We start from the raw sequence: 138,111 nt of genomic DNA, 5'->3' as shown, positions 1-138,111 counted from the left end.
TTTAACCCTAGAAAGATAATCATATTGTGACGTACGTTAAAGATAATCATGCGTAAAATTGACGCATGTGTTTTATCGGTCTGTATATCGAGGTTTATTTATTAATTTGAATAGATATTAAGTTTTATTATATTTACACTTACATACTAATAATAAATTCAACAAACTATTTATTTATGTTTATTTATTTATTAAAAAAAACAAAAACTCAAAATTTCTTCTATAAAGTAACAAAACTTTAAACATTCTCTCTTTACAAAAATAAACTTATTTGTACTTTAAAACAGTCATGTTGTATTATAAAATAAGTAATTAGCTTTAACTTATACATAATAGAAACAAATTATACTTATTAGTCAGTCAGAAACAACTTTGGCACATATCAATATTATGCTCTCGACAAATAACTTTTTGCATTTTTTGCACGATGCATTTGCCTTTCGCCTTATTTTAGAGGGGCAGTAAGTACAGTAAGTACGTTTTTTCGTTACTGGCTCTTCAGTACTGTCATCTGATGTACCAGGCACTTCATTTGGCAAAATATTAGAGATATTATCGCGCAAATATCTCTTCAAAGTAGGAGCTTCTAAACGCTTACGCATAAACGATGACGTCAGGCTCATGTAAAGGTTTCTCATAAATTTTTTGCGACTTTGAACCTTTTCTCCCTTGCTACTGACATTATGGCTGTATATAATAAAAGAATTTATGCAGGCAATGTTTATCATTCCGTACAATAATGCCATAGGCCACCTATTCGTCTTCCTACTGCAGGTCATCACAGAACACATTTGGTCTAGCGTGTCCACTCCGCCTTTAGTTTGATTATAATACATAACCATTTGCGGTTTACCGGTACTTTCGTTGATAGAAGCATCCTCATCACAAGATGATAATAAGTATACCATCTTAGCTGGCTTCGGTTTATATGAGACGAGAGTAAGGGGTCCGTCAAAACAAAACATCGATGTTCCCACTGGCCTGGAGCGACTGTTTTTCAGTACTTCCGGTATCTCGCGTTTGTTTGATCGCACGGTTCCCACAATGGTTAACTTATACGGTTCTTGTAGTAAGTTTTTTGCCAAAGGGATTGAGGTGAACCAATTGTCACACGTAATATTACGACAACTACCGTGCACAGGCTTTGATAACTCCTTCACGTAGTATTCACCGAGTGGTACTCCGTTGGTCTGTGTTCCTCTTCCCAAATAAGGCATTCCATTTATCATATACTTTGTACCACTGTCACACATCATGAGGATTTTTATTCCATACTTACTTGGCTTGTTTGGGATATACATCCTAAACGGACACCGTCCTCTAAAACCAAGTAACTGTTCATCTATGGTCAAATGAGCCCCTGGAGTGTAATTTTGTATGCACTGATGGATAAAGAGATCCCATATTTTTCTAACAGGAGTAAATACATCGTTTTCTCGAAGTGTGGGCCGTATACTTTTGTCATCCATTCTAAGACATCGTATCAAAAAATCAAAACGATCACGACTCATTACAGAGACGTACACCATTGACAAAGATCGATCAAAGAGGTCATCTGTGGACATGTGGTTATCTTTTCTCACTGCTGTCATTACCAGAATACCAAAGAAAGCATAGATTTCATCTTCATTCGTGTCACGAAATGTAGCACCTGTCATAGATTCCCGACGTTTCAATGATATCTCAGCATTTGTCCATTTTACAATTTCCGAAATTATCTCATCAGTAAAAAATAGTTTGAAGCATAAAAGTGGGTCATATATATTGCGGCACATACGCGTCGGACCTCTTTGAGATCTGACAATGTTCAGTGCAGAGACTCGGCTACGCCTCGTGGACTTTGAAGTTGACCAACAATGTTTATTCTTACCTCTAATAGTCCTCTGTGGCAAGGTCAAGATTTTGTTAGAAGCCAATGAAGAACCTGGTTGTTCAATAACATTTTGTTCGTCTAATATTTCACTACCGCTTGACGTTGGCTGCACTTCATGTACCTCATCTATAAACGCTTCTTCTGTATCGCTCTGGACGTCATCTTCACTTACGTGATCTGATATTTCACTGTCAGAATCCTCACCAACAAGCTCGTCATCGCTTTGCAGAAGAGCAGAGAGGATATGCTCATCGTCTAAAGAACTACCCATTTTATTATATATTAGTCACGATATCTATAACAAGAAAATATATATATAATAAGTTATCACGTAAGTAGAACATGAAATAACAATATAATTATCGTATGAGTTAAATCTTAAAAGTCACGTAAAAGATAATCATGCGTCATTTTGACTCACGCGGTCGTTATAGTTCAAAATCAGTGACACTTACCGCATTGACAAGCACGCCTCACGGGAGCTCCAAGCGGCGACTGAGATGTCCTAAACGCACAGCGACGGATTCGCGCTATTTAGAAAGAGAGAGCAATATTTCAAGAATGCATGCGTCAATTTTACGCAGACTATCTTTCTAGGGTTAATGAAACCCGAGGCGTGAGAGCACTCCTGATTGGAATGATCGCTCAGCTTCTCTAGTTGAACGTTCAATAAACCTATTAATACTGAAAAGTCGGATTATAGAAATGCTTGAACAAAACGAAAATACTCGCGGATTCAATAAGATGCCAGCAGCACGTGATTGGTTTTCTTTGTCCTTAATGTTTTTCTAGCAAGGGTTCGGAATGGGATTGAACGCTGAGACCTCTCAGATACACCAGACATATACCTCTATCATGTTTTATTTTTCGTATTATTAATAAAGGCTTCAAAATAGTTTTGCAGACAAATTGCCGCAGTATGAGGCACATGTAGAGGTATAATACTCAAAACCAATATAACAGTTGCTCGCTAACCGTATGAGTCAACAGCCTAAATTATAAGTCTAAATAATAAATTCTAACAATGACTAACCTTGGTAGCAATGACTAAGTATCTAGTAATTGTCTTCAACAAAGCGCAGACAATAAAAGAACCTACACCATGTAAATAAAGTTCATAAAACTATGCACCCAATAAACTTGAACTTCCAGCTTTACCAGTGATGACTAAGCGAGTAATTTCTTAGTGTATATAAAAATGGCGCGTATATAGCAGTTTCCGGCGGAACCAGATAAGGGTATATTACCATATCGCGTGTTGCCCCGGCCTTGGAGGTTGGAGGGGTGCCAAAAGTGAACCTACACCCTCCAAGTGAGGCAGTGCCAGTAGTTTAGCTATGAAGAGGGAACACGCGGTTATCTGGCCGTGAATTTATGCGCGAGTACGTGCGGGAACTTTCTTATGGCTCATAAGTTTGGAGGAGGGCTGATATCATCCCCAAATATAGAATACGTGGATTATGTCTAGTTGCCATGTGAAGATATTCTTGGCTTTTAGGGATAGTTGTCTGGTTCGTCGAACAGAATTGAATCGAATAGGATGTTTTTTGTTCGATTCGCATATATGACAAGCGACTTTTTAAGGTGGTATATGATACTGTCAAAGGACTCGTCTCAGAAAAAATCCAGATATTATAATAGCACTTATGAAACGAGTCTGCCTATATGTCTGAAAATGTGTTTATCCTCGTAAAACTCTTTGAAGACTGTCTAAAAAAACAGAACTCAAAAAAATCGAGTCAAGCTATTCAGAATACAAAAAAATAAAACTATCAAGGAAAATCAAAGCTAACCTACTGTGTTACCTATACAGGGGTTGCTACAACACAATGTTAAGTTCTCACCCCGCCAATGTCAACGGTCTGAGCGATCCGACCGAGACCTTCAGTAATCTTGATGGTGGCTCAACCCTCCCATCCCAAATGGGTTTGGTGCGACATTGCTTCCACCGATGTGTGACGATGTATTGAACGTGCTCATTTAGATAAAGGAGGATTTAAGTTGTTATTGCGAATTTTATTCGGGAAAATATAATAGCGAATTTAATTTGAAATATTTCCAAAAAAGGTTTGTGTTTTGTTTCCTGTAAATAGTAGTTATTTGGTTTCAAGTATAGGGTTGGTACGTATGCCGTTATACGTTAGTTAAAATATAAAATGTTTGTAGTTTAGGAGAACGATAAACAGTACGCGAAATCGACCAAACCTACAACAGGAATTTTGAGGCCAGAATAATATAATGCCCATGGTACGGTACTGAGGCAGTTATGGTAAGTTTTTAGTTTTAAGCGCAGTAAATCTAATTTTCGTATTGAATAATTTCGCCCAAGATTTTCCATCGGCATCCTTGGATGTGCTTGCAAAAAATTCCACACGATTTATTACCATAAGAATGTTTTCCTAGCTGAGTCTAGCACAAAACGTTTGTTTATGCATGCAAGCGTCGTGTGTGGCCGCGGATACCGGATCTACAACAAAAACGTGTACCTAACATGCTTCGCGAGCTTGGTACTGATCGACAAACGACAAATGACGATCGTCACGACCTGGTGACTACCAACATATGTTACAGGGACTGTAGTTGTAGAAGTGAGATGTAGTTCTACGCCGCATAGTGCGCTATCTTGCTTCAACAAGTGAAGACAACGGTAAGTCAGTTGCGTTTCATAAGTGACGGCATTACTCGATACCTATGAGACGGGTCGATAGATCATCGTATAATGTTGTAACGATTTTAATTCGTTTTAATAAAGTGTTGTTTTTTATTGCGATGCACATTTGCATAAGATTTTTTAATGGTAAAGCGCGCTGTGGCAAGGTATCTCATTTGGCCAAAAACTTATTTTATTTATCGAATAAACCAAAACTGATTATGACCACATATTCTCAAAAAAATAGTTTACGACGAAAAAAACGAATATATGTATCTGATAAATAACTAAAAAACATTCACTAAAATTAATATAAACATACTTATATACCTATTTACATAAAACACTATAAACTTTTCCTTGATAGGAGCACTTTGTTTATTTAATTAGTTAATTACTAGAAGCCCACTAATTACGTCAACTAATGTAACATTGAATGGACAAACAAGCATCGCTAATAAACTAGTAACATGGTCTTGCAACATTGTTTTACACTTGTTTCATAGGCAGGTATTATAAGTGAATTATTATTTCATTGAACAGACAATATATATTCTCTATTACAGAATAAGTGGACCAGTAAATCATTGTCTGTTACTCTCAGTGTGATATCTTGGTAGGGGGTCGAACAACAGCTTGGCTTTTGTTTTAGTAGTTTATGATATAGGTACATAGAGGTATTTCTAAAAGCTTTTTAAATAATATTACTACACTTTTGGAAGAGATATGAGACTCTACACCTTTAAGTATGCTGATACGCTTCTACAACTATATAATACTTCAATAAGTGGTTTTAAGGCTCCAGAACGGAGTTTTTGAAGAAACTGCCCAGAATATTTAAATGTGATCGGGCGCAATTGTTTAAAGAACGAAACAAAAAAACTTGACGTCACGATCTGTCAAAATATAGAGAAGATATTCAAACATTTTGAACGACATATAACGACAAAATGGCTGAAAGGATACTAACGATATATGTATTAGAAAAAAGTCAATTTATAAGATTGATGGATGTTCTAGAGAAAAAGGGACATGTGAAGAATATAATCAGTTCCGAAACGCGTAATAGAAAAGACAGGAAAATTGTGTCAAGCTACTTAATGACATTGAATTTACAGCTTTAATTATTTTGGTCACCTCTCCCACTTTTAACCAGGGTTGCCGTCTGTCCGAGTTTCCCCGGATTTTTCCTAGTTTAGAGGACATCCCGATAGCGGCTGGGGGAGAAGCAGTTACTTCGTATTTAATAAAAAATAAGTATTAAATAAGTCTGCACCGCAAGCACTGGAAAAAAACGGGATTTTTAAGAGTGGTCCTGGTGGTCCAATTTGAGAGATGGCAACCCTACCCTAACTAATATTTGGAACTCGCAATAACATTGCATGACAGACATATTCACTCATAACCTACTTTTTCCTTTTAATAAATTATTAACAAATATTGCCTTAGTACAGTTGGCGGTAAGGGAGTAAATATTCTTCAGCCGACACGCAATCAGGGGTCAGATTATAAGGGTCCAAGTGTAATGGACCCCAAGGGTCGACATTAACAGCAATCGTTATAATTACACGTCTCATAAGTATGTTTACGAACCTGTTTAATTAAGTCGTTAAGACTCGATTGGCATTTAAGTTTCGGTCATTTTCTTTTATGTAGACTTATTTTAGTTTTTGGAACATTGCTTTGAAAGGATTGATGAGACTGTACAAATTAGATATTAAGACGAATCTGTGTAGCCGTTCACCTTTTAATATTCGAGGATTTTTTTTAAAGTACTACCACTACTACTAGCACTACGTCTGTACCTCGATTTGAAAAAAAAAAACATGACATATCCTGTAGTATTGCACAGAATTTTATTCGTTATCCTAAAATTCTTCCCTTTCATAAATTGCGCAAGTGTCTAGCTGAGCTAATTGATCGCTAAATTAATCTAGCAATCAGGTTCTGGCTAGACAGGTCCGTATGTCTAGCTGCAGGGGATTATAAATTTATGGTTCTGTGGCATACAGTTGCGTTATACTGAGCTGTAATACCTTGAAGCTGCAGCGATACTGGCGAGCTGATATGGTAGACTATTGTCGCTTTGTGTTATATCAACCGACTTTAAAATGGCGTCCGACGAAGTTAGTTTAGTCGTTGAGACAGTTGAATTTAGTGAATTTTACTTAATTATGAGTAATTAATAATCATATGATTAGCGCACTTGAAGTAGTTATTTGTTTTTAATCGACTAAGAATATTTTTATCTTGTTAGAATTATTTAACAATGACTTAAGACTTACATGGAACAGTTACAAGAACTTCAAAAAATATCAGGATATTCAATGAACAGTATATAATGTATTAGAATAATCGACTAAACAAATCGATAAACACCATCGATATCAATTTACATTATCGGATATGTTCAACATTTTACGTCAAACACATTTTAATTAGAGAATCTTTGTAACTCTTGCCAAGAGTTACGATCAGATGGTTCCTTGCGCCGCCCGTTGTACCGTGTAATGACACACGTATTTGAATAACAATCGCGGCATACGCACGAGTGGGCACAAACAGGAAAGTAGAGATATACAAGTATGTGTGACATACTTACAAAGACGTCGGTGGAAAACCGATCAAAACAAACTACCACGTGTAGTGTATTCATTACAACTGGTTAAGGAATAAGGTTGTGGTCTCTTATGAGAAGAAGAGACGGGTATCTTCTTCTCCAAAACCCTTCTACTTCACAAAGTATTTTAGTCACAACGACATTCATAACAAGCATTCGTGGTACACTCAAATGCTTGAGCGTTGAGCGAGTTGAACCTGGCTGGTCGAGCTTTGCGCGTCAGCTTGAGAACGGTTATTTTCATGAGCGTCTAGATCCTAGTGCTGATTCGTTGTTAGAATTTAGGTTAACTAATCACATTTGATGTTATATGATTAAAAAGATTAATCAATGTTTAGCTTTTTGTGTGATTTGTACAAATAGTACCTACTTTAAGAACTTTTATGACGTATATTAATGGAAAACGTGTTTAAGTATGTAGGTGTATTTTATTTTTTATCCTGTCGTCAAGTCAATTCATAACAAGGATGTTTTGTTTTGTTATGGCTATGGTTTTTATAATCTTCCGTATAAGACGACTAGTTTACCATGAAACAATAAAAAGCAAGCAAAAAGCTATTCAATAAAGTTACAAGAGTTATGTGAACGGAACGCATTTCCGGACTTTATTTACAACGCAAGTATTAATTTAACTTGCAATTGACGGTTAAAGAATAAAATGCGCCTTCATTTAAATTATATTTATTACTGAGTTAAGTAAATAAGTAAAACCGTTAATACGATTTTGTTATTTGCAAATCTGCTTGTAATATTTTGTTAGTATCAATATTCGTATAACAGCAGGATGTACCTGTAGGGCACAGTTTTATTTTTTCCCAAGACTACCTAAATAGTTCAAAAATTTTTTTTCAGACAGTAAAACTTTACCACAAATATGTTCAGTAGGTATACACGTTGAAACATACGAATACATTCCAAGTTTTCTAGGAGTTAGCATACACTTAAAAAAAAACAATAACATCAAAACATATTCAATTTTTTTTAAACATAATTTTAATTCAAACCTTTCGTTCAAAAAAGCTCTATTTGAAGCAAACGTACCAATCAGTCTGCCAGCACATAAAATAAAAGGTTGGCCCATAAACATTCAGAATGTAAACAAACATGGCGGAAAATAAACAAATGCGAAACGTTAGTTAAATACATAAGCCCCTTCCGTGTTTGTTTTTTACTGTAACCGACGTAATAAAGTCATAACAAGATGAGAGTGAATTGTTTTTAATGAACTTCGGTGTTTATTAAACAATCTAATTTATTTGATTGATTTTGTGGTTTTGGGTGTAAAGCTCTTCTTGTCTCAAGTCTGACTAATAGAATGTTTGGTGGAAACTGTGGAAAGTCATCATCATCCTAGCCATTTCCTAACTCCATTTAACGTGAAATAATGGTCACCCATCCACGGACCGGTCATTTCAATTGCACGGACTAAGTGCAGCTTAACCTATTATTGATCAACTTGTGCAGTATTAGTACAGCACATAGAAAGCCTAATTAAAAATATATGATAAGTTCATAAATTGTTTATGTAAATCATTTTAATCTACCAAATAGATAATAGCCAAGTTGAGGTTGTCAAACTGTTGCCTAACTATTGACTAGTATTGAAATTGCAATCCTGTTTTTAAGTCGAATAAAAGCACCCTGTTTTATATACTAAAATCTATATCTATACACCGTGATTTTTTAGTCGTCTTACAAAAGCAGCCCAGTTCATGTATCCAATGACTAGAACACGTTCATGATAAAAAATAGGTTTTTATGAGATTTAAATTAATTTAAAATGCAATTTTTATTCAATATTATGATGCAATTCGTAGTTTTTTAGATACACAGCTCTGTTGCGAGCGCGGTCCGAGCCTTGTAACAATGGTGAGGGGCGCGGGCGGCGGCGTTTTTATCATTTTTAAGCCAATATTTCAGATTTCTCATGTTTAATTTTTCTTCGTACTTATTATCTTAGTTGATGATAAAAAAAAAATAATCCTATACATGAACTGGGCTGCTTTTGTAAGACGACTAAAAAATCACCGTGTATATGTGTCAAATTTCATCAAAATACATTAACTAATATTATAATATTAGTTATATAGATCCGAACTATTTATAGATAATAGTTTGAAATCTATGTAGTTGCTATGTATATGATTTTATCATAGAGGAACACAACAGTTACGTAAATTTAATTTAATATCGAACAGTTAATTAAACTGCGGGAAAATTAATACACGTATCACAAAGTTTGCGGTTCAATTAGTTTTAGTTAGGTCGATAATTAAAATGCACACGTGATTGAGATACAAATAATTGGGTAGTTTTGAGTTTAGTAAATTGTAATTAACACGAAATTGAAAGTTGATTACTTCTATAATATAAAGAATTTTCTTGGAACATGATAGATTGCTCGGTTCTTAGTATATGGTTACCAGAAAAGCTTGTTGAGGGCAAAATGAAGAGGGCATTTTGAAGTATAGGTAATATATACGGTTTATTCGGAAAATACAATGAGCTGTTAAGGTGACCATACATATTTTTTTCTATTTTACTTTATTATTGCAAAAATAATTTACAAGAAATAGTATGTTTTGACAATATCTTAAAGTGGGTAGCGTTAACACGTTTCTAATTAATAACTTATTTTCTAAGCACTAAGATAATGTAAACTGGCTTTAACAACAACAGTAATCGAACAACAAGTGAAGATAAAATAAATTCGAGAGTCTACCATGTTTTTTCTTTGACTCTATTATGCGGCCTTCTCATAGAAATTCTCAACTTCACTATCATAGAAAAATAGCATACACAACAGTCTAGAGGCACCTCCAAATGTTCTATATTCCATATACGGTACATAAGGAGTCCATGAGTGAAGTATAAAAGTGAACTAACAAACGCAAGTGGTAGTCAAAGCTTCGTCAACATTAAGTTTGGCCCCCGCCATTATCACGGGCGACCTTCGCGGCCCGCCCAGGAAATTGCTCCCGGGGGTAGTCGTTAACTCCTTAATAACACTATCTGCTCGATTGCCCCGAAATACCTTCTTTTTTGTCAATTTATACCTGTGGTGTTGTGGTGTAAGTTGGAAGTGGCATTTGTCCAGTAGAAAAGCGATGAATGATAAATTTGTGACATGTATGCCTAAATAGTATTCTGGTTCCTCACTCGAATATAAAAATTACATTTATACAAGCCTATTTACGACCGTATGCTAGGCACGGAACTCTTCTCAGAGGACAAAATTTAAAATTAAGTACAAAGAGTATTTATTTTGTGTGTACTCCTTCACTACAGCAGACAAAATAATAGAGGGTAATAATATTATTTCCAATAAATATACAAGTAAAACTCACCAGGCGTAACTTTTTGCTGAATATTTTTCAGTTTCTCAAACGAAAGAAATAGAATATAAACACAAGCTCGCAAAACCTGAGCTTTACATGTTTTAGCATATTATAACGTGTCTACGTAAAAAAACAGTACCTAAAGAAACCAAACATTTTTTTACTCTCCACCCTGAAGAAAACTAAGCTGGGGTTTTGCTTGTTAAAGGCAGCTTTTTTTCTTCTTACGTATCTCACCATCCATAAAGATAAAATATACGTGCGATTTAGCGTTTTCAAAAAAGTATGTGACTTAAACTGGCTTCTAATGCAAAATAAATGACACCTCATTTTCGTGTAAGTGTGTGTGATAAGGTGAAACGAAAATATTATACTTCCCAACAATGAGCATTTTCCACAGAATATTTTGTTCAAACTATTCAGTCAAAGAAATACAACACCGTACCAATTTCTAATCAACTGCAGTTCGGCTATATGCTTCTGTTACATTACTGAAAATTCATTAAACGTAGATCATACCGCTTATTTGAGATTGAACCTTGCTACCTTACAATAAAGACGACATTAATCCCAATATACAGATAAACACCCTTTTTCCAGCCAATGTGTATCTTCACGTAACATTCCCTACATTGTCCAACGATTCCTTGAAACCAACATTCATTTTCCAATCAACAATAGTTTGGCTACACTGTTCCATTATTATTAGAACTACCGAAGACTGTTTCATTATACGAGTGCCTACCTAAAGTAAAATTAAATTTGATACCTTGCCTTGAAACAATCACGCCATCTTTCGAAGCTTATGGAACTGTAATTGATATTGGAACTTCATTGTACACTTGAATTTGGTTGACTGGGTTCAATTATTTGTTAACTGGTAACGGTTGCTTGTTAAGACGAAGTTATTAATAGTGTAATGATATTTATATAATAGATACTTACATATAACGTATTTAATGACTGATATTTTCGAAGTTGTTTATTTTGTAGTTTATGTACCAATACAGACAATTCGAAAGAGGTACAGAGGTAATGCTTATTTCATAAAGAAATCTAATGAAGTAGATCTGAGAAACCGGAGATTAAAAAGGACAAATTATTGCAAAAAAAAGAAATACCTTTAATTTTGTTCCTTATTTATGTCAAAGAAACTCAACTTTACAAATTATCAATTTACAATAAAAAGAAAAATCTTTTTTGTTGCATATTCACAACTCAAAATTCACATTATATAAATTAACATGTAAGTAGGTACATAGGTACCAGCTGTTACATAAGAAGTGCCTTCGGCATCACAAGCTTTCGAGTACAACAACTTGAATAATATTTACGAAACAAGTTAAAGATCTCAAACTATCCTATTCAAACAAACTTATTCTGTACCTCCATTGCTTAGTAAAAAGACAAGCAATCTGACTTTCGCATTTATTATTAAGGTAAGATGAATTGCATCCGCAACCCACGACTGTCTGGACTCTAGTAGTCCCTAGTGGACCCTGTTGCCAGTTAGAATGTCGACAATCTTGGTTAAAAATAGATTTTGGCATCAGACATTCTTAACGAAGACTTTTATGATCTCTTAAACCTTTTAAAGTTCAAATTTTGTAGACTTCATAATGTAACACAATTGTATCCAGTAGTGTAATGCACATGAATTTTATTTTATATTAACTGTTGCCCACGGGCCCACCTCCTACAAATCGAATAAGATCTAACGGGAAATTCGACTTGAAAAAATACTACCTTTTGTGTATATCTTGGACAAGAACTATCAGTGTACTAGAAGTCGTCTAAATCGGTTCAGTGTTTTACCATAAATACAAAATTTCGCGTTTGTAATATTAGTAGGACTATCGTTGACAGGATCCAGATTTATCCCACGATAGTAGTTAAACAAAATGTAATGTATGCAGTTAAAATATGTAACTGTGCTTGTCGCAGGAATATTACAAGATAGGGAATTTTATGTTGACCCTCATAATAATACACTCCTGGCTAAATCTTTCTCAATCATTTTATAAATGTGGATATCCAGCCCTCAGGCCACTTCTCTTTAGATATCGTCTGTTGATCTTACGAACCCTTTTTAAGCTTAATTTAATAGCCAGGCTCAGCAAAAATATGTGGACAGTATTTCAAATACGAATGTAGAGAAGAAATAAAAATGGGAAGAGATTATTTTTTCCAAAATTACTTGAACAATTATAACTTGTTTCTATCATACAATCTGGTAGCTTTATTCAAGTATCTAGAGCAAACTAGAAAATGTGATTGGCCCACATAGATATTACGCTAAAAAACAATAACAAATCCTCTCATACCAAAGCCGTCTTATCTCCGTAATTAAAAAGTTTGAAGCCTCACCAATCGCTGCTTAAGCCCCATGTTATCGATAAGCAATGGCTGTCCAACACACCGTACATCTGTACTCGAGAACTCGATACATATCGAACAATGGATGATTACGGCATCGGTACAGCTCTACGATTGTCCTGTGTCGAGGTCAATGGCCTCCGAAGACAATTAGGAACAATGTTTTGTTAATTGGAGTAAGTGAGACTTGAGCCTCAAGTGGTTGGCGCTGATACTCGACTCCCGGCCTATACAAATGACAGCTATCAAGTTTGATTGTTACGGTAACATGTTTTGGAGAAAACATCATTTATTTGTCGAAAAAGGACTTTCTTGGGCGTGTGTTAGTTGGTTAATTTTTTTAATTGTGCAGTTGTAAATATCAATGACCATACTTAAACATCACTATAACGAGATATTGACAAAAAAACATGTAGTTTAATTAAAATTCTACCTTCAATACCACCTAGTTTTTTACAGATCTTGTTGTCATCATCAAAAATGTCTTCGAACACAATCCCCGTTGTTGTTTCATAAGTGAATAAGTTAGACGCCATAGCAACAAGAAGCCTTGCTCCCAATTCGTTGGCGCGTCCCGACCTCCCGATAGCAGAAGTTTTCCCCAAACTTTCAAGTCAACTTGAGTTTAACGAGACTTTGTATCGATATTTAATAGCGATGTTTCTCGATACAGTTTAAACTTGCTCGAGTACTACGGCGGCAACACTGTGAATCTTGGCAAAATAACTTGTGTTAGAATATTTTCTATCAGTACTTGTTCAAACTGAATCTTAAGTTGAAATCTTCAAGTCTTTAAAATACTATTTTTGGTACCTTGCTCAAGGGTAAAAGCCTGTCCATCCATCCGTCAGCAGGCTGCATTTCATGACGGCACATGAAGAATTACTACGCGGATCACTTAGAATGATCAGCACGAGTCTGTCACTACCCGCCTTTTCAAAGAGGGAGCGGTTAGTAATATTATTTAAATTATTTTTGTAACATAAGAATGTCTGCTCTATTTTATTCACATAAATAACGAAGCTGTGTTCCCAGCTTTCACTCCTGGAACCTTTACAAAAAACATTTAGACCTATTTACATTTTAAGACTCGGAGGCACTATTCCCAAATGTAGGACACGTAGTCAACAAAAATGAGTTCTCCTTGAAACCTTTTTTATTTGCGAGTCGGCCTAAAAAACTTCAACCTTTACATTTGATTTCAGACACAACACAATAAACTACTGAATGGCCTTTTATTACGCCGGTACGGTCCATACGCAGTTAACAAAGTCATGCCGACTGGGAACCGTAGGTTTTTGCAGTTATCTCGCACGACAAGTTGCCATGAATGGTTAAATCTAGTTCCTGACGTGACCCAGTTTAATCTCGCCCATGACGCTTGGTAAACAACTCGTTGACATTGAAGTAACATCAGAAAAAGCTTTCAATGTTCCTACGTTATATAAAGCTTAAGCATCCTGCCACCTTAATCCCTGAGATGTTTCTGACACTTTTTTTAAGGTGAAGGAAGGTAAGCTGCTCGTTATTTCTGTTTGCAAAAGTACCCGGAAATGTCAACAAAAGTATAACCAATATAAATAAGTTATCACGAATGTAAATAGGCTTTCCGAAATAATGAAGCTTCGGAATATTAAAATGTCTTCGAATATTAAAGCTTGAGTATCGAATAAATAAGGAAATGAGATGTCAGTTCCACGAAAACGTATGATACGATGCGGATATCCTTATTTATGTACCATTCACAGCTGTAACACTTGCAAAAACTACGTATATTAAATCTGCTAGATCAAGGTGCCTGATACGTACTAGGAACAATAAATCAAACTACTCGATCGCGCTACAACGCTGCTTTAAAAACAAATAAAGAATCCCAAGGAGATCCAACTTCTTTTGTTTCACAACTCGATTCGAAACAAAATGTATTTCTTTGCAAATTGAAATGAGAAAAATGCTGGAAGAAGCTCCCGGGCATGAATGATTCACAGGCAATGTCTGTGACAGCCGCAGTACTTGTATATTTATTATTTGTATCAGTCGAGACTGTCCTACGCAGCCCTCAGACGTGCACCCTACCTTTACCCCTTACCCAGTATACGTTATAGGGAAGCTGCTATCCTGCTCCGTTAATTCAATTCCCTCAGTTTCAATAACGTCGGTACCTATTACTTGGTACTCGCTTTGTATTCTATAGCATTCGCGGAGTAAAGATATTATTTCGTGGTTCGCCGTCTTTATGGTCTGCATATTAGGCCTCATTTCTTTCTTATTATTCATGCTATATGAATACGTTTTTTTTCGTTTTATTTAAACGTTTTCGGCTCTACCGTATAATTACGAATATCAATTCAATTCCAGTAAATTATTGATGCAAATGTCTGACTACAAACTTGTAGCACGTGTGCTTCATATATTGTTCTGAAAACTTGAAAAACACATGTTACCCATAAGTTATATAAAAACTTCTTGAATAAATTTCAGAACAGCGTGAATTAGTAGAAGGCACCACCAGGTCGGTCGCTGCTATTTTGCATGTAGTAAGGTAATATCCGAAAAGGCCGAATTTTAATACAATGTTAGTGAAAAAGTGAATTGGTGAACTTGTTCTCTTCGTCTCTTCTTCTCTCGTTTCAATATCTTTGATACGTACTTTTTTAACACAGGTGTAAATGTAACTGTCGATCAACATTATTTTATTAAATTGCTAGTCCAGCAAACAAGAAGCAAAAAAGATATATCATAATCAAATTACACTGTAATTACTACATACTGCAATTAAATATCAGCGGATATTCCTACCGAGTATCCGCAGATCCGAATGTGGATAGTGGGTACATCACTAGTTGCGTGTCACACGCCATTGTATCGATCTGCTACCATACCGAAACACGGTCTTTATATAAAAATATATTACATTTATAATTTCTATATAATTATGACCTTACTAAGCCAGCCGAGTTAAATTAAATTATACATTGTAAAGTACATCCATTGCCCGATCAAAACAGTTGGTTAATAAGTGCATGTTCTTTCAACACGCAATGGATTGTACTACTATCAAAAGATCCCGTCGATTGCAATTTTTAAGTGTCATCCAGTATGGTGGTTCATCAACTTTGAACTGTAGTCGTAATGCTTTATTCAATTCTTTTGTTTTCTTTAGCAATTTGCACTTCACATATAATATCATATCCATGGCGGACGCATATAATAACATCCCGTCAAACCTAAATAATTTTTTGAAGATAATACGAGATAAACTTGTGTGACCTTGGTCTATGTAATCCAATATTGCTGAGAGATAATAATGAATGGCATTACATGAAACTCGAATTATATGCTTATATGTTGTAGTGTTAATGCATTATTAACTCTTGTCAGTATTCATGTTCTTTGTAGGTATGAAGGGTAGAAGCCGTCTTGAAAAGTTCAATGAATGCATCTTTAAAGCTCCAAGGAATTATGTCCTTCTATCGCAGGTTTCACAAATATTCAAGTCACATGCAGATACCTTTTTTTTATTAAGGGGAATCCTCATGGACACCCACTCCTTCGGGGGAGGAAATGGGTAGTGTCAGACTCTTACTGACTAAACCTGAAACGCCGTGCTACGTCATCCGCGTTTTCTTCTCACAACACATGCAGATACCCTGACTCAAAACAAGCATTCGTGGATCATAGAAATGCCTATCTATTCTACACGTCGCGGACAGTGGGTTTGACGCTGTGTACTTGGCTCGCTCGGCTATCCGTGCAGTCAAATTTTGAGAACGATGCGGTAAAATGTAATCTTTCTCAATATTAGACTACATTTGTGTACAAAGTATTTTATCATCAATCCAATTCTAAGTACAACTGTCCTAAAACCATTAGGGGATAGAATTGACGTCATAATTATGAATAAAATATGTGTCGAAAAATTATGTGGTGTAGAGGTAACGTTATGTTATGTATGAGTACAGATAGTAAGTATAATTATGATGATTGCTTACCAAATATCAACAGAACTGAGTTCGTATTTGGTGATGAAAGTTATTTAAATATGTATATCAAATTGAACAACAACACTAATGGCTGAAAACTGAAATACTTGTAGTTTAGTTTTAGAAGACTGCTCTACATAGGTACTCTACCTATCACATTTAGATCTAGACTATCTAAAACTAAGCTTATATTTGGAAATTCGGTATTAACAAATTTAGCCAAAATATGCCTTATTTTTAGAAGCCTTTTTATAATACTATGTTTGAACAAAATATCATACACTTAAGTGCAAATGACTGTAGGTACTTTAGAGTTATGATAAAACTCTATTATCACGTCATAACGAACTTGTTACTTCATAATATACAAAATTGATACACTCAAAATGGACGTCCTCTGATATATTAAATTCATAAACGTTATAAACATTTATACAGGCATAGTTATAAAACGGATTTGATTAATCCACCACTATTCCGCAATCCGCATACGTATAATTAATTTAATTCTGGTATCATCTACAAAATAATACCGTGTTTGTGAATATTATATTATCTTTTGTGCGACGAATTCATCATTTTGTTTAATAACGGTTTACTCACGCATATTTATCGGAATCACCTGACTAGTTTCAAATGCAACCGGAGTTCTTAATTATGAGCTGACGCGGCAAACGAGCGAGTCGTGCCTTTTAAAAGTAAAAGTTTTAAAAGTTCTGAGAAATATTTTTTCAAGTCCATTATTTATTTAAAAAGCTTCGTACCTCGTTACCAAAGGACTTTACTGCCTCTGTCGGCTGTTAACTTTAAGATAAGACTTATAAACTGTAAACTATACGGCACTTCTTGAAAAAGCCAACACATTTTCGTGAAAATACGTTTCGCCTTTACATTTTCACTTAGCAAAAAGCAAGTAACTTATAAGTTGTAGACTGGTAACCATATACTATTTGTCTGGAAGGAGTATAAGTAGTAAAAAAGTTTTTTCTTTGTGGCTATCGAGCACTGGAGGGCTGGTACCGTTTATTAAAGTAGAGCTATTTCAGACGTGGAAGCATGACAGCGCACGACACCTGGTGTAGAGGCATCTTTCTTTTAAAACTGCTGTAATATAACTTTAAAATTAAGAACATGATAGAATACATCGCTTTTTAAATGCTTAAAAGAAGATGAAACTTGTTAAAAAATATGCAGTATCTTTATACCTAATACTAGCGGTTAATATAATCGCGGGCAATATAATCATAAGGGACATACAATCGGTATAAAAACAATCCTATGTGTTAATCCTAGTTAAAATCTAACTGTGTAGTGTGTACTAAGTTTCGTCTCAATCCTTTTAGAGGTTTTTGAGTGAAAGATAAACAAACATCCATATGCACAAACTTTGCGTTGATATTATCAGTAGGATGTATCTTTGTAACTTGTGTATGCATAAACAAATAAGTGATCTAACAGTTGCATGAACAATGTTGATCAGTTTCAATACATTATAACGATACACACACATCTAGTATAATAATTCTCGGGAAAACCCATCAATTCACATTAAAAACCTTTTATAAATTAAATCAACAAGTCCGCAGCATACAGGGTGACTGATCACCGCGTCAAAGGAGATTGCGATGGTCTCGCCACTAACCTAATTGCATAGGAGACGATATACTGACAGAAAATACTCTATGACTAATGGATTGCCCATTAATATAAGTAAAATGGCGGCGACGACAGCTGTATTATATAAATTGCGTTCCCAGAATTCATATGTTGAATGGAACTGGCGTGTTGCGTACTTCAATTGGATTAAACCGTCAATTTAATTATTACACTTGTTTATTATTCAAAATCATCAGTTTCATCGGTTCTAAAATGAAACTAAATATTTTTAAAGATTAATTTTCTACATTGAAATATAGCACTTAGAAAACCATGATGATAATACCATAAAAAATATAATAATGAAGGTACTTCATATTAGAATCTTTACAAAAATGTATGATCAAATTCATTTGCAAAAACTCAACTGAAAATAAAGAAATTATCTTCGTAATCACATTAAAAACATGACACCTTTAAAAACATTATTCAGAAGAAAAATTGTATGAAATATGTTATTATTCTATTTTACTGTACAGATTTTGAAAGTACAAAGGTTCCATTGACCCGAACTACGACCGTGAAAGCATTTTACTTAACCTCAGGTGAAGGAAATCATTACTTAGTATTACTTACCGCAAAATGTATTTAGTCATTATGTTCATAGAATATAAAAAGAGCCTATTCATGCTTCGTAAATTAATATTGATTTCATAAATATATTGGACAAGTTACGATCGAGTATGAAGATTGAGTTTATTGCTAAGCAAATGATGCTATTTTATTTAGGCTAATAGGCACTGCAAAAGACAAGGGTTCGAAATTATAAAATTCATTATAAAAGTGCTTTATAAATACTTTTATCACTTTGCTTGTTGTTTTCTATGACAAAAGCAGAGGCGGCACTGAAGAGTGAAAAAAACAAACATCGAAATATATTACAATCTTTTAAATGCAATGACCATGAATCGACTAACGAAGTGTAGGACGAACTTAGCCCAATGGACAGATAACTTAAAAAGTTAAGTGTCTCGGATACAGAAGGCGGAGGTCCACGTGTTGTGGTCTATACCCAGCAGTGGACTTCCATAGACTGAATTGATTGTAATTTTCAGTGGATGACGGGCAGAGGCTTCTCTTTCTTCATGTAAGGATTTCAGAGTCCGGTTTACTTACGGTTCAAACATTCGATACTCACCACGCGCAAAATTAAACACATCACAAAACAACAGCGCCTAACGTACGAGCATACCAACCCATATACATAACTATACCTACACTTCTATATGTACTGCTGTGTATATACCTATAGTACATCGACAGTACATGGTTAGGGTCGTAAACTTGGAGCGGTAGACGTAAACTAGAAACAATTGCAGCTGTTTACAAGCCCATGTTTGCACTCAACCGTTTCGCTAACTTTGACTTGACGTATGTCGAGTTTTGCTGTTTCACATGTTACGTAGCTATTGTGACTTAATATGAGAATATTTGTAAGGAAAATAAGACTATATTATATGTATGTTTTAATAGCTTTTAGTTATGGCAAAGGTCTAAAAGCCAGAAAGTACCCATATTCTTGGAAAGAAAAACGTACCTCACATTCTGATTCTTAGAAAACAAGAATTGTCCGATTCCTGGGTCTTGGAATATTATATTATTTTAGGTACTCATGGAAAATATTACTATGACTGTTTACCTAAAGTAATCCTAAAACGCGAAAGTTTGTATGTATTGATATATGGATGTTTGTTCCACTCTCACGCAAAAACCACTAAACAGATTTAGAAGAAGAAAGAAGAAACTTAGTACACTCATAGTTCATAATCAGGATTAACACGGTGAATATTTTTTATCCCGATTTTATGTTCCCGTCTGCAGCTGCAGATGCAGAACTTAAGATGTTATATAAGAAGGGTCGGCCATAAAATTTTACATTGTCTCTGCTCCTTCTTTAATAAGACCATTTAAATCTTATATTTTACTTCAAGCAATAAAGCTAGAGCTTTCCTCTTTCCTCTCACTATAGTACGGGTAGAATCGATCTCTGGATACCAAGAAGTTTTTCACTCAAAGAACTCTCAACACCTACGTAATGTTTCAATTACAAAATAAACAAAACAACATCGTATATTCATTTCACACGCTATTACTTCTTTATACCCAGAACCACGGCACACATACGTATATAACGTATATATCACTTTAAGGTACACAAACATATGTATCACTTTAAGTATTCGAAGGTGTGCTCTCATTGGCCCATTTATTACTGCCCCCATTTGTCGGCAAGCAGTCTGTGATAGATGCGACACATTCGTTTATTACTCTTTTGAAACTCTTATTCGTGAAACGAAGAAAATGTGGCAAATCGTTGATATTTCTCTCACTGAAGTTATCTTTTTTCGTAATAAATGGTGAAATTAGAGTAATATTATTGCTAAGTACAGTTGTGGAAAAGAAACCGATTGTGGACTCGGACTTTCAAACTCGAAAAATTGCAATCATTTTACATCAAGACGTGACGTAGCCCAGAATATTAATTTTTATAATCATTTTTTCTTCAGTATAGTTACGTGCACATCAACTATGTTGTAAACGTGATGTCATGACATAGCTTCTGTATTAGTAACAAAGTAAAACTTGGTGTAGTTGTCAAACCACAACAATGTTAGGCTAACTTTACTGAGAGCCCTCCTGTCTTGCCTCTACGTCAATATAGGCAGAGGTCTCGAGTCTCGCAGCCAGCGTCACAAACAACACGCTTTAACCTATTTAGTTGTTGTACTCATTTGTAAGTGACTGATAAAAGTAGGTTTAGACTATCTATCAGACTTTGGTAAAATTAGGAGTTATTCTCTAGTAAAAAAAACTTGCATATCTATACAAAATAAAATCTTTAAGAAAATATTGTTGACTAAAACTGTGAGTGCTTTTCTGAATATACTCATCCTTCAAACTCGCTTATCAAAAAAATAGACGATGCCACCCTAAAAGTGACTTCAAGATATCAAAATGTAGATAAATCATATAAAACACTTGTCCATAATTAAGATACATCGCATCGATCAGATACAATTATAAGTCAAAAGAATTCCAAAAACTAACACGATAGCATTCATTAGTGCGCTCCATTGACGCTTAGTAAACAAACACGAGTCTGTCTCATTACTACATCACGGGCCGAATAACGACCGACTTGACATTTGAAACACCTGCCTAGAAAACAGGGGCTTGTGTAAGGGCCCGCCATTGAGTTATTTAAACCTTTGTTTATATTCACAGTTTTCGCACTTAACCTTTTTATTTGGGCCACACGTTTCAATGGCAGACTTGGCCTGTAGTGGTAGTTAAGATACATTTCTCCGAGCCCTAACGCTGACTTTTTGTTCAAATGTATTAAACTGAAAAGTCAAACTTGTGAAATGTAATGTATTCCTCTGTATTTATTTTAATTCGACTTTTAATCTTATGGATTTTAATCCCTGTCTCGGTGTATTCACAAACATCATGTGTCATACGTATGACATGAATGTTCTCGAAAATCAAGACTACCATTCGTGAATCACACAAATGCTTGTCCTATCGAATCCGCGACACGTCGCACTCAGTGGGTTTAGCGTGGTCTCAACCACTCGGCTATCCGTGCAGTCAATTGCATTTTGTATACTTTGTAAGCGAGATTGTTTGGGTTACACACACCTTGGTTATGACGGTCATAGATGTTAGGTGAGGTTGCAAAAGAGTTTTGTTAGTTAGGATTAAATGCCATGCGACATTGTCTCGCCAAACTTGTAGATTCAGAAAATATAGAACAACTGATTGGGCCACGAGCAGAAGGGAGTTTTAATTAAGTTTATTGAACCCATTGACGAGATACGCAGTGCGCAGGTAAATAATTTTTCAGGGTTAATACACCGAGTGCATTGCCCTTAGTCCCAAAATTAATTTATTGAGAATAAATATGAGCTCGTTGTGTAAACTTTTTTGAAAACTCATTAAGCTGAATTTAAAAGCGAGTTTATTGATACAATGCTTTATTATTTATGTGGTAAACTGTTACTGTTGGTTAGGTTAAAAATAGTAGCATAAAGTAAGCATTAAGTAACTTTGTTAGCTTCGTGGCTAAGTAGGTTAAAGATAAAAGTGGTGGCTATTGCAGCTTGCTTTGATTCAACGTACAATATTCGATTTAACCTTCTTAAAATACGTCAAAATAATGTTGTTTTTTATTTCTAGTTAGCATTGCTGGTAAGAAATAAAATAAATACTGAGGCTAGTTGACGAGGCGTAAATAATAAAAGTTACAAACTACAAAAACAAAGTAACCGTGTCACGTGAAAACTCCTAACAAATAACCCCAAAACAATACGGAAGAAAAACCAGTATTAGTTTTGGCCCAGTCCAATAAAAGGATGTTACAAGGGTACATAAACATGCCGTCACTTCCTTAAGACTTATCTAATACTTAAATCCAATACAATTCCCTGCGGATTTGTTTTAGTACCGGGGCCGTTGGCTAAAAATAGCCAGCGGGGACAACGGGTACAGGACCGACCAGACATATTGGGACCACGGTTCGGTCTTATATGTCCAACTTTAGGCCGAACCCAAGCCATCTCAATGGGACCTAGTCATACTCATTGCACTGATGCACTCTTTTTTTTAAGTATACACTTCACACTTTTTCTGATTCGAGGGTAATATAATTAGGGCTCTTAATAAAAACGCAATAGACGCGAAGTTTATAAGGAAGTGATGGTGTTGAATAAAGCTTACCTAGATAAACCAGCCGTTTCGGACCCACATTACATACTATGTGTTTAATGGGGACACTGGACCTTCACATAAAACCAAAATCTTTCATTTCAAATAAGCCGTTCTCCAAACACTTTTAAAACGTTACAATAATGACTACGTGCATGGTAATCTAAATTCCAAGGAAAGGTCAAGAGATCGAAAGCTATGACTGTCCTGTAGGTCTAGTGGTTAGGTATCCTGACTGCTATACCGGAGGTCGTGGTTTCGATTCCCGCCCAGGACAAATGTTTGCGTGATGAGCACGATCATTTGTTCTGTGTCTGTATGTAATTTATACCTATTACATATGTATTTAGAAATATGTAAGTATTTTTATCAGTTGTCTCATAATTCAAGCTTTGCTTATTTAAGACTTGGCTTTGTGTGAAACTAGTGAAGTACGTTTACTTATATGACACATAGAGCCAACGTTTGCATGATTTTTGCGGCAAATATCAGGCTGCCTGTGGCGGTAATAATACGTAATATTATAGCGTGATTCTGAGTCATAAACTCTTGCTGTGGTTTATGTTGAATAGTTAGTAGAACGGAGTAATTATAGAAAATAATTACTTATTAAATGATGCTTTGAAATTAAAAGTTTATTTCCACGCCAATGCGCAAATCGTAATGTGTTGATGGGATTTTGTTTTAAGCTTTTAATTTCTGTAGTAAATGTGGAGAAGTGGCATAATGCACATACCAGAACCACTTTATAAGGAGGTTTTAATGTATTCATCAATTAAATTCCTGGTTGTATCAACTTTTTTTATAAATTTTACTCATATTGGTTATTGGAAGTAAACTCATTACTTTTTCAGACGTGCGATAAATTTGTTTTCGAAGCCTTTGGGTCAATGACCCCTGTCTGGATGACGGGTGTTCTTTGGCGGCTTCAGTTTTTACAAACAGAAACACATTATGGTGGCGTGGGTTTTGTTACTAGTACAAATAAGACAGACTATACACGGTGATTTTTTAGTCGTCTTACAAAAGCAGCCCAGTTCATGTATCCAATGACTAGAACACGTTCATGATAAAAAAATTGGTATTTATGAGATTTGAATAAATTTAAAATGCAATTTTTATTCAATATTATGATGCAATTCATAGTTTTTTAAGAAACACAGCTCTGTTGCGAGCGCGGTCCGAGCCTTGTAACAATGGTGAGGGGCGCGGGCGGCGGCGTTTTTATCATTTTTAAGAGTATATTTCAGATTTCTCTTGTTTAAATTTTTCTTCGTACTTATTATTTTAGTTGATGATAAAAAAATAATAATCGCGCCTAGGGGTATTTTACGTCGGATATATGAACTGGGCTGCTTTTGTAAGACGACTAAAAAATCACCGTGTATTATATCGATATCTTTGAGCGTATGACTTAAATGTTTACGAAACCTCTACTGACGCAAGGAAATATGCACAACTATAATTTAAATAAAAATTATAACTATTATCATAAAATTAATTACTGTACCAACCTTGCTTTATTCCGATATTTATTTTTATTATAAAAGCAGCTACTGAAATACCATCTATGTAAAATTCAACAGCCTAGCTGTCGCAGTTCATGAGATACAACCTTATGTCAGACAGACAGACAGCGGAACCTTAGTAACATGGTTCCGTTTTACCCCTTGTATACGGGTCCCTAAACGTGTCTCAAAAGCTCAGTTCATGCGGCACGTGTTTCACGTGTCCAACAGCTCAATAACTGGAAACTCTAGGTCAAACTTTCGGCTGTGGTTTCCTCTTACCATGGCTTCATCGATTAATTAACACGTGGAGATATTAACAATGATTGGAATTAGCATCGTTGTAAATTGGGTTTTTATAGTTATTGGGTTTTTATCAGTGTTGAAGGAGACTATAGTATCGCGATGTGCTGAATGATAAACATAATTTGTCGGCATTACAAAATATCAGCTTTTGTTCAATTAATTTATAAATATTTGGCCCTTCATGAACTTTCATAAAAATAAATGAAAAATTTATATGTAACCTGCCAGTATACCCACTCTTTTAACATAGCCAATTTACATACTCCTTTAAATACATTCAAAACATTTTCTAAACTAATAACAAAATACAATTACTGTAAATTCCTGAACAATTTGATTCAATACAGTAAGAACAGAACTAAGGATCAAAGTGGCTTACGTGGACCTACCACTCTCTAAAGTAAAAATATTACAATCGTGGAAGCGGGATAGCGCGCTACATTTCATAGAGCACCATCTCTTTTGCACACCTTCAAATGTAATACTTCAAGAGATAGTGGTAGGTATTCCATCTTAAGTTAGGTCACGAATGTTAGACTATAGAATTAAGGTACGACTGCGAGAGAAATGCTTTGGATTTCTATCTTCTAGAGACTAAATGAAATGTCGAAGACAGATACAATTTGATTTTAAAGTTCCTTTTGTAGCCATAAATGAGGAAGTAGAGGGTTTATTGAGAGTATATTGCAGATAAAATCTGACTTAACCCAGAGGTTTGAGAACTTAAAAAAAGTGATGGCGAAAAACTATGGCTACAGTAAATGTTGTATCCTTACACTGTATGTTCCAAGAATGACTGCTGTTATTCTATGGTGTACAATAAAGAATACTCTAATCGAATCTAATCTAATTTTAGGATTTTAGGAAGTACAACAGCACTGTTAGATGTTTCAAAAATTTCATTGAAATTCGCCATTTACGATTTAAGTATTCATTCTGAATCACTATGGAGAGTTTACACAATATAATTATATTGTTTGATGTAATAAATCTGGTTCTATATATTATTAGACGCAGACGTGGTATCATTATTTTGTAAAGAATCACGGATCCTAAGACAAACCGTTGTCTGTAACAAGAAATCTGTCACGAACTTTACGATTCATAAAGATAAGCTGTCGACACCTAAATCCCTTGAAATACATTCAATTGAAGCTTTTATAAGGGAAGCTATAAAAACGTTATCATCCAAAGCTAAACCCCTAGTAAACTAACAAAAACTTTGTTACATGTCTATTAGTAGTATTAGTTATTAATACGTGCAGTGGAGGCACAGAGAACGAGTATCTACAGGAGAAGAAAAATAATTTGATTATTTGGAAGGTGTTGGAAGGATTGCAACGCATTGCCATACAACGACACAAAAACGGGGATGAAGTAGCACGGAGGTTCAGGTTTAGTCACTAAGAGTCTGACACCGATTTTTCCCCTGAGAGAGTGGGTGTCCAAGAGGATTCCCCCGCCTTAACAAAGAAAAGGTGTTACAACTTACAATATAGTAAGACGTCCGGATATGTTTCGTTAACAAATAATAAAATTAACCCAATAAAATTGTTGAATTTGATGAACTTCCCGGTTTCAGATTGAGCTGACAGTTAGACAGCATACTGCGTACATAGAGCTGATAAAATGCTTGAGCTGAAAGCTTTTTTTTTAAAAAAAAAAACGACTTGTTAATTTTTGTTAAAACTGTATAGGTAAACAACTATACTGCCTTCAAATTACTTGTCAAACGTGCCCGACCCAGTTCTTCTAACCAAGTGATATTTCTACTATCGTTATCTCCAAATGTATGGATATGACATTTCAATCCGGTAAGTCAGGTAAATAAGACCTGTCATCTCCATACACCCACCAAGTGCTTTTTCCCTGACATAAATAAATATTTATTTATTTATATAGGTTTACCAACAGCTTCTGTGTACAGTAATGCTTATGTATTTTGATAATTATGTCTAAGACTTACACAGTCGCCAATGACTGGTTAACCAGCATTACAATAATTGTAAAATATCACTTGCCTCCATACCCATCTCAAAACGACGTTAGAACAAAACTTTATCACATTTCAGACGATATTATACTTCAGAGCAAAGCGAATATCATGCGTACACTTAATTCTCTTCTATAATATTATACGTTGAACACGGCATTCTTATTTTCTCCAACTTATAAAAAAGTAAGCACATTTTTCTATGACAAGAATATTAAAGTCATCCGTCTGTGAAATTTCATCACGGTAAATGGTAAATTAAATTGGCTAATGTTGTGTGGGGTAGTTTGGTGAAAAGAAAATTGGACTTAGATATTATATAGCTATAGGTAACTACTGCCGTTGTAAGGGAATTAAGATAAAAGTGATGTATTTCTGGATTAATGTCAAATGGTAAAAAATAAAAAAGGATGCTTTCAAAACTGCGACAAATTGATAAAATTCATCATAAATTGATAAATTGGAGAATTTGCGGAAGATGTTATAGTTAGAGACAGCAGGCAGTTACAGACAGGCAGCCGAATGGCAAAAATCGGATAAAAGCAACCAAATAACTCTCCATTTACCTACTACTTTCATAGTGAATACTGAGCGAATAGTGAAAACTGAGAAACAGGTACAGTTTTCTTGGAATGAATGAGAGGAATAGTTTAGACCGTCTTTTGTCTTGGAAAGCATCGTGCTAGATTGTATCCAATATTATCTTTCACATGAAATAGCTGTCATTTGGTCTCAAAAATAATAATTTCATATATTTTTTTGGCTTCATAGTTTTTTAGAAGTCGGTGGAATATTTTCTTATTAAATTAATAATATAAAAAGAATATTATATGAACCTTTTTTAGAAATATGGTACAAAACAAAGACCTACCTAAGTTAATATTTTAGTCTAAGAAGTAAAAGCTTAAGCATTGTATATTTAAAGTGAAGTCTTTAATATTAATAACTACGTTTTCTTAATTAGGCGCAAAAGTTCTCGTCCGTTTCCGAGCAATAAGCTTGTAAATAAATTTACAATGATTAACAGCAATTTATTTGTCTGATTCTTGGAGTAATGAGGTTTCATAACAATGTCATTTAAAAAGCAATAAAAAATATCACACGCATATTCTTTTACTATCATATTTTGTTTTGTGCCTGTGTAAATTAACACCCTCTTCTATATCGAAAAATGTTTTTTTTTAAACAACTCTGGGATGAAATTGGGTTTTACTTTTCACACCCTGTTTTTGCAGCATTTTTTTTTTCAAAATCTAATACTATTGTATCCTGCCAAGTTCACAACCTATATGTAGTATGCAGACAGTTCAAGCGCAAAAGGAAACCTAATCGGTTTGAATCCTCCACACCTGTTTCTAGCAGCACACAAGGAATATAATACCTAATCTTTACGATCTATAGGTATGCTATATGACTATCTATACAACGTAACATATAACGTTGTAGGTCCGTATCACAGGGTGTTAAGAGTGCAACATTTGCGGACTACAAAATTAATAAATCTGTAACCCCTCACTTTCAATACTAATAATTTCATTAATGATGTTGATTTTTATATATATTTACAAGCTTAAAAAAAATGTTACCACTTAAACTCGCCAAACTGTTAACGCGAAGTTAACGATTCCGTATTCCTGTCACCATGTATAGTTAGTTATATTTTACAAACTGTAATGTTATTCAAGGTTGGGAAGTACTAGCCGTCAGCAAAGCAAATAAACAACGCCCTGAGGCCCTATCACTATCTTTTCAATAAGAGTTGTGTCATTGTGGAAAAGAGATGCAGCTTTACGCCGTGTATAGCGCTATCTCGCTTTCACAACAGCGACAGTCTTATTGAAGTGGTCGTGGTGGGTGGTCTCTTATCTACGTTGTCCCAATGGGTAACCAAATTAAAATTAAAAATGTTGTTGAATATTATAAGAAGGGTGCTTCAATGCCCGCCTTGGAAGTCAAGGATCAGACAAGGTTGATGTTGAATCGAGTTTTGTATAAAATAAAAAATGTACCTACTCGTATTTTTGTCATGTGTTTGCCACAAGTTCAAAAGGCAAATTGTTTTATTAGATTATGTTTTTTTTGCAGCTACTCCTCAGATAAGTGATTTTCGTTTTGAATGTTCAATTTGAACTGATGTCGAAATTAAAAGTCTCATAGGATTTCCTTTGACTATGTACGTTGAATCGTATCGTGTAGGTACCCCAATATTTTGCGATATGTATCATATTTTTTTATTGTTGTGGTCTAGACACTCAAGACCTAGTGTTTGAGTAGGTAAGTCGGATCATTGTCCTTATGACAAATAACTTAAGTACTAAGTATGATGCTTACCGCCTGTGAAAAACCCATTGCAATGTAAAATTAAAATACACATACTATTAAAAAAATCGTTTACGTGACATGCAAAAAGTTACAGAAATAAATGCAAGTCTTTCCAAACTTATAAAGCCATAATTAAAAACGGCCTTTAGCATACCAACACCTAAATCATGTGTGAATACCAAAGAAATGTTTGTACACATGTGAGGCGCGGCCGTGTCAAGGATGTGTCGCTCCATTTCTTTATACAACCTTTAGTTGCAAGGACTCTTTTGTCGTTACTATATATGTATTTTAATTGTTCGTAATTACTTAGGTAGGTATTTGGTATTTAGGTTAGGCTGAAGGTGAAGGCTCTACCTATGTGTTATTTATTCGTTTTTATAGTCATATAAGCTAGCCAGTTGAAATTTTCAGAGTAGCTTTGAACCCGATGATATTGCAATTTACAGTTATAAAAACGGCTGGATCGATTTTGATAAAAATTTAACGGACATTTAAATATAGTAGATATAATTGTTCTAAAATTTTGTTTTTTGTTGGACATTTAGGATTTCGAGAACAAGCGAAATATCATAATTGTGCTCATTATTGGAATCACCCAAAGGTAAATTACTAATAGCTTACCACAATCGCACTGTATGACAATGTAATTACGCTTTAAAAGGATATTCCGCGCTCCCAAACAATATTAAAACTGTATACGCTATCTTATACATAATACCTTTCCGTAATACACTTATAACAAGGGTGTAAGTTAATTAAGGCGCAACTATCCGGGAAACTATCTCCAATTAACTGTTTGACCATGTTTTAATTAGGAAAATATGTACAATTTAATACTTACATTATTTCATTAAATAATTGTAGTGTGTTCATTTTAGTATGTATTTTTTGGATGTGTCTTTAGAACATTTTTTTTAACAGAACTCTTCCACGATTTTATCATATTATTTACCTTTGGATAATTTACATAGTAGCGATATAAGTTTGTAAATGACTTACTGCTGAACAAAAACGAAGAGTTACGAGGACACGTTTGATTGATTAAGTAAGGCTTTAATCACCGCAGTTGTTCATTGTGGGTTGGCTATTCCATATTTCAGGGAATTATTCTCACGGTCTTTTTCTAAACAGACTTTCTTTTCTCGTATTTATTAAATTTTAATCTCTCGCCGAACGAACCCTGAAAAATGTTGTTCTATTGGTATGACTCATAAACTTCTACAAAATCTCAAAACCTAAGACAAACATAGGCTTTAAGCAAACAATTACACACAAGTATGTATGAGCAACCATCCGGTCCCAGCCCGTTACTCACCGCACGACCTTTATCGATAGATCCAACATAACTGATAACTCACACAGCCCTTATAAAGGAATATGGCATAATACTTAGTATTAAATAATGTTCTGTTTCATTAACATTTTATCCGCAATAATTACTAATAAGACATAGGAAAGAAGAATAAGAAATTGAAAAAAGGAAGCTTGATGATCAATGCTCAAATATTTTGGGAAGAGGCCTGTGCCCAGTAACTGGTATCTATGTTGAAAATGTAGAATAAGAAAGAAAACATTTTCAGCAAAACAAAACTTGATCCAACTTATTTCAGTTTACCGTCTATTTCAATCAATTCAGTCAAGAGATTAGAAAATCACACATCACATTTTTTTATGAGCTCCTGCAGCCAAAATTCTTCAGGTGTGAAAGCAAGCGTACGTTATAGAGCCTACTCCACAGTGCATAGAACCTCTTTTTCCACAATAACAACAGTCACTCTTCAGACTTCAATCTCATAGTACAGGCATTGAAGTAGTTCGCAAGTAATTCTCAATGGCAATATACCTTCTCGGCGGATGGTCTCACACCTTGGTACGGAGGCTTTATGTCCACTATAAAATGTGCACATATTGCCGAACGCTTCCTCATTACTGGTGTCATGCGAGGAGCTTTAATGTTCCTACCTCTTCGTTTTATTGGAGATTTTATGCTTTCTACCTTTTTTGAGAAGATACTGCGTGGTGTGATGTCAAAGGTAATATCGGATTGGATCCACTGAAACTTTAAGAGATTTTACTTCTCTTAAAGCTATGAGCCTCTGAACTTTTTGGCTACATTGACGTAGTTACAAAATTAATTATAAGAATTTTTATTGATAAACTCTCAAGAATCGAATTAAAGACCCCGATACTTACCTGCTGTTTAAACTGCTTTGATAGCACATAACAAAAATTTGCTAATAGCATAACAAACCAAAACTACAAAATATTCGGCAGGTATTTGCCAGAACATCACTGCATATAGAAAGTTCCGTATATCTGAGCCATCGGACCCGATTTTCCGGATTATTTTTACAACCTCTCGGCAAACTGATGTCAAGCATCCGGAAAATAACGTCAAATTGAATCGTCCCGAACCGTGCAGGCCATGCGTCCGTCTTCGGAAATGGGAAAAATTCCGGGTGGCGGCCTCCAATTTAAGGGGTTAGTAGGAAACAATAGGTAACTGACAAAATAATTGAAAGATCGTGATTTGTAGACATGCTGCTCATAAACGGACAGGGAGCCTTAGGTGTAGTCGAACAAAATAGCAAACGGTGATTATGGTAAGTTGTTTTATTTTGAGATTTACCTTAAAAGCTGCAAAATACGTCGTCGTTTTTAAATAGATCGCGGAACTATCATAAATTTCTCTTTTAAGCATCGTTTTCCAAACAAGCGTTACATTTTGAACAGAAGATTATTTAAAGACGCTGTAAGATATAGTTGGGGAATGTTAAGACAAATGTCAAGAGAAAAGTGCACCGAAATTACTCAAAACACTATCGTGCAGTTACGCAGCTTTCAATGGTAATTGTTAAATTTCTAAAACAATGATTCTGTGAATAAATGGTTAGTTAACATATTCGTCAATAAAGTAAAAATAAAATGAGAAAAAAACTCAAAATAAAAATAAAACTTACATGATACCATGAGGAAAATTAAAAAAAACTTGTGGTTTAAAAAACAATCAGCTACACATCCAGCCTCTGTAAAGAAAAAGAAAAAAAACTAAATTAACAAAAGAAAATAAAAGTTACAAAATAAAATATGTCAAAAAAGAAAACAGACAAGTTAAATAAATAAACGCCAGCGAAATTGTTAAAAACGAAAAATTAAAAATGTTTTTGCATCTTCAAAAAATACAACGTTTATTTTCGATTTCAGACTTAATTACTTATGCATTCATGCATTCATTAACAAAAGTATAGTACAAACATTCTCTTTCGAAAACAGTTGAACATAAACAAACTCAAATGGAATAATACAAACAAACATGATTCACGAATGACTTTCAAGTCGGGCCACAACCGACACACGTGGAAACAGCTCAAATACACTTCATTAGGAGTCTGCAACACTTTCAAGTGTTCATTTTGCGGTAATCTCAGTATTTCAAGTAACAAACCACATGAGGATACAGAATTACCGTAGCCTATTTATTTTCCTCATGCTATATATAAAATCCTTTTATCTCGTACGTCGCCAGTAGCGTCCGGATGCCGCGGTCACGGGTTAAAAAAAAAAGAAAATGCACCCCGCGGTCGATGCCACATGCGTCGCAGTTTGCGGCGAGCGCCTAGCGCCGCTTAATCGCTTTATCGTGTTAACCCCGTATAACCGAACGCAACATAAAAAGCGCTTTTTCTACGTTCAGAAAATTGTCAATATCCGGCAACCTAGTATCGAATTTACGCTTGTACAAAGGTTATTGGCGTTTCACATTCGCTGAAAATATGTTTTTTATGCTTTTACGGGTCATAACATTTTATATTACAGTAGACAATGTTGTGATTTGAAAGTGTGAAGCTGTTGGAGCTTTTTCTATATTTCATCTGTACGTGATATTGGGTCGTATTTCATTTTATTATAGGTCCTCGTGTGCTCGTATTTCAATTGAGAAACACGTGTCTCGTGTATCCTCTGGGTACGGATTCACACTTGACCGCCTTCCAACGTTGTTATCCCGAGTAAATATAATATACGTTACAGAATACGATCTCATTTGGCACGGGACGTCTGTCAGGTTTAAACTCAGTCCAGGATGTTACGCGATCCTATTCCGAGTTACCTACCGCTGTTGATGTTGATACGTGCCTGCTTTGACAATCGCGTGTAGGTAAACCTAAGTGCCTGAATATATAAAGTCTTATTTTCTTGTAAAATCTTTACGGAACAAAACTTTTAAACACAAAACGTATCAAACTAAGTGCAATGACTATGCAGCAAATATTGCAGAACTAGCTTTAGCTAACAGCAATTCTTAAAATACCTTAACTCAATTCTCCATACTACTTCATAATGACTCACTGCATTTCTAAGTTTCAAACACAACAGTTACAGCCAATGTTTCGGCCGTCCACATTCGCCAGTCACAAACACAAACTCACACAATAGTCTGCGTCATGGATGAGCAGAGCCAGAGCCAGGGTGACCTAATCATTGTTTACACCATCCTTCAATTGAGGATACGGTGTTATTGCGTTTTATAGGCTTGTATTATTTTTGGAGCACTTCATCATGCTTGCACACTTTAACGTTAGTATTTTCCTTGTATTCTCATGTAGCTATTAATTAGCTCATGTTAAAATAGAATGAATGTAATTGTAACTAGTAAGTTAAAATCTGTTTCTATTTACATAAATCACACTAATATTAATATGTTTATTAACTAGTCACGCTCTAACGTCTGGTCTAACTTAGCTTTACATGATGTGAAAGTAGCCGTCTTCCCGAAATTAACACAAAGGGTACTTTTTACCCAAATAAATCAGAAGGAAGTTCACGTTTTTGCAGCTATAACTGAGATTCATGCAGGTAAAGTAGCGCTGAGTCTAGTCTTGCCTTAATAAACCTAAAGTGTTTTAAAACTCTACGGAAAAAACTATGAGATAACATAATCATTAAAGTCGATAGTTTGTGTCTAAAATTAGACAATAATACCGAACCGATAACAGTATGTGCGAAAAGTAATCTTCTTACATAATTACTACCAAAAATAGGAAAGAGGATAATGTTACAAATCTGTTCAACAATCATCGGTAAGGCTTCGGTACGACCAAGTAATCTATTCGTAACTCCACAAGATATTAGCATAACACTTTGTTTTGTTGTAACAAAGAGAGAATTTGCATCTATTGAATGTACAGCGGTCGCCAACACATGCAATGATGCGATTACAATAAAGAAACTATGTTAGTATAACCGGCAGTAGCCACATTTTCTCCAACAACGCGAATACTGTCACACCTATTGTTTTATTCAAATAAAAACTGAGTTTGGTTTCTATTGAACTTGACATCTTGTATTTTCACGTGGTCTTTACTATATGAAACCGATCGCACCAAACTAGTTTTTATTTTTAGGGTTGCGTATCCAAAGGGTAAAAACGGAAACTTGTTCCTCAGGCTCCGCTGTCTGTCCGTCTAACCGTCCTCTGTGATGTGTGAAAATTTAAGTGTTGGCTACACTTAAATTTTCACACTTCTTTTTTGTCAGTAAAAGTCAATGTTTTCTAGTGGTAATTAGTGGTCTATTTGTACAGAACCCTTAGTGTTGCAAGTCCATCTCACAATTAGCGGTTTTACTATTTAACCCAAAGATCAGCATTGTAATATGTCGCGAGAAAGTTCTATTCAAGAGTGTTTTGTTTCATTAACAAGTGCATAATGAGAATCAGTATTGTTCGAGTTACTCATATAAAATCTGATTATGAGAGTTTTAAAAACGATGTCAGATGTATAGAATCTAAAAACTTAAAATACAAGGCATTCAATTAATAAAAGCAAAAGTGAAACTACTCTAGAACGAATAGACACCCTCTCAATAGAAATAAAACAGATTCCGGGTATGGGCAAAACGATGAACAAAAGAGCAAGCAATAAGGTAGCTCCGGAAATCTCAATGTCTACCAACAAACACATAATATGAACCGAACGGTGTGGTTGAATGGCGAGCCCATCCAATTACATAGGTATTCCCGGCCCTTTGATCACGTAGGACATGGCGCCCCTCCTGACACCTCATGCACAATGAACGAGTATTCACATTGTACTGCCTGCGTTCGTAAGGTGACGGGAAATTCCCGGGCGTGAATTTGTTTATAGGTTGAATTACGTTGAAGTAGAATGGGTGGTGAGACTGGCTGGGATAACATAAGCTGAAGAAGAAAAAGAAGGCCAAAGTGGGCTCAGAACTAAAATCGATAGAAACGAGTAAAAATTGTCTTTGCTGTATGGGAGTTCTTGAATACTTATAATTTTTTGTTGTTTTTTTTCTGTTTTTATGTTACTGGGTATACCCGGTTCATGAGATACAACCTGGTTGAATGACATTGGAATCTTAGTAATAGGATCATCGTTTTAACCCTTAGGGTGCTGGGCCATAAAAAAGATTTTAACAAAGACAGAAAATGATGAAAAATATTTCACACATCCCTTTTACAATTCTATATTAGTAGCAGACGAGATTTATTTAAATGAACACAGTTGCATTTATATAACTTGGATATGATGATGTAGAAATGTTGAATGCGTTATAATGGACAGAATACCAAAAGCTAAACTAGAAAATGTATTTCCAAGAGAAAGAGAAAAAGAGTAGAAAACAATCCGTTTTTAAGCACTATAACCGAAAAAACTTAATTCGAAATTCCATCCCTTTCAGAATATTATAATTGTACCAGATTTATTTAAATGAATACAGTTGCATTCAAATTATACGAGCATAAATTTCCCAACGGGTTCACTACCACCACTCCCATTCTCTCAAATCCAATGGCTAACATTAACATTTCCTCCAATAACATTCGGTGTGAAACCGGGATCACGGCGAATGCAGTGTGTGAGACCAGGGCCCCAATTCTGCTATTTACAATAGTCGATGAATGAGTCTAAATTGGATTAAATTTGACGCCATTCGTATTCTGCTAAGCATTTTTACCAACACAATAATCGGAAATTTATTATATTGATCTTGAGTGTACAGTCCCATACTAAATTTCCAATATTCTGTAGGAAAAATGCTTAAAAGAATACGAAAATTGTCATTTTAAGGCATCGTTCATCGGCCATTGTAAATAGCAGAATAGGGGCCCAGATACTGGACCAGAGCCGGTCTCACACCGTTCCGGTTTCATCGGATAATAAAGATGTTGCATCCTTAAGTTTAGACTGCATATTTAATTACAGTATTATCGTTTCGCCGGTCGTTGACATTATGTGGAGCAAAAACAAGTTCCCTTGGTCGTGTATTGACAAGTTCTTTAGAATCCGGTTCCAAGGTAATGAGATTATTATATGTTGTTATTTTGCTAACAGGTTTTTATTATTTAATTATGTTGTTTATGAAACTAAATAAAGACTTGTATTTCTTAAAAAAAACGATGAAAAATGCCTTTATTTATTAAGTACAAAAGTACCTAAATGAGACAGCTAAATTAAACATAGTTTTTTTTATAAGTACTATAATATTAAGTATACCAACCATAAGTAGGTTGGTATACTTAATAAAACAACAAGATTAGAAATTGACGGTCATTACAGCCTCCCAGACAAACAATAAACCTCAATCTATTCAATTAGTTGAACAAGGAGATCGTATCGAAAGCAAAGACTCTGTCAATTAAATAACAGCGGAAACACGGTGAGTATTTACAAAATAAATGAATCATTTCCCTCGACTTTCGAGAAACAAGTAAAATCGTGAGAGTCGGCGAACAATAAGACGACGCTCATATTACATCTCATAAGATCAACGTCGCAATTATACAAGACATTTATACACTTTTTACTACCATATGTTAAATAGAACGAGACAGTATTCCTTTACTTTTTGTAACACTCACCAAGCAGACAGCAAAAACATCTAATTTAGTAGCTTTTACTAGTCTTGAGGATAAGAACGAAGTAAGTCAATTAAACATTTAAATTGAGTGATAACTAGTGTCTGGTTGTCGGACGAGTTTGGTACAACTATTTTAGTTTACACAGATAAAATCCCCGTTAGTGAGTAATGAGGTGATTAAGTTTCCCAGAACACTACAGGTGTAAGAATTACGTGCGTAGTTTTAATAATAACCGCTTATCGTAGGGATAAATATTGCATTGCTTGAGTAAATCCCTTCACAGATTCACGGAGACGTGACGCCAAGTCTCGCGAACATGGGACGTGGACATCCTGTCACTGAAAGCATGAAGCGAGTAGAAGCCAGTCTGCCGGGAAATAAACGATCTCACACTCACTAAATACATCCAATACTTCCCCTTTGTGAAACCTGATACGTTCCAGAAAACAGAGAACAGTTTTATTGAAAATAATACCGTAATATAACCTTTCTAATAGAAATCATGTAATGAATACGCTAGCTTAGATACAGCCATAAATATGCTAATGCATTTACTGTATCAGACGGCATTACAAACTCGTTTAAATGCTTCCAATTTATTGGCAAACAATCTTTTGTATTACAAAAATGTAAAAAGAAAGTCTATTACAAAGATGACAAGGATTACAGAAAAAGGAAAAGAAATAACGCTTAAGCAAAGAGGCGGGCCAAACAATTTAGGCCCAATTTGTTGAAAGGCAACAGAAACGGTTTCTTTTGTGCAAATTACTTCTCAACATCGTATGAGTTTTTTATTTATATTAGGAGTTTAATTTTATTGACTAACAAACTGGAAACGGACGAAATTAAATATAGAATTGACGTCATTGTCCAATACCGGGAAGGCGAGGACAACACCGATCATTTGGATGAAGAAACCGGAATGGGCTCATTGGTTGGCAGAATACACGGGCATATAAAACTGATGGAACCATACACTGATAGCAACAACAATCTGCATAAAATTCGAGGAAAAAAGTCTTTAAAACTGCAATAAACGGCTAACGGGATGCCAATTATAGTTAAAGCGATAAATCTTTTGTTTCGGAAGTGTGTCGCGGATCGACAACCCGGAACAAGCCGGCTAGTCTTACAGTATTGTAATATAATCATCCACATAACAAAGGCCAACATTGTGGTGACAATGGAGCTATCAAGTATCCGATTATGTTGTGTAATGCCGACGCGGGCAGGTTCGAAGCTAACAATAGCTAGTTGAGGATGAAAGCTTTCGAGAAAGGATGTTTGGTGCTGAAGGTAACTTGTCTCTGACACCTAAATTGTCTACGAAGCGATTAATCGAAGTCGTGTTGACACAAAATGTACAAGAGACATTGGAAAATAATTCTCGAATATATTTACAGAGATAGTATTTTGTATTTCAAGAATTCCTCAAGCTTTTAAAACAGAACATTAACGAGTAAGGATTTCTAAAACATTATCCATAGCCGTGTCAATGTCTATAAAACGACAGTTAAGTCAGACAGTTAAGTCTAAACAGTAACCAGTGCAAGTATAACTAACACTCGACATTCGAACAGCTGTCGTTTTCACAGAACCAGAACCGTTCATTGATACGGAATAACCAATTAACTAACCGACGAACGCACTGCGAACCAAAAACCTACCGTTACAAATACTGTTACTGTATAACACACGACTAGATCTCCAAAACCAGTCTGCACTTAATGATCCAACTTTTCATAAAAAAAGTTTATAGCTATCTGAACGCAGAAATTTCAAGTAATGCAATGTATTTTCAATTCAAGCGCACACATGTCATTTTAGCTAGTGTAACGGCCTGTCTGGGGCTAGACAACGACCTTGTTGTCCCACCTCATCTCAAATGCCTCCACTACATTGAACCCTAAGATTATTAGCATAAGGATTAAAATATAAAGTGATGTCAAAGATTACAAAATAATACCTGTATACGAGTGCGATTTATCATTTGAATAATTGACAAGCGATTATGGACTTTGTAACTATATGAAAGACGATTGAACAAGTATAAATTGTTAATTTTCGAATGATAATTGAGCTTATGATTTAGGACTAAAGAGGTTTTATTATTCTAGGCAGAGCTCAGGAAAGCTATCGTGATTACTCATAGCGAGCTTCCTCGACTCTTAGCATTATTTATTGATTGGACAGATATTACAGATTTATTAGATAACCTAGGGAATGTGCTGGAAGTTTTATCCTCACTTATGTAGTGAAGGCAAATGTTTATGGATATTTGATACTCTTTTTCGCTTAAACGGCTATATCGATATTGATGGAATTTAGCATGGAGGAAACTTCACGACGGGCAACTAGTACGATATATTTTACAAATAGATAAACGGATGTCTATTCCTAGTTAAAGAGATAACAGATAAAATAAATGAGTCAGACAGTTAAATATACTTATTTAAAGCTTTTATTTCATAGTTATGAATGATTCATGCTCATTCAAGTTTTATTAGACTTCTTTGATCAATGTGTAGATTTTTTTTTATATAGAACGGAGCTTTGCTAGAAAAATACTGGCATATTTTGGTACGTACACGTAAGGCAAGGTATTTTTTTATTATAACTATTAAATTAAAAAAATGGAGATTGAACTTCGAAACACTTTAAAAAGGTATACTTTTATAAAGTTTTGTCATTTCTAATCAAATTATAACGATCAAAGTTCAAAGGTTGGCAACGTCTGACGTGCACAATCGATCAGTTCCAAAGTTTATAGCGATTTGCGAATCAATATTAAATAGAAGATACGAGTTAACGGTTACAACGAAAACGTGTTTCACTCGTCTGTTCAATTTATATTAATAAACGGTCAAGTGCGAGTCAGACGTGCGAGACTGAGGGTTCTGTACAAAAAGACTAAAGAATAACATAATTTACAAAAAAAAAGGTTTGATCGTCAAATTGATGAGCTAACTAACTTTTAGTTAACTTTCAATTTAACTTTTACACTTTGTTTCTGTAGTAATTTTCAAATGTCTATAATATACATATATTACAGTTCTCGACACCTTGGTGACAGACGGAGGGCTGTGAACCTTAGCAATAGGGTTCCGATTTCACCCTTCCTTTGGGACCCTATAAAGTCTAAAATCGAATTACAACGTACGATTTAATTACTGTTAAGTCTTACCGACAATTCGAATTACTTTTTCTTGTTACGGTCAATTTTAAAACAATTAAAATAACAGGACTGATATATCTAGGTTATATGCGATGAAGTTCAAATTCTATTTGGTTTGAAGCAATACTGACTATACTGACTGGACAGTTGCTTGCAAACTAGTGTAATAAAGGCCTCTTTGGGCAAATTTAACTTGGGCATTGGGCGCACATGTATAGGAGATAATTCTGCAATTGATTTCTAAAACAATACCTTTAAAATATAAAGCCGACGCTTTAGATCACACACACTGACTCAAACGACATAACATTTTTTTTTATTATTATTTAGAAACAGTTTGTACAAGAATATTTGTTATGGAATAGGGGTCTATCCTAACACACACTTCGGCCTGCCTCGTTCTCCAATCACTACTAATGTATGTTCGTTTAATAGTGAACTAGTTTTTTCATTAAAAATCCAAAAATAACTTTATTTATCCGTCTGTTACACTGTTACGGCTAAACTGCTCAACCAATTTGAACGGAACATACCTACTACTTGTATAAGTTTAAATTGCACGAAAAGCTTAGACTTCTGCCTCGCTATCTGTCATCCTCTAAAGCAGAGCCGCGAGCACACACTAGTATAGCCATAAATCTATTCTTACATAGTAACGATGTGGTGCTTATTAATCACTATAATAGCAGATTTTATGAGCATTTAGAAGCGTCGATCTTCTTTAACTGTCAGGCTATAAACGTGTCTGACAAAAAGGTAATTATAATTACACTTTGGTATTTGAGAAATATTTTTTTAATCGTGTATGATCTGTGTAGATATAGTTGCCAGAGTTATGATAAAACTCAGAACTTGAATTGATGCACATATACCTTTAGAGGCAATTAAAAATACTTTCAATGCATAGTGGATCAGTAGGTAAAGAATTATGTAAAACTAGCTGAACTGGCGAACTTCATTCTAATGGACCGATTTGTGTATCTAAAAGATTGATTGCGATGTGCGCCAAAAAAAACAATGAATCAAGCTGTTTAGGAGGAGTTTAGTGACATATACACGTACAATTGTGTGATGAGCATGATCATTTGTTCGGGTGTCTGGGTGTAATTTATCTATAATATGTATGTATTTAGAAATATATAAGTAAGTTTATCAGTTGTCTGGTTACCATAACACAAGCTCTGCTTAGCTTGGGATCAGATAACCGTGCGTGAGTTGTCCCAGGATATTATATTTATTTATTAATTAATTCTATAAAAAATGTCAAACTTTAATATTTTCTATCAAGATTATTTTTCGCAATTTATCTACGAGCAATGCTCGCAATGGACTTAAACACACACTTTTTAACACATCAATGACGTATTCCGATTACGTTAAGCATTAGTAATAGCTGAATTCATACAATCTCCTAATCAAACAGAGTTCCTTTGTTTAATGTTAAGCTTTGTAACGTTTAGATTACTTAAGATGTTATGAGTAATTTGGATAACAAGTCCGTACGCCCGTGAAACGTGAATGAACAATAGCCTAATTGTGCGTAATGGTATTGCTTTTCTTTGATTTGGCAGTAGCAGTGGCTACGGTTGTGATGGCAAAATTGTAGCCTTGCTAATAATTTTTTCGTTTCAATAGTTTCAATTTTATTCGAATCACTTAATATGTAATTCTTTTTGTTTATAGCTCTTTATTTAAGTATTTACTTTTAAGGAACCTTGATTGACTAAGAGTCGGATTTGCGATACTGAAAGTTCCAAAGAAATTTGCAAACACAATATGGAAATACATAAGGGCCCCATAAAATTTATGAGAATACCAACTGTTGCTTAAGTTCGATTTTTATTCGTTGTTATAGGGGCAACAGAAAGAAAGTAATCTAGCTATATGGTTTATGGTATACGACCCGATGATAGTCGGACGAAAAGACGCACAGACTGACAGACAGCCAGACCGACATCATAGTCGTAGTATGAATAGTAACAGGGTTTGGTTTTTATCTTTTCACCCTTTGGGTAGCGACTCCTAAAAAGCGGCACTGTCATAAAGTTATGAGTCGTGTGCAGAATTCGAAAACTTTTAATGATCTTCAAAATATCTTCAATTCTTCATCAGATTCTGAGTAGAGAATTGTGTGCAGGTAGAGCGTATGACGGTATGACGTCAGACTACATTCACTTTTATTGTTTCGCAAAAGATTCATGCTTGAAAATTCCAATGTTACTTAACTGTAGAATATTTTTTAATAAGTGCACAACATTTTGAATAATGACTTAATCCGCAAACGAATCTTAATAAACCGCTTGCTGGCAATAATTGAAGTATTTAATAGTTTCTCGTCGAGTTATTTTAATGACAGCAATAGGTATTATTTGTGCTTCGTAAATGTAAATAAGTATGTTTCAAAATACTCTATCAATAACTTAGCGCGGAAATCAGATTACTTACTAAACTCCAAACTTGAGAAAGCAATCAAACTTTTTGTTTGCAAACTACGATTGAGTTTGAGTTATCACCTGATATTAACTTATATGTTTACGTGTAACTCTAAATTTAGGATAATTAAAGGAAAAACGGAACGTTAACCGAATGCCAACAGTTCAACGAAAGATCGAATAAACAAAACACTGCGATTCCAAAAACAAATTTGAATAAAACCGTTACAATTCTATTTCTGATTTGAATTTAATTCTTTTTTTTGTGTCAGCCAGTCAGTTCATTTTAAAGCTCATTAATTTGTGTTGGAAACATTGGTTTTTAAGTTTATTTTTATCATTTTCCTTATAGTTCCCAAGATATATCGTTCAAGCACTATATAGTAACGTAACTTGTGTATTAATCATTCATTATGAAATATTCCACACGCGGGCACGTGACAATGAATTTATTATGTTCGAATACAGACAAGCATTTTATTAATATTGATAGCTGGTGAACCATTCCCCTGTGGATTTGTCGTAATTTTAGACGACACTTTATATCGATCTTTAGCGATATTATTAGACTTAAATAGTGTTTGTTCTTAAACGAGGAGGATTATGAAATTAGGGGGTTATTTCGGTACATATCATCGTTGAAACCTTTTTGGAATTATTTAGTTAGATTGTAAAATATAACGTTATGACAAATATTCAAATTTGATTGTTATAATATGCTACCGAATCAAGAACATGCCCATTTTTGTACTATTATTTTTGAAATAAATAACACTTACTAACAAATAAGGGTGTTACAATAACACTAGAACTATCATAACAGTGATAATAACAGCCATTTTGACATGGTATTGATTGCTGACACCATTGACAGGCGGCCATGACCCGCGACCCATTATTCGATCACCTATCCAACATTCAGCTTTCCACATTTATTGTTAAGACTTTCATAGATCAGACAATACACTTATCAAAACTTCAAACCATGTAAGACGGGACAGAAGAATTCAAAACCTGAATCAAAATGTCAGCTCATAAATTCTAGAAGCAAGAAAAGTAGGTGTAAAATGTTAGTATGTGTATATTTATTTAAGACATCAACTAGCGTATATCATATATAGTATATGTTGTGTACTAAAATATCAAGTATAATACAACTTGAAAGCTTCTAACCCTCAGAGAATTGACTAAATTCTGACAGAGAAATGGGTTTAAGGTCGATGTCCGCTGGCGATCGATCATTATACCCCTGTAGATCCCTAAATTTAATCCTTAGTACAAGATACCATGATTGAATTAAGGATGCCATCTCAAATAGTAAGGATCTGGGGGCCTACCGACTAGGCTAGACGCAACTAGAGTCATCATTGTAACGTTTTGAAAGTACCTGGAAAACGGCCTACTTGAAATAAAAACTTTTTGTATTATTATTAAATTTTGCTTTACTGCTGAATTAATACTTTAGACAGTGGTACTTGGCCTATAAAGGTCTACAGAATAATCCTAGACCAGTTCATAACGACAACTTGATTTTGAAACTGCAAGAACCGTTAATGATGGCAAGGAAAGGTTCAAACTATGTAGCGAAGTCAGCATGAAGTCTTTAACAACCGTAGGGTATGCAGCGAATGAAGTTAAAAGGGTTAACAGCAGTAACAGTTAAATGAAATGACAAGTACGAAGCTCGAGCCTCATTACAATGGAGAGCGTGGGAATGTTGGCAGTAAAGCATCTTAAAGTAATATTATATTAACAATTAAAAACATATAAACGACTTTTAATAAAACCTACTGAGCCTAACCAGATGATATTATTATGGGGCTAACTAACACTTCGAGGTTCAGATGAAAAAATACAGAAGAATAGGGATCCCTTGTCTCTGAAACCAGTTGATGATAAATAACAAGCTAATAGTAAAATATTTTACTATAGCAGTAAAAATTTTGGGTTTTAATTAAGTTGAAAAATGCGAGACAAATGAACCAAGTATTTGTGTCAAAGTTGACTAGGAACTACTTGATATGAAAGCCATTTGAAGTGAGCAGTAGACGTGAGCGATGGACAAATATTTTCGGCTACTGAATCCCGTAACATCAATCTACGTTCAACAGCTTAACGAGCAACTAAATCATTGAGATAGTGAACAACTATTTTGGGACTATCAGCATTCGTCTAAAGCCCTACCCGACAAAACATTTAACTTATATTTAAAGTAACCTATCTCAGGAATCCAAATTGTTTTTGCATTATATATTTTAATTAAGATTTCTTCTAAGATTCCATAATCGTGAATACCTTAAATGGTTATTAGAATTTTGCGTTGTCGCTGTTAACATTAAGCTGGTCATTTAATCAAGTATTTAAAGATAAGCTAAATAAAGCTCGAATTCTGAACAATCCACTGTTTACCGAACAAGGTTCGCAAGCCAGCCATATTCCAATTAACATTCATACCGTCTTAGTCATGGTACCGCAGTGCCTAATGAAAAAATCGAAGATGTCTTTAAAAATATAATTATTTTTACTTAAAGATTTATAAACATGCGGACTTGGTTAGTTGTTATATGCGGTTGTTTAGAGCTCGTACGACCGTTACAAAGGCGGGAAGAGCAGCTGCGAACGCACCTGCCGCATAACAGCTGAGCGTCAAGGAACCGACCCATTATAAGTCGCGACAAGGACCCCTTTACACAGAGGGTAACTCCAAATGAAGAAACATTTTTGCCTCATATTTCCAAGTCTTTATAACACTCCCGAGTCCTCCCTTCTTAATTAAAAAACTTATCGGGACTAAAATTTTTATCTTGTACAAACTGTGGACACAATAAATATTTAAATTATTTTCGTAAACAGTTTTCAGGCCCGTCGGCGATATAGACTCGCCTTTTTGCATTCTTTTTCACTTTCGGATTCCGTTCTTCAAAAAATATTTGTTTGACCTTCGCAGTCTAATATGACGGGCCCTGATTTTATCGATTCTGTGCCCAAACTAACATAAAATACTGGTGATGGATGCTCAAAAATCCTTCGATTATGCGTAGGGAATGCAGCCGGGCACGCGGGGTGATATTCTGAAGTGCGAATACTTGACAAAAGCATCCCGACCTTCAGCATTCCACACGTGGAATTCAGAATAATCCCTGTCCGAGAGCACTTCGGCAAATTGCGGTCAGATGCTCGATTGTGATATTCATCCAACGAAATTTTGCTTTATACCGGGAAATGCAGAAATGGCAAGTTAAAACAGTTTTAATTTTTCTACTTCTGCGAATTTACTTCATCCAAAGCTAATGTCTAAAATATATAACCTAATTTTTGGTATATTTGCCACTTCTTTCATCACAATCCAGTGTGACCCCACGCGATCCTGTCGCTAACAATTACACCTTGTTGTCCTAATTACTTTAAATTAACGACGACCATATTGAGACCATTAAAACTAATAAGCTTAGTAAAAATATTAAACTGGGTTAAATAAATTATGAGTTCATGAACTTATGGTAAAATTCTATGACGTACTAATTCCGTTGAGCCTTATTAAGTTTTCATAAGACATATTTATGGTCAGGAAGGTATGGAAGAAGGAATGCATTATAAAGATTGAATACGTAACAGAAAAAAAGGTTTTGAAAATTAATTCAATCAAGTAATCATTAACATGGTAGTCGTTTTTAAATTGATCTCAAGTAGCTTGATCGATTCATTCCAATCATGAGAGAATTAAAAATACACAAAGTTTTTCTGCAAGCTAATTGTAATTTCATGCTATTGCAATGTTGAGTTCATTAACTTGAATTTCTCGTTTAATCTAAAAAAGCTTTGTCGGAGTGGTCGTCTGCATTTTACATTACTTTCGTAAGTGCCTGTAGAAAGTTCAGTAACTGCCTAAATTTTTTGTTGCCACTTGCTCTTGGAGTTTTTATAATCCTTTCTTTTCCTTAGCAATGGATGCTTAAAAATATGGGGTTCGTTAGTGTTCAAATCTCGTAATATTCCGTTTGTAAATCCACTCCAATCTAGATTGAATTTATTTAATAAACTTCCTTAAGCCTTAAATGTATTAAATTAATTATTTTCAAGGATAATTAAGTTCGCTATTATGTTCAAGTATCGCAATTATTAGGCGGCGTGGCTTGATCGATGTCGATCGTTCAACAAAGAGGGTACAGATTTGTCGCAGCTTTTAATTAAAGTAAGTAGTAAAATACTCAATCTGGTCTCGTGTAAATACAGTAACAGGACAGGCAGTTAAACTTGTAGCTACTATAAAATTCGCGTATTTATTGGTTACGCAACGCTGAACATAAAACGCTATGAACGTACACGCTCCATGTTGTCGGGATCGTAAAGCTGGCCGCCGCCAAGGCCGCGTCCTTAAGGGAGCTCCTGTGTCATGAAACCTCAATCGATCCATAATTTACCTCCAAAACACTCTAATTTATGTCTGACACAACCGGGACTCTGTTTACTTTGATGAGAGCGGCGAACGCAATCATTTCCACGGTTCCCATCAACTCCGTTTCGTCGAAATGGATTTTGTTAATCGCACAACGTTCGTTGAAGAGACCTTTTATATTTGAGGTCAGGTGAAACGGAAAATATTTCATCAGAATCCAATTTTCCTAGATTTTCCACGAATTTTGTGAGGGCTTTTTAGTTCGATTAGAAAATTATTACCGTTTCCATAGGTAACGGAGATAAAAGGTTTTCCTACTTGTTGCCAATAAGAAAAAAAAGTATTCTTTAAGACTACCTAGGTTTTTTTAGCCGCAATCTTCGACAATTTTGCTTTTCCTGCAAGAATAATTAGCTCATGCTGTCACGAACTACCAACCTAATCTAAAACAATAATCTTTAGGTGACTGTAAAATGATGCTTACAATAATACATCCTTGTATTTAATTAGCAGCACACTTCAATGCACTTATGCTCCATTGAAGACTAACAGACTCCGGCGTCGGGCAGGGCATGTGTTCGTTCTGAAGATACGCAATTAACATTAATTAGATGGTCCGTTCGAGCGTTCACGAACACTGATCCTAACTTGCTTCTAAGAGACGACTCTTATCACAACAATTTAATAAATGTTTATGGTCTACATCGTAATCGTTAAAAGAATCGATTCGAATAACATCGATTTTCATTTGTTTCCCGCTTTCATTATTTTGATGTACTGTAATGAGCCTTTCATTCAAATTAAAAGGAGTTTCGCACTATACAGTTTGGTTTAAATAAACTCGTTTTGTAGTTTATGATTGGCCGCCAATATCGCAATTTAATTCTGAACTTAATTAAGAGTCTGTATTTAAAATATGTTTGGGTGCTGGTAAAATTGTGATTATGGCCATATCATTGCTTCAATACAGTATCGAAAATTACGATCCACTTGATTTGTTTTTTGTATATTGTTATGGCTGCAAGCTACAAATCAATTTCAATAATAGGGTAACTGCTTAACTAACCTGGTTTCTTGTCGTTTTCAGTAATAAAATTATCTACTCTTTCTGTCATAAACGTTTTATGTCAACCGATTATGATCTAATAATATGACCTAATTGTTTCGAACCGATTTCGGTGATGGAAGGGCACAACATTTTTCTTTTTTCTCTGAGGTTGAAAAAAGGTTAAAACCGGATCCTATTTCTAAGACTCCAGTGTCTTCCTGTCTGTCAAATGGCCATAACGTAGGACAATAGATATCTGCAATATTCACAGCCGGAGCCGTTATTCACGACATTATAGTCTTTTTTTTAACATGGTTAGACAAAAGATAAGAATAAAATAAAAATGTCATAAGGGCTCCCATTCAACAGTCATGATTTTTTGCCGTTTTTAATAAAAATAATGGCACGCAACAATTCTTGCGTGTGTCCAACTCGCACTTAGCCAGGTTTTATTTGTGACCGCGCGACATTTATTAAATAAAAACTCCTACGTTGCCTACTACTACTACTTCTAGATGTAATTAGCGTGTGTTACGGGTCGGGGAAATATTTATACTATAATTGTAAATAAATGTTTGTTGTGTAAACCTATGAAGAAAGAAATATGCATATATAAAACATATTGTTTAAGACAAACTGTACGTAAAGATTGGTGTACCCTTATGATCCAAAGTTGCATTCTTCTTCATTTAGAAATACTGACCAGATACAAAAACATTTTTACAATTTAATTATATTTAAAAACAAACGACGCAAGTCGTCAATTAATTTGCTGAATAGATTAATTGAATTTCTGTGAGTCATTGAACGTAATTCCCGAACAGTAAAATACGATTGTCAAAGTATTTAGGTGTACCTAATAAATAAAAATATTAATTAATGTAAGTAGCTATGAAAATGTAACAAGCCAATATTCCTGACAAGAATAATACTGTTTAACAATACTTTTGTGTTTATTTTATATATACAACATTATGTCCATTGGAATGTTTACCCTATTATTCGAACAGGTCTACCTGTTTACGCATGGCAAATTGACACAAAAAAATAACTACTTAAATATTAATACTTACGCAATCTAATAGAAATAACCACCCCCATATGAACGGTATATAAGTCGGAATTATTTAATGGCTATAATTAATGCTGACACAAAAATAATTGCTTACTAAATAATTGTACGTGTTGAAGCACGCGTCGTGGCGTGTTGTACCTTCCAAATGAATTAATTATGAAATTAAATACTACAATTTCTACTTACAGCTGCTGGACACATGGCATTCATTCAGGACACATTGATAGATTATCCAGGATTCCAATTCAATCATCGTAGAAGCTGTCATTTTCGGCACTTAAATAATTTTCACACAGTCAATATAGCAAAATTCCAGTCTTAATAAGTCAAATATCACTTAAATATGTCACTGCATCTCTATAAACATCAAGAGATAATATTTTCAGTCAATGTTTTCAATTTGTAAATAACACGCGCGAGTCCTAACACAGAACGTTGTTTTGATAGATATCGCCCACATAGGTTCGCGAGCTGAATGATTTGATTGGACCTTCGAGCCGTATTGGCCCGCCCGACAGGAACCCGGAAATTATGGGCAGTGTTGCCAACGAGTTTGTTACAATCTCCCTAGGATAGCAGCTGATGTCGAATCGCCACAAAAAAAAATAGTAGGTACTCAATTATAAAAGATTTAGTTTCGCCTAGTACAAATCGAAAAGTTTTTTCAAGATCAAAATCCATATTGACGCACGTAGGAGGACAGTATACTTTAAATTAAATATTCTTTATTTCAGGCAATTAAAACCCATAACACGCATAACACAATGCATAACAATACTTTACACAGGTGGACATTTAAATTTTTAACACATTCTCTGAGAAACTATCCATAAGTATCCCATACTGAGGTTTTATTAAAAAAAAAACACATAAGTATTTGAAACAAAATCTGAAATAATCATTTAATTTACCATCAACAGGGTAAAATTCATAGCGTTGCAACATTTCGTCATAGACAACGTGTTGTGACATAGACTTGGTCAGAAAGATTCGATTGAATCGATTGCACACGATTCCATTAAAATAATATTTTTTCAAAAATATTAAGATTTTCTTAATGGCACGTCGAAATAAAAATTTCAAAGATTTTTTGACAAAATTTAATTGGACAGTCATCGCTCTTCAAGGCTTACTTACGTTGCTATACGAAAATATTATTTTTGGAATCGATTCAACAATGCGCGTATCATACTTTATGTTTTGTCGAGTTGAACGACCACACTAGTGAAACAGCTGTCACTTTGGTGTCATTCAGTCTATTTTGTTTTTGGTTTTTACAAGTGCTTCGCGCAGTAGAAAGTGGTGTTTATTTGTAAATATTGTAAAATTGTAAATAATCATAAAAAATCAGAATTTTTCGTTGGATGAGTAATTGTTCTGCTAGTGAACGTGTTTTATGGATAAAAACAACGTTTTGGAGACTTTTTGCGTTTTAAAAGGTGAGTTATATATATTTATACGCGATGATCAAACACCTGTCGTTTCGTAGGTACGTAATTTTTATGCAAATGCAATTCATTGTTAAATATAGGGTCTGTATAATTTCGTAATCGTTTTAAATCTGTTGTTTTGTCTGGACCGCAAGTCAGTTGCGCTGTTTCGTGTAACCTTGAGTGAGCGTTGCGGAGTGTCATCGTCTAATTCGGCCTTATGCCCTACAAGTATTTATAAGGCAACGATAATACTTCGCCTAGGTACTTATACAGCATAATAACCAATTCATATCACGCACGTGTTATAAAACGATTTCTTTTGTTTACCAGCTTTACGACCTTTCATATTTTACTTGAGAAATGTAAACAGTGTACATCAGGTTAATAATAAAATCCGTCAGTAGCTCTCTTGAATTATTTAATTGATTCGGAATTTAATCATTTTTGATTATGCCTAGCAGTCTAATTAATCTCATTATGCAACTTAAACACCTAGACTGTCAATAATTAAAACTTTATTTATATGATTATAAGAGTAGATAATTAAATAAAAACTATACATTGCAACAAACTATGCATTGCTCCAAATTTCAAGGTCATTGTAGAAGAAACCTTTTTTGGATGGTGCTAAATAAATAATAATGCAACAAAAGAATCTAAAGTTAAATGAAAAATTATCACAATTCATACTTTGAATGAAACTGATAACATTACATTAGTCATCGGAATAACTCCAAGTTTTATCTAAAGATCATAATTTTATGTTTCAATATTTGTATTAAAGTTTGTAGTGTACAAACACAATACTGATTAATTGTCATAGAAACTAGTGTTTTTAAACTTATGCAAGCATGGGGCACTGGCATCAAATGAAACAGCCATATCTCATTACAACATAACTTCACAGCTTCTCACTAGCCAGTAACATAATACCTGATATTAATACTCTGTGGTTTTGAATTCTTTAAATCTGGAATTTTATTTGTATTTGCACTTTTTTTATAAAACACTTAATATAAGGGCTTGGGCACTTTGCCTGAGTAACTGTTTTACTTATTAAATTAATTTAAAATTTTATTTCATTATTAGGTGTTAAGTGTTAGTTATTCTAATATCTATAAATCTCTCTATCAAGTCGTATTTCCATTGTTTTTATGTAAATGCTATTGATGTTTAGTATTGTTATATTTCTTATAATGGCAGCTTGTAATTGTCATAGTCCACATTATTTATGTTGTTGATGATCACTCATATACTGTGCTTTAACTATTACAGCAAAAAAATAATATAAATTGCTTAATTACAAATTAGTTATGTAAATTTCACCATAATACTTAGGGAAAAATTATATTACAATTTCCCATTGCCAATCATAATATAATATAAAATATTATTCACCTGTTATGACCTGTTCGCTATAGCTATATAACTATTAGTGGTTATTTATACATAGAAATGTAAAGATAAGCCTGTAATCAGTTGACTCAAAGGTGCGTCAATGTAAACACTGACTCAGTCTTGTAAATAATCTGAAAAAAGTAGTACACAAATATTGACAGTCATATGTTTAGTTAAATAAAAAAGAAATAGTGTTTTTTTCTATGTATTAGGTATTTAAGTGGTGTGTTGTGCCAGAAATGGTAAGTAAAAACTGTTTTTTTTTGTAGTTATTTTTATACTTGATTATGTGGTTTGTATGTTGTCCTAAAATATTGCCTATAATTTAGGACAAAATACAACAATTACCAAATAATGTGGTTTTATTAAAGTAAAAGTATTATAAGAATCATTCAATTGTTGCTGTAATTACTCCTGATAATGTGAGACATTTTACCTCATATTAATATTAGTATTGAATATTATTTGTTTCGATTTTTAGTGTTAATCTAAATACAAAAAAAAGAAGAATAACACTTGATTTTGTGCTATACACAAATGAGTACATCATATCTGTAAATATATACTCCCACAACACAAAAGAAATCTCATGTCAATGACCTTTCTAACACAAACTTTTTTACATAACTTTTACATATTGTCCTGGGGCCTGCCACCACCTCCTAATGTAACACTGTCGCCGTTGTAAAAACGATATAGAAAAACACGGCGTAAAATGTCTTCTCTCTCAAACAATTTCAAAATTCTTACTTCTGGCGGTAGCTATATTACAATGTCCATATGAAAACAAAACTTCCCATGCTACATAACAACAAACAAAGAAACATCTGTAAAAAAAGAGAATGGTTATCGCGTTATACTTTTTGTAATCATAATCTTTCATGACAAATGACGTCATGAATTGTCTGGCGATATGCTTAGCGTTTAGCGTACATTGTTACAATATGGTTCACTAATAATCAGCTTGTAAAATGACGCAATTAGGCTTATTTAATTTATTTATGCAAGTGCCTATCGCACTAATGTTATAAAAGCGAAAGTTAATGTGCTAAACGGCTGAACCAATTTTTATAAATTGATGTTTAACGGTAGCTGAGACCCCGGATTAACAAATAGGTTACTGTTTCAAAAAGCACCACATGTCATCTAGTGACTCAATGTGGACAAAATGTTTTAAATGTCTTATGCAATTATCGACAAAATGAATAACAACGATAATATAAAATATAATTAGACCCAGTAAATAATGGACTAGAATTTCTTTATATATTGTGACTCACATCAATCCATTTAAGAATGGGCCGAATTGGAGCCTACGTGCGGATAAGGGAGACCACCACCATTAACCAAAAGGACCCCGATTTATAATGTCCAATGAATGAATGGCAATTGGATTAAATTTGAAACTGTTCCTATTTTCTCAAGTATTTTGCCTACACAATAATTGGAATACATTGTATGGACCGTTAATGTTCTGCTCGGAAAAATGCTTAGAATAATACAAATGGTGCCAATTTAATCCAATTTCTATTCATTCATCGGCCATTTTAAATATCACAATTTTGGCCCAATAAGCAATCTATTTAAGGCTGCTCTTTAGTAAAAAGCTTGAAAAAAGCGTGCAGATGAAACAGCTTTTCGCCGGCACTTACAGAGAATTTATATCTGCAAAAAATAGTTAGTAATCTACATGATATGATACGTAATTTGGTTTAGCCATAATTTTTTTATTGACATCACCTAACAACTAAAAAAATCCCCAAATGACCTCCAATTCGTAGAGATAAAACTATTTTACTGCTTTATTTTTAATAAAAGAACATTAGAAAAAAATCTACTGCTTTGCCATACACTGGAAAATTATTAGGTTTAGTTGCTTTTTAAAAATGTATCCGATTTCTATAATAACTATTTAAAAATGCGTCCCGTATAAATACTGCATCTATATCAAACCCGCACTCTCCTTCACAAGGTCACTAGCGAGAATACAAGCCTTAAATCTTTAGACTCCTAAACTCGCATATTTTACGTTTTGTCCGAATAAATCTTACTCAGAAAAAAAAATCATCGTGAAACCATATTGTCACAAAAGATAGTATCCAAGTGACGTCACGAGATAATATGAAAAGCCCTCAAATACAAGTAGATAAGATTGATTATTAGTCATTGTTTACGAGTTTATCTCATCACACGTTTTTGCTTGCGAGTTTCTCTAGTACCAATACTAGTTGAGCCAATAATTGAACTCACTTTCTTGTAGCCGTTGAATACATGCTATGTGGAAAGTCATATTATAATGAACATGTTACTATATCTAGGGCTATTTTTGTGTCATAAATAATAACAATATACTGCAATATGTCATCAAAAATACGAGTATTCAGTAGGTATTTACTAATTGTCTGTAATTTTACATGCTTCTCTTTTTGGTTCTGTGACAGTCTTAACCAAATCTATGGCGACTTTTTTTTTCTTCAGATTTGTTTTCTTTTCCAAAAATCAACTCGGAATATGGCAATAATGCTACTATGCTAATTTTTGTTTTATAAAAAAAAAACAAATTCAAGAACGAACTGTTTATTTTTTTTTGGATTCTTATTAGGTACATGAAACTTTATCATATTTTTACTTAACCATGTTGTTAAATTCCTTTCTTTAGAGTTTATTTTGTACAATAACAACGTGTCTTGGCAAAAACGAATTCCCAATCGTGATATTAAGACAACAACTTCTAGTTGCAGTGATGCAGCTGTCTGTACCTACGTCTGGCGCCCTTGCCAACTTTAACTAAACTTACTTATTTATGTTAAGTTCGTGCCGATAAGTTAAAAGAAGAATAATTTTCTACAATGTTGTTGTATTTTGAGAAGACAAAGAAAAATATTTAGCCGTAATATGTGTTTTTATTTTTTACCGAGTATTAATTACTGTAACTTAAAATTTAACGCAAAGTATCTAAAAACAAAACTTTATTCATACCTTTCATTAATACTTCGATTCATTTTGTTTATTAGATATCAGTTGTAGTAAGTGATATGATGTTTGCATAAAGATAATGAAACAAAATATTAACATACTGTTGAAGTTTGCTAAATATAAAAGGACGGTCTAAAATTGTTTTCAATTTCTCTCATATATCCAACCTTTTCATCTGTTTTTATAAAGCTGATGTTCAAATATGATTTTTATATTGATTTTACGATTCCACAGCGCCATCTAGTCTTAAACTTGCAGAGCTTGCATTATGAGTACTAGACAACTAAAAAACATAATGTTTATTTCTAAATCACACAAACACCTAGGTCAGAACTGAATTCAGACAAATTTTTCGATTAATATCTCTCAAATACAATAAATGAGACCCTCAACAACAAGTTCTTGTAGTAATTCAACGTGCCGATATGTACAAGGTTCGAACAACTGCCGCATACTAATGCTGCTAGTACATTGCAACTTTCTCTCATGCAATGACATGTGGTAATACGTTTTCGTTCGCTACCATCGATGATCCAGCAAAAAATTGATACGGAAACGCAAATTGACATTCTTTGTACGTCCGAGGTTGGTTTCCTTTAGTAGTAGTGTCAGTAATAGACTAGCCATAAACTTATGAAAGGTTAGTTAGTAAAGAAATACACTTTATTGCTTGTACTGTGTCAACAAACACATACAGACAAATTTAGAACCTCCTTGAATACTTTTTGAGATCAGTCGATTAACATTATAGTTTAAAAAAAAAGATTAATTAATCCAGCCTCAAAGACCGCAACTCTAATTTAAGAATAATGAACTTTTCAGTAAATTATCGAGACGATATTTATTAAAAAGCTGTTACGTTACGACTTAAATATTTTATAAGCCAGATGTTCTATTTTTGTCTTCATGTTGCCCTATTTCGTTGATCTCATATCGTTTGTTGGATCCCGGCATCAAACTCGTAAAACGCATTTGGGCATGACGTGACATGCATAATAAATTCAGAATCCTTTATCAAGTCTGTGTACACTTTGTCAAAAGTTAAAGCTCCTTGTCTTATGCTGCTTAATTGTAAATTGGAGGCATGATGATAATTATGAAGATGGAATACCGAAGCGGGGTTGGCATAAGCAATTTGGGTAGAACAATTTACCATGGCTATGTTTCGGGCCAAAAGTCACTGAAATAAAAATACCAAACAAGTGAAAGTCGATCCGTTACAGCTACACCTATAAAACCTAAATAGAAAATAAGTGCTATCAAATAAAGCGATGACATACAAATATCTAACAGTCATGGTGGCTATCGACATAAAATTCGTGATGGATGATTGGCAAACCGCCAGACTTCGCAAATGCTTCCTAGTGAAGAGCGGTCGATACACTTGGACTTTCTGAAACCTATCTCATTTAATTTATAAATAGTATTGGCCCAAAGGTGTAAAGACAATTCTCATACGCACTAAGTTATGTAGTGAAACTTGGAATTCGGCAAGACATGTCACACAATCTAGAAAGTACGGTAGTGTTGTTTAAATTTATCGTGCCTTAGAATTCAAAATATTTGGTATTCTTTTAGGAGTTTCCAAATTGCTTGTACAAACGCAAAAAATTGAAAAAGAACTTCGAACTAATAAATATTTGTTGATGATTGGTTTCTAACCGTAAAACATTGGCTCAGTCAGCACTACAAAAAGGTTCTATTCGATCTAGTATATTCTAGACTCTTTACCATTTCACACTTTAAAAGCCTTCTCTTAAAGTTATTAGTAACGTTCACGGCGAATCCGTCGACCCTCAACTCGCAGCGTTCAAACAGCAAGGTTGTATCGCACTAAAGCAATTCGGCTGCGTCGTATACTAAAATCAATAATAGCTAAGTTAATTAAACATATCGTCAACTAATTATACGATTAGCGAACGTTCTAGAACCGTTTCACATAATATTAGAGTTAATGGTTTGTATTTCTAACGATTGGATTTCAAGTAGAATTGAGCACAAAAGATTGAATATCGCTTAAAGCATTACTCGTCTCAAAACAGCTATAAATATAGCAAACAACGGACCGATATAAAAATAATCCAAAGCCAATAAAAATATTCTCGTTGCTCCACACGAATGAAAAAGGACAAAAATAACCCGACCATGTGCTGTAAAGGAAACTTTCCGTTCCCACATAGCAGGGTTGCGATAACGTTATGAGGCGCCATAATCCAATATCATCTGTAGTGCATTAATATTCATACGACCGCGCCATAAAAAGTAATATCCCAATGGCAGTATGAATTCAATGTCAGTCTCATTCATGGGCTGGTTATCATACCCGTGGACCGTGACGTATAGCGTGCTACGTCATAAGACGGTATCGCACCAAACGGTAAACGATTCCAACTACGTAAGAATCCAGTAATTTGGACTGCCGCAGTGCGAATTTAGTGCTATCAATATAAACAAAAGGTGGTTGAATATGAATGCCTTGGCTGAAATATCAAGGTCTTTTAAATGTTTTGTTTCTTTAATACACATGAAAGCTATATTCAATCTAGTAAACACCTTGAAGATTAAGTGACTGTGGCGAATTACCAAGTTTTAGGTGAAGTGCGTTTTAGAAAACTAAATAAAACACTACACTACATATAATCAATTTGAAAACCAGACGGAATGACTCAAACGAGTTTACTTATCTTGATCAAGATTGAGAGTGATCTTTCAGACATACATCTGTCTTTAAGATCATTTCCATGTTTTTTTTTTCAAGTATCATCCTTGATGGATGTCATACCTGGTGTGCCAATATGTACATCATATTTACACACACGCTTACGTGATTTGTACCCACAGTCCCACACATAGGTAAATGATGTAAAATTGAACAGCGGCTCACTAAAGTATTCATAAACAAAAGCAAGCTCAAGATTACTCGATTTGGGACTTTCGACTGAACTAATTGGTTCGAGTGACCTCCACGTTTCCTTCTTTATTGTTATTGTTTTTTTCAAGGAAGCCGGCGGCGTCTTATTTCCTTATGTTGTGATCGCAATGAATACAAACATGAGTCATCGCCAGATAGTCTAGCTGTGTTTATGTTCGCTTATCTATATCGAGGAATGTACGAGTCGAGTCGCGATAGATAAAGTAATAGTATATCCGATATTATAATGGAATTAAGTAAATAACTAGCTATTTAAGGTTATCTGTGTTCCTACGGCCGGTGAACTGGGGACCTCAGATACCCGAGAACTTAGCTTACTACAGTGAGATGACAATATTTTGCAGCATACATAATATATGTATACTATGCTACGGTAGAGGATATTGACTAATTAAAGTACTAATCTTTGCATGGCTTCAGATCCCGCTGTTTTCTGTCCGGCCTTCAAATAAACTGTACCTGTTTACCTATACTCTATAAAAAATCTCAGTCCCGCCAAATGGTATTGCTACAATCGTTAACGTGAATAAACGACGCTCAAATGTAAGGAAATTAAATTGCATTTCCATAAGTCATAAGTCGTGACCTTGACCTGTCGTCTCCATACATCCCAGATTTTCCTATTGAAACTTACCATTTTAAAAAATACACTTGGCTAGAAGGACTGAACCACCTATAGATTAACAGCAGATATAAAAATAAACGGTATAAAGATTCAGACAAGAACTCCTTTTATAGTCAATCAGAGCGAAACATAATGTAGGTGTCATGTCGTGTAGGAAGTTAATCACTAGTCAAACAAAATCCCCGCACAGTATTTACTTTTTATCCTCTGTTTGAACTTGACAAGTGTGAAGATTATGTATAAAAATAAACGCTTCCTATTATCTAACGTGAAACACTGCGTATTAAATTCGTTACCAGCGCATTATCGAGCATTCTTACTCCATCCAAGACTGTTTAGGCTAGCCCGCAAGATCGCTATACGATTACACCATCCATTGTAAAACACAGATATAGGTACGTACATTGCTCTATACATACTTCGCATTATATCAATACAACACTCGCTTACACAAAAGACCCGTTTCGATCAAAGATGCTATAGATAGACTCTACCTGTTGATTATGTATTCTAATTAGGCTGTCTAACGTCATTGATGTAAACATTAAGACCAGTTTAATAAGACGCTTTCCTTGTCTCATTGATACCCAAACAAAGCGTTGTATACTTGTTTGTCTATATACCCAATTAACTCGCCGACCGTACTAGCGATGGAAATCTATTTAAAACTCTGTGTGGGCGGCCGTACGTGTCATATTGCTCATACTGATATTCCTGGCCTTAATTCGTCATTTTAGATGCTGGCAAGTCTCACTGTAAACACTGTTTTTTGTCAAATAAATAACGAAATATTATTTGACGTGTTTGTGTGCATTCCGTTGACGCAGTTGGCTGGTCTGCAAAACGTACGATTGACATTTTAACCCCGACGAGAACATTAAATATTTAAAAGATTTTCGTAATGGGTTTTGAAACAGTCGTTTCTTTTGTTGCAGGCAACTAAGCCGGGATGGTGATGGAAGCCGACCCCATAGCTGGCAAACACACAGATGGTAAATATACCTAAATATAAGGAATACAATAGATTTATTTTGTGGAACGAACAATGGATCTTTTAAACGACCGAAACGGCTTCTTATTTGGGTTGTGTGCTTGTATCTTTACAATGGGTTTCGATTCACGAAAGATGTATGTTCTTAAATCGAATTGCCAATATAATTCAGTACACTTAGGCTGTAATGTAATATTGCCACGGACTACAACTATTCAGCATTCGTAGCGCCATGCCTCTATTCGTAGACGCATGTTCATTTACATATTTTTGCCACAAATATGCAAATGACTCGGATATTATTTTCATAAATAAAGTTTCGGGCATTCGAACTTTTTTGGAACGTAAAGACAATAATTTAGCCTACGGCGTAAAAATAACTAAGAATAAAATTATGTTAAATAGTATTTTACACACTTCGCATCTCTTGTTTAAAACTAATTTTGGTTTTTAGATTTTGTGTAACAACCCCAGATACGGATTTGCCACATATTTTGATAAATAGCAAAAATCCTACCCGATATTTACACAATAACAAACGCTGAACTACATGTTAAAAAATCACGACTAATTTCAAAAAGCAACCTAATTCCATTGTAACATAAGTTCTATCACTAACTGCTGAGGTAAACAGTACAATGTATTTCCAGTCTTCCAGGACATGACGTGTGTCCTATTTGCCGGTCTCATCAATCCAAATTCTGTCTTCGACCACAAAGTCGTTGGCCCAAATGTTCTCACATAATTCCGTACTATAAATAAGAGATTCGTCTGTTGTATCTCAAGTTGTAGACTTTTTAGCGATCCGTGGATAAATCGCGAAACGGAGCGCTTTGATGTTGCCTGTCGAGAGTAATGTTATCGCCTATCGGAAAGTAATCACTTTCCTCAATGGATTTGTTGTTTCTAATAGGGTTAATAATTTTGTAAGATAAGAAGTCATACAATCTACATGTATTAATTTGGAAAGTCTGACATTTTTGGCTTGATAAGTATGTACTAAAACTAAAACAAGTTCACTATCGGCAGTCATCGTTCTTATCGAATCGATCGCGAAATGGATTACGATAAATGTTTTTACACGTATTTCCTTGTTTTTTTTTTTATTAAATTGAAGCTTGATAATCTTTTCTCTCTTGAAGCATGTCGATAAAATCTATTTCCAAAACTGTGCTTACCTATACGATCAAAGTATATTTTTCTGTTATCTCGTACTTTTCATAGTACCTCCTTTAATGTTTCGCATTAAGTAACAATAATCTATTTCTGCGAACAGTTCTATACGAAGTCCTTCCTTAACCTTTACCCTAATTGACCCGATCGGGAATTTTATTTTCAGCCCACTTGTCACTCCTAATTTTGCAGTGGCCAATTAAACGAAGGATGTTCCTAACAATTATTATAACCTTGCAGCTGTTTTTTAAAGTGTAAAGAACCCATTGCTTCTACTGGATATAAGACGGAGTAATTTTGGCATCATGTTTGCAGTAACGGAAACTAAATTGTCCGGACAGAAATCCTAGCCAGACAGACGGTGGCTTTGATCTTTGTAGTGATTTGTGGTCATGGCCTACTCCTCGATAACTACGATTTTGTGCTTCCTGTTCTTTTATGGAGTAATAGATTTTGATTGTTTATCTGGTAGCCGGACTCGGTCTCACGGTATGTTAGATTTGGATTTGACGAAATTTTAAAGAAGTCTCAGTTTTATCTCTGATTACGTGGTTTTTTTTCGATTACACAATACCAAAGAGATTTAGGATCATCTTAATAATTCAATGATTGCTTCGCAACTTCAGTGAAAAAAGAATCATACAAAATTATGATAGTCAGGTAGTCAATTCTTGTTCTTGGAATAAGAAGCCTTTGCTCTAAAGTCGTAAGCAAATAAAATTTTAGATTTTATCATGCAATATCTAGATTTGCAGTAGCCAGATAAGTCTATATTTTATATGCAGTGAATGCAGTGGCCTCACAAACCCAATTTGTTGAGGTTGGGCACTGATATTTAAGGCTAGACCGGTCTTGCTATCCGTAACGATGGCCATAAGTTTGACGACATAATTTACGCAGTTGAAATATGGTCGACCTCCTTAAACTGATGTACCGATGTATATGTAATCTGTTAAACGTACTATAGACACCAGTCATTTTCCTCACACATTTTCTATACAAAAATCTTTTTAGCACTTGAACGTAGTTAGAGTGTGAACAAAGGTCATACGTACAGTCGACTGGACGGCTGGGTAAACTTGACAAAGCCTTATTTTCTAAGGAATAAGGTTTAGTTTTATATATCGTTATTAATAATAGCGTGCTCTCGACAGTGACGATACAAGCAATGACCGCGGATAACTCGAGTCTAACCTCGCATGCATTCTATTTAATAGTCTAGTGCCCCGACACGCCCCTTACAATTTCACCTCACATTATTGACCAGTCATTACTTACATTTTTAACTTTAAGGTCACAGTTACTTTACTCACATTGAAAAGTAAAAGGTTGTCTGCAAATGTTGTTGGATTAAGTCTTCCATATATGGGACTTGCGCGGAAGGTACCCGATACGTTAACTTGTAAAACAGATGCTGTTTTCCTGCGCATCTGTATTCTTAAAAGAAAGTAGCCGATTTATGCTAAGTGTCACTGGATCAAGTTTGTATGTAATAAAATAGTACTTATCGCTGGATAGATAGATTACCGGATTAGGGCCTAAGTGTAATCTAATTAACACTTCCAATTTAGATCTAAAACACGAAATAGGCATATCCGAAAAAAGACGATTTTTACGCAATATGACAGACGTTTCAAAAGTTGTATTTACCGGATCCAAAGAGTGCTATAAAACGCTTGATAATCAATTTAAATATTATTCTATACATGAACGTAGATACAAGGTAAACTGAAGAATCTCCCAACACTTTCAAATTCACTGCAAGCGAAATCCAAAAAGAAACAAGTATATTTATTGGCAATAACACAGTGGCATGTACAATTTGCTCTTTAATAACGAATCAATGGTTTACAAAGAGTCGTTGTAGCGTAACTTTATCCGATGACTTTGAATGGCATTATTCTGATTGGCTTTTGATGGAGACGCGGTCCGCAGTCCTGCTTCGTCGCTTCCATTGTGCTTGGTTTTTATTTGCATATCGAAATTGCTGCGCTGTGTGACGCTGATAAATCAATTTCAGTTGGATTTTGTTTTGGTTGTGTATGGATTTTTGAATTTATAACGACTGCAGGGGTAGCCGAGGGGTTGAGGTCACCAAGCCAAACCCACTGTCGCAATTCGGGTGCGATTCCCGCGTATGTGGTCTAGGAATGCTTGTCCTGAGTCTTTCTTGATAGTTGATGTCTTTTGTAAGATTTCTGTATGAGACTACTTACACTGTCCTAATTGCCAGTTCGTTAGAATACACCTAAATCAGGGAACTATTTTTGTAGTACAATCGTGTACAGATATAAAGTCCTAAGCACGTTTTCACTTAAGCATTGACTATTAGTCGAATTGATAAGCAGGCACTTATCTCGCGATAGCAGTAATGATATTATGATGACTGTATTACTTAACTTTTATCAAAGCGTGGAATAATTTCGAGTAGTCTTAACTATCTTCGCACTTTTCCCTGTTTTTATATCATGTTTGATAACTGCTGTGCTCCTATTAAATACAACGTAATGGTATGTAGCCTTCCTCAATAAATGGGCTATCTAACAATTAATGATTTTGTAAGTCGAATCTATTAGATTGATTAGTACGTTCAAACTAACAAACAAACTATAGACAGCTTCACAATATAAGTATAGATTTTTATCCCTGTTTTGTCTTCCATACCATCGAAAATACTACAATACGCTCCTCAATTATAGGTTCACAAAGTAAATTTACAACTCCACTCAAGTACTCCTTCAACACAGTGTCACAATACCTCAATACTATTTGAATAACTAGTACAGTTCTCAAACACTGGAGACCTAGTTGGAACACGGTCCTCGATGAAGCGTATCGGGGCGTTACCAAACCATTGTGACTTGGTGACACACTGACTACGAGGCTCGGGATATGGACACAGCCGTAGTTGCACAACCAGAATGCTTTTCGTGCCTTATCTGTCATAGTTTATGTAATTTTCCTTTACTTTTTGTTTGCTAAGTGGATGCTACTGACTAAATGATGCCTATTTTTCGATCAATATTGAAATTGGTTGTTATGATGGTTTTATCGGGGTATTCATTATCATTAACTATAAAATCATTGTAGTGAAACCCAGTATTAATAATTTGTGATATATTTTCTGTCCCACTGTTTGAATGGTTTGATTGAAGTAAAATCCATAATAATTGAGTTTTAACAGTAATTCATAAGTCATCAGACTAAATACTACTAGCAGCTAATAGATCAAGAAGGAGGCAATTTTTTTTTACAGCTAGTCCTTAATTTAAGCGAAGAGAAAAGTGAGCTGTAATTGCATAATAAAGTAATTTAAGCCCACACACACAATATCTCGGACATTCTCGAAATAGCCTCACATATACGCACAACCTCAAATTTATAATATGAATCAGTGTTTGTTATAAATAGTCGTACGTATTGCAATGATGCGTAATTTCATCACGGATTGTGTTTTACAGAGAGAGTGCACGGCGGGACGCTGAAGGCCCGAGCTGGTGGTGACGTCATCTCTCCGGAGCGCTCCGTTGGGACCCTGGACCTCAACATGTCGTTCGCGGCTCCTTCGAACCTGGTCCTTACGCCTGCACCAGAATGTAAGTTAAAGTAGCACATTGATTTTTTTTAATAACTTCTTTTGCACTTAGGAATTTAATCCTTGTGTCACAAGAATTTCACAAACATTCAAGTCAAATGCTCAAACGGAGCTGGGCGCAGGAAGCATTCGTGGAGCTGGATACAGAATCGCTTGTTCCACGCGGAGATCAAACACGCAACACGTCGTGCAATATGGCGGTTTGAATCCGTGCAGTCAAAACAGATATTTTGATCTGTGAACTTGATCGATTTTTTTTCTGAACCAGGTCGCAAACTATCGAGAGGCATATCCCGTGCCACAGACAACGAGGGCCTTGTTTGGGCCTTGCGAAACAACACAGAACCGGAACCAAACACACTCAATTCAGACCACATACTGTTGCTCCCAGATATCTCTGTATATCCTCCTGATTTTAGGTAAGTTTGCGTTTTGGGAAAAACAAAAAAAAAGAACAACAAATATTCTACATCGTCCAGGTGCGAAGCGAACTTCCTCTTTGCTAAATATTGTAGTAATAACGATGCCATTAGAAGCCGAACAAAACAGGTAACCTATTCGCAAAGTCACTGTTACGAATTTACCATTGAAATTCGTCCGGAAGCTATTACTAAATAAAGACATGTCACAGGTCACAAACAGCCTAAATATAGGACCACTTCGTTCCATTGTTTTCATAACCAAATGGATTTCCGACAGCCAAAATTTGCTGGATAAAATGTGCTTGGTATAAGGGACATATAAATTTATCTAAATTAGCTAGACTAAAGGTCTATTTGCCAAATGGGAATATAAAAATAAGGCATGACTTGCATACGATAAAATAAGACTGAATAAGCATCTGGTCGTCTTCTTTATTCACCATACTTGACATTTTTCAGCTTTTTTTGGATTGATGCCCTTTAAATTAGTCACGAATGACATATTCAGAGTTTTAACACACATACATATTATATGTGGAACGGTGCGTCGTACGGTCGGCAGCTAGCCAATATTCATTAGCCGTGCACACGCAACCCAACAGTTTGCGACTGCCGTTGAACTTTCTGTTATTGTTTACCGTTCTTTAACCTTTTCGTGTTAAGGAGACATGAATCCAACATTGATTTTGGCGAAGGTACGATTCTAGGGAGGGTTAAAAGAAAGCGCGGGTTTCTAATGGTAACCGTTTAGTAAATAGAAACATTTGCGTCATTTGCTTGTCATTTGCTTCAATTAATTAGAAAAGTTATGAGGTCGAATTTCTTTTAAATTTTTGGCGATGATTTAAACAATACGTATTCGATGTATTTGATTTTCTTCATTGTATAAATGGGGCCCTTGGTAATAATTCAAATCGGCAGTACATAAAAAAAGGTCATGTAGAAAACAATGAAAGACGGTTACATCGGATTGAAAGCGAAATAGTCTTGAATATAAATACCTGATTTTGGAGACTACAGTCTAATCCAAACAACCTTCTTTCAGGACATTCATAGAGAAAGATCTACTGGAGACTGCTACCCTAGTAACGTTGGAATCAGCCAACATTCTGAACTGGTGGCGCCACGGCCGCGTCCCGGGCGCCCCTCGCCTGCTACCGCTAGCGACGTCAGGCGACGGCAACTGTCTGCCTCATGCGGCTTCACTAGCTGCGTATGGCTTCCATGACAGACTGTTGGCGTTAAGGACGAAAATCCAGGCGTTACTGTCCGGTGAAGGCGGTGAAGTGCTTACAAGTAAGTTTTGATCTGGAAATCTCTACATGCTAGCAAGCTTTTTGCCTCTTAAAAGTATTTTTATCTGCATGCAGTGGAAGTGGAATAAATTTTATTACCCCTCTTCAAGCAGTAATTAACAATTTCTGAATAATTTAATAATGGATCCGAATCTGAAATACGCCGAGCTTGACAATGTCAGTGGACATACTAGGTTATCAATTTCGGACTTATCTTACTACCCCGCTAGTCGTATTAAACATCTTATTTGCGTAGTTCATGAAGGGTACTTTCCGTCTGTCTAGCCTTTTCCCAACTACGTTGGGGTCGGCAACAAGGAGCGGCTGCCTATCTGACCTCCTCAACCCAGTAACCTGGGCATCACGATACTCCTTGGTTAGACTGGTTGTCAGCATTTTGGCTAAGATCAAAGTGTAGTACTTTCTGTTTGGCTATGCCTATCAAATCGTTTCTATAAGATGTAACATTACAACCAGATGCGATCAAGCGTCGCTGGCGCTGGTCGGAGGGCATATCCCTCCGCTCGGCAGGCCTCACCCCGTCCGAGGCGGAGTGGGAGCGCGAGTGGGCGCAGTGCGTGTCGGCGGCGTCGCCCGAGCCCGCGCGGGCCGCCGCCGCCGCCGCGCCGCACTACGCCGCGCTCGAACACCTGCACGTGTTCGCGCTCGCCCACGTCATGAGGAGACCTGTTATCGTCTTCGCTGATGTTGCTTTGAGGGTAAGATGAACTTTTTAGTTTGAAGACCTTTTTGAAATCGGTTGCTGAACTATAACTTTATAATAGATGGAGGTGATTGGCGGGGAATGGGGGGGTTATTGCTGTTACTGTAGATGATTTAAAACTGACCTTTTTAGTATCAGAACTTTTTTACAATCGTCCGATGAGCTATATCTTCGTACTAGATGGTGGTGATTAGGCGGGGGGAGGGTTGATCTTGCTGTGGATGATTTCTGGGTCACACGGTTATCGCAGCTGTTAGAGTTTAGGTGCCCTTGTTCTCATTCGTATGGGTTAACTGCAATGGGTGATAATGATGATTTTTGTAATTACTGAGAGATAAACAGTGTAAGATTTGAGCATAGTCAAGTGATGATGTCAGGTAATGTAAAAAAAAATGAAAGCGCAACAGTTGAATCATAATATTTAGTCGATTTCTTATTCTCATAGTAGGTAATAATTATAAAACAAGACGACACATATTACTCGTAAATATTTGTAGAAATGTATTTATATACGAAAATTAGGTCATTGTAACGAACAATTGCGACGCACTTGTATAAACTGAGTTGCTCAGTGCCAGAATAATAGAAACATAAACACATGGTCAAAGGCAAAGTCTTAAACAATAATAACAGACATTATTAACATTTATTACCATATTGTGGGTAGTACTAAGAAAATTGTTGTTGTTGTTTATAGGCAAATGGTTATACAAGAAAACATTGTGATTTCAATGTGCGACGCGTCGTAAAGATGGCCTAATAGATGATGTATGGTTAGCAACACAACAAACAATTGTACACAATCAAATACAATGCTGTTGTGCTGTTAGCTAACAAAATAATCTTGAGACTTAGTATAGAATAATTAAAACATACTAAATACCAATTCCCACATGTTACTAAAAACACAGGGAATGGGTTTATCAGAATTTGTTTACTCATGTTTTCTATTGCTATACGATACTAAATATCTTGTCGCCTAAAAGAGACCAATAAATTGAAAATTGATTAACCAAACCGATCGCTTCGACAAAATCACAGCGTTTGTGACAACCGTTGAAAAACATCACGTCGATGATTAAGTCATCTGTAACCAAGGAAGTCGTCATCTAGCACGGATAACCGAGTGGTTTAGATTACCACGCCAAACCCACTGTGCGCAACAAGCGCCTTTCTAATCCACGAATGCTAGTCTTGAGGGGTGTCTTTGCGCCTGTGACTTGAATGTTTGTGAAAACCCTGCGACATAAGGCCTTTTTTGTTTAGGTAATCTCCCTCGAGGGATGGAAAGGGTAATGTCAGACTCTTACTGACTAAACCTAGCCGCCGGGTTACGTCAGCCGCGTTTTATGCCGGCGTGTGGAAACGCATAGCAATACATCACGTGCCGCGACTTAAAGCCTAAATTCATTAATGCTAGAGCCGTTACAAACAAAAATCTCTGTTTACAGGACTTCCGCGGCGACCCAATAGCTCCGATCCCCTTCGGCGGTGTATACTTGCCTCTGGAACTGCCGGCCAACGCGTGCAGTAAGACGCCGATCCTACTGGCGTACGATGCGGGGCACTTCTCAGCGCTCGTGCCCACTGAGCCGCTGCCCAGCGATGGGGCGCGACTACCGCTGGAAGACAGTGCTGGGAACCCCATGCCTATACGGTAAGGAACTGGGAATATAAGTTCATTTTTATGTTGAAAGATTGTTGCTTGTTGTTTTAACATGCGAAAAGAAGCGGAAACTAAACTAAAAGCGCCAATTTGTTCTGAAACAGGAAGCGACATATTGACGCCCAACATGGGGCATATTAATGCCATTCCAAAAAGCTTTTTTAATAAGTACATGCATTTTCAGACATTGTGAAAATCAACTAACTTAATAGCCTCCACAGATTAATGTAAGTCATGAATTCTCTCATTCCAGATTTAACGTAGACCCCGGCGATGATTTCCGCTGGGACGTAGAACCCGATCAGAAGACAATAAACAACCTTCTCCCTGACGAATACCAACGCTCCTCCATGCTTGCCGCCTACCTAGACCTCGAGAGGATCGAGTGTCTCTCACTTAACCAACCGCCGGAAGAGCTCCGAAGATCCCTAGACGCGCTATCCACCAAAAGTTCCAAACAAATGAACTCTGTTGCCAAACAGTTTGGAAGTATTGGGAGGTCTATGAGCAGTAAATTGAAGAAGAACTTTGGTTCAATGGCGAAGTTGACTGGAAAGAGCAGCGGGAGTCATAGTAACCCTGAGGAGAGCATGATGAGGAGGCAGTCGACCTGTGAGGTCCTGTGCTGCAGAGTATTGGCAGCCAGGGCGCCTGTACAGGAGGAGATGGTGAAGAATTATTTGAATGAGGCTTGGATTGGGTAAGTGTCTTAATACAGAATTTTTAAACTTAATTTCTGTGAGTTAATAGTCTTTTATATTTCAAATGAGAGTAGTTACATATTTTGGACTTCAGCTTATCATTGAACGAAAAATTATATTTTGTATATCATTTCCAGTTACACAGCCGAAAAGAACCGTAAAGAGCCAGTCGGTCCGAGCCAGCCGCGCTACGGTACAGGACGATCGCAGTTCTATGCCGAAGCCGAGAGATCAACAGCGAGCTCTTCCCGCGCGAGCAACGCCGGTAGCAACACAAACAACGCCGGGACCAACGCGGGCAAGAACGGTCGGGCCACAGACCGCACACTATATCTCAGTCGTTCAACATTCTACGATGACCGCCCTCCCTCGCCCCGCCCCTGTCGGGCGCCACTATGCATGTACTACGGCAGTCCTGATAATGGGGACTACTGTTCACGCTGCGCTCGTCTGCAGTAAGTTCTCACGTGTGATATGTTTAGGTTAGTCCGGCTAGTTTGTTACCATAAGTTGGCTGTATTATGATGTTGCTTTGGGTTCTCCGGATATAATGTTCGTTTAATGGCAGCTTTAGGATTCTTTTTTTTTTAACATTGTTGAGAACATGATAGTATTTTAGTCACGAAGTAATGGCATATATTTAATTTTAAAATTTCAACTTCACAGCTTCATAATGTGGCTCTTGGTCTGTTAACTAATGTAATTTAACATTTCTGCATCGCAATTTGCACGTATGTTACATTAAGCTACCAGGCCTGCTAAGAACTTATGGTAAGCCCTGTTTTATTCGATTTAAGAATTTAAGTTTTTCTAAAATAATATTTTAGAAGGTTGATTTTTTTATTCAGATTTGAATTTATTTTTAAGAATATTTTTGAACCCGAACACTTTTCTCTTGAACTAACATTGTAAAGTTATAGTTTTAATCGTTAATAACGTTCGAATTAAGCTTATTACTTGAATAATTAAAAAGTAATATGTTTGCGTGGGTGATATTTTTATTTGTTACTTAGATTTAGTAAGTCACCTTTGTGTTTTGCCCCACCATTAATAATATGCATAATAATTAAGTGAGCACAGATAGTCTGTGATTAATAAATATCGTATTACCCACATTATCAGGACAAGCTGTAGGCATACAAATAAATGTAAAAATTGGTTATAACAACACAATAAATTAATAACTTACTCCATATTTGTATATGCCTATGGTAGGAAGAATCTATGCGACTGTTAATATATATTCAAGTGCCAAAAAGTGGCTTCTAAACGTATTTTAAAAAAAGTATTCGGAGGAATGTAAAGTGTTTTAAGTAACAAATGTGTTCAAAATTCAGTGCCAGGTCGATAATGGGAAGTAATTTTGGACGATATGACAGTAAAAATGAGTATGCGTACATTGGATTAAAATAACATGTTATAAATGTATTTTTGAAATCGTCGTTGTATAACAGGGTGAAATCTGTTTAGATACCAACTATGTATACCCAATTATGTTGCCTTTATAATCGTGTCTTCTCGCATTGAAATTTACCATGAGTATTTAAATGTATTTTAAATTGAAAATTAAATAAGGTGTAATGTTAAACGATATGTAATGTTTAAGCGGCTAAACGTTTTTGAACTTAAAATTATGTTGTGTTTTTAAAATGAATATTATGTAATGTTAATTAAAGTAAAAGAGAAATTAAGGACAGAATGAAATATATTTTGATCTACCATTTTGATGTTTAAAGAGTTTATTAAATCATAGTAATGTACCTACTTTGAGTAGGTAAAGCAGTTTAAATTGTGACCATAGCCTTGAGGAATTGTGATTTAGAGGTTATGTACAAATAGAAACAGATGTATATTTTTTCATTTCAATCATCCGACTACCTCATTGATGCAGCTGTTTAGTGTTAAAAATAGAAAACATAAAACTATGACTTGTCGAAATACTGAGGGTAGATAGTGCTTCCAATTACTTAGTAATTATTACGTAGTGTCAAATTGTTTTAAAAAGAACGACTTGCAGTGTTAATCTTCATTTTACATCAAACCGTTTCCTATTAATTTAGACTTTAAATGTAGAGATATCAATTCTAAGACTGTTCCTCCTATGTCTTCGTTCCAATTGTAGTATTAAAAGTTAAAACTTAGGCCCAACGTATCTCGCCTGGTCATAGTTTTCCTGACACAGTTTGGACTCAGGGTAAACTTTCGATGCACTAAAATTCTTAAGATATGACTTAGTTATCGTATTCCGATATAAAATCTAAAATAAACGAGCTTGGAGTCCATCTCCGTCCTTAATTTGCTTGTTTAGGAAAATTTGGGAGTTTTACTGCTGTTGGTCATAACTCAAAAGCTAGCCGCCTATTGTATAAAATCAAAGGCATTTTATTCAATGTGACTAGAACGTATTCTGGATATTATTTCCATGCTTTCAAGAACAAGAAAACAGTAGTAAAATAGCCTAAATTATATTTTTGATCTTCTAGTCCCATACGTTAGAATAACTAGTTGTGTAATGTGATAGTTATAAGAAGTGATTAATCTTACTGATGTTATTAAAAACGGTAATGTTAGGTTGCATAGTGTGATCATTTTGTTTATGGATTTCTTATCATTGTTATTTTTGCCTTCATCCTACTAATGTTTACTTTTTAACGTAACTGTACTTTTTGTATAGCTTCATAGATCTGTGAGATAATTCTTGGAAATCATGACAAATAATAAAATTGTAACTTGGTGTACATTGTAGGTACATAACTCATAAAACAGAGATAATGTTATATTTTTTCATATGTTTAACAATATAAATACAGCATATCATGTTTCGTAGAAATATAAATTGATATTACACATGCAAATTTAATATTCTCGAGTTTTATTTACCTTGGTATACCTTACAATCCTGAACTAGGTACCGTGTATAATCGTGTACAGGTAATGTACAAACATTACATCATAAGAATTAAAAAAATGTTTGAGTTGGACAACCCTCATCAAATTGGGGTAAGTGTGAAAAATAGATTCTCAGAATAACAATTCTCATAAATTTCCATTAAAATCGCTCAAGCCGTTTCGGAGAAGAATGGTAAGTAACATTGTGACTCGAAATTTTATAGAGATATCGTTATTGGTAATCGTAGTTTATCGCCAAATCTTGCGCCTTATGGATCTGTGTCTTTCACCGGGGAACAAAGTTTGAGTGGAACTCGTAATAATGAAAAATCCATACAAGTAGGCAAAAACATCGGATGTTGTATGTTTTATTATAGTTTATCTACAACAGAATAATTACATATTTCAATATTTTGTCAGGATATTTTAAATTTAGACGATTGAAAAAATGATTTTTTACATAAAAAAACAAGTGCATTTTGAAAAGTTACCGATTACCAAAAGTGGCAATAATATTCATATTCATATTCTTTATTGCAAGTCTTTTATTAATGAGAATGGTGTATTGGTGTCCTTTGCTTCCACGTTTAGAAACGTTATGAAAACAAGTTTAAGTGCTACGGTTAACTACTTGCTGTATAATTACGTCCATCATGACAGATATAATTTGACAAACTTTTATATACGTTTTCTTTATCATATAGGATAAAAGAAAATCGCTCAAATTTGATAAACAATAATAATAATAGACATATGATTGAGTAGCAAATCGGCCATCAGCCTATTTCGTAATATTTCTAAACGAGTAGTATTTATGTCAAGTCTGAAGCGCTTTTTCTTACCACTGTGCAAGAAAGATGCTTTTTGCTAAAATAACATAAATGAAGTGAAACAGTTAGTTTATCTCATTTAAATGATGTCAGGTGGTCTTATAGATAAAGTTTATATCGGTCTGGATAATGCGCCGGCCGCATTTGATATTAAAGGACGTATTTTGGGACCAGTAAGTTTCATACCTTTTGTGTATAATTTTTTTGCGTTGTACACTACAGAAAATAACTAAAAGTATATTTTTTCAGAATGGCACTAACTTAGAGTACATTCGATCAGAAACTGGTGTAGTTGCGGTTTTAAAAGGGGATAAAATAGAGCCACTGCATTTGGCTCTACATCACACAAGATCTGAAGCTCTAGCAGCTGCAAGGTCGCTCGCGCAGAATTTAATAGAGACTATAAGAGCTGAGTTGGCGCAATGGAGCGCTGCCCAAGCCGGGGGGCCGCCTCCGGCTCTGAACGTGCCGCCGCCGACGCTGACGACGACGAGCGCGGCGCCGCCCGTGCCGCCGCCCGCGGTCACGGCGGCGCTGTCCACGCCGCCCACGCTCACGTCGGCCGCGCACCCCACCGTCATGCCGCCCGTCGTCAGCGTGGCGCCCGCCACCGCGCCACTCATGACGGTCCGCCAGCCTACCATGCTACAGCTCCTGCAGCCTCAGCAGCAATATGTACTGAACCAAGAAAATGGGCAGCTAATACCTATAGTACAACCTGGAGTACAAGTTTCTAATACTAATTTTACATCTTTACCCTTAGCTCAGACGTTAAATTTACAGCAGCCTAACTTTGGGACACAGATTGTAGATATATCTAGTATGCAGCCAGTGAATGTGACTCAGTTGAGGCTGAGCGGGGTGCCTTCTTCTATGTCAATGATCCTGCCTAATGGGCTTTCATTTCCTCAAGCCAGTTTGTCTACCTCAGACAGTACAACTGTGAGCACAGCTACATCTACACCTGTGGTATGTGCAGCTCAGAGCACAAATTCTTCACAAAAGATCCTGTACAGTACTGATAAAGGGGATAAGGATTTGAAGTATCACATACAAGGAGCTGACACAGTACAGTGGACAGTGCCTGGCTCTCAAACTATGTTGATCCCATATCAACAGCTGCAAGACTTAGCATCAGGCCAGCAGGGCCTGGCCAATCTACAGCCTCAACAATTTGTTTCAGTGAGTATGCTTTTTAATAAGCTTTATGCTTTATAAGAACAACATTACCTTTATAGATTTCTAACAGTGTAGTAACTTATGAAGGTCTTTAAATAAGGATCAATTTTACTTCCATTTTTATAATTCAACGTTTGTTTATGAGTAACTCACTCTTCATGTTATTAATTTATTCAATTGAATATTTACAGATAGCTCCTGCGGGAAGTCTCCCACAAACATCTCTACCTCTGACGGCAACTCAGTTGCAGCAGCTACAAGCCACTGGCACCTTCATGCAGCTAAACCAGAAGGTACTGTATCAAATCAATCTATATAATTGTTCTTACTTGATTGAGGTTTAAATAGACTAGTATATCAATCATATTTGTAGATACTTTATTATTTATCTAAGTTTAACTGACAACTTATACAAGATGATTGCGACTTGAGACAACTTATAGAAGATTAAGATTTTTATTGTTTTAAACGATTTTATATCCAATTGACGTGTCCAAAAGTGTCTAGTACTTAAGACATAACATTTAATATTTTCCCAACAGCCAATAGCCAGCAGTGGTTCGTTAATAAACATTATATCGACGGGCCAAGCGTCATCACCACAAATTATATCTGTGAGCACGGTTTTATTATGGCACATACTAATATGTTGCTTGTCACAAGCCTTCGGTGTTTGGTTACAGGGTTTTATGTTCACAGATTATAGTAATTCCTTTAATTTAGCAACCTCATTGCATCTTATGTGCGTTATTCTATGTTAACCTTTCATTTTGCAGGTTTTTGCTAGTTTTACTTCTTTGTTTAATCACTTTTTTCAGTGGTACAGCTAGGCAGTAGCTTCTTTCCTTAATAGTTTCAATTTAGTAAACCACTTGATGTCTACCACCACGATTCTAATTACAAAATGGAACTCACATAGCCCGAAAAATTCTGGCAAATTTTAGAATAAAAAAAACTGAAATAATATTTGTAACAAACCAGAAGCCATAGTTTTACCACTGAGGAACTCATTTGCTTTGTTAATTTTCATGTTTTCCAACTCATCTTTTTAAACCTATTAATCAAATAACAATTGCTTTCGTCCATTAGTGTTCCTTTTTCTCACATTTTCAGTATTCTATAACTATTCAATTACTTTTCAGAACACATCAACACCTTCAAAAAGTGTCAGTCAGGAGTCTCGAGGGCAGAAGAGGTTGTCTGATGGGACTCCAAGTCAATTGCAGCTAAGGCCTATAGCTCCCGCTGGGTATGTCTTTACGAAGTTTATAAAGTATTTAAGTTTAAATGTAATGTTAATTTCTTTTCAGGGTCCCTAAATGGAAAACATATTTAATATTATCTATAAAATAGAAAAACTCCTAAAGAGTAGATAAATCATTATGTTGTATTAAAGAGTCAGTATGCCCAAAATACGAAATATCTAAAAGATTTTAGTTTTGGTCATAATGGAAAAGAATTAATTTTCTGTCTTCTTAAAGAATTTTTGTGCAATTGGCGTTACAAAATGCTGTTCTTATACATTGTTGCAAAAATTAATATCTTCATAGATATCCAAATGACACTACATAAACACGATGAACAAAAAAGATTTGTAGATCATTTACACGCGCTTGTAAGAAACATTAAAAACATATATTGAGTAGGTACTCAAATAAGTTATCATCAGGATAGTAAGGAATTATTTCTCTAAATCCTTCATTAGAAATAGCTTCGGGAAGACCTGGGCATGCAAGATAGGATGTATTCTTCCAAAGTTCAAACGCCTTACAAACTTAGCAACCCATCTTCCATCATCATGATTGAGCATAGGTTGATAAAGCACCGTGTTGATTAGTGACTTTACTTCCTTGCATTAATCGATAGTAATTTCTTTAAATCAGTGTACATTTTGGCACCGTACTAAGGCTTCCAGCCATCATTATCTGTCCTTTACAATACGATGCTTTATGAACTCTTTTCTACCCTGGGAAAGGAATAGTTTCACCAGACTCTTACTCGGACAACCGGGTATTCTAGCTAGCCAACTGTTACTCAATTATCCAACACCGTCGGGACTGGATGCTGACCCCAAAACGAGAATCCGAGAATTTGAAGATGTTAACAAAGTGTTGTGTGTACTTATCTTTTCATATTGTGGGTGTGTTGTGGTGATGCCGCAGGTCGCATGTCAGCCATGACAAGAGCTCGACGAGAGAGTCGCGAACCTGGACAGCGGCACCAGGTACTGAGAAGACCTAAACTGTATTTTGCGCGAGGTGCCTTGATTAGAAATTGCCATACTTTTTATGCCACTCAGCGTTTACTACGACCCTAGTGGGACGTAGGCCGCTCCAATATTACTTGTTTTCTTGGCACTGCGTAATTAGCAACGTTCAGTTATAATGTAGCAATTTTATATTTTAAAAGCGTATATTGCGCATTGTAGTAATGCTGTTTTAAGCGATTATCTTTTTGGGCTTTTGCGTTTAGCCGATCGTTTAAATGACGAGTCTTTTAATAGATCACGCAATTGGCGACGGAGTTTCAAGTAAAGAAAGTTTGCGTAGATAGCATTAAAGCGCACCTACATATCTCGGTGCAGTTTGCGGAGTATGATTATTATTAAAGTAATCAAGTCATCTCGCGTTTTTTTTATATAACTGTGATCTTGCCCATGCGTATTTTTGTATAACGCATTTAGTTCTACCCTTGATGTATGTTTTGCATGTTATTTTTTCATTGAAGATCCTTTCAAGTATCAAGAAAATGTGGTATGATCCTACGGGGGTGGCGATAAGATCGACCGATTTTTTGAATATTGAATAGGTCACAGACGATGCCGTAGAAGGAGGAAAGGAAAACCTATGCCGTATGCATGCAATATGACGACCATAGCTGATAACTATACATTTTCAGCAACGTTTCAGAACGAGACATCGACGTAAGTGGCTGTTCTGTGCTGCTGATACTGCTGCCAATTAGTTTGAATAGCTATTTAGTTACCGTTGTTCTTATGTACATCCCTTTAGGTACCGCGAATGTCGTGTCTGGTTTTCGTCGTTGTTGAGGTCAAGAAGAAAAGTCAGTGTTAGATTAACACTTTTTACCTACAGGAAATTTTAAAATGTGCCTATTGCGTCATCATTCCAGTATGTAATTTGTTTTCTAGAAAAACAAGAGCGTTTTGCATGTTTATGGTATTTGAGTAATTAGCATATGTTTTGACTTCCATAAAATCCATTTCTCGTAAAAAAATGCATGTTAGGTTTGATAGAATTTGCGTAGTCGAACCATCATTATGACATAAATTTGGAAGCTTGTGAATGTTATTTACTTCCTGAAACATAATCGCCTGGACCGGTTTTGGTGAAATTGTATCCCCTTGATATATTTTTTCTCAATTAGTAGTATGGCGAGTAACATACAGTCTTCAAAACGGTTTTTTGCAGTTGTTTTTACAAAAAAGCTACTTTCGCTGTGCACCGTGCATACCGAAATTCTTTTCGCGTAGTAACGGGAAAGCTAGCAGTCTATTTTACTTCTAGCACATATTGACAGCGTAATTATTGGAAAACCGTAAATCCATTTTTTGGCGTGATTTTCATTCGTTTCCGGTTTTTTTTCTTTTACAGAGAAGGTCGGAGTATTCTGTAGATTGCTATTATAAGGTTTTTGTTTCTGCGAGAGCAGTGTCCGATGCCAGATTATTTTTTGCGATGGCGCTTCGCTTTAACTAATTTTCGATTTTTTGGAACATGGAACCTGTTTGAGCAAGTGCGTCGTTTCGATTGATTCCATAATATTTATCTTGGTATGCTGGGCGATTTATAATATAATGCGTTTGGCTAACTGCGTATTCGACCAGGTCGAATGTTTCAAGAAACAAAACTTAATTAAATTGCACTGAGCGTCGTTATTTTCAAATGCACTCTGCATAAATAGTTCTCTTTGCATTTTGACAGCAATCTTCCTCTGCGGTAACCGAACGAAAAACTTCAAAACCATCCTCGGAGACGAAAACATAATCCTTAAAACTTAAACCATAAGATTTATTGTCCTTTGCAGAATTTTTCCAGCGTCTAACAACGGCAAGATATTATACTGAGTCCAGTGGATTATTCAACCAGTGTAAGAGATAGAGGATAGTTTTTTATAACAACTATATTTAACCTACGCTAGGCGTTCATATCTGTTGCAATCGCGTAATTGTGAAAATTTGCTTTTAATACTAATTTGCGTAAATATTTTGCTTGGATTATGGATTAACCCTACTGGCATATACTGGCAGCTTGGTTTCGATCGTGTGCTCGTATATGACTTGAAAACCAAACTTGGCCTTGAACACGCGGTCACAAGTAGCGCAGTAGAGTTGTCCTTGCGCATTGTAGGTGTAATTGTAGGAGGGCTTGGGTCGGGATTTTCGGAGCTGGCGTTTGGCGTCTATCCCTAATATTATTTGATGTATTGAAGCGACCAGAGACTGCAGTTTTCTTCAAGGATACACTTATATATTAAACTGTTAAATATGTTTTTAAGAAACTCAGCGATGAAAAAAATTATTTTCCCAAATTATTGAACCTTTTAGTTTTCGAGCAAAAAAAAATCAAGGCCAGCTTAAGAGTGCAGAACATTACTACTAATTATTCACTAATTAAAACAGTTCATTTCAGTCCCAGTGATTGGAGACATCGTCACTTGCATAGCGTTTATAAATCAACACAAGCATAATTTTGATATTTAAGTATTATGCGTAGAACTGCAAAGCGGAAATATTTTAATTAATTTATATTACAACACTATATTGTTCTACAGCTAAGGACAACACTATAGTCAGCATGGGGATGAAGATTAACCCGGCACACGGGACTATCATACAAGTGTCATCAGGACAACAGACAAAGTAAGAAATTAACATATACTCATATGCTCGTCTGTTCGTATGAGCTAGTAGCCAAAACTTTCTTCTCCAACATGAAAACTTTCAAAATTCCACCTCTTTGTGAACACAAATTACCCATTTTCATAAGTTCATTTCGTTCTTCAGTGTCTCAGGAGCGACGATGGGACAAGACGGCACAGGAATGTACATTCGCCAGATCGATAGAAACGCGATACAGATCCAGACTAGCAAAGACGGACAGAAGCAAGACCTCAGTAAAGTCCAGAACACCGCTCAGAACGTTCAGATGATCACAGTACCGCAGGGGATGACAGTGTTGCAGAACCCGCTTAATATCAGTCAGATGCCGACAGTACTTGGTCAACCAAACAGTCAAGTGTACATGATACCTGCTAATCACCCGAATTTAATGCAGAGTGCATTACCGCCAGGCTTCCAGCAAGTTCTCCAGCCCGGACAGAACGTGACTGTCATGCAGCCCAACCAGCTTGGCATGACGGGCGGCGTTCAGTACAACATGCCGCTCATGCCCATGAACATGCCCGCCACCTCACAGTACATGCCCACCGGCATCAACCTGAACACGCAGCTATCCGCACAGCAACTTAACGCAGCTCTCGCCGGACATCAGTTAAACCCTAATCTCGGCACTATACCGATAGTCCAAGCTCCCCCACCTTCCTCTCCCCTGACCAATCCTGGACAAACTATTCCTGTGTCCCAGCCGCCACCGGTCCACCAATTAGTACCGAATTCTTTCCTTACTCCCACTTCGCAATATGCAGGTATGCCCCAACAGTATATGATGCAAGGCAGCTCAGGCACCATAACAGTACCTACAAACAACCCTAACGTCCAGTACACTATTCCGGCTAGTCAGGCCACCTCAAACAATGGTAACGGGCAGTCTACCCCTTCAGAAACAGACACAAACGGAGCCAACGGTCAGACAAACTATATTACATCTTCATCTCAAGAAAACGGGTATACAATGACAGGTGCAGTCCAAAACCAGCAGAGTTTCACGCCTGACGGCCAAGCTACGCAAACAACAGGTTTTACAGCAACCAATCAGGCTGGGACGCCGACTTACGGGTCATCTAACGGCAGCCAGAGCGCGACTTATAACGTGAGTCAGACATCAACTACACAGCCTCCGCCTACCTACAACCCTGCAAACGGTTCAAATCCTAATTCTAATCAGAGTTACGCGTCATCGAGCACACCCAGCTCTCAGAACTCTCAGTCTAACTTCTCTCCGTCGACGACGCCAGCGCCAAACCAGACGTACCCAAATCCGGGCCTGCCAAACATGCCGAACGTGGCGTTCCCACCGAACCAGAGCCCGCAGAACCCGTACCCTAACGCTACGGGGCAGAACTTGGCGGCGTACGCCAGCAACCAGTACCAGTACACGAGCCGGCCGTGGTTCCGCGCGCGCTACGGGTCCCCGCAGGGCTCGCCCTACCCCGGGGGCGCGGGCCCGCCCGCCGGGCCCCCGCTCCCCGTGCCACCCCCGACCCCCAACTACAACTACTGGCCGGACAGCTGAGACCTGGAAAGTATTATTGGGACAGAATTTGACCAGTGATAACAATGAAATAGTGATAAGAGAGACTGCTTTATAAAATATACATTTATGAAATGTAAAGAAATCATATTTAGTAAGTTTAATTAGATGAAATAATGAGTATTTCTTATATTTCTCGTTTTATTGTAAAATATGAAAACTGTATTATTACTAAAATGTGTAAATGTGACTGCTAATAATGTGTATGAAAATTATACTTTTTACTTAACAATGTGCTAATGAGTTCGATCCCTGATATTTTTGGCGTGGTTGCTTGATAACTGACACGAACTTTAGGCAGTCGCCTTATGACTATGTATCTAGAATATATTATAATGAAAGGCAGAAAGGGGCACTTCAGAAAGGGACACTTGACTAAATAAAAGCAAATGAAGCAATGAACCAAAAAAGTTATATCCATAAACTATTAAACTCTTTCAAACAAAGTCATAACTCTTTTGCCTCAATGTCATTTTGAAAGTTCCTTACATCAATCTAAAAATTGTTAACATCTTGAGTTTTTATTGAATCCTTTATTTACTCGCAAACGAAGCCATGAATACCGACAATCGTTATCCAGTTACAGCTTCTCTTTTCATGTTGAAAGAAATAAAGCATAGGCAGGAACAAGTGAACCGGGGATACCAGCTCCTGAAACGTAAAGCCGAGGCACTACGCATGAGAGGCAGGCAGGCGGCCTCAGAACTGGCCTCAACTCAGGCCATTTTGGGCCACACGCTTAGGGAGGCTTACATATCGTTGGCGGCCATAAAGTTTACTAATGGGGAATCAAATGCTTTAGTCCTTGAGAATATTGGTCAGGTAAGATTTTTACTCTAGGCTTCAGAACATGTAGATATCGATTTCCCTTCATTAACTTCAGAATAAAATCAATAACCACTTTCTATCTAAAATTCTTGTTATCTTTAAACTGACGCTGTTTTTTTACATTGGAAGTCAAGATAGTATTCCTAAACAGGCCCAAGTCCGAGTTCTTCGTATACCTGAAAATATATCAGGAGTTTCCACGGTCTGCCTTCAAGCTCTAGAGGAGACGGTTGGTATCGGCGACACTTTCCGGTACGCGGGTCTTGGTGCCGGCGGACACCGCACCGGGGAAGCCAAGAAAGCCTTCAGAGAGGCCGTCCGAATACTCATTAAGTTTGCCTCACTGAGGAACACTTGTATACTACTTGATGAATCTATAAGAACCACTTTGAGGTAGATTTTGCATTTTAATTTATTACAAGATAAAATTTTCGTTTACTGGAATAAACCTAGTCCCGGTTTCCATTGATAAGAGCTATCTATATCGGTTATTTTACCTTTTAAATACTTCAACTCAAGATCTTCTCTAAAAAATGAAGGGCTTCTTTACTGTTTTGAATATTAATTAAGAAGCTACAAATTTTTTCAGAAAGGTGAACGGAATTGAGAAAGTTATAATGCCAAAGTTACGTAACACTGAAAATTATATCTTGACGGAAATGGATGAACGGGTAAATAATTACTTATTATAAACATGGTAAGATCAGCCTGCAAGGGTACGAGCTCTCAGTTTTCCATAAGTGGAAAACATAGGTATCTACTTAAGTACTTCGCACAAATATAAATGATGTTTTTATATTAACTTTTCTATCAGGAAAGGGAAGAATTTCATCGCTTGAAAATGGTAAAAGCTAAGAAGATTCGAAGCCAAGCCCGCGCAAAATTACGTCAAGATACCAAAGACGGCGGTGCTGGCGAATCCACCGGCATGTACCATTTCAACATGGGCGTAGCCAGGGTTAGGCAAATGGGGCTTTTGCTGGAACTCTTGGAAAAGTTCAAATTTTTGGACCTTTTTTTACCACAAGACTTGCTTCGTTGTTTTGGCCCTCTAAATAGCTTTGCCATCCCTGAAGTAATCCTGGTTACGCCGAAATTCGATAACATAACAATATTTTCATGTTAAAGCTACGGATACGCTAGAGGAAAAATGGAGCAACATGTTCCTCAACAACTACGTGGAATGTGCCGAGATACATGTCGCGGAACATTTTGTCGACCACACTTTTCAAGATTTATAGAAATATCGCCCGAGGAGGTTGTGGCTATTAGTGCTGCGTACACTGCGACTACACTCGGTGACAAATGGCGCAACAATGATGCAGGACACGAGCGCCCGCTCTTGAGGCGGGAGCAAGCAACATGCCCCTTGTCACGTAAAATGTTGTGGGTCATGTTGCAGGACAAAATCTTCCCTAATGTATCTGGGGCTTAATGGTTAATGACCAACTAAAACTTCAATAATACCCAAGTGTTTATTTGCGCGGTTCGAACCCCAAATACACTCTAAGTCTAACAGAATTCATTCTTGCAGAAATTGTCGCCGCAACTGCAGTGTTGCCCGTTAGCACTCGGTCCGTAGAGTGCTTTACCAGCATTCTGACTTGCAGGTCTTCGCTCTCCTCTACCACGGACTCTGGAGACTTCAACAAGCCCATTTGTTATCCCCACAATTGGGATGACGACGATTTATTGTTTTAAAATGTGACTTGTAAGATGTTTGGGTATACTGTTTTGTTTGTGTGTATGTGTTTTTGCTCGTTATAATAATGTGTAAAAAGTCCAATACTGCTTTTATTTTGACGTTTGAGTATTTATTTATTTTTTTATATAGCCTACTGACTGGGTCCCACTGCAAGGCAAAGGCCTCCCCCAAATCCATCCACGATTCTCTGTTCTGGGCCTCATGGAGTATGTATAACATAATAATGAACTATAGTTACAACCGGGTAAAGCTGGGTCTTTGAAATACTATTTTTTGCTAAGAAAGATTCGGATGAAAAAATTTAGTCGAGAGTCAGACCCATATCTCCTCACCGTGCCTTCCATACAAAAAGACCATAATAAGAGGAAGCATTAATGGATCGCAATAATTCAACCATTAATATATATTCGAAGAGCTACTTTAATAAATTCATCATAATGGTTCATACTTTAAATAATGGCAAAACAATCTACAAAACCCAACCGTCGTCCAGCCTTTCTTCCATAGGCTTAGTGAAGTATTGGCACCTCCGGAATTTCTCCAAAATTTCACCCTGCAATCAATCGACGAGGAAATTATTTTTCAGATTTGATAAATCAACAGTTTATTTGATCATCTATAGCTTATTTATTAACACGATTTAAAAACTCATCCCCGTACTAGCCAAAAAATGGTGTTAGTGTTAGAGCGTACGTACTTACCGGACCCGTTTTTGAAATGGTCTCGCTGTAAAATGTAATGGCGCTTGAACCAGTACCGTACAACGGATATTTTAGATGCATCTGCAAAGAATAAGATAATTATTGCCTCGTGGTTCGATAGTCCATAGGATTGGCCGCGCCAGAGCCGCGGGCAAAGTTATTAAAAAGTAGCTTAATTAAGTACCAGTATCCATAAAAGCGTAATGGAGCTATAACTCACACAAACATCTACTTAACACACGAAAAGGCTTACATTTCTATCCGCAGTAACTTCCAAGTTTCGCGGTTCAAAACTATCCTTTACATAATTAGCGTCATACTCGGAACAATATTCAGATACGGGCTGAGATGTGGCCAACTCTTCAATAACTTCATCCAACATCTGCTCCCAGAAGAAATCTGTGAGCATTCTTTTACGGATACCTGGAAATTTAATTTTTATTTTATATTGTTTGTAGAATATAAACAAGCCTAGGGGCTATTATTACTACTTTGAATTATCTTAAATAGTCATTTATACCTTCCGCTCGATGCGCTTTCTTAGGAGTTTTATAGTTGTGGCGCATTTCGCTGCCCTTCCCGGGTGGCTCCCGGCCATCCTGTAAGATCCATGGTCGGCTAAAATTCTTCCCTTTACCATACGATGAGGGTTCCACAGGAACTTTAGGGTTGAGTATAATTCGCTCAAGTGGCCTTATTTTCAATGTTTCCTCTTCATTTGCTGGTTCTGGAATATCCGCTTGAACGCCTGCTTCGGTGGCCCCAGCCTCCATTGTTAGAGATTTTAAAAAATTGTAAGATTTTATTAAAAAGCTGGTAACGAAAAGATGTGACAAGTATTTTATTGTTGCCACGGGAACCGAAAGTTTTTTTCATCGATTTCGGGAGAAATCTATCAGTGTTTAAAGGCTAGTAAACATTTTGTAAGCTGTTGATATTGGATAATATCCTGGTAACCTTTTTATTTCAGTAGCGCCGTTGATTTCAGTAAAATTTAATTACTTCGTAATATTCGTATAATTTGATTACTTCGTAATATTGTATTAACATACAAGAGAAAAGGCACTGACTGGTACTAAACGTGAACTATGAAATAAAATACAATACATGCCATTTTCAGTCAGCTGTTAATCGATTCTGATTGCTGTCAGTTAAAGTGTCAAGTAAAGTCAGTCAAAAATGGCTGACGCCTTCTCGTTAGTCCGTAAACAAGATTTGCCCCCTCCGGGGGGCTATAAACCCATCCCTTTCAAAAGAATACCCGCAAAAACATACTTCAGCGGTAAGTGTAAAAATTGTTTTCAAAAAATTATATTGTAAACACATATAACAGATTATGTAACTGAAGTTTATAGGTTAGGTTAGTTTGTTTTAAAATTGCGAATTAGGGCAAATTTAATCCTTAATATATGAATACAGGTTACTTGTCTGTTTAATGATTAATTAATGTAATGATATCATACATTTAGTTTCTAACCCCCCATAAAAACCTTCGCCTTGTTATGATGATGACCTCTGTTTTGTCACATCTACAAAGTTGGTAATATGATCTAAATTGTAAGTTATTTTTTACATTTTAGTAATCTGTCTGTTTTACAACCACTAGTTTCATATATTATTATTAAAGTGTGTGTACTGTGTAGGTACTTAGACATATTTAACGGGATCGCGCGACTAATTTCGGAACTCTTGTAAACTATTGTTTCAGAGTATAATAATAATATGATTTATGAATTCCAGGGTATGCAATGTTTGCGGGCTATATCGGCATCACAGCCGCCGCCATGTATCTCTACAGCATTAACTATAAACAAATTAAGAAGGATCAGATTGAGATGCGCTCAGCCAAGATGGCTATCTACCCAATGTTGCTGGCGGAGAGGGACAGGGCATACCTGAAGCAGCTCCGTAAGAACCGTGACGTTGAGACTGAACTCATGAAGAATGTGCCTGGATGGCAGGTAATGTATAATTTACCCATTCACTCTTAACATTTGGGACTGGGGATGATATTGGTTTCCATATTTCCCTATTAAAATGTGTTTTAATTCAACCCTAGCAATGTCAGATTTGGAATGAGATATAACAAATGAGTAGGTGTTATAGCAGTATCTTCATACACATTTAAGTGAAAATAAAGGATTATATTTAATTCACTAATGTTTACAATTGAAATGGAATTAACTCAAATCTATTTCTATGTCCCTAAGTGGGTTAAAAGTAACTCAGATTAAAATAATCCCAAAACGTTTTGGACCTGACACCTTTTTTTATGTTATGTCATGTCAATCTCAAACGTAATAGACACACAAACCATTATAAACGTTCATAATTTAAAGCAGAATGGTTTGTATGCAACCTCATTGTCTTGCACTATTATGTGGCTTAATACAAACTATTAATTACATTTTCAGGTCGGCACCTACTTTGGTGAGAAGGTATACAAACTCCTTCCCGAAGACACCTTGGTTGACACCATCTTCCATGAGTACTACGCTCACAGCAGCTCTCGCGATTGGCACCAGCGCGCATACCTCAAGCTGCGCTCTTAAACATAGAGGCAAAGGCAAGGTGTTGGAGTCCAAACCTAGTGAATACATCATTTATGTGAATTGTTATTTACCTCTGCTTGTGAACAAAGTGCGGTACTGTGTATTTAGGAGATTTAAATTAATAAAGCGTAGCAAATATCTGGTAAGTTTCATTTGTTTGCTGTGATATTAACCTTGCCTCTTGAATCTAGCTCAAACAAAATCTGGTTTTTAAGTCAGTCATGCTTACTTCCTTGAGAATGCAGCAAAGAGCTGTAATTAAATTACTTTTTCACTGTCGAAATTGACCATGGATAAAATGAGGTTAAACAGCACTAAAACAAAAGTATTCTTTAATAAATCATTTATTACTTTCACCATTCAGTATACAAAATTGTAAACATAATTCTTATAAGTAATCTCTTCATGCATCAAATATCAACATTGATTTAATGATACAACACCATGTTAATCAATAAATCAATGAGAAAATTCAAATAAATATTTAATCTCCAATAGTGTAAAAATTATGACATTTGCAAATAATATGCGTATTTAATCTCGCCTTAGCACATACACCAAATTAATGTACAATTATTACACCTATTTAAGAATGTCCTACAGGACTATAGCTGTCTAGTCAACCTACACCCTTAGGACTTAACCCTAACCATAACATGTATCTTACCACCTTTATATCATAAATGTCATGTAATGAGAGAAAAATGTGGCAAATCTTATCTAATGACTTGTGACCAAAAAAATAATTCCATTATTTCATATTTAATAAATGCATTTGAATAAGTAACGAAAACAAAAATTGTTAAAGTTGTAAAGGAACTAAATAGCTGCCTTGTTGCTTGTTAGAATATATTACGTAATACCATAACACCTGATTTGTAATAAATATAAAAACAAGTAAAAACTACTTCACATATTTATCTAAGTTTTTTTTCATACACGAAACAACGCAAATATCGTACTCGAAGACTTCCAACAACACGTGCTTATTTACGAACATCTTGTAAGATATCGCAATAGTCACATGGAGACTAAAATCGTCAGGTACCAGACTTACATTGCCTCAAGTACAAAGAGCCAAAGTTTTAAGGCTAAAGGGATCACAAGACGAGCAATATTTACAAAGCTAGGGAACAGTGTGCGATATTTATTAAAGTGGATTTTATGGCTAAACTGTGTTGCCTTCTTTGGTCAGTAAAAAAATATAACATGTACTAGCTTTACCTCGCGGTGAAAATCAGTGGACTATTAATTGTAAGTTCCCCATCTATATAATATTTTTTTATTAATCTCAACCGAAACGGTTCATAAATGCCAGAATTGACGAGGTAACAATACCAAAATTTTATAAATTCAGTTTAAAAGAAGTTACGGTAAAAAAAATATAAAATAATACATGCAATTTATCCATGTTAAACAGAACACCAGTCTCATAAATTGGTGACAATATTATCAGTCTATTTTGACTTCTTAATAATAACCTTTGGCTTAAGTTTGATGGTTCTTAGTTTATGCATATGGCTCATTACGAAGTACATTCCAGGGAAGGTCAAGAAAAGTAAGTAGACTCTCAGGAAGTTTGGCATGTGGAAGGCGAAGTTCCATTCATTGGGTAAGGAATATGTAAACTTGCCTGTTTCTTCAAAGTATGGTATGTTCCGTAAGATTACTGTAGCTTCGCATAATATACCGAGGGGATAGAGAGGGATCCACATTGTGTACCGAAGCCAAGTCAGAATGTAGATTTCCTTCTTGTAAAGCTGAGATATGTAGTAAGGATACCTGAAATGAAATAAGGCTTATATTAGTAAATGTGGTATTTTATACATGGTGTGTTTGGAATGGTAGGTAGTACCAATAGCCAGAATGCTAATGATGTTTATTAGTATTGTTTACGAAATCCAAAGATCGTCGGATAAACGCTACTCTTATAGTCTTTATCATTTAATTAGATTTCTCAATTGAAATGCAAGTTAGCGGCCTACTTACAGAAGTTGTTTACCATTGAGTTTTTTTTTTAATTGCGGCAAATAAGCACAAGAAGAATTCGCATGGAGCCGAAAACAATAACAAAAAGCTTTAAGTTATTATTACCTGACGACTTCGATCATACTCCACATGACGAACAGGTAGAAGACCACCGGCTTCGTGTGCATGCGAGGTTCGGCCTCTATCATCGCGAACAGCACGAACGCTCGCCCGGACACTTGTAGGAACGGAACTAGGACACCGCCCTGGAGTAGAGAAGTATACAATGATTAGTTGTAAGGATCATGAGACATGACAAAGATCAAATAAAATTGCCTAATTGCAATGCGTAACTGTTTAGAAGCGATCGGGCTGATTATAAAGTTCATGACTGGTGACAAACTGCTGGATTTACCAACCAAATTCCGAAATTAGTTCGGCATCTTCAAGATTATCATGCGACTACATATTTAGTAAGAATAAATTCGCACGATTTATCTTGAATAACTCATTAATCTATTTAGCGTAAAAGAACGAATATGAGCATTACTTTGCAGGGCTATTGTCAGCAGGTTCAGATTGTCACTTCGACTTGGCACTAGCTTAATTTAACATTCCTTAATGAGTGGGAGACAATTTGGTTCATAATACTAAATATCTTTACTGCATTAGCATGTAGCTGGTGGGTTGTAATAAAGAATTACAGACACAATTTAGAACCCTAAATCCGTCACAGCACAGAATAACCACTTACCCTGGTATATCCAAACAGCGGGTGCATGACTTCAAGGTACTGCAGTAGCTGTAGGAACTTCATAGCAGGTCCCACATGCTCATAGGTGTCGGCCACGGAGTCATAGTCCAGTTTAGCGTAGCGGACAGCCATCACCATCAGTACATAGGTGTAGCCAATGAATTGGAATAGGTTGTATAGCTTCAGGTACACTTTCTTGAGGTCTTCTGTAACAAAAACAATTCATGTGATAAAAAAAAAATTGGCTTACTCTATATAAAATTATTAAAAAAGGTTAGTGAGGGATAAAATTGGGAGACCAGAATTTTAACTTTAGTAATAATGTATAATCAAAGATAATGTAGTATATTTTGAATTTGCATGGTTAGCAACCATGGCATAGTAATAGCAAAGCAATTAAAATTGATTAAATGATAAGAGATAATACTTGATAAGTAGTAGGAATGGCAACGAAAACTTGACTGTACTATAATTAATATACATGTGCCTTATAAAAAGCAAACCATTATACTATAATTCAATTGAAGTGAAGAGTAATGCACATTTTAATAGGTATTACTAGTGACAATAATGCATTGTTAATATAAACGTCTGGATTCATTGAACTTGTGATTATCACTTTGATCCTTAAGGACTGTTCCATTATACTTGCATTCTATTTATAAACAATGCAGTGTGTTTCACATAAGAATTAAATTTATGTAAAGTAGTTCAGGAGCTTACAAGAACATGTGATAAGTCATGGAGTGTCTTGCTGGTTCTTCTACATATGAGCTACCAAATAATTGAGAAGATATTGTTTATGCACTTCATAAATTGAATAGACTGACTTTGAAGCATGTAATGTCACAAACTCCAACCAGCACCAGTAGAGTTTGTACCAGGATTACTATAATTTGTTAATTCGTTATTTTGCCATTTAAGGTTGTAAGGTTCAATTAAAAACCTACAATTCAATGAATCAATCAAGTAAAGAGTAAAGAATGTTTTGTAAAATAAATGATCATACCTCTTCTGTAACCCATTTCCTCTTTGTGCAGCTTGTCATACATGCCAGGATAGTCTTTCATGACATCGCGTTTCTCCTCCTCACTGTCTAACCCATCTTCCGACTTCCACAGGTCAAAGTTTATCTGTATAATTAGACAATAGCTTAATTTAACTAATGATAATAATACAGGTTGGAGGAATATTTAAATTGACCATAGTATTTGTAGTAATACAAATTTTAACTATTTTAATTATGAGGAGAAATCAAGAGAATGCTGTTGAGGACGATTCTCTATGTAAATTAGAAGAGATCAGTCTCTAGGAGTGGCACCAATAGAAGGTATTATTATTGATGCTTTTTATCTTACTTTGAGCCAGGCAGGTTTCTGTGGCTGAGCGGTCAGTCGGGGCCACCAAGCAGGCTCAACCTTCTGCAGGACAATCTCCACTCTATTGTCAAATACACGGATGGTGGTAGGGTAATCATTTTCTATCTGAAAAATAAAAATATATTGTAAATCCTGAAGAAGTTCATTCAATTACTAGTGGTAGCGCATGGCTCCACCCACTTGCAATTTTGCTGTTTAGCATAGTCCTATTTTTTTTTTTAATTTGATTGTACCAATCTCCATTTTACTTTTAATTGTTCCAAGAACATGTGTGCAACGCTTCAGGTCTATTGGTTAAGTATTATTTGCATGAAAGTGTAACAAACAAACTTGCATTTACATTTATAATGTAAGCAGTACCCACTTAGGAAGATTAATTAAATATACTGATAAAAATCCGAAAATATAACTCTTTGTACAAGGTTGAAAAAATAAATGCCATTAATAATAATTGTCTAAATTATTTCTTGTACACAAGACATTAGTCACACTGTGGGAAAAAAAACTTAGCAAGAAGGATCAAAGTACAATAATTTAAGTAATTAAACCCCCTATCAATGATCAATTGATAACGGTGGCTAAAATTAGACAATTTATTTCGTGGATTTATAATAATATATTTGTTTGAACTTACTGTTTTTACACTGGAATATATATCTAAATTAAATTCATAGCGGCTTTCTCCGCGGGCTCCAACCCCGTGAGCCGCAAATTTAATATTATTTTCGAGAACTTTCACATCGGGCTTAACAACATTTTTTAAGTCTATCTTCAATGAAACCGCACTTTCAGTTTGTGCCCAGTAAACAAATGGGCTAGGAATAATCATTTTATCTGGTTCTCGCGTATACTACAATACGCCTTCTACCGATATGACCTATTTATAATCAATTATGTTCAAATTGATTTTGATTCAAAATAAAATTATTCGCGATCTGTCACATATCGGCAGACCAGCTGGCTGACCAGAAGCGATAGTTTAGCCACAGATTAAATAGGTACAACCGAATTTATTTCCTCAATTAAGGGGTAGACAATATTCTAACTATTAAAAGAAACTATTTAATTTTGAGTTAAATTACAATTATTAGGTACTTAAGACAGTACCGAATTAAATATTAGTTTGTTTGGTCTACTAAAATCATTGTTTTAATCTACTTTTAACTCGTATTTTACACAACTCTATTCATCGACTAAATTCACTCTACAATACTCTGCATAATCTTCCCATTGCTTTTCATTCTGTGTCTGTCTGTCAAAAAGCCGTTTGCTGCTGTTGATGGGTGTCGAGTTTCTGTAAATTCCCCAATTTAATCGTCTTTATTTGTGATTTAATATATGCCCAGACAACTAAAAATGGTTTAATTATTACCTCGTGCTATAAATTAAATTCAGTGGTTGTTCTCTAACTCTGGTAGAAGTTGTAAACAAATCCAAAATGTCCGTTCCTCTTACTGGATTGAGCAAATTGAAGAAGAAACATATTCGTGTAAAACACCAAAAAGTGAAACTGTTCCGTGCAAATGAACCATTACTGTCAGTGTTTATGTGGGGTGTGAATCACACGGTAATTACTTAATATTTTATGCACTAATTGCAATAGTATGGCGGGTGTATAATCCTATTTGAAGCTCGTCTCGGCGAGCGAGGCATTATTATTATGTCATTTCCTTCGCAACTGGTTTGTTGTGGTTATACAATGTTTACATTCAAATTTACATGTTTCAGAAATTCGTCCAAACTCATTTATTCAATTGTAAATTTCTGGCACTTTGTCAATACGTAATGTTTTTATCTGTCGCAGTGCCATTGAATATAAATAGACTAATAAGTTTTATTGCGTTGGTTATAACTCTAAAACTTGACAGCATGTTAGTCACACACACATTATTATTCACATGATTTGCTTTGTTGTTGTCTGTTTAATTGTAACTATAACCCCTGTTTCAGATTAATGAGTTAAGTCATGTCACAATACCTGTTATGCTCCTCCCGGATGACTTCAGAGCTTACTCCAAGCTCAAAGTTGACAACCATTTATTTAACAAGTAAGTATTTACGGTACCATCCTATTACAATAGAAAGACTTGAATTCTGATTGAACATTGTTAGAAATAGTCAAATAGAAAATTAAGATATCATAGATCTATCTTCTGACTCTATAATTCATTAAATTAAATCCATACAGTCTGTAGTATCCCTATTTCTGAGCAAAACCGTTCTAGATAAAGATAAATGAAATATTCAGATTAAAAAAAGCAATAAAGAAAATCATATACTTAGTGCAAAAAAGTAGTAGCAGTATTTTCAAACAATGTAGTATTTAAATTCAACTAAGATTTAAAACTGGATTCAAATCTTAATACAATAAACAAGTATATTTTCATACTTAAAATGTAAAACACATACCACATACACAAATATGTTATTTAAATTTTGCACATAATGATTGCAAATGTTCTGATTTAAACCAACATATTTGTAAACAAAGATTCAAGGGCACAATTGTTTTTGTGACTTCTGTTTTTCTCGATCTAAAATTACAATATTCAGAGAATAATTGTTTTGGAATGTATTTTTCTTGTTGCATTGCTATGGGAAAATACTATTTGGATGTGAATGAGGAAAATACAATTTTTTAATTCCCTATCTATGATGAAATAATATATTCATAGTATGTGCAAGGAGTTTGAAAACCTCCATCAAATTTGTGATATAATATTCAGACTACATGTAATCATGTCATACTAAACTAATAAATAACAATTTGTTAGACTCCATACTTAAACAACACATATAGTAATTAAATAAAGAACATAATTTATCTCTGTGGTATATTTGAGTTCGCATTCTTTATTGTTGTTTTTTAAACAAAATTTTTAGACCAACAGACACCAAGTTTTTTTTTTTTTAAGTACCTTAACTATTTGAGTGCAATATTAAATTTAATAATGTGCAAAAAATATTCTATTGGTGTACCAATATTCAAAGAAAATTATTTTATTATTAAGACCTATTGTTACTATACCTACCACCTGATTATATTCGTATCTAAAACTCTGTAGTATTACAATTAGTAGTAGATATTATTTTGTTACTTTTGTATGAAATAATAATTATAGTGTAAATTTTTCCTTCAATAATTGAATTAAAGGAAAGGTTTGTTTTCCTTTTGTGATTCATATAGGGAAGTATATTGCATGTATAATAAATGCAATGATAACTTACTGTAAAATTAAGGCTTTATTCTAGTAAATACTGTTTTCTAATTCATGCATGTTCTATCTATAAAATTATATATCCAATTCTGGGTTACTTATGGTTTTACCCTCATGAGAAGTTTCACGACTCTAAGGCAATTTTTTATGGCTGAGAAAAATGTCTTCAAGTCATAAATCATAAAAATATAGGTCATACATAAAACTAGAGAAACTAAGACTACTTCAAGTATATTTTGGTTATCATTCAAAGTAGCGTCTTTCTGCTGAAATATATATTTCATGCAGGTATACAGGTATTAAGGGTATTATTACCAAGTACATCCATACAAGGATTATAATATAATATGTATGCTTAAATTGCACAGCTAATGCTTTACATAGGTCAAACTGTAGGCAGTTAATAACTAATCTGTTCAGGATCAGGGTCTTAACCTTTCAGCCTAATTAATGGGTCCTTGGCAGCTAATTTATAGCACTACTTGGCGTTATACCAAACTTTTAGCTTTACTAAAGTTTTAATTTTCGGCCGCGAACTCAATACTGCCCACGTTTTCTCACTTTGGTGGTATGGAAGGTCATGTTCCTCTAATTCCAATTATCAAAATATTACAAGAAAAAATTGACAAAACAAAACAATGTTAGACCCTCTATACTTATTTCACACAGAAACAATAAGATTTACAAATGATTAAACTAAAAAGGGGACAGGAGAGTTTAACTCTTAGGCAATGGTAATGGAATCTTTGGTAAACCCCCATTTTTAACAATGCCTCAACATATTGGACTAATATGCCCATGTGAGCTTTAAAAAGGTCTGGATATATTGTCCTGACATCATCCTGTGAATATAAAATGAACTAAATAACAGTGGACACACAAAAAAAACAGAGTAACTTTTCCATTTGCAATATAAGCCTTGATTAAAGCAATAAACTCTATCAGGCAAATCATTTAAGCAAATATCCAGAAATAGAAGATGCGTCAGTCTAATCTCCTAGCCATTAAAATCTATTAAAACCATTTTATATCCTTGCTACGAATATTCGAATATACATTCATTGTGCGTCAATACTATTAACGAATTGATGGACCATTTGTATAATGACTTTTTACCTGTTTTCATTAGTGATATGTTCGGATAGATAATTAAACGTTAATATCAGGAGTAATTTATAAAAATGAAAAAGCAAATAATATGTGCCTGAATTGCTCAACTAATTTTTGCTTGTGCAATCGTCGAAAGATTTCCATTTTTGAAATGAGAATTAGCCTTCCCTAGTTCGAGATGTAAACATTCTTGAACTTTTTAAATCCAATTAATAATATTAATAGAGATAGAAATGCCGAGATAACATTAATTCTATTCCAGTATGACCCTTACGATATGCCTAGACTATTTCGTGTAACATAAATTTTAAGGACACATAAAAAGGTCACCTTTTTGACGTCACACGCCGTTACTTTTGGTTTCGGCTATTGTAGCATCAAATAAATAAAACAATATCTTTTTGAGTACCGTTACTCATATTACTAAGAATTTAAGATAAATTGTTTTCTTATCATTTGATTGTATACTTTTTGATTCTTTATCTATCGTCAGAAACAATATAATGTTTATTTTAACTTTGAATCGGAATTTAGAATTCGCGTTCAAATATTAAATTCTGGAGATTTGTTTGCTTTTCCTACATATGAACAGTTACAATGGATTAAATTGTTTATTTTTATTGAATCTGATGGAAAGTGTTCAATTGTTTCAGAGAAAACATGCCATCCCACTTCAAGGTCAAGGAGTACTGCCCTCTGGTGTTCAGGAACCTGAGAGAGAGGTTCGGCATCGACGACCTCGACTACAAGGAATCCCTCACAAGGTAACCTTAGCAAACCCTGGTCACAGCCAAAACTGGGTGAACAGACAGGCACAAATTAAACACTAACAATAATATTATTTCTTTACGAATTATATATTTATTTATGTTTATTTTTATTCCAATATTATATGATCTGGCATCCTCTCCCGCATCCCGTCCCGGTCCCTAGGTTTAGGAAGCCAGATAACTACCTGTGTTCGAGGGCACTGAAGAGGCCTAGCTGTCTGCTGCGGCGGTCGGCGACAGCGCCCACAGGTGTTGCCAACTTGAAAAACGAAACACACCAAGAGAGCATATTCCACGATGCAAGCGCGTTCGTCAAACGAGGCCTGACGATAAAACGCCTGAGGTCAGCGGAGTTTTAATAAGCAGCTGTACGATTTTTTTTTTCAGTTTATATTTTTGTTTCTCAAATAACAGTATGTAGTGTGCCTTTCGAACTGACACGGCGAGCATATGCATATACCACGTTCACTGGCTGTATTGTGACGTCATTTCCCTTGTCTAACTGCTTGATGCGAGACCACTGAGAGCGATGGTTTCGGTTTTGGATATGGAATTGGATTTTCTTTGGATTTTGGTTTTTGTATGCCCGTTGTCCCGTGTCCCATTCCAGTTCGGGTTGGACGGGTGTCTAGAGTGGATACTCGATCCTTGATTGACCGTGACCCCTATTTATGTTCCTTAACCCCTCGCAATTGTCCCGTTGTCTCGGTTAATATCGTATATAAGTATATTTTCTTTAACATTAACACGACATGTGCACATTAATGCTGTAATCACATTCATGTGCACTCTCACCGTGTGGTAAGTATTAATGATTGCATCTTCGCACTTAACACGAATAGGTGATGAAGGTGGACATTATGGGATATATGAATATTTTTTTGGTGTATCCTTGGTGGCATTATGTATCACATTCAGCCAAGGTCCATTATCCCAGTCCTATAATTTGTCCACAGTTTCCACTCTTTCGTTAGAGTAACAAACACTCACGAATCACGTTGATTGTAATGACACTAATGACACACTTTAGTATAATCTAAGGAGTTATTCTATTTCATCACAAAATCAAGTAATTTCGTCTATTCTTTGCGTTTCTTAACGAATCCCTCTAATAGTATTATTTTGCGTAAGTTGAACTTAGATCAACCGCGCAGTGACGGCTTAGGGGATTAGAAAAATGCCTTAAGTGGTCAACTGTTATTAAATCTTTTGTACAGACTTAAGTACTGCTAAGTACAAAATCTTGTGTTTATTATGTCAGGCAGAGAATACTCTAACTGGATTGCAAAAATATTGCTCTGTTTAGTGTCTTTTTTAATCGAAGTCATATTCCTTGTCAAAGTTTTTTTAAATGAATCAAAAAATTTAAAGTTATTAATAATAAAACGTATTTCTATTCCTTTAATGACCGACTTTTTGCTCCCATAATATTTGACTCAAACAATCGTCAACTTAATCAAATTAATTCGTTCGTAATTCGTCAGGAATGTACCTAAGCTTACTAATCAAAGAAAATATGTGTCGTGTCGTATTTCAAGGTTAAGTATGGCAAGGTCAAGTTCGTTATAAATTGCGAGCTTTATTAGGGTTCATGTTAGGTATAGTTCTTTTAAATAAATAGAACGATAAACAAGCTTGATAAGGCCTTAGAGTAACGAAATTATTGTTATTTATAAATAGGGCTTTTGTGTAATGTACGAAGAATATAGGATCAGAACCTTAAAAAGAAATCATTTATGTAAGTTAGAAGATAAGATTAATACAGCATAATCATCTTCATAATTGTACATAATTGTACTTCATACTAGTTTCGGACCCAACCGGAGTCCTTAATCATGAGCAGACGCGGCGGGATCGCGAGTCATGATTAAGGACTCCGGTTGGGTCCGAAACTAGTCGGGCTACCCCGATAAATACGCGTGAGTAAACCGTTACATCATTTAATAATGAATCATTCTCACGACAGTTACTATCAAATCATCTTCAAAATGTTTAACTTTTGACTAAACCAGAAACGAGTTATAAGACCTAGCAGCTAGCTGATGATAAATGTGGAGAATGCCTTTAATTTTTGCAAAAACTTTGCCTTCAATATTGATCAAGATTCTTATTTGTGGTAACGCTTTTAAATGTCAAAAAAAAATTAGTCTGTCATCATAAGGGGGAAATTTCAGCATTGTTCTTTTGTCAATCAGTTGTTTCAAGTAGGTAAAAAAACGTTGTTTTATCTTTTTAATCCTAGCTTATCGCATTGCCCGTTTAAGTACATATGTTTCATAGATAGCTTTTCCTTGTTCAGTGCAACAAGGACAAACAAACAAACACGACAATTAAATATGTATAACTGTGACTAATACATCCAGATTTGTGTGATTTTCATGTTTCTACTATCTGACGTAGATATTAGATAAGTTTTCTTTGTTTAACATAAATCCTACTGCTAATGTCATATTAATGCAACATTTAATTAGGACTTTAGTCATAAAACGAATCATCAGAGTATGCTTAATTATTTAAAGATAATGTCAATTAGGCTGAGAAGTAGGTTTATCTAAGGTAGGTTTCGGAATATTTTAAAATACGGCCAAATACGCAATATTTTCGGGGGAAGGTGGTTGCCCAGAAACATTTTCCTTCGTTAGGAAAATAAAGGTTTCTGACTTAATTTTATTAGAGGTTTTTAAAAGTAATATCTTTAAATAATAATAATACGCAGTAATAATCAATTCTATACAATAATTGATGTACAAAACTACAAACAGTTGAAACAGGTCACCTTGTATAATATAGTATAGAGTTTTGGTAAGATTCTTCACCTAAGTTAAATTACAGTTATTGTCCTACAATTGATTCAATACAGAGAATATGACTCATTGGATTTTTAGTCAACTTATCAGAAATACATTAAAACAATATTAACTACTATTTACTTTGATTCACACAAAAACTTGTATCATTATTTTCAAATCAGTAAAAGTTTTAATTCATTCTTTAAAGTAACTGCTGACTAAGTGTAATTATTTAGTCATAAATATTTGTTATCTTCGTTCGTAATTCTGTTCATGCAAAAACTGTTATTATACAGCTGTAATAGTAGAAACAAAAAGTAAGTCTTTACATAGTTGCATCATGCTATTACAACTCCAAAGAGTATGTAATTAAAACACTTTATGCTATATTCATGTGAAACTTGTTCGACATACAACTCGTAAATAAAAAAAGGAATACATATCGACATGCAAAGACATAAAAACTGTTACCACAATTTTTAGTTAGACTTACTGTTGTTAAAGCGTAATAACGCTCTACTCGGCGTAGAGTGGCGTCTCTCCTCATCGCATCTCTACTCAACTATCTGTCAATAAAGTTCCGGCAAAATCAGTCCAGCTATTTCAGAGATTAGTCGGAACAAACAAACAAAAATTAAAAAGTTCTGTTGATGAATATTCCGTATGTATATTCTAATTCATAAAGTAAAAAATATACATTATATGTATATTCAGATGTACATCAGTCGCCCCCCAACTTGTTTCGTGTAAATAATGTTACACGACCTACATGTGCATATTAATTAAACAATCGTGTGAATGTAGTTCTTTAATAGGTTTAGAACCAGAACTGTTTAGCTTATTGATTTTGTAATTACAATCAGTCAGACAGTGTATTAGGATTTATGAGTAATGTAATTCGCTTTACTAATATATTTTGCGTATAAAATGAGCTGATAAATGTGTCAATGACATTATTTTATAGTTTCGAATACTATTATTTTAAAACATAAAAAAAAATAAGTCGCTGTTACCATAAACGTATGAACATATCCGACATAGATATTTTTTTGTTAGCTACGGTTGAAGAGTACATAATGAAATGTAATGCTTTTTACAAAATTTCACTATAGAATAAACCGTTACACAAGTTTTAAACACATCAAAAGCTAAGTTACTGATATAAATTTACTGAAACTGTGACGTAGATAATATCAAAGGTGTCAAACATATCCACAGAAATGAATTGATAACAGCGATCAACACCTGTAGGTTTTTTCCCGTGGTTAAGGGCAAGTCATTTAATGAAATGATTAATAATATAAGTAAATTTTTCTAGTGTTTTTAGTTTAAAACGAAATAAATTAGTTTAGAAGAAAATTCATTGTGCTTAACCAAATTTGCCTTTCTGAGACAAGTTTGGGGAAGCAAAAAGCATTCCTTCTTTTCTAATCTATGTCGGCACAGACTTTCTTACATAACGGATCCAGCTGAAAACGTTATTTCATATAAAGCGACTGAGAATCAAACACTGATTAAATAATAATAACACAACACTTTATTACATCCTATCACCAAACATACGTTAAAACATCGGGTATTGTTGACAGATCTCAGCCGATCCCGGACGACTCCTCAGGCAAGTCCGGCGCCAAGTTCTACCAGAGCTACGACCGCCTCTTCATCCTCAAGACCCTAACCTCCGAGGAGGTCGAGAGGATGCACTCGTTTCTAAAGCATTATCATCCTGTAAGTATCTATTAAAACCAAAGGGTCTTTTTATCGACTCGTGATCCCGCCGCCTTAGCTCATGATTAAGGACTCCGGTTGGGTCCGAAGCGAATAAGGCACTCCCGATAAATACGCGTGAGTAAATCGTTGCATCATTTAATAAAACTGGAATGTGAAGAAATGTCTTGATACTTGGTAATTCGTCTTTTAAAAAGCTGAGTATTGAGTTTTCGATTCGAGTTTCTAAGGTCTGTAAAAATACTTAACATAGTACCTACATGTCCTAATATTATTAAAACTAAGATTTTTTTGTTTAACCTGTGGAAATTCACATTTCAATTAAAAACTTTTCTATTTATCGAGTAAGGCTATACAACCCCATCAACGGAGGTTCATGAGGAGACCACCGCCTAAAAATCTTAAATATTGTTTATTCAGTCTCCACGATTTCACCAACAGAAGCGGAAAAGAACGAGTGAAACTGAAACTTGTTTATCACTATTATCATTACCGCCTAAAACTAATTGTGTTAGTAACAAAAAATCCAGACATGACACATTTAGGTTGCATAAATATAATTAATACACTATCTCAGATCTAGGCATTTGCTCAGGTGATACACGTATTTGTGGTATCATATTATACTATCCTTATAAGATGGAAAGTGACACTAAGTATCACTCGACATTGTCAGGTGAGATATTTATGGCTACAGAATGTGTGATCGTAAAATAATAATAAGTTGAATTAAGGAATAAATAGGTTAGGTTTAAAGGGTTAAAGGTAAATAGGTGAAAAATATCTAATTGGGCCGACATACAGGTAGATTTAAAAAAAATGTTAGATACATAGTTTTATTTTATTTAATAAATAAAAAAATGCAACTATAAAACGCATCAAAGAAGCTTGGAATGGAAGTGGGCCCTAGTAATGTCACTTGTCAAAAAGAGTACTGATAAGTGACGTTACGCAAGATTTCAACTTAGCTTCATTTTTAAGTGATAGACATAAAAAATGCGTCTGATATTATTGTTTAGGAATTGTTAGATTTTAAGTCAAATAACAGTTTGGGATATTACCTCTTGACAGCCAACACCTAAGTCAATTTTTTTTTATCTTTACGTTTTACTTTACCAAGACAACATAACATCGTTTTTGGATACGGCTGTTAACCCAGCCAGTTTAATGTACCATGATTTACAAACACTAAAACTAAAGGCGTATTCTGCAGGCTAAAATAAAGGAATTAATTACGCTTTATAATAGATTAACATGACTAGGTGACTAGCTTTTTACTGTTATACAGCTTGATTAGATTGTAGGAGGAAGGAAATACGTATTTAAACTATTGATTTGAATCTACACCAGAAATTATGATGTGTTCTTTTTGTCAAGTATGTTGTTAATTTCTCCTCACCCGTTGTTTTAATTTTAGTTTTTATTTCGTTGCTTTCAATCATATTTCATGAGATCAACACTTAATCGCACTGACAGCATTAGACTTGGGCATGCCCATGATCCATATAACTCTGGGGCAGCTCGTTATATGGGCCATAAGACTCAACATTCAAGATATTTATTACTACTAGTACTACACTGGGTGTCTAAAAATGCACATCAGTGACACAAAGAGCCAATGAGACATGTAATATCTGCAGCAAATATCAAACAAGTACTCCTCTCAAATAGATCCGTGAAATCATCAGCATTCTAATTTAAGAAGATAACATTATCATTGACAGCTTATCAATTTTCATTGTAAATATGCAGAGGATTGCTCTTAGGAGCGGTATCTAATCTAGAAAGCGTATAATGTGTAACTTCCCGATAATTCGTACACACGTCACACGTCACAGTTCATAGATAATTGTTATGTACGTAAATTGAAATGGGTTTAAGAAAACTGACTGATGTCATGTCTTGAAATTAGTTTTTTTTTTTAATATTGTTTACTAGGAGCGCGAGATGTAAGTGAAAGAAAGGCATAAAAAACGGACTTGATTTGCTTAACACCAATATTATTAGGGCAACCGTGATAGTTTTTGAATCTGAATGTCATTAGATTTTCGCAGAATATATTTGTAGTAATTATAAAGCGTGTCCACGTCTGTGAGGTTAATTTTCTAAGAACCAATATAATAGAATGGCTTGAAACACATCCCCAATACCCAAATCTGATGAAAACTCGGCCATGGAGCAAATGTGCGGTTAAATCGACGGTTCCAGTCAGTCTCCCTTTCTCGCTTTAGTAACACAAAACCTACCGTTTGACTAATATAAAATAATTGTTTTCAGTACATAGTAGAAAGGCACGGCAAGACCCTGCTGCCGCAGTACCTGGGCATGTACCGGCTGACCGTAGACGGCATCGAGCACTACCTCGTCGCCACCAGAAATGTGTTCTCCAACCATCTTAATATACACAAGTAAGTTTTTTCGTTATCATATGACACCACTTATAAACGGCGAAGGAAAATATCAATATAAGGGAAATATCAAGTGAGCTAGCCTGGTCATCAATGCCCGCACCATCCCTATACGGAAGGAGCCTTTTCCCAGCAGTGAGACATTTATTTTCTGATCTTCATGTTTTTTTGTTCTTCTATTAATTTCAGTCAAAATAGTCATTAGTAGACGATAGTTTCTAGCCTGATTTGACAGTACTGGCAGGACAAAAATGTCCGATAATGTCTATTTCAAAAAACGAGATTACATAACAATGTATTTTAGATTGATATGAATTTAATTCTAGTTAATATATTTTTGTGCAATCAGTTTGCAACAAGTCTCAAGTATAATAACTCAACTTATTAACTCTCCTTTCAGAAAATATGACTTGAAAGGTTCGACAGTAGATCGAGAGGCGTCCGAAAAGGAACTGGAGAAGGAGCTGCCGACGCTGAAGGACAACGACTTCATCAAGCAAGGAGTCCGGATCGATATCGGAGACGCTGCCAAAGAGAAGCTCCTGGAGACCCTCACCGCTGATGTGGAGGTGAGCGATAAGACGATAGTACAACTTTACATTTTCGTGGCCTATGGTTCTGGTACTAATTTAATATTTCCTTATTTCGCGTTAACTCGAAAACGAAGAAATAAAATATTAATAGCAATGTTTTGTGGTAAATTGTGTATAATAAGTTAATTGCATAGCAACGGTTAGGATCACCAACCACTCTTGAATGATCAGTGCTTTGAAACTAGCGGGTTTCAGTCTACAAGTCAGTTTCGGTTCAGTATTAGGAGCTTTATAACTTTTGTATTGGTAAAGTGGTTTTATTGTTTATTACTAACTATTCGTAGCCTATTTTTAGAGTTCTTCTTTTCGAGTCTAGAATAGATTTTCTTAAACCTATCACCACACACATACAATATAATACTGGTGAAATTTAACAGAATATCAAGTAATAACATAATCGTTTCCCCAGTTCCTAACGAAGTTGCACCTGATGGACTACTCGCTGCTGCTGGGCATGCACGAGTGCGGGCGCGGCGAGGCCGAGGCCGAGGCCGCGCGGGCCGACGCGGACCTCGACACCGACAACGACACGGACAGCGACAGCGACACCGACAACAGGCATCATGGCGACCGGTAACCCGATACTACACTACCGCTAATGACCGATACTACTCCGATAGTCTCCGCTGTAGTAGCGAAAACCTGTCCTGCACGAAGTGCTTGTCCCCGATATAGTAGCGTAGACGCGTCTATTGCGTATGGTAGTTTTCGCAGATATTATACTAGATAGAAGTGGTCCAAACTGACTAGGGTTCATACAATTTATTTAAAGCTTAAGTTGATTTGTCTTTAGAATTTATTCGTCTACCGTCCTAAAGTTCGATGTTCAAACGACATACGACCGAAACAAGTGGCTTTTTAGGTAAAACCTGGATATGTTTTTTTTATTTTGTAATACTAACGTGCATTCCCTGTCACCAGATGGGGCTGCAACACTCCCCCGGACAGCCCGCGCGGCTTCGCGCGCCAGACCTCGCTGCGCTACGAGGGGATCATCCCGGAGCTGGACATCTACGCCATACCCAGCCAGGAAGGTGCGTACACACTACTCCAAACAATATACATACTGAAAGATGTATTAAATATAATATTTTGTTGGGTTATATAGACGCGAACGATAATAAATAAAGAAAAGCGGGTTTTACAAACAGCTAGAATTGATCTATAATAAGTATTGTTGTATAATGAGGTATCATGTAATAAATAAGGTCCCATTTCTTTACAGGTGCCCCTAAAAAGGAGATATATTTCGTTGCCTTGATTGACGTGCTGACCCATTATGGAGTTAAGAAACAGGTACATTATAAAATATATTATTTAATACAAACATGACACTTTGTTCTGGCCTAGCTTTAGAGCCACCGGTAAAAACAAGTATGTAATACCTAAATATATATTTTCAGGCGGCGAAAGCAGCAAAGACTGTGAAATACGGCAGTAATGTCGACGGTATATCGACTTGTGACCCCGAACAGTACGGCAAGAGGTTCATAGAGTTCGTAGCTAAAGCCATCGAAGGCAACTAGGCGGTCACGCGTCCACGGTGCTTCTTCTAGTACTTAACACAGTCATTGAGTGTCATTCAAATAAACAACGATTTTTTCAACTCTCGGCAATTTTTTTGTATAGAACAACATATCGATTAATAAATTGGTTAAAAGTAACAAAACCCGACGAATTGCTTGCCGATGCTTTTATTTTGGTATGACTAAGATCAAAGATAAGATTGTACAGGCCTTGCTTGATTATAGACACTCCATTGACTTAATACTCTGCGTTTTTATAGGTGGCGTGACTGTAGCTTAAGGTTTGTAAATGTCAACAACTAAAATTGTCGACAACGTCTCTATCACTATGATATCAGATTGAAATAATACGGATATGTTTTACAAGGATCTAAAGTTATAGTAGCGCCATGTCAAATAATTTTGACTGAACTTACAATTTTAAGTTACAATTTCGAAGTTTGTTAGTGACACAAAACTTCATAACGAAAGTAGATTGTGTATGAACGGTTAATGTAATAACTATGGAATGTTTTCGCTACATTCATTTTTAGTTTCCGCTAGTTCATTTATTAGACGTAATTAAGTTCGCTCATAATCCTTTGTTAGTAATTAAATTGGAGTTTACAGGGTGACGTAGATTTTAAAAGGGCTGGTAGTTTATTTAGATGCGTTTTTTGAAAATTTCTACTATTAACTTTACCCGGTTGAAGTTGATGTTCTTAAGTTTTCTTTCAATGCTATCGTCACGTAGTTACGTACTAAAAGAAGCACCGCTTAAATGTTGTTATAACTTGTCTCCGACAAGTGACAGGATACAGTAAGTGTAATATCGTCGGTTCTTAATAAAAATGCAAATAAATTCATGTTGAAAATCGTAGTGAGGAGGCATATAATTGATATTAGCGATTGCGAAACGAAATGTTTGTGGAATGTTCGCGTTTATCAAATTATTAAGGTATTTATGCGCTTTGCGTGCGTATTGTAACATGTATAGATACGACGGGTTAAGGTTCATAGTGGGTTTAAGTCGACATGGCTTTCTTATTGGGTGATATCTTTTCTAGTGAAAGCACCACATCGGTTCGTGAAGGTCGGCTACCAGCGATTGCGACCTATCTCTAACCTTTGCAATTAAAATTACTTCATAACTAATACTTACTGTGGTACTTCAAAAAGTTCAACATCTCATAGCACAGAGATACTCTATGAAATGATCATTCAGTGCGCCCTCTGTCGGCTTGTTCCCCTCTACATCGAACCTCCATAGTGAACCCAGGGCGGTTGTCTGCACAGGACAGTTACGGGTTGTTAGGGACCCACGGTTTTTATAATAATATTCTACACTTCGTCTCGACGTTTGCGATAAGCGGACCCTTTTTGACAATATTCACTTTATTCTCACATTACTAAGGCAGAATACTCAAACGATACTCAATTTTAAAGCGCTTTCAAGTCTAAAGGTATATTCAAGAGACATAGAGAGAGAGATCATTTTAAAGTTGAGTTTCGTTTGAGTGGACAGGGCTAAGTCCCTGTTTTGTGCTGTTTAACTTAAGGCATTGTTTTGTATGAAGCTGCCCAGATTATTATCTCACAAAAAGATGTCTGTTGTAGAAAAAAACAGATGAAAAATTTGGAGTAACAAAGTAAAGGTATATTTTTTCAATTTGGGATTGCATTGACAATAATAACGCTACCTTATATATTAATAACGGATATATAAATAGAAGATAATAGTTACGGCAGCCTCAGACGAAGCGATTTAGCTAACGCGCACTGTCCCCCGATACCCGACTATATCACAATAATAATAAGTCACATTTTTGAGTCGTGATCCCGATTGACGTTTTTGTACGATTCAAAAATCAAACCAAAGTTGCAATCTTCGCACACGCAATTCCTTCAGACCACAGATTAATAAACACATGGAGTTCTAGATGTATCTCTTTAAAATTTTCTATAAATTTAAGTGTGATGAAAATAGTTTTAACTGTCGATTGGCACAATATTGTCGTTTGTAAGTTGCAAGTACTCTACTTGTTAATACTTCATGTGTTTAATATTCTTGAGTCAAATATGTGTCATAATATGCATTTGTCTTGGTACGTTTATAGACTGTCTGTGTTTCGACTGCAAGTTGTGTTATACAGTAGTGATGCGATCTCATCTAGGTGTATCCAAAACTACAATTGTCTTGCGGACTCGACACAGCCAAAGTTCTACTTATGACGTACTCCTTAAACACGTTTAAAAATAATTTTCATAACTCGTTATTAGCTTTTTTAATGTTCCGCTAATGCGTAGATTAGTATTGACAAATTATAAAATTAATAAAAATGTTGAATATCATTGGATTAGGATGTTGACGTGTTACGGTTGGCCAATTTAATTATAACGATAAATTCAATGTATACTATTGGCCGTTGTATTATATCTTATTATGCCTTCTATATATTGTTTATTGTTTGAAGTACATACGATTACGTGTTTTGTTCATAATAAATATTGTGAATAATTCTTGGACAGTGTGGATTGATTCAAAGTCAAATTGATGGTGTCAATGAACTTTTTTAGATAGTGGTTTCCGATGATGGCGGCGTTTAAAATCTTAAATGTCGCAGATCTGAGGGGTTGAATCAATCCATGCTTTTTACTTGTGTGAAGGGTTTGCATCAGATAGTAGTTTCACAAATCTGTTCAGATTTGCAGAAGCTCATATAAAGTAGTCGAAGGTACACTTGAGGGACCTCACACATGTATTACCAAGTAAGACTGTCTTGTCGGTCGATTCGGTATTGTACTTGTTAACCTTAACTATGTATTCTATAACGAGGACATTAAGTCCAAAATTGTATAAAAACGGCCATTGTTAAGAGTCGGTGTTTTACCCAATAAATAATTACCTTACGTCATTTTTGCCAATATACCCATACCTAGGTCGCTTAGTTTCTGTCTAGTGTAGTGTTTTTAATAGTACGATGTAAGATTTTGTTATTTATTATTCTATATTTCGAATAAGACTTGGATTGTTATGAAGTCTTTGTGATTTATTCTGTGAAAATTCATGTGCCGTTTACGGTGTACTAATAATATTGGTAAATTTTATACTTTGTGCGTCGCTCTCGCCGCGACTGGAGTAGCGCGGCGGCCGGCGACCTGTCGAACGTTTAGCTGACCTCACAGTTATGTATCGCTCTTCATCTAATACTTTTAACTTTTGACTGTTTATCAGGTAAATATAAAAAAGTTTATCTACGAAAATCAGTATTGTAGGCTTCACTCGGTACGCCTTTGATTTGAAATAATTTTGTCGAACGTTAGTTTTTTTTTGTGATAGATATTGTTTACTTTTAGATATTAATTTTACATAAGAGTTCGAGCTCGTCACTTCTTCGTATTGCTAAATTGATAACAAACGCAGTCAAGTACCATTATATAACGAAGTGATCAGCTTTGGTAGTGTTAGAAATCCTTTGTTACCCTCTCAGTGGAGAGGATTTATTTTTAATTTTATCCAAACTCTGTCTACATATTCCTGAACAATGTGTTAGTCATGAAATGATTCAAATTATGTCATATGTGTTGCCATTGTTTAGGTCGATAATTGTATTTTAATTTGTAGTTATGTTATTTCGAATAGGTTTTATCTTGTTATCGGTGACGGTTGAAGCCGCGAGCCCGCAGTGTACGGCATATATTTATTAAACGATAGCTTCGCTACATACAGACATATTCGGCATGTATGCAACACGGTTGAAATGTTAATTCTCTAGTCTACTACTCTTGTAAAGACAAAAATGTGTATGAAAATTAAAACTTAATTTTTTAAATATTCGGTTTATAAAGATTCTGCATTATATATTTTTTATTTATTGAATACCCTTGCCCCTAGTGTTAGAAGTAATTCATTCAGAATTCTGGTTGTCAAGATTTCTATGAGTATGACTACTGCAAGTAGTAAATTAGGTGTCAAGTACTAGCGACCAAAATGAATCATGAGCCGTTGTTTTATTGACATTGTTATCAGACATTACAATCTGAAATTATCTTTTGCAGTGACCATCTGTACAGGAATTAATCTCCATTTGTCAAAATACTTTAGCTCACGGTATTTTAGAATCAAAAGAGGTTGGAACATGAATTTAAAAAGGATTTCTTTTCTGATTGGAAAATGATTATTGCTGGTTTGTGTATAATTTAATTTACTGCAGTGATGACAAAGTTGTAAAAATCTGCCCCGTCATGACGAGGCTCGATTAATTTTTTTAATATTGCTAGTGCAGCTATAACTTTAAGAGGGAAGTCTTTACTGTTTTGTCAGTTAGAAACTATTTCTTGTCCAAGTGGTTCATGCGTTATTGCTCCTTCAAACCTACACCAATTTAGTAACTTCATTACTGTTTCCCAAGAGTTATTTTTGTGTAAAAAAATCTATATAAAATCTCTGTATATAAGGCCTAAGGAATCACAAAAACAACATAAATTTAGTGAATATTTTATTAAGAAAAGCTCGCGACCGGCCGACATATCTTAAACCTAGTCCATCCTCGTCTTGACGTGCTTCTCCGTGATCTTGTCCTTCTCTATGATGTAGACCACCGCGCCCCAACCGGAGATCGCGTCACGGTCGGCTGCGTTTACTAGTGCCTGGAATATTCACAAAGTTGCTTATAAATAAATGACAAAGATGGGTCGATAACATATTAAAGGTTTCAGGTCGAGTTTGGATGAGGCTAGCACAGGAACGTAGAAATTGGTGCGAGAATGGGGAGGCCTTTGCACAACAGTGGGAGGACAAAGGCTGTGGATGATGATATGACAAAAAAAAATACAACTTCTGCTGTAAGGACTTAGTCTTATCATCACATCAGGTTTCAAAAATATTCAAGAACCACTGACACCCAGTCTTAACCAAGCTTTTATGTGGCATAACAGACATGTTTGTTCTATACAGGAATCAAAACAGTAACAGTGAACTCAGTAATTGGTGCTGTCTACTAGTTTGTTTTAATAGACAGTGTTCCACTATTTCTTATGCTATCTCCTAGAAGATTAAACTGATAATTTGAGTCAGTATTAATGATTTACCTGTGAGATAGTTTCAAACAGCTCATCAGGGGACAGGTTGGGCTCCCACAGAGCTTCACACATACCATACAACTGTTCTGAGCATGTTCCCGACACCACAAAGTCTTCAGGCTCATTGGGGCAGCCAATCTGTGAGCAAATTTTGAGTTCAATTTATTATGTTAAGTGCAGTCGAAAACAAAAACCAATATTAAGAAAAAATATGATGAACTGTTAAATCTTTTGTTTCCTCACATAATATTACAGCAGCTTTTTATTAAATTTTATAATGCACATTTATTTTGATGATGTTTTTGTTAGTCAACTAATCTTGCTGACCATTTACACAGTATTAAAAGTTTAGAAGGGAACATGAACTGCAGTCTTATGGAATTAATTTTGATTCAAAACATGATTGCCGCAATGATTCAGCAATTTGAAAAATAATACAAATTCTTAATTTGTGGATTATCTTACCAGATCCATATTGCAGACATAGGGCTGGTTATCATAGGGGTCTAGCCCGGCAATGACTGGCTCAATGAAGTAGGGTCCAAAGCGCCTCTCGTACAGCAGGTTGGAGAGCATCGCGGAGAATGTCTTAGGCCTCATCATTCTGTTCTCTTTTAACTCATAAAGGTTCATTCTGGAATGAAATAAAAGTTTGAGTGAGTTTTCTTTTTGTTAAACTTTATACTAAAATATTAGTAGCTATTGTGTGTACAAATAGAAATCATTTTGTAGAGAGCATTGTTTTAATCTTTTCAGGTTCATAAAGACAATAATGCTGGTCCTGTGATGTAGGGGAAAAAAAAAACAGCTTGACAATGAGCTTATATAGTTGTATAATTATTTGAAATTGTATACATACCTGAATTTTAATCTCTGGAATACTGTTTGTGTATCAGTAGCTAAGCCGGGGAGGCCGACGTATAGCGTGGGACCCATCTGATACACCTTCGGGAAGTTAGTTGATACAGTTTGAGCTTGAATACCAAAACGTTTGTCTGTTGCGATGGCCACGCAGTCCTTACCCTTCATGGCGACCACGGCGCCGCCGTTATACGCTAAAATAGACTGGAAACCGACAAGACGAATAATTGCAAACAACTTTTTTTAACAAAACAAATTCTCGTTTATGTCCCCAAGGCTACTATCATTCAATAATCTGGTTAGATGTGAAGACAAATAAGTAAAGTATCGTTTAATTCACGATATTCTAAATCAAAATAGAAATTGTGCTTTGTAATGTTCGTGATGCTATCATAACCAATGTTCTCATAAAATACACAGTTTCTTGTAGCAGAAATGTATTATTGTGATTAGAAATGCGAAATAATACATACCATTTTGCTTTATGTAAATAAATCCAGCTATTTTAAGTAAAAACACAGCAATAAACTTTATACGGGAAACCGAAAAAGTGACAATTCATCGGCGACAATTTGACACAGATTAAAAAGTAAATTAAAAGTTGCCATCGCTAATAATTTTTATATTTACATTTTTACTTCAACCACAGAATAGAAGAATGACTTTGAGAATTCGCTTGGTTTTTAATGATTTTTTATATCTGCGATTTAACATTCAGGAGATACTTATTTTAAGGTAATCATTAAAAAAGCTGTCGAAGTTTTTTTTCTCAACGCTATTTGCCAATATATCAATTAATATATTCTATATTGTTAGCCATTAGTGTCCTACTGCAGGACAAAGGCCTCCTTTCTCTCCTTACAATTATCTAGATCTATGACTACTGTCCTCGAGCTGCTCCCGGGTTGTACGGGTACGCGTTCTTCTGAGCCTGTCGCGAGGTTTAACAAATAGTGAAAGGACCGCTACCGCTCTCATTTAAGAATAAACTAATGGGCATTCTTTCCACCCTTAGCTATGGAGACATGGTCACTGACACATTTTTAAAAGTGGGGATCAGTCAAGAGCTATGGAGTACATAAGACTAAGACGGAGCCCTGAGGTCTCGAGGCAACAAAGGAGTGGTGGCCCCCAAAATTTATCGAGTTTTTTTTTAGATGCCTACTTTGGTGGTGGGCTCCTGGTCATAGTGGGCCCCTAGGCACTGGCCTAAAGTGCCTTATGGATAATACGGCACTGCCAAACTTAAATGGAATTGGGGTAGTTAATTAAAACAATATTACACAGTGCATTGTAAACAATATTGAATTTACACAAAAACAATATCTTTTTGTAAAGGTTAAAATAATAACTCAAAATAAAACAACATTTATTAGGTATGCTCTTTATTATTTGAAATATTATGCTAAAGTAGTTTCTCTCGTAATTCTTTAGCGTAAAGATCTAACCTACTTGTCATGGGAAATCCCCACTGGTCCTTTACTTGACGACAGAGGTTTAAATCCATTTTGACAATAAGGAGGCCGTCTTTGTCCCTCGATAATCCAGGAGTTCTGCATCCATTTGGAGCAGTTACATAACTGGAACCGTAATAGCTCCTTGCAACGTCTTTATTTTCATCTGTAGTAAAATGTTCAATTCCTACTCTATTAATACTACAACAGAAGTATCCATTAGCGATTGCTGCGTTGCGAGCTTCTATTCCCCAAAATGACTCGCCAAAATCAGGAGTTGTTGCTGCGGGATTGAAGACTATTTCTGCTCCATTTAGCGCAAACATTAACCAATTGAATGCGTGATGACGACCGTAACAAATGTTTACAGCAATTTTGGCAAACTTCGTTTCGAATACGGGATGGCCGATGTTGCCAGGCGCATAATAAGACGTCTCGCTAAAACTTCCAACACTGGGCAGATGATTCTTTCGATGTTTTCCCAAGTATTCTCCATCTGCGTTTATTACTACAGCGGTGTTCCACCAAACACCTTCGTCATCCTTCTCCAATATCGGTGATACTATGACCATGTCGTATTTTTTGGCAAGTTTACTGAGGAATTGAGTGCTGTGTCCTTGCTCTGCGCACTCAGCAAACTCTTGCCACTTTTGTTTTTCACGCGTACATAAGAAAAATGGCATGTTCCATGTCTCCTGTAAGCAAAGTATTTGAACGCCCTCTGCAGCAGAACTTTCTATAATCTTTTCTACTTTATCAAATATCGCTTTTTTCTGCAACACTATCGGTTCATCTGTTGGTAAAACAATGGAATGCTGAATTAAGCCAACTTTAACAATGTTTGGAGTTCTAACCTCTTTCGCCGCGCCAAATGAAAAAGCTGCAACGTCGAATCCATGTTTCTTGCCTTCCTCCAAGGTACTTGCCTTAAGTTGAACTTCACAATGATCAATTCTTCCATAATGTATTCTATTAAACTGTTCTAACTGTTTAGAATCGAGTTTGTTCTTAATGATTTCGTCTAAATTTTGAACCGGTTGGGTGTCCATGTTTAAATGGAATGGCTATAAATCCAAAGATACTATAAACAAATGATAAGTTGCGCAATGCTATGTGCGATGTAAATAAGCGTGGTGTGTGTAACTAATCGATGTTAAACATATGGACGCGCGACTCGTTTTGAATCAACACTGTCTTATTATTCAAGATAAGTAAACAAATTAAAGACTCGTCTTCATGTCTCTATGATACTTGTTACTAAACTGATAAAGTTTTAACGAATAACAATGTTATGACGTTCCTGTGTTAAGTCATTTTTAATTATGTTTAACTAAACTTGCACTGATAAGCTTAATGTGGCAGAATAAGCTAGTTGCCTTAGCTTCAGCTCCTATATTTTGATTAGAATCCTTAGAATTTATTTCACGTTGTGTGAATGATTTCATTTATGGTTTATAAATAATTGTTAATATTCAAATGAAAAAAAACCAATGTACTGGCATTATTCAACTTTACGTTTGTAGGTGTGCCAAAAAAAAAACGCAAAAAGATTCTCTCCGGCGGGGAATCGAACCCCGGTCTCCCGCGTGACAGGCGGGGATACTTACCACTATACTACCGAAGACTTGTCAATGATGTCTAAATTAGTTAAGTAATCATTACAATGTTTTAGTTAGAGTAGAAACGTACTCCTTAAAATATATTTAAACTAGCTGTTGGCCGCGACTTCGTCCCCGTGGGTAGAAGATATAAGTTATGATTTAGGTATACCTGCCCGGTTTTTTTCACATTTTCCATTATATCTTAGCCCCTATTAGTCGCAGCGTGATGGTTTATAGCCTAAAGCCTTCCTCGATAAATGGTCTATTCAACACAAAAAAAAAATCAATTTGGACCAGTAGATCCTGAGATTAGCGCGTTCAAACAAACAAACAAACAAACTCTTCAGCTTTATATATTAGTATATAGAAGTATAGATTAATAACTATAAATATACATTCGTAAACACAACTAAAATATGTCATATCGTTATTTTTTTCATAGAAATGTTTTAAATGAGATCAATAACATTTAACGTGTTTATTTATCACATCATTGCCGTCACCTAGTGATAATTAATTCACTTTTACTAATAATGTATTCACTTTCGTAAATTGCATTTATGTAGCGATTAGCGTCACGAAAATAATTATACGGAGTAACTGAACTCCCTAACAGTATTCATAGATTTAATGTAATATTTGTTTCTCATCTTCAAATTTGCGTTGGAAATCCGGGACATCCAAAGTCCACTAAATTCCGAAATTTTCCTTGCCCTGGCTAGGTAGGGCGAAGGGAAATGATATTCCGGACTTTTATTACAAAACTAGCGATGACTGAGGCTATGGCGTGGGTTATCGCTGTAAAGCATAATCCTGTTTCTTATAACTGACAATCTTAAGTATTTTTGGCTGAAAGTGTAACAGACAAACTTACATTCACATTTATATTATAAATAAAAATAAGTCATCAGGGTATGTCACCCTTCCCCGTAAGCTGTCGATTGTCAAAAGAGTATTTAACAAATATCGTACGCCGTCCATTAGATAGTTGACAAATTGCATCAAAGATTAATCTTATCCAGTAGCTGATCTGGTAGCCAGAATAGATATCATTTTAACAACCTATTTCGAGCCTAGTTCTAAAGCTGCGGTCTGCGGGTAACTCAATGACAACGGCATATTGTTGCATTGACCACAATATCGGATACTTTTAGACAATATTCTTAGATGGCATAGATACAAATGTGATCCGTGTCCAATTACAGAAAAAAAAACACTAAAAAGGTACGAGTGTAAATAAATTTCGATAGCAGTAGTGTTAATCAAAAACGTACTTAAAAGTACAAAATAATATGTCCAAAATAGTCATTTGTTTGACGCCTTTATGTATATTTGTACCCACTTACCTAAATTCATAGCTTATTTGATTTATCGTAGCTTAAATTGACATTCAAAGTTAGCGACACACTAATGAATTGGTGTGGTAACGTAAACATACGGTTACTGTGCGTCGAGAACTAATCTACAATCAAATCATATGATCGAGAAAACATTACTTAGGAGTAAAAAATAAATATGTTGTTACCATCGTATTGTAATCGATCCCTGCTTAGCATAACTTTGCCGGTCACGTAGCCAACTTGAAGATAACCAAATATTTTTCACACTGGGGCTCGAACTTATCGCGAAGGGTCGAAGGTCGTTCACAAACAGTCGGACCACACAGATAAAACAAACCTAACTACGGTCAATGCATCACCGACAATCTCAAAGGTATTTAAGCGCCGTGAACAGACTGAAAAGCGCAGTCGGCATCGGCAGACACAACGGATAACACTTACCGATATTCAATAATCAATTTATTAAAAATTAAAATGGAGAACGAAACCCAAAGCTTCGAGGCCATCGTCAACAACAACCTGAGCGGCCACGATCTTGAAGAGTTCAACAGAATCCACTTCGGAAGGAAGGATAATTTGGAAGTCAAGCTAAAGGAGTCCTCCATCGCTGCTGCAAAGGAAGCCGACTTTGAAATCGCTGCCTATGCATTCCCCGCCAAGAAGGAGCAGACCAGACCCCCGAGGATCGTGAAGGTGGGTGTTATTCAGCACTCCATCGCCGTGCCCACCGACCGTCCCGTCAACGAACAGAAGAAAGCCATTTTCGAAAAAGTCAGGAAGATTATCGATGTCGCTGGACAAGAAGGAGTCAACATTATCTGTTTCCAAGAGTTATGGAACATGCCATTTGCCTTCTGCACGAGGGAGAAGCAGCCCTGGTGCGAGTTCGCGGAGTCAGCTGAAGATGGCCCTACTACCAGGTTCCTGAGCGAGCTGGCTGCGAAGTACGCCATGGTATTCGTGTCCTCTATCCTCGAGAGGGACGAAAACCACTCAGACATCCTGTGGAACACAGCTGTGGTGATCAGCGACACCGGCAGCGTTATTGGCAAGCACCGCAAGAACCACATCCCGAGGGTCGGAGACTTCAACGAGTCTAACTACTACATGGAGGGAAACACTGGCCACCCAGTGTTTGCGACCAGGTACGGTAAAATCGCTGTGAACATCTGCTTCGGACGTCATCACGTGCTGAACTGGATGATGTTCGGGCTCAACGGCGCGGAGATTGTCTTCAACCCGTCGGCTACCATCGCCGCTGAAGCCGGCAGCGAGTACATGTGGAACATCGAGGCTAGGAACGCCGCCATCACTAACTGCTACTACACGGCGGCCATCAACAGGGTTGGGTATGAAGAGTTCCCTAACGAGTTCACGTCAGCTGACGGCAAGCCCGCCCACAAGGACATCGGCCTGTTCTATGGCTCCAGCTACTTCACCGCCCCTGACGGCGTCAGGTGCCCAGGTCTGTCCCGCACCAGGGACGGTCTTCTGATCAGCGTCATGGATCTGAACATGAACAGGCAGATCAAGGACAGGCGCTGCTACTACATGACCCAGCGCTTGGACATGTACGTCAACAGTCTGAGCAAGGTGTTGGAGCTGGACTACAAGCCCCAGGTCGTCTATGAGACCGAGAAGTAAACAAACCATTCAGTATACGCTTACATATAACGAACCCCCGCGATGTTATTTTAATCAATATTTATACGAATAATCATTTCCCAGTGGAAACATTGTGAATGATACATGCCTACATAATAAAATATTTACAAACAATCCGTTTTTTAATTACCCCAGATAATAATTAATTATACCTCCCGCGATTACTAGTCGAATATAGAAAAACATGATTAGGTCAGTAGGTACCTAACTATGTTTGTTTTTGTTTGGGGCTATAAATGCCTTATAAATTATTTAAGAGTAAAATAGTCAGATACATATTATTATGGACAATCAGGCATCACAATTGTCCAATTTTGCAATCCTGAATATTGGCCTGAAAATACTCTTCTCAAAATTACATCTGTAAAACAATAATGTTAAAACATATATTATTATACCTACCTCATAGAAAAAAATAGTTGTGCATGGCTTGAATTAGACATACCAGTGTCACATGACGGGAAAATATTTGCAGAATTCATATTTGATTGATTAATACGTATAGGTACATAGAGAATTTGCGTATTCTTTTTTTAAACCTGTATAAATATTTCACTTAGACTGGTTGGAATACTTAGATAAAGTTCATATCGGTTGCGTAGGGCAAGGTGAGTTTATTAAATAATAAATGGCCGAACTCAATGCCCTTGCCGATCTGTGACAGTTAAGAATAGAAAGAAAATAATTATTCATTTTAAGAATTTACTGAATTGTCTTTTTCTGGCCTTTTTTTAACTTATGTTTTTTAACTTATTATATTTGTTTATTGTTTATGATTATGAATAATATGATGATATCATATTATTCATGATATAAGTTTTTAATCATTTCATTTAACTTAACAGTTTAAATTAATATTTGACCTTTGTAAATGTAATTTAATTTTAATTCTTTGAATGAATCAAACTTTCTTATGCCGTTCTTCTGCATTTATCACAGATTTAGATATGGATTTCGGAGTTCGACCCACTACTGTCATGGGGAGAGCCGCCCTTAACTCCTCTTTTCCACAAACTTGACAAAGATTATATCGATTTCTACCTCTAGGTAACCTACTACCTAATATTGAGTATAATATGTTTTAAAAGGAGCAATCCTTTTATGCTTTCAAAGGAATGTTGGAAGATTCATTTAAGACGAGATATGATGATGACATATGTTATTTCATTGAAATAATACATTTCAAAATAAACTAAGACCCTTATAGATTACTCCACCTAAGGAATTTACCAGCCGGACGTGCAAAGGTTTTCTATATCCATAAACAATTGCCACACACAGCGCATTAGAAATCCCTGATAACTTATCTGAATAGCTTTCTTTTGTTACAGACATTAGCATAATACCTCATTAATAGTCTTAATTAGGCATTATCGAGTGTTATCTAATGTTTATAGCTGGATTAACTGGTAAGTTTATAAGTGACATCTGTCCATAGATTACGGGAAACTTATGATTTGTTTGGGTCTGTGGTGTAATTAAAAATATTGGAACTGTCTCTACTAGTTTACAAAATAATATATGCATCTGATAATTAAGACACAAAATGTATGATATTTCAGTAGCATTATTTTGAATGGAAGACTAACTTATCTTTAGACGTATTCTACCCGTGGAAGTTACCTAATTCATTGTACCTTAATAAATTATTTTCAAGATTTTTCCTTTTATTTTGTAGAAGCGTGTAAAACTGTTTGTGTGATTGAGTTTATAGTATGCTTATTTAACAATACTATTCCTAATGTTGGGCACCTGACAGTGAGCGGTGCTTCCTCAGAGTAATTACGAAAGTAAAAAGTGCCGGCAAAGTACCAAACTTTTCCAGAGGTAGGTTACCTTTGAAAATGTATGTCGGCACTTGGCATCGAACCTGTACCTCGTGCTTACAAATCCTGCAAAAACCACAAATCCAACCAAAACATTAATAGTGTACCTAAGTAACGTAAAAACTTTGAACGATCGTAAAGCGCTTGGCTACAAAAACAATATGATTCAACATGTCTAAGACGCAGTTTCCCTATTTTTTTAAAACAAATAAACGCCATACCACACAAACAATTATAAATCACTCAGTTCCACGTAATTGATATGCGTTTTACAACTGGTACCATTATTATAGATGAATTCTAATGCAGTCAGCCGGTTAGTTAAGTACCGGTGTATTAGCAGTCTAGAAAGGTCCAGTTATGTGGGACGAATACCTTATTTGTTGGGCGTCGGTTGAAGGACGGACAGGGTACAGGGTCGGACTGGGTTTAAAGGAACGGGTTACTTCTTACAAGACAGGGAAACTCGAAACTAAACGGAATGTTTTTTATGGAGTTAGGATAAAATCGGAACTATATTACTATCGGAACTAGATAACTATACTACTGAGACTCTGCTGTTTGTCTGTAAGTCCATCGCAAGGCATGTATCTCGTGAACCGTGATAGCTAGATAGATGAAATTTTCACATATGATGGACTTCTGTTGCTGTTATAATAACAGTTACTAAGAGAATATCAAGATGATTGCTAATGCTTTACACTATTCTAAAAATAAGAATTTGCTAGTGAGTGACAAAAAAGCTTGAGAGTTTATACACAAATTTATTGAAGACATAAACGGTTTGTTTTCCTTTAGTTTATTTGTACGGTACACTCAGTATCGCACTTATTACATTTGGTAATCTTAATTGTAAATGTTAACAAAGATTTTGAAGCGTGCTTTTTTTTATCTGAGTTTAAACAGTTTAGTCCACGATGGTAAGCAAGATTGTTTACCTCTTTTATTTTTCAGCCTTAGCCTACGAAGTAATGGAGTACATACCATATAACCAGTTCACCCCTGGAGCCTCAGGACATATAACATGAAAACAACTACTTGTCTAAACAAGTTAATTCACTCTAATTATTCCATAAGAGTGGGTATTGTTAAATATTTAGATACAGGAAGCTTTAGTCAGATTAATTATCATAAACTTGCTAATGTACGCATAAATAGAAGTTGCCAAAAGATGGCCAGATATAGGTAATGTTTACGGTTTTCCATGCGTTACTAAGGGCTTGTGTTTTTGTTTTTTTTTACATGTATAGTCGTGATGAGGTGTTGAGCGATTCTGTTTTTATTGTATGAGGTTTACAATGAAATACATACTTGGGTTCTTGTTTCAAAACATTTTAGTCGAGTTTCATTTTTAAACTGAGTTTATAGACAAAAATAATTATGTATCCGTTTCGAGAATTTCTGTTATGAAATTTCCATGTAGGGATTAAGTATAACTGGGGTATTTTTAAACAGAAACACATTTTTCAAGCACGCACTAAATACAGCACAAAGTTCCCATATAAAAACACAACAAAGTAATCAGACAACGAAGAACAGAATAGTTATTTTATGGATTCTGAAGTCTGTAGTCTCATATCATTACGCATATCAAAAAAATCCCATAGAACTTTTTTACCTAACAAAAGCCTATATATCTGGCAGGCCCAGCCTCCCACTTAAAACCCGTGGAGTACAGCACTACACATCTCAAGCTGAAAGCTCCGACACTCGCGAACATCGTAATTCCTCTGTAATTTTCTCACTCGAGAGATGCCGCTAATGTGTTGCTCTCGCGATTGTCGCGCCATCTAGTCTTCGACACTGCAAACTATTGTATTCACATACCACCACTCTTATAACGTAGACGTAAAGTTGAGTTTGGCGTGTGTTGGAGCTATACCAGTTTGTAGAACCACTACTTTCTAGAGCACTTGTGGAGTTGCAGCCCGTGACATCCATTACAATAATGATGTCTTTGCGATAGGGTTGGCGCTTGCACTTAAAGGAACAGATTAATATAGAATTCTCAGAATCTTTTAATGCTTAGGAATAGTTAGTTTACTAAATATCTGTACGCGTATCAGTACGTATTAAAACAATACCTTTATTGCATTAAAAAATTAAGAAAAAAATAGTGCAATATCAAAGGCATGAAGCTTACTGGTGTCAAGAATTCAGGCAACATTAAACCTTAATATTATCCACGTTCGAAGATATCGAGTGAAAATCATCTAACTACACATTTATTAAATGAAATAGTAAAAGCAAGTGAGTAAAACTAAAACAATCCTAAAATGGATCCCTTAATCACTATAAGTTCTATTAATATTATTTACCCGACTAGTTACGGACACAACCGAAGTCCACAGCATCAGCTCTTGGTTAAAGACTCTGGTAAAGTCTGAACAAGTTGTAACTGTGCGTAAACCGTTTCACTTTTTAAATTTTACAACTTTTTTTTACTTCCTCTTTAGAGTTGCCAGCCCTGCGTCATAACTGGGTTGCGTGTAGTGTCACCGTAGTGTCGGCGGAAGTCACGGGAGCACCCGCGACACAGACACATAAAGTGCACTTTTATATCGCGGCTACTGGACACTTATACTTGGGTAGTTATAGTTATTAGTACAAATAATATTCATCAAGTATTCGGTGTGGAAACAATTTGATACTATAACTATAGTATATTCAGAGTTTAAACCAGTGAATATAATTTTTAGCTCTATCGTACCTACACATGGAAAATGTGTGTAAATATTAGTCTTTCTAAAATAGGTAAATTACATAATTAATATTCGTTTTTATTGTTTCAAAGAATAACCCCATTACGCTGTTAAGGTGAGTCTATAAGTCATCCGCCCGTTCGTCGTCAAGCGTGTCGCATAAACCCTGATAGCTAGACTATCACAGATTTTGAATTTAAAAAAGCAGTAGAATTAGAAAACGGACAGCAGTTTTAGGAATACAAAAATCATATATTTTTCAAATAATATGCGTAGGAATGCCACATTTCTCAGTGGATTCTCAGTGATTCCCAATTAGAGTCTCAAAACAAACAGGCCTCGCAAAGTCATTTTTAATTCGATCAAAAACAATAAATGTTTCGTCGGTTTGTTTGTCGCCGCGCGTAATTAAGGCCGTTGCGTTCCTCGTGAAACATGGCCGCGGTTCCGTTTCCGGCGGGACTTTTTTAATTTTTCATTTACGACTGGCTGTTTCAATTTTTCCTCTAATTTCTCATTAAACTTAGCTGCACGTTTGGCCCGGGGGTTTATTTTTAAAAATGTAAATTAGAAGCGCAGATAATTAATGCGATGATTTGTTTTCTTTTGGTAATTAATTAGTAATTTTAGATTTGAATTTTCAAGTCACCCTATAATAGTGTAATCAGGACATAAATTTTAAAACAAAAACCTTTTTTTATTGTAGCCAAAACTCTAAAATCTGATTCGAAATTTAAAACACCGGAATTCTATATTCAAAACAGTTTGCACGGTCTGGGTGTTTCCTTATTTATATTCAGAAGGCGAACGGAACTGTATTTGAAAATACAACAAAAAAAGACTGCGCTTTGGTTGTCAAAGAAATCAGTACCTACCTACTACTGATTTTTAAAACTAGGTACACTTGATAGATACTATTTTAGCCTGTCCTTAAATACAACAACTTGATAAAATAATAATATTTACTTATCTAATTAATAGTTTACTGTTAATTATTGAATTACATGTATGCAAAGTATTTTAATAATTTCAAGTGTTAGAATCGAAAAACCAACTTTAGTTTTAATTTTAATAAGATTAAATTGACAGTGAATTATTGGTTTATGAGAAAAGCGCCTCAGACACCGGTAGATAGTAAAAAAAATAATTGAAAACGTATCTGTAACCAAATCTTACAGTATGTAACATACGCAAGTGATGCTTGATAGTACAATCGAATTCGAAATTTAATTTAACGCAGGTAACTTTTTTACGATAAAATCTCTTTTGACGTTTTTTTCTAAATTCCCGCCACGTATGACAAGTGTCGTTTCGTTCGGTAACGTGGGCACGCGACAATAGTTTGCCGATTTCATCGACACATGCTCCGTTTCATTTCCGTTGCACTCTGTTCGCGATGAGAGAGGTTTTTGAACGGATCCATGGTGAAAAAAGTTTCACTATTACACGAACTTGATTTGACCAAGGACAGTTGAAACTTTGGAGACGTCTGGTAAACAATGTTTTCTTTTGTCTTTCAATTATACCCCAAAGGATTGTATGTTTCGTTAGACGGTAGAACCAGACGTAGGTCTGTTCTTCGTTAAAGGACATTGTTATGCATTAATATCGACAAAAATCTTTTTTAAGTTGAATACAATTCAGTGAAAACAATATAGCTTATAGTTGCCCAGGTAATCTAAGTAAATATATAAAATAACTTGTAGGAATAGAACAGACATTATAAAGTCAAGTTGATTAGTAAGAGAAACTGTTAGACGAAAATGCATTTAAAAATAGCTAGACGAGGAGACTCCACGTAGTTTCCTGTTCCACTCGGCTGAGGCAAATTGAAAAGCACACTCGAAAACCCCTTTAGTGTCATGTGAAGGCCGCACAATAGAACACATACCACCCTCGCGTGAACACAGAACCAGAACGCGTTTTATCGCTTTAAACATTCAATGTAATATATTTATTATTCTTGATGGCTACACTGAGGAGTGTGTAGAGTTACTTTTTCGACTTATTCTAAATTAGTTTTCACCGCACTGCAGACTTTCGTTTTTTTAAGTTAGTAGTAATTCGTTATTCTTATAATTTAAATATGGAATCAGATAATACAAAATGAGAGATGGATAGAGAGATTGAGTGATGCATGATATTATTATGGTCAAGAAGGAAGCAAATATTGAAACAACGGCTCGCGTAGCAATTGGGATCTGACCGGAATTGAAATTTAAATGACCTCCAGATCCTAATTTAATTTAAGAAATAGTCAAATCGCAATGCCTTATATACCTACTACCTAAGTACTAAATTCGTAGAAAGTGACACATTTCACACGTAATAACCTCTTGTGTTTACAAGTGGAGTGCGGGCGCGATCCATCATACCGCTTTATTGAATTACGACCCCTGATGGAGAGCGCGACCCATCCAATTATTGCCACACTAATTATAATTATTGCACTTGATACAGTGCTGGCTCGTGGGGAGTGTTGAGGAATCCGTCTTAGAGTTGTGGTGCTCTTTTTTTTGTTTTTAGTTTTTAGGAGTGTTGACAGTTGAGCCTTGGCTCTTTGTCATGTTTGGTCTGGTATTATTATGTGTATTTTTTTTGTAAACGTTTGGTGTGTGCATTTGGTTGTTTGATTTGGATGTTTTACCAAATATCGATCCCCAATCCGGTGCTCATTAAAATATTTTTCATAAAGATTTTTTACAGCAGAAAGTACAAAAATTGTTTACCCAAATTTCTCTCACATTTAACAAAACAGATTGCTAAGTGAAAATCCAACTGTCAAACTTTCAAGAGCGCAACGTAATCGTTTCCTCTGAACAAACAAAACAAGAGATTAATGTTCGAGCGCGCGACACTTGTTACATAATCCCTACATGTGCGACACCCACCCGCCGCACACAGCATTAATAATTGCAATTCCTTGACACTACAGATTCGTCATACAACTAGTAACAACCAACTCACAAACACGCAATTTAACAATCCGTAACACCCAAGCAATAAGGTCGGTTTCCCGGTTTTAAACTTTTTTGAGCTGGCAATCTAGAGTGGAGTTGATCACACCCGCGGGTGCCATACGTCATCAGGGCTAGGGACGACATTGGACAGTTTAAATTTCGAAGTATACGCAATCCATTTTCGAAATTGTGACGTGTTCGTTCATTTTGTAAGTACACTTATTGTCTCGTCATTTATCGATTATGAGGTCGTGTGTGGAATATCAGTATCTTATTTTTAAATTAATGTGTTACAAGACACGTGAGTTGATATCAAAAGATTAATGTAAGTAAAATCAATAGTTTGTATTCGATGTAGAGTTATAAAGTTTGCATAGAATTCAAACGATTGAAATTACATTTGTACTAGACATTGACTTAAGTCGTAAAAACATGATCTATTTTTAAATCTATTAACATTTACGATGTCAACAAGTGCCTTTGATAGTTGTTTATTCAGTAGATACTTACCGTTTAAGACCTTTTTTTAAAGATCCATTGTTTAGATCTGTCATTTATTTACCATTTCTTGGCAATGGCATCTCTTTCACAAGGTGTTGTTCTAGGCTGATTCTAAGTCTGTCTAACACGAGTCACACAAGCATTTAGCGGGAATGTTGATAGTATTCCTATGGGGCCAGAGCAAAGGGCGCGACATTTGGCTATGGGGTCGCGACTCGCGGCCTTTACAAACGATATGCTGATGATTCCGCAAAGGGCGGGAACATAAAATCTATGCGGTCTCTTTTATAGTGGTGACATTTTTTATATTTCATGGAGGTAACGACTGTCTTGGGTGGAAACTAAGCGGGACTTGGCGGGAAGGTAAAAGGTCGATTTGTCATCTTGTAGAGTCACTATCTTCAATTATTTTGGTGTAAGCAGGGAAGTTAGAGATGTGCTACATTCTTGACTATACAGCGCAAAGTAATTGAAATTCTGATATGTCATTTAAAATTGAATCATCATCATCATCATCTCAGCCTATAGCAGTCCACTGCTGGATATAGGCCTTCTCCATAAGTTCTCCAGCGCGACCGGTTCATTGAATTACCTAGTGAAATTCATCGTATAGTCAAGAAATGTCGACGTATGCGGAATGCAGCTGAATCGAGTAAGGCAAGTCAAGGAAGAGACATAGGTCCATGAAACAGTTATGTTTTTTGATAAATCACTTCATCTTGTTTTGAGACTAAAATATAATGCCATAGTAATATCATTTGTCTCACGGAACATGACTAACTATTATTAAATATAAAATATTGCTAATTAAGATGAAAATAACTTTTCATCTTAATTAGCAATATTTTAACGCACAGCCGCTAACAAACCGAGATTATGTTAATAAATCCCGATGCTATAACTGCAAATACCGTCACTGTGGCCCATTAACTTCAAAATTGTTCTTACATCGCTATAAAATAAAAACCAACCCTCACAGACCTCCCCCACCCCGCTCTTACAAAGAAAAACACATAGCAAAAGTCAAATCCAAAGTTCTATGATAGATCTCTTTACATTGGTTAGGTTGGCAATCAAGGAATGTATTGGGACTAATGGACAAGCGAATAAAGCCTTAATGGCTGTTGAAATAAGGGTGGTTGTAATTGTTGGTTGATACTGCGGGGATCATGAAAGAACCCTTTCTTTTCGAGATAATTATGAGCACCTGTGGCTACGACAAGACATATAATGGGAACGGGGCTGTTGTGACGTAACAGATATCTCGGTACTATTGTTTTTATACTTAGTTAATTTTATTGTAACTGTTCTATTATACATATAACGAATATGACATATTATTATGTTTTATGTTCTTTCTTGGTACTTAGTACGAATAAAATATGATAATTATTTTATACCTTAAGCGACATTTTCGTTAGTTCTAATTAAAGTCAGCTGTGACAGCATTATTTTATTTTTATTACTTAATTTAATAAAACGTCCTTTTGATAAGATCATCGGTCGTATAGAAATAACGTGCATAAATAAAAAAAATGTTCTTTTCTGAACTTCGAAATGAAATTAACAATGATGAATGATTTACGCATCTGCTGAAGATGCAGTGCGATTATGTTTACATGAAATTAGTGATTGAAAACCAAGGTTTGTATGTTTCTGTAAATTTACTTAATAAAGAAACAAAAATTAAAGACGAAAAGCTCTAAACGAAATGAATCGTTGTTAACAGCAACAACATACAGAATAACCAACATCTTAAAGTATCACATTGCATAAATCCCAGTAAACACCTCAAACTGTATTTGCTCGATTAGTCTCCAATACTCCGAAGAAAAATTAACAGTCAGTCAAATTGAAACGGGGCCTTTATCCGATCCCACACAAAGGGGTAAGGGGGTTGTGAACAAATCGACAACTCGACTGGAAATATCTGCGCTGTGACGACTTATAAAAACATGGAATAACACTCACACCGAGGGGAGATATGAGCTAATGTCATTATTACTGTTTGCAATAAATAAATGGATTTAATGATGTTTGTGTAAAGATTTACAGGAATGCAGAAGTGTCGAGAGAATGGTGTGAAGGAAAATCCGGAAAAAGCTACTTTACAAATTACAAAAAAAATGACAAGTATAGTAGTCAACATTATTGATTATTTTAAATATGGACCGGTTGCTGACTAAACTATAATCACAGAATTTCTAAATTATTTATTTTAACTTACAAAACTCTGCGCCTTCATTAATCTTTGTCCTATATTCGATATAAATAATAGGAGCAATGTTTGAATAAGCGTTCAAGGGTGCATAGTATCTTTTACAAAAATCTCAATAACAAAAAACATTTTTAGTGTCTTCCCTCGAGCGCCTGCCAAATAAGTAAAAGCAACTCGCGCTCCGACAACAATGCTACTAAATTGGCGTAAGTAAAAGAACTGTGACACTCCCAAATTGACAAGAGACACAAGAGCCGACTGTATAAATATAAAACTGAATAAAAACGCCACTTCCGACATTCTGCGGAGTCGTTGACTTGCATTGCGTTCTGGGAGTTTTTTTTACGCCTCGCTTTTGGCGGGAAAATTACTGAAATGTCACCTGTATATGACTACGAAGGATTTTGATACTTGATAGCTTTTCTTTTAAAATGATGTAGTTATGATTAATAGTTTATATAATATCTTAATCTTGAGAAGAAAGTAAGGAAGTTGATTAGGAAAGGTAAGTAAAAAATATTATAATTCTTACAAACATTTCTGTACTTTTGTACTGAAATCAATACATTTCCAATTCCATATACATACCACTCAATAAAAAAAAACTTTTTCACAGATTTTTAATACTTAATTTAAGTAAACTAATAAAAAAAATTAATAGTCCAAGTTTGATGAAATTTTCTAAAATATCAAAACTGTTCCATCATGACACAGGCGCATGTAATGCAAATGGCCGCCGAACAATAATCACGAAAGTAAGCGATACGAATAAAAATATCGTCTCAACCGCCTCGTAGCCCCCTAAGGGCCGGGATTTAACATATCTAATGCGATTTACGTGTCGCACTCCCCTTCACACCTTGAAGACTGTCGGTAATCGTTTTAAGACGTTGTTGACTCAAGTACGCACCTCCTTCGTCGTTGGTTTTTTTTCAAAGAGGGTTCCTTTTTTATCTGTGAATTAATCTGACAGATGTATAAATGTATCATGCACAGATTATGAATTGTTTTGGGCAACGATGCGGAGTCTTTCTATGCTAGATACCCTCGGTTATTTGCCGTGTGGTGGAAAACAAAATTAATAGCGAAAGAAAAACGGCAAGAGACTGGCGAATGGAAAACAAGAATCAATTAAATACAATTCTCTTGATACTACAAATTAAAAGAAATATGGCCCTACATGCGAAACTTGAATAACTAATACTGAATTTGTTACTTCAGGCATGTTGCAGACACAATTGATAACGAATGCAAATTGAAGTTAATGCTTGCACAAGACGAACTAAATATCTCAGAGAAGAATTTCCTATTAAAAAACCCCTAATCTTTACAAAACACAGTAACTTATCTTAACGTTTTGGATTTAAATGCTTTATCTCAGGCAAACTAAAAAAAAACAGGAAATTTAAGTATGTAAATACTGCGTATATTTTAAATTGATCTACTAATAGGCCTGCCTACTTTAAATTTAAAAGGGAATTCCTGAATTTTTAGATAACATTGTTTTGAGGCAATGAACTTTGACTATTTGGTTATGTATAATGGACCTGCCTGTTAATGAATAAGAAATATGATACGTCGTAGGTGGATGGTATTGAAAGGTTATTAAATATTCTGCCAAACTAATTTCACTTGTAACATGCATCTAATAATGCTTTTTCTTTGTTAACATCATCAATTCAGCCTATTAAGGTTCACTGCTGCACATAGACCTCCTCCAAATTCAGTCACAACACCCGGTTCTCCGCCTTCCACATCCAGTTCGAGCTTGCTACCTTTTTAGGCCATCGATCCACTGGGCTTCAGGCTAGAGGGAGTAATACAATGCGTTTGCCAATTTGGCTGATACGTCAGTAGCTAATCTAGACAGAACAAGAGATTTATACGCATATGTAGGTAATCTACAGAAAGCGCAAAAAATGCAGGACTGCGTTTTTTGGTTTGGCAGAGGATTCCTCATGGACATTAGCCCCCACGGGGGGAGGGGCACGCAGGAATGTCTAGAACCTAGATTGAGTTGAAAAAAGAGAAAAGTCTCGTTTTGCTTTGACTCGTACTAAAATTGCAGATTACACCTCCTCATTTAATGAAACACAGATACACAGACATGACTAGAACTCAGGTGAATCCTTACACAAAGTTCGCAAAAAGCAATAAAAAGAAAAACAAACAAACAAACATTCATGCACATTACTCTTAAATTGAGACCCTTAACGCAGTGTTTACGAAATTGCTTGCTAATTGTGCGAAGTGCTCAGTGTATGCCTACCACATCTCTCAAACTAAAACTTCTGTTCGTGTATAAGCGAGACAGCGCTCTACGTTTAGTCCTCCATCTTGCTCCCACTATTTTCACAGTCTTGATTTTATAGATGGTGGTAGGAAGGTACGTCTGAGGGCGCCATGTTAGGCCACGTACGTATTAAGCGACGAGACAATGACAGGTGTTGTGTCGCGACTCGCGACCGTAATGCATACTGACTTTAAGTAATTGGCCTTAACATAGGGTTGACACTTATGATAAATGAAGGCATCAAAATTTGAACGGATTTTTTGTGTGATTCGTGACGATATTTCTGGGAAGCTTTCCGTCAATTATAGGTTGTTTACCATACTGTAAAGATTAGACGAACAGCTAAATGAAGTGGTTATTCAAAGTAAAGAAAATACTCAGGTTCTTCAGCACTGGGTGCCGAAAAGTTCAGTATTTTCTTCTATTGAATTGTACAAAGTTGTTTGTAATAAATGTGTGTGCTCATATTTCGTTCAACTCTTAACACTAGGCAGTGGTGTCAGTGGTTTTGATTGTGGACCCCATTATATAGACCTACATATATAGGACTAAGATTAAGTTATCGTTGTAACGGTTAAACGCTTGGGCAGATATTTTTCTTATTGCCTTATCAATTTTAAACTTTTAAACGTGTGCCAGCCCTAGCCCACAGGGGTGTGGTTAGGTCGCCATCAATGGGACTTCAATCACAATGAGTGGCGCCTTCATTATTTACAAATGAGCGTATAAATCTCTCGTGAACGATCCAGTTTCATTGTCGCGCAAATTACAACTGTTGCCATCTCTTTCAGTCTCGTTGTACGCTGATTTGGAGGACAAAGACAATAGATGAAGATTAACAGACGCAAATAAGTTGAGACGAGGCCTGACTGTTATAGGCGAAGTTTTTGCTGTTTTAATCTGTCTCGCGGAAATATTCCTATGAGTATCCAGATTTGACGGAACCAAGCTAAAGTGCTTACATTTGAAACACATTATGTATCGAATTATGTTAATAGTAGATTCTTGCATGAGGTAAATGTGTAGTCCGAGTAGGAAGGAAAATAGAAAAAAATTACGCCTAAATAATTACTGGTAGTAGAAGAATGTGTCTTCCATAATTTCGAGTTGTTTCATTCTGTAAATCTTTTAAAGGAAGCTACATTCACAAGTTCTTCAAAAAGGTTTAATACCACCTACCACAGACAAGTTAAAATCCCAACCATAGACAGTGAGACGTATCCTTACAACAATTAGACGACAGTTGTTCAAAATTTATGAGGTCACATTGCTCGTGATTATCTGTGGTGATGAGTATCATGAGCGTGATGACGCGGGACATAGCAATGTGTTTAGTTTATTTAGTATTCAGCAAGAGATCGCCCGATCATTATTCATATTTCATTCAGCTTCAATTGAACGAATACATTATAACGGAAGGCCACACGCAGGAATGAATTGGAGGTTAAGTTCATTCGGAATTCGATGGTAATGAGTGAAGTTTTGCTGTCATTGTTTAATGGAATTTTAATCTGTTTTTGTTTGTACAGCTCTAGAAATAATAAGGTTTATTTGATTAAAATGGATTTGTAAAAAATAATTGGATAAAATATTGAACATGAAAATTAGGACGATTTAGCACATAAGCTATTTTATTTGGCTAGCTTTTATGATACTTTCTGTACATAATTATTTTCTTTTATTTTCAGAAAAAGCTTCTAAGTCTACTTCTTTTTTTCTTCTTAAATCCTTTCCTTTCGTATTCACATCTACACACCATAAACTTATGTAAAACAGTTGTATCACTACTGTTGTCCGAGTAATCTGAGTAATTGTTATGATGACAGTGGCCGGTGCTCCGGGCGGTAATATTACCCTGGCGACCGGCCGTATTACATATTTTACAATAGCGAAAAACTAGCAAAAATTGCACAAATATTGCTGGCTCTATCCCGAATCGAATTTCGTATTCCGATGACGGTTTTTACATAATAGCGAAGAGCAACGCTTGCTGATTAATACTAATTGGTATTTCGTAATGTTTTTGCTAACTGCTAATATAAAAGTATGTTTTGCTGTTTGCTTGCTATTCTAAGGTATTCAATAGATACGTAATAAGACATTCGGGTGGTATAACCCGGGAATTTCATTACGTGGCCAGCAGGGCAGTGCTGGATTAGAATGCCCGCCATTGTTCATTGAGTTATAGCTGCGCTGGCCGCACGCTATTGCTGTAATAGATGCTACGGTTTCGTGTGAACATGGATTATTTGGAAGTTTCTAGGCTTGTTTGATTTTTTTATTAGGACCGTACTCTTCATTATTTGTTAAATGGTCTACCTCGAACTGATTTAAAGATGGATAGACAAATGGTTGAAGTCACCACGTTAAACCTACAGTGCGCCAAGTGTTACGGGTTCGACCTCCGCAGAGGAAAAGAATGGGTATCTTTACGTATGTGATTTTAATTTTTAGGAAATCCCCCTTTTTTCGTAGGAAGGGGGATTCCTCATGGACAGCCACTACCTCGGGGGAGGAAATGGGTATTGTCAGACTCTTACTTAATAAACCTGAACCGCCGTGCTACGTCATCCGCGTTTTTGTGTCGGTGTATGGCAATGCGTCGCAATCCTTCATACTAGGAAATTCCATTACAACACAGAGATTAAATTCCCTAGTATGAGAGTTCTTTAAAACCAAAAAACATCTAAATATTAATAACTGAATCCAGTTGATTTACAAAATGCCACACAAATAGAAACTGCTTGCAACATGATGACGGTCGTTAGAGGCTCAAATTGGCCGCGATTGGGCCGTCTAATTGTTTGAAATATGCGCTCGCTGCCATAAGGAATAGTTTAATAGTCCTCAGCGGGTTTCCTACATTTCACACTTCTATAAAATTGTTAATAATTCGCAGATTATTGCCCGCCCAGCGCTGTGCTAATTGCTTTTTATCAATTATTCAAACTTATATTAGAATAAATTGTTTAATTGCTAGTGTGGATGTAAAGTAATGACGCGTTCATTTCATGAGAAATTGAGACTTTTATAAGGAGAAGAGACTTTTGTTAAAAAGGACTGACGTCAAAGGTGTGGGTTATGTAATAAAGTTACTTTATTTATTATTTTTAATATTGTTGAGGCTTCTCATAACCGAAAATATCTTCAACATGCACACATTTTGCCATACCCAATTGCCAAATTGAACAAACAATTAAAGTATTAGTATGTAATGAAATTAAATACAATATAATTAAATTCAACCATCTTAAAAGCAGAGTGTTTTTTCTAAGTTCCGCTTTCAAAATTCCGAAGATAAACATTATGACGTAGATTAAAAAAGAAACAACCGCTGCGACTGAAACCTCTTTACAATTTTATCTACCAATGAGTTATGAAGCTGTACTATCTCTATTAATTTGTTTATCAGCAAGGAGGATTTATTACCACTCTCAGATTATCACTGTTTGAAGTCTTATCGTTGCAGTTCTACGCACGCTTCTGAACGTTTTAAAAATGGTTCGGAAATATATTTAGATTTTGAAGAGAAGTTATTAATGTAGAGTTTTAGTACATTTAGTGGAAGTAAGTTTTTTAATTGTTGATTATTAATAGTTTGGTAGTTATTTAAAATCGATTGAACTAACTATTCACGGAATTTTGGAAAAAAAGATTAACAAGCACCCCAAAACTAGTTTTTCGTACATGAAAGAAAATAAAAGAAAACCTGATATTTGAAAATGAATAAGAGTAGATTTTTTTTATTTTTGTTAAGATAAATATAGGAGATTTTAAATTATACTATGTGTAATATGGATGCAATGCATTCAAGCGTTATTATGTAATTATTCGCCCTATTGTTTCAGTATATGTATATTATATTAAAACAATGCAAAACACCACCTGGCAAGGGTAACTAGTTAAAAATAAATAGTTCCTACATTGGGGGTGATACAGTGAGTCAGTGTTCGGTCAGCGGAGGGCGCCTGTCCCTCACGGGGAGGGGTCAAAGGTGCACCAATAGCGCGCGGAAACTCAACCAGACCGGAACTCACTTCCGGTAGATATTTTTTTTAATTATTGCATTGGTTGAAGCAGTTTTGTTTCCGCCAGGTGCGGTAAATAGGGTTGAATTGTGGATTTGATTTTGTTTCTGATGTTTTGTTTTGGGGATGGTATTGTTAGGAGGTTGTTATTATTTTATTGTGGCAAAAGTGATTATGATAAGTTGTTTGATAACACAGTGTGGTATTTGTTATTTTATTACCTACAGTAAAGTAGAAATGGTTGCGTCCAAGGAGTCTATCTTGCAACTGTAGCGAATGTAGTCATTTTTGTGGCATTACTGAATCGCTTTTGTAGTATTTGTATTGAGACTGCATCGTGGCTAATTGGCAAGGAAACTAAGCTACCGACAGCCTCGCACTGAACAGGTGCAAAAAATTGCCGTGAGCGAGAATCTTATAGTTAATTTTTTGTAAATTAAAAATTACCTTCACACCAATGACTTTACAAGTAATGTTTCGTAAGCTTCATACACCAACCAAAGGCTCGAATACTTTAAGAAATATTATTGTTTATAAACAACGTTACAAGTTAGTCACCAACAACAGTACGTAAATAATATCTTACACAACACGAGATCTTAATAAAAGAGCATGTGCAGGAAATACAAATTAAGATGATCCGAGTTTTATTGTGACGCTCCAGTAAACAGGACGAGGCTTGTTACAGATGTCTTCAAGGAATACGGATTTGTTAGACGAGGCCTCCTTATTTCTTGGTTAGATTTCTTGCTGCCAATTTTGGGATTTGTAAGGGCAATGATGTTCACGAGAAAAAAATGGGGATATAAGAATGTATGGTGCTTATGGTGGATGTTTTCGACGAACATTTGATTTTGGTACGTATTATTATATGAAGTTATCATACTCATTCCAGGTTAGTGTATCTTGAGGGCTATATGATAGGTGACAAGGATATATACATTTGCCGAGGGTTTAAAAGTTGATAAACCCCCAAGACCTTGGCAGACAGTTTCCAATTTATCTCGAAGCAGTACACCGCACCACTCGACATGGTACACCATGACAAAATCCCACAGAACATCGCCCCACATTGTTTTCCGCTAAATTGGACTCCATGATTAATTTGTTTAACTCCCCCACCGTGTAATTTGTCATCCACAACTATTTCCTGAACCACCTCTCCCCCCGCACCCCTTACAACATCTATAGGGGTATAGGTTACGTGTGATGAACCAGAGGTCTTGTTTAATTGGACGCCACCTAAAATTCCTTGCTTATTTGGTTGGTTGACATTGGGAGCTCAATAAATAGTGAAATTCACGAGATGTTTGCTGAGATGTAATTATACGTGTTTGTTTCTTTTGCTTGGCTTGGTTTATGCTTGAAGGAGTTTGACGGGCAAGTAAATTGTGTATGAGGAAAAAATTGTGGGTTAGGCAAACTGTATCTCGATAAGAGGTTAATAATATAATAGTCAGGTAAAGAAAACTGGAAATATTATTATTTTAGATAATAATTTGTATCTATCAGTTTAACATGCCTCCAATTCTTCCTAAATCATCTGTTCATTACGACTCAACATCAATTAAAACAATCTTTAAGCTACTTTAAAAAGTTGAAAATTTCCATTGATGAAGATCTTAATAAAATAAAACGATAGGAAAAGAAATGGTTTCATTTATCTATTAAACAAGCACCTCCCACTAAGTATCGCAACCTCAAACCAACCGTATTTAAATCTACTGCATCTTTCCCCAAATTATACTCTAAAACAAATGCTAAAGCTCCCAAAACGTGACTCCGTTATCTCGAGGTTCGTTTTTCAGTCGCCAGCTGGCGAGGGTATCTGACAGTATTTCACCAGTCCCCTGGGACCTTGTTACACCGCTATAATTACTGGGACACCTATACGCTTCAATTAGAAACGAGGAATTATTTGCTTACCCGTTGCCGTTGTCTGTACGGTGTGAATAGCGTCTTGGATTTGGATTTTAGGTTTCCGAGATTAGGGTAAATTTGGATTGGAGTTTTGTTATATTTAAATTTTGTTTTGTTGAAATTTTCTTTCGAATGAACGATTGAGGGAAATTAACATGTATGTGCTTGGTGATATTTTTCTTCCACAGTAAAAAACTCAAAGAAAACCGAGTAGTCTCACAAATTTCATATCGTACCTGTACCGATCAATAACGCCTTACAGAATAATACATACAAACGCAAAAACTCCACACAAGTTCTCAGATTTGTTATAACAGCTAAAAAAATTAAGAACAATTCATATTCTTATCCTCCAATTCATAGTCTTCCATTCCTGGGAGCACTCCATCAGTAAGATAAAGGGCTGAACGGGTATCAGTGTAAAATCTTGGGTTTCTGAACAAGGGGCGAATGACTTAACTTACAGTCGCCGACAAGAAGGGCTGATTGCGTTGTCAACGGGTTAATTTAAGATATTTTTCTTTTTGTTGAGCTTAGATAAGGGGAGTTCATAAATTCATTAGAATTTTTCTGTTGCGGTTGGTTTAATTTTTTTTTGTTGTTGTTTTGATTGGTAAGGGTTCAGTTCTATGGATACGATTCTTGAACTAACAGTGTTTATTCACTTATAATATACCTTTGTGTAGTGTTTGTGGAACTTCCACAATAGGTTATAAGATTTAGTTCTGAACATTTTCACGTTTTAGATCATTTTTGGCTAACTACGAAGCCACTATGCCCCTCTATTTATAGTAAAATTCTTTTCAGTAGCAAACTTCTTTGCGGACATGCGATGAACTGCATATAGACTGATATTGCTTGTAGGTAGACACAATACTTTAAAGTTTTGTGAATATCAATAAATTCCAGACAAATTCACACAAAAACTGAATCGACAAAACCTTTAAATAAAACGAAGGCGAATACACGTCGCGAACATAACTCATATTTGTGTGAAAACATGTTCAAAGTACTTTATCAGGGGGATTAGCGTTGGACATACTAATCCTTGCCCAGTTATACCCAGCGCCCAGCGGTGGGTCACCGAAGCCCAGCAATAAATCACACCCAACTTCCACTCCCGGAATTATGTTTATTTAATTTGGAAGTATTAATCACTTTGTATTGGGTGTTTTAATTTATGTCAATTTAAGGTTTTACTTCTTCTGGTACATGTATTTATTTATGGTTTTGGATTTAGTTAGCTGTGTAGCACTACAATTTGGTACCTTAGGTCATTGAATATCATACTTAAAAAACCTTTCTCGTTACCTATCTTTGCCAGAAGGAAGATTGGTGTTTCATATTTCTTCAGACTGTAAATGACTTGTTCAGAATGAAGCCGTCACAATAGTTTATCTTTATTACAGTTATAATAGAACTTATTTTTTAGTTATTGTCCCATACTTAACTAATAGGTATAACCCAAAACATTAGCATACTTAAATTACGTATTAATCAATTCAATTCCTTCATTTATATGTAACCCACAGATGTTCAAAACATTCCTAACCATAAATTAAATGGGAAAACGGTCAATTTGTCCGCTAATCCCTGTCAATCGGGGATTATCCCCACAATTGGTGGTAAATGTGGTAATCCCACAACACTGCACCAATTTACAGAGTCCAGTATTTATTGGGGGCTGGTCACCCTACTCCATTGGTCTTGCAGTGATTATTGGGAGGAACTGACTTAGCTCTTTAAGTGCTGTTGGGACGAATAATTGATTGTCATTGACGTAAATATATAAAGAGTTATCTCTTTGATTTCTAAAGGATTCTTAAATGTATTTAGGGTGTAGGTATGTACCTACAGGTGTCGTCAATGAAAAAAAGTTAAGTATGCTTAAATATTTTACTGTACGTTCTATTTTTCGACTTGAACGTTTTTGAGAAAATTGTTCTGTCACATCTTTGGGCAGAAGTATTTCAAGTCACAATAACTCTTTGTTTTTCAGATAATTTAGTTTGTTTTTAAAACCTACAGATATTTATGTCCATGTTTTAATAAATGCTCGATATTTTTTTTTTATTTAAATTTCAAAGTATAGAGAACACCGTCCATAATTATATGAGAGAATGTTCATAATTTTAAAAGTTAAACGATAAGTTGCATCCGTCTGTCGAAACTTAAGAGCGTTATCGGACTTCTTTATACTTTACGCTAAGTGCCACCAAAAAGTATTTAATGTATTCTTCAGTAAAATGCTTTTAAAAAAGGCAAAAGTTTCAAGACGTTGATGTGAAAACCTAGTTTTACTTTTAAGTATTGAAAGTTTAGCTGTGTAGTGTAGGTAATTATGAATTAAATGTTGCCTGCTTTTGAGCTGTTTTAAAATATTGATAATTTTTGTGGAGTGTATTAAAAGTAGATTGTTGTTGACGATTTTTTTAAACATTTTGTAACAGAATTTCGAAACTTGTTTATTGTTTTGTAATAGCTCGTAGTTTGTGCATTGACCCTAGAGGATTTTGATCCTAAGTAAATAATACAAGACACTGCTGAAAACACTCTTTTCTTTTTGAATGTTGTATATTCTTCCTCTACTTTTCGTACATAGTAAATAAAGTCCAAGTTCTGCAACTTATAAAAAACGAGTACAGTCGGTATCAACGCTATCTCTTCCACCAAATTTTTCCTTTAATAAATATTCGTCCATACAAGCCAGTCCAAAAGTCCAGCGCACTTTGGTAAAGTGGCAAGTAGCCCTTCGTAATGACAGATTAGCAGCCGCGCCGGCCACCTGAGCTGGCAAAATATGCAATAACTCAGGCTCCCCTAATTCACCCGGATCGAGCCAATAAATTCGTCACGGTGATTAGTGAGCGGTACTCAGGATTGTCAGGAGTATTGTTTGTTTATCATGAGTAATTAAAAACAGGTGATGATGTTGGTAGGTTTGGTAATGTTTGGTAGCGAGCGTGATCAGGAGTGTTTTGGAAGGTGGCTGCAAAAGGCCTGTTTGAAACAAAAGAAAAAATACTTA

The 138,111-nt window shown here is 35.6% G+C and overlaps 8 protein-coding genes, 1 long non-coding RNA gene, 1 other non-coding gene and 2 pseudogenes across 13 annotated transcripts; 6 read left to right on the top strand and 6 right to left on the bottom strand.

Annotated features, from left to right (window-relative positions):
* Positions 1-28,193: 28,193 nt before the first annotated feature.
* LOC113493848 lies at positions 28,194-49,880 on the bottom strand. Its single transcript, XR_003400612.1, has 2 exons — positions 49,530-49,880; positions 28,194-32,361 (listed from the first exon to the last, which is right to left on the bottom strand). It is a non-coding gene; the product is annotated as an uncharacterized LOC113493848 (long non-coding RNA).
* A 705-nt stretch (positions 49,881-50,585) lies between these two features.
* LOC113493847 (OTU domain-containing protein 7B-like) lies at positions 50,586-70,551 on the top strand. Its single transcript, XM_026871879.1, has 9 exons — positions 50,586-50,782; positions 59,643-59,699; positions 64,333-64,467; positions 64,735-64,885; positions 65,934-66,184; positions 66,661-66,902; positions 68,359-68,564; positions 68,827-69,273; positions 69,412-70,551. Exons 2-9 carry the CDS (start codon positions 59,657-59,659, stop codon positions 69,731-69,733), a joined length of 1,797 nt encoding a protein of 598 aa, XP_026727680.1. The 5' UTR covers positions 50,586-50,782; positions 59,643-59,656; the 3' UTR covers positions 69,734-70,551.
* A 2,434-nt stretch (positions 70,552-72,985) lies between these two features.
* LOC113493841 (mucin-5AC-like) lies at positions 72,986-80,854 on the top strand. 3 transcript variants are annotated; one of them, XM_026871871.1, is made up of 9 exons: positions 72,986-73,166; positions 73,243-74,175; positions 74,364-74,465; positions 74,715-74,786; positions 75,315-75,421; positions 76,335-76,396; positions 78,220-78,282; positions 78,967-79,054; positions 79,199-80,854. In XM_026871871.1, the coding sequence occupies exons 1-9, from the start codon at positions 73,077-73,079 to the stop codon at positions 80,604-80,606; spliced, it is 2,925 nt and encodes a 974-aa protein (XP_026727672.1). In that variant the 5' UTR covers positions 72,986-73,076; the 3' UTR covers positions 80,607-80,854. The 3 variants fall into 3 exon arrangements, with proteins under 3 accessions (XP_026727672.1, XP_026727674.1, XP_026727673.1); XM_026871873.1 differs by lacking the exon at positions 74,715-74,786; XM_026871872.1 differs by lacking the exon at positions 78,220-78,282.
* Positions 80,855-80,922: 68 nt separating this feature from the next.
* LOC113493844 (V-type proton ATPase subunit D-like) lies at positions 80,923-83,242 on the top strand. Its single transcript, XM_026871875.1, has 5 exons — positions 80,923-81,446; positions 81,604-81,845; positions 82,042-82,123; positions 82,267-82,378; positions 82,987-83,242. The coding sequence occupies exons 1-5, from the start codon at positions 81,180-81,182 to the stop codon at positions 83,151-83,153; spliced, it is 870 nt and encodes a 289-aa protein (XP_026727676.1). The 5' UTR covers positions 80,923-81,179; the 3' UTR covers positions 83,154-83,242.
* Positions 83,243-83,559: 317 nt separating this feature from the next.
* LOC113493845 lies at positions 83,560-84,909 on the bottom strand. Its single transcript, XM_026871877.1, has 4 exons — positions 84,379-84,909; positions 84,112-84,281; positions 83,859-83,939; positions 83,560-83,710 (listed from the first exon to the last, which is right to left on the bottom strand). Exons 1-4 carry the CDS (start codon positions 84,629-84,631, stop codon positions 83,627-83,629), a joined length of 588 nt encoding a protein of 195 aa, XP_026727678.1. The 5' UTR covers positions 84,632-84,909; the 3' UTR covers positions 83,560-83,626.
* Positions 84,910-84,992: 83 nt separating this feature from the next.
* LOC113493846 (NADH dehydrogenase [ubiquinone] 1 alpha subcomplex subunit 13) lies at positions 84,993-86,536 on the top strand. Its single transcript, XM_026871878.1, has 3 exons — positions 84,993-85,140; positions 85,599-85,819; positions 86,273-86,536. The coding sequence occupies exons 1-3, from the start codon at positions 85,038-85,040 to the stop codon at positions 86,408-86,410; spliced, it is 462 nt and encodes a 153-aa protein (XP_026727679.1). The 5' UTR covers positions 84,993-85,037; the 3' UTR covers positions 86,411-86,536.
* Positions 86,537-87,209: 673 nt separating this feature from the next.
* Positions 87,210-91,497, bottom strand: LOC113493843 (very-long-chain (3R)-3-hydroxyacyl-CoA dehydratase). Its single transcript, XM_026871874.1, has 6 exons — positions 91,146-91,497; positions 90,491-90,616; positions 90,142-90,265; positions 89,133-89,338; positions 88,505-88,644; positions 87,210-88,192 (listed from the first exon to the last, which is right to left on the bottom strand). The coding sequence occupies exons 1-6, from the start codon at positions 91,338-91,340 to the stop codon at positions 87,868-87,870; spliced, it is 1,116 nt and encodes a 371-aa protein (XP_026727675.1). The 5' UTR covers positions 91,341-91,497; the 3' UTR covers positions 87,210-87,867.
* Positions 91,498-91,743: 246 nt separating this feature from the next.
* Positions 91,744-108,494, top strand: LOC113493839 (phosphatidylinositol 5-phosphate 4-kinase type-2 alpha). 2 transcript variants are annotated; one of them, XM_026871868.1, is made up of 11 exons: positions 91,744-92,078; positions 92,462-92,559; positions 95,493-95,603; positions 95,773-95,952; positions 99,988-100,126; positions 102,404-102,534; positions 102,935-103,103; positions 103,537-103,700; positions 104,049-104,161; positions 104,353-104,423; positions 104,531-108,494. In XM_026871868.1, the coding sequence occupies exons 1-11, from the start codon at positions 91,950-91,952 to the stop codon at positions 104,651-104,653; spliced, it is 1,428 nt and encodes a 475-aa protein (XP_026727669.1). In that variant the 5' UTR covers positions 91,744-91,949; the 3' UTR covers positions 104,654-108,494. The 2 variants fall into 2 exon arrangements, with proteins under 2 accessions (XP_026727669.1, XP_026727670.1); XM_026871869.1 differs by lacking the exon at positions 95,773-95,952 and having other exon boundaries at positions 91,745-92,078.
* Positions 108,495-109,118: 624 nt separating this feature from the next.
* On the bottom strand, positions 109,119-111,160 carry LOC113493840 (proteasome subunit beta type-3). Its single transcript, XM_026871870.1, has 5 exons — positions 111,049-111,160; positions 110,574-110,779; positions 110,180-110,348; positions 109,724-109,852; positions 109,119-109,282 (listed from the first exon to the last, which is right to left on the bottom strand). The coding sequence occupies exons 1-5, from the start codon at positions 111,049-111,051 to the stop codon at positions 109,172-109,174; spliced, it is 618 nt and encodes a 205-aa protein (XP_026727671.1). The 5' UTR covers positions 111,052-111,160; the 3' UTR covers positions 109,119-109,171.
* Positions 111,161-111,943: 783 nt separating this feature from the next.
* On the bottom strand, positions 111,944-113,270 carry LOC113493838 (annotated as a pseudogene).
* A 311-nt stretch (positions 113,271-113,581) lies between these two features.
* Trnad-guc lies at positions 113,582-113,653 on the bottom strand. The gene has a single exon. It is a non-coding gene; the product is annotated as a tRNA-Asp (tRNA).
* Positions 113,654-115,372: 1,719 nt separating this feature from the next.
* Positions 115,373-116,749, top strand: LOC113493837 (annotated as a pseudogene).
* The last annotated feature ends 21,362 nt before the right edge of the window (positions 116,750-138,111 follow it).

Source organism: Trichoplusia ni, chromosome 5 (genome assembly GCF_003590095.1).
Source record: "Trichoplusia ni isolate ovarian cell line Hi5 chromosome 5, tn1, whole genome shotgun sequence".
In the NCBI taxonomy this organism is placed as follows: Eukaryota; Metazoa; Arthropoda; class Insecta; order Lepidoptera; family Noctuidae; genus Trichoplusia; species Trichoplusia ni.
This window is presented reverse-complemented; position numbering and strand designations above follow the sequence as displayed.

What these genes read in the sequence shown, in the direction of transcription:
- LOC113493847 (XM_026871879.1), top strand. Translation starts at nt 59,657, where the DNA reads ATGGTGATGGAAGCCGACCCCATAGCTGGCAAACACACAGATG. An exon ending in AGGCGGTGAAGTGCTTACAA is followed by an intron (nt 66,185 to 66,660) that starts GTAAGTTTTGAT and finishes CATTACAACCAG; the next exon opens with ATGCGATCAAGCGTCGCTGG. An exon ending in TTGAATGAGGCTTGGATTGG is followed by an intron (nt 69,274 to 69,411) that starts GTAAGTGTCTTA and finishes TATCATTTCCAG; the next exon opens with TTACACAGCCGAAAAGAACC.
- LOC113493841 (XM_026871871.1), top strand. Translation starts at nt 73,077, where the DNA reads ATGATGTCAGGTGGTCTTATAGATAAAGTTTATATCGGTCTGGATAAT. An exon ending in AGGCCTATAGCTCCCGCTGG is followed by an intron (nt 75,422 to 76,334) that starts GTATGTCTTTAC and finishes GTGATGCCGCAG; the next exon opens with GTCGCATGTCAGCCATGACA. An exon ending in CAGTGGATTATTCAACCAGT is followed by an intron (nt 78,283 to 78,966) that starts GTAAGAGATAGA and finishes ATTGTTCTACAG; the next exon opens with CTAAGGACAACACTATAGTC.
- LOC113493844 (XM_026871875.1), top strand. Translation starts at nt 81,180, where the DNA reads ATGAATACCGACAATCGTTATCCAGTTACAGCTTCTCTTTTCATGTTG. An exon ending in TCTATAAGAACCACTTTGAG is followed by an intron (nt 81,846 to 82,041) that starts GTAGATTTTGCA and finishes AAATTTTTTCAG; the next exon opens with AAAGGTGAACGGAATTGAGA. An exon ending in CGGTGCTGGCGAATCCACCG is followed by an intron (nt 82,379 to 82,986) that starts GCATGTACCATT and finishes TCATTCTTGCAG; the next exon opens with AAATTGTCGCCGCAACTGCA.
- LOC113493845 (XM_026871877.1), bottom strand. Translation starts at nt 84,631, where the DNA reads ATGGAGGCTGGGGCCACCGAAGCAGGCGTTCAAGCGGATATTCCAGAA. An exon ending in GAAAGCGCATCGAGCGGAAG is followed by an intron (nt 84,282 to 84,378) that starts GTATAAATGACT and finishes TTAAATTTCCAG; the next exon opens with GTATCCGTAAAAGAATGCTC. An exon ending in CCATTTCAAAAACGGGTCCG is followed by an intron (nt 83,711 to 83,858) that starts GTAAGTACGTAC and finishes GATTGATTGCAG; the next exon opens with GGTGAAATTTTGGAGAAATT.
- LOC113493846 (XM_026871878.1), top strand. Translation starts at nt 85,038, where the DNA reads ATGGCTGACGCCTTCTCGTTAGTCCGTAAACAAGATTTGCCCCCTCCG. An exon ending in CGCAAAAACATACTTCAGCG is followed by an intron (nt 85,141 to 85,598) that starts GTAAGTGTAAAA and finishes TATGAATTCCAG; the next exon opens with GGTATGCAATGTTTGCGGGC. An exon ending in AGAATGTGCCTGGATGGCAG is followed by an intron (nt 85,820 to 86,272) that starts GTAATGTATAAT and finishes TTACATTTTCAG; the next exon opens with GTCGGCACCTACTTTGGTGA.
- LOC113493843 (XM_026871874.1), bottom strand. Translation starts at nt 91,340, where the DNA reads ATGATTATTCCTAGCCCATTTGTTTACTGGGCACAAACTGAAAGTGCG. An exon ending in TATATTCCAGTGTAAAAACA is followed by an intron (nt 90,617 to 91,145) that starts GTAAGTTCAAAC and finishes TTTATTTTTCAG; the next exon opens with ATAGAAAATGATTACCCTAC. An exon ending in AGTATGATCGAAGTCGTCAG is followed by an intron (nt 88,193 to 88,504) that starts GTAATAATAACT and finishes ATTTCATTTCAG; the next exon opens with GTATCCTTACTACATATCTC.
- LOC113493839 (XM_026871868.1), top strand. Translation starts at nt 91,950, where the DNA reads ATGTCCGTTCCTCTTACTGGATTGAGCAAATTGAAGAAGAAACATATT. An exon ending in GACAACCATTTATTTAACAA is followed by an intron (nt 92,560 to 95,492) that starts GTAAGTATTTAC and finishes CAATTGTTTCAG; the next exon opens with AGAAAACATGCCATCCCACT. An exon ending in CTGACGATAAAACGCCTGAG is followed by an intron (nt 95,953 to 99,987) that starts GTCAGCGGAGTT and finishes TATTGTTGACAG; the next exon opens with ATCTCAGCCGATCCCGGACG.
- LOC113493840 (XM_026871870.1), bottom strand. An exon ending in TTCCAGAGATTAAAATTCAG is followed by an intron (nt 110,349 to 110,573) that starts GTATGTATACAA and finishes ATTTCATTCCAG; the next exon opens with AATGAACCTTTATGAGTTAA. An exon ending in TGTTTGAAACTATCTCACAG is followed by an intron (nt 109,283 to 109,723) that starts GTAAATCATTAA and finishes TGAATATTCCAG; the next exon opens with GCACTAGTAAACGCAGCCGA.